The sequence below is a fragment of the Amphiura filiformis genome, chromosome 7, assembly GCF_039555335.1.
Source record: "Amphiura filiformis chromosome 7, Afil_fr2py, whole genome shotgun sequence".
NCBI lineage: Eukaryota > Metazoa > Echinodermata > Ophiuroidea > Amphilepidida > Amphiuridae > Amphiura > Amphiura filiformis.
Genome location: NC_092634.1, coordinates 36,932,362 through 37,076,540, shown reverse-complemented (window position 1 = coordinate 37,076,540; position 144,179 = coordinate 36,932,362). Strand labels below are relative to the sequence as shown.

General features: G+C 36.8%; 7 protein-coding genes and 1 long non-coding RNA gene across 8 annotated transcripts; 5 read left to right on the top strand and 3 right to left on the bottom strand.

Moving 5' to 3' along the window:
* The first annotated feature begins 6,548 nt into the window (after window positions 1-6,548).
* LOC140157827 (pyroglutamylated RF-amide peptide receptor-like) lies at window positions 6,549-13,931 on the top strand. The gene is made up of 3 exons (XM_072181075.1): window positions 6,549-7,074; window positions 12,135-12,448; window positions 13,664-13,931. The coding sequence occupies exons 1-3, from the start codon at window positions 6,549-6,551 to the stop codon at window positions 13,928-13,930; spliced, it is 1,107 nt and encodes a 368-aa protein (XP_072037176.1). The 3' UTR covers window position 13,931.
* Window positions 13,932-34,617: 20,686 nt separating this feature from the next.
* LOC140157826 (pyroglutamylated RF-amide peptide receptor-like) lies at window positions 34,618-37,837 on the top strand. The gene is made up of 3 exons (XM_072181074.1): window positions 34,618-35,143; window positions 36,572-36,885; window positions 37,517-37,837. Exons 1-3 carry the CDS (start codon window positions 34,618-34,620, stop codon window positions 37,781-37,783), a joined length of 1,107 nt encoding a protein of 368 aa, XP_072037175.1. The 3' UTR covers window positions 37,784-37,837.
* A 19,667-nt stretch (window positions 37,838-57,504) lies between these two features.
* On the top strand, window positions 57,505-82,857 carry LOC140157099 (uncharacterized). Its single transcript, XM_072180171.1, has 8 exons — window positions 57,505-58,138; window positions 72,587-72,883; window positions 73,959-74,252; window positions 75,006-75,299; window positions 76,311-76,613; window positions 77,200-77,493; window positions 78,069-78,362; window positions 78,948-82,857. Exons 1-8 carry the CDS (start codon window positions 57,595-57,597, stop codon window positions 78,959-78,961), a joined length of 2,334 nt encoding a protein of 777 aa, XP_072036272.1. The 5' UTR covers window positions 57,505-57,594; the 3' UTR covers window positions 78,962-82,857.
* A 4,019-nt stretch (window positions 82,858-86,876) lies between these two features.
* Window positions 86,877-92,505, top strand: LOC140157098 (uncharacterized). The gene is made up of 3 exons (XR_011859635.1): window positions 86,877-86,928; window positions 89,206-89,277; window positions 90,125-92,505. It is a non-coding gene; the product is annotated as an uncharacterized lncRNA (long non-coding RNA).
* Window positions 92,506-93,008: 503 nt separating this feature from the next.
* On the bottom strand, window positions 93,009-104,261 carry LOC140156356 (arylsulfatase-like). The gene is made up of 6 exons (XM_072179325.1): window positions 104,090-104,261; window positions 98,119-98,268; window positions 97,081-97,193; window positions 95,882-96,110; window positions 95,412-95,576; window positions 93,009-94,058 (listed from the first exon to the last, which is right to left on the bottom strand). Exons 1-6 carry the CDS (start codon window positions 104,232-104,234, stop codon window positions 93,325-93,327), a joined length of 1,536 nt encoding a protein of 511 aa, XP_072035426.1. The 5' UTR covers window positions 104,235-104,261; the 3' UTR covers window positions 93,009-93,324.
* Window positions 104,262-108,926: 4,665 nt separating this feature from the next.
* Window positions 108,927-111,533, top strand: LOC140157825 (arylsulfatase-like). The gene is made up of 3 exons (XM_072181073.1): window positions 108,927-109,071; window positions 109,673-109,837; window positions 111,265-111,533. Exons 1-3 carry the CDS (start codon window positions 108,927-108,929, stop codon window positions 111,531-111,533), a joined length of 579 nt encoding a protein of 192 aa, XP_072037174.1.
* An 18,494-nt stretch (window positions 111,534-130,027) lies between these two features.
* LOC140156355 (arylsulfatase-like) lies at window positions 130,028-133,562 on the bottom strand. The gene is made up of 3 exons (XM_072179324.1): window positions 133,339-133,562; window positions 131,804-131,968; window positions 130,028-130,980 (listed from the first exon to the last, which is right to left on the bottom strand). Exons 1-3 carry the CDS (start codon window positions 133,559-133,561, stop codon window positions 130,163-130,165), a joined length of 1,206 nt encoding a protein of 401 aa, XP_072035425.1. The 5' UTR covers window position 133,562; the 3' UTR covers window positions 130,028-130,162.
* A 2,651-nt stretch (window positions 133,563-136,213) lies between these two features.
* On the bottom strand, window positions 136,214-140,661 carry LOC140157824 (arylsulfatase-like). The gene is given in 4 exon segments (XM_072181072.1): window positions 136,214-136,380; window positions 138,306-138,386; window positions 138,389-138,454; window positions 140,382-140,661. Coding segments are annotated over 4 exon segments (594 nt in total).
* Window positions 140,662-144,179: the final 3,518 nt, after the last annotated feature.

Here is a 144,179-nt window from a genome sequence, read left to right as displayed (position 1 = left end):
TTTCCTAAAATTAACATTACATCCTTGTCCTTCGACTTTTTATAGAACATCAATGACAAATCTCATCCGCCACATCCTTGATCTTCATCTTTTTATATGAAACAATTCACTTTAACAACTTCCTAATATTCACATTACATTGTTGATCTTTGAGGTTTTATAGATCATCAATTACAAATCTCATCCGCCACATCCTTGATCTTCATCTTTTTATATGAAACGATTCGCTTAAAAATTTCCTAATATTCACATTACATCCTTGATCTTTGAGGTTTTATAAAACATCAATGACAAATCTCATCCGCCACATCCTTGATCTTCATCTTTTTATATGAAACGATTCACTTTAACAATTTCCTAATATTAACATTACATCCTTGATCTTCGACTTTATATAGAACATCAATGACAAATCTCATCCGCCACATCCTTGATCTTCATCTTTTTATATGAAACGATTCACTCTAACAATTTCTTAATATTCACATTACATCCTTGATCGTCGAGGGTTTTAATAAAATACCAATGATAAATCTCATCCGCCACATCCTTGATCTTCATCTTTTTATATGAAACGATTCACTTTAACACTTTCCTGAAATTAACATTACATCCTTGATCTTCGACTTTTTATAGAACATCGATGACAAATCTCATCCGCCACATCCTCGATCTTCATCTTTTATATGAAACAATTCACTTTAACAATTTCCTAATATTCACATTACATTCTTGATCTTTAAGGTTTATAGAACATCAATTACAAATCTCATCCGCCACGTCCTTGATCTTTATCTTTTTATATGAAACGATTCACTTTAACACTTTCCTGAAATTAACATTACATCCTTGATCTTCGACTTTTTATAGAACATCGATGACAAATCTCATCCGCCACATCCTCGATCTTCATCTTTTTATATGAAACAATTCACTTTAACAATTTCCTAATATTCACATTACATTCTTGATCTTTAAGGTTTATAGAACATCAATTACAAATCTCATCCGCCACATCCTTGATCTTCATCTTTTAATATGAAACGATTCACTTTAACAATTTCCTTATATTAACATTACATCCTTGATCTTCGCCTTTTTAAAGAACATCAATGACAAATATCATCCGCCACGTCCTTGATCTTCATCTTTTTATATGAAACGATTCACTTTAACACTTTCCTAAAATTAACATTACATCCTTGTTCTTCGACTATTTATAGAACATCAATGACCAATCTCATCCGCCACGTCCTTGATCTTCATCTTTTTATATGAAACGATTCACTTTAACACCTTCCTAAAATTAACATTACATCCTTGTTCTTCGACTTTTATAGAACATCAATTACAAATCTCATCCGCCACATCCTTGATCTTCATCTTTTTTATGAAACGATTCACTTTAACAATTTCCTTATATTAACATTACATCCTTGGTCTTCGAGTTTTTAAAGAACATCAATGACAAATCATTGATCTTCATCTTTTATATGAAACGTTTCACTTTAACAATTTCCTAATATTCACATTCTATCCCTGATCTCCTGGTTTTAATAAATTATCAATGATAAATCTCATCCGCCACATCCTTGATCTTCATCTTTTTATATGAAACGATTCGCTTAAAAAATTTCCTAATATTCACATTACATCCTTGATCTTTGAGGTTTTATAAAACATCAATGACAAATCTCATCCGCCACATCCTTGATCTTCATCTTTTTATATGAAACGATTCACTTTAACAATTTCCTAATATTAACATTACATCCTTGATCTTCGACTTTATATAGAACATCAATGACAAATCTCATCCGCCACATCCTTGATCTTCATCTTTTTATATGAAACGATTCACTCTAACAATTTCTTAATATTCACATTACATCCTTGATCGTCGAGGGTTTTTAATAAAATACCAATGATAAATCTCATCCGCCACATCCTTGATCTTTATCTTTTTATATGAAACGATTCACTTTAACACTTTCCTGAAATTAACATTACATCCTTGATCTTCGACTTTTTATAGAACATCGATGACAAATCTCACCCGCCACATCCTCGATCTTCATCTTTTTATATGAAACAATTCACTTTAACAATTTCCTAATATTCACATTACATTCTTGATCTTTAAGGTTTATAGAACATCAATTACAAATCTCATCCGCCACATCCTTGATCTTCATCTTTTAATATGAAACGATTCACTTTAACAATTTCCTTATATTAACATTACATCCTTGATCTTCGAGTTTTAAAGAACATCAATGACAAATATCATCCGCCACGTCCTTGATCTTCATCTTTTTATATGAAACGATTCACTTTAACACTTTCCTAAAATTAACATTACATCCTTGTTCTTCGACTATTTATAGAACATCAATGACCAATCTCATCCGCCACGTCCTTGATCTTCATCTTTTTATATGAAACGATTCACTTTAACACCTTCCTAAAATTAACATTACATCCTTGTTCTTCGACTTTTTATAGAACATCAATTACAAATCTCATCCGCCACATCCTTGATCTTCATCTTTTTATATGAAACGATTCACTTTAACAATTTCCTTATATTAACATTACATCCTTGGTCTTCGAGTTTTTAAAGAACATCAATGACAAATCATTGATCTTCATCTTTTTATATGAAACGTTTCACTTTAACAATTTCCTAATATTCACATTATATCCTTGATCTCCTGGTTTTTAATAAATTATCAATGATAAATCTCATCCGCCACATCCTTGATCTTCATCTTTTTATATGAAACGATTCACTTTAACACTTTCCAAAAATTAACATTACATCCTTGTTCTTCGAATTTTTATAGAACATCAATGACAAATTTCATCCGCCACGTCCTTGATCTTCATCTTTTTATATGAAGCGATTCACTTTAAAAATTTCCTAATACTTACATTACATCCTTGAGCTTTGAGGTTTTATAGAACATCAATGACAAATCTCATCCGCAACATCCTTGATCTTCATCTTTTTATATGAAACGATTCACTTTAACACTTTCCTGAAATTAACATTACATCCTTGATCTTCGACTTTTTATAGAACATCGATGACAAATCTCATCCGCCACATCCTTGATCTTCATCTTTTTATATGAAACAATTCACTTTAACAATTTCCTAATATTCACATTACATTCTTGATCTTTAAGGTTTTATAGAACATCAATTACAAATCTCATCCGCCACGTCCTTGATCTTCATCTTTTTATATGAAACGATTCACTTTAACACTTTCCTAAAATTAACATTACATCCTTGTTCTTCGACTTTTTATAGAACATCAATTACAAATCTCATCAGCCACATCCTTGATCTTCATCTTTTAATATGAAACGATTCACTTTAACAATTTCCTAATATTAACATTACATCCTTGATCTTCGACTTTTTATAGAACATCAATTACAAATCTCATCAGCCACGTCCTTGATCTTCATCTTTTAATATGAAACGATTCACTTTAACAATTTCCTAATATTAACATTACATCCTTGATCTTCGACCTTTTATAGAACATCAATGACAAATCTCATCCGCCACGTCCTTGATCTTCATCTTTTTATATGAAACGATTCACTTTAACACTTTTCTTATATTAACATTACATCCTTAGTCTTCGAGTTTTTATAGAACATCAATGACAAATATCATCCGCCACATCCTTGATCTTCATCTTTTTATATGAAACAATTCACTTTAACAACTTCCTAATATTCACATTACATTGTTGATCTTTGAGGTTTTATAGATCATCAATTACAAATCTCATCCGCCACATCCTTGATCTTCATCTTTTTATATGAAACGATTCGCTTAAAAATTTCCTAATATTCACATTACATCCTTGATCTTTGAGGTTTTATAAAACATCAATGACAAATCTCATCCGCCACATCCTTGATCTTCATCTTTTTATATGAAACGATTCACTTTAACAATTTCCTAATATTAACATTACATCCTTGATCTTCGACTTTATATAGAACATCAATGAACAAATCTCATCCGCCACATCCTTGATCTTCATCTTTTTATATGAAACGATTCACTCTAACAATTTCTTAATATTCACATTACATCCTTGATCGTCGAGGGTTTTAATAAAATACCAATGATAAATCTCATCCGCCACATCCTTGATCTTTATCTTTTTATATGAAACGATTCACTTTAACACTTTCCTGAAATTAACATTACATCCTTGATCTGCGACTTTTTATAGAACATCGATGACAAATCTCATCCGCCACATCCTTGATCTTCATCTTTTTATATGAAACAATTCACTTTAACAATTTCCTAATATTCACATTACATTCTTGATCTTTGAGGTTTATAGAACATCAATTACAAATCTCATCCGCCACATCCTTGATCTTCATCTTTTATATGAAACGATTCACTTTAACAATTTCCTTATATTAACATTACATCCTTGGTCTTCGAGTTTTTATAGAACATCAATGACAAATCTCATCCGCCACATCCTTGATCTTCATCTTTTTATATGAAACGATTCACTTTAACAATTTCCTAATATACACATTACATCCTCGATCTTCGAGGGTTTTAATAAAATATCAATGATAAATCTCATCCGCCACATCCTTGATCTTCATCTTTTTATATGAAACGATTCACTTTAACACTTTCCTAATATTAACATTACATCCTTGTTCTTCGACTATTTATAGAACATCAATGACAAATCTCATCCGCCACATCCTTGATCTTCATCTTTTTATATGAAACGATTCACTTTAACACTTTCCTAAAATTAACATTACATCCTTGTTCTTCGACTTTTTATAGAACATCAATTACAAATCTCATCAACCACATCCTTGATCTTCATCTTTTAATATTATAAATCTAATGATATATTCTTAATGTGTATGTGGCTGGGAGGAAAAGCCGACGATCAATTGAAAATTTTGACCTTTCAAATTGAAGATATGGATTTTTTTCCCCAAAAGACCTAATTTTTTTGGGTGTTTTGGGGAAAAAATACGAAAGGTCAAAATTTTCAATTGATCGTCGGCTTTTCATCCTACCTACATACACTTTAAGTATAAATCATCAGATTTATAAAGTTTACTTCGAGTACGGTTAAATATCAAAAATATCAATTTTTAATCATTTGCCATAAAATGTCTATTACATTGCGAATTTCAAAAAATCAAAATTATTTGATATCAGAAGGACATTCTTCGTATTCAGAATGCAATTCGATATGTCTGATGTGCTCCAATGTCCCACAATAAATACTGTCCAAACGTTCATACCCCACCCCTTAAATGAATTTCGTTGGTATTAATTAATTTAAAGTGACAAAAAATATTCACATTTATTTTCAATAGAAATACCGTTTTGCTCAATGGTGGCCAACGGGGTAGGGCGGAGTCTACGTATCCCACAAATCATAAGGACTTCTAATGAAACTGGCAGAGATTAATATAGTATGTGTACGTGTGTCAATCTTACAATTTGAAGGAGACTTGGACAATACCAACAGTTAATACACTGATATACACAATATTTTTTAGCTATTTTTTTTAACATAGCAGTTTGTTTCTATATGAAATCGTTCATATTTATCTGCTTTTTGTGGTAATTTTTATTCTATAAACTGTACATCTGTGTGCAAATTGAGGGCGCTATTTGCATACATTTTAAATTTTAATTACCCAAATAATATGAGATATTTCTTACATTTCATGATAAAAGGTTTTTGGAAAATGTCCTTGCCATTTGTTAGTATTTTGATTATACTAGTGTCTACCCCTTGTAAAGGTGCGAACAAGATTTAAGGTGGCTTTATCGGCTACGGTGTCATGCACAGAATTCCTTGAAAATGATATAGGATGTGTGTATTGATGAGAAAACCTTACTTGCCAAGTTTTAATTTTTTCCAAAAAAGCGTTTTTGACTTATGCAATGTTTTGTCATCTCAAAATCCCATTGAATTACTACAGGGAAGGGCTTTTGGCACTTTGCCCATTTCTCAAAATAGCCACATTTAGCAAAGATTTTATTAAAACTGATTTTTCTCTCCTTTATAGCAGTTGTATATAAAAGTTATAAGTTTCAGACTCTTAAAATAGGTGGGGAAAATACTTTTCTTTGTTATGATTAAAGATTTAATTGAATAGACCTGATTGATTTGACACAGGAGCTACTTTCCTGCAAGGGTGTTGTATCCGATCTGAACAATATGAAATTAAAATTGATTTCAACGTTGGCTCTTCCTTTAATTTATTTCTCATTTAAAATAATAGGTCACAATATACAAATTCATTATAGAACATTCCCATGATTGCTTAAGCCACTATATCAATATGAAGCTTTACTCTTAGAAATTGAAAGTAGGTCCGGAACGGTACACGTGGTAGAGCGTAAATTAATTAGTCTTTGTGCGAAATATCAAGGATAGTGCTGATAGGCATTCATTTCATATAAAGTATTTGAACTGACCGTATCCCGAGGGGCGTTGTCTTCAAATCATCATGATGGAAGAATGTAAAGATGGGTCTCTTCCTATCTGGAATTTAACCAACGAAATAGTCGCCAAATCTCTACTTTACACACCAAGTGAAGAAATTATCATCGGTTATATTTACCCTATAACTTTTGTTCTGTGTTTGATTGGTAATGGAGGTTTTCTCTACGTTGTCTTTCGAATTAAGCGAATGCATACAATAACAAATACCTACCTGTCGCACTTGGCGTGTGCGGATATATTTTACGTTGGGGTAAATGCAGTTGGTATACTTTACACGCTACTGTCATCTCCTGTCCGCTATGACACTTTTGTGAATTCGTCACTGGGTTGCTTTTTACTTGTAGCTCCCATTTACACTACGTTTATTTTAGCTATATGTATCGTAACTCTTGTAACTTTTGAGCGGTATCAAGCCATCGTTAATCCACTTGGACATCGTGGTATGAATTCAAAGAGTCGAACCCGCAAACTACTTGCGATATGCTGGATACTTAGCATTATAGTTAGTTTAGGAGCAACACTCATTTTTGGTAAGCATTTGTGACGTGTCATGTCAAAAAAATACACTTTTGGGCAGGTTATCAATTTTGAGGTTTTTACATATCTTAAATATAGAGATATTTTGCTCCACAATGCCGTTTTTCCCAATGTAATCAGACATTCCTAAGCGAAGATATTGAGTTCGTAAGTTAAGGTATTATAAAATTGGAAATTGAGATATCAACCTTTTAAAAATATTATTGACAATGTTGAGAGTAGGCATTACCTTGAAAAATGTCTCAAAAAATACAAGATGCCATTTATATTTGGGTCTGAAACTATCAGATAATATTTTTAACATTGATAACATCACAAATTCGCAACAAACCCAAATTGTGAAAAAATCACCCCGGGCAGATTTTTGGCTATTTTTCCATTTACGATCCTGCCCAAAAGTGTCTGCTTTTGACATGACACGTCACATTTTTAACCTGTCCTTGTCATTTGTACTATTATATCATCACTTTTTTATTACATTAACCCTTGTTAATAATCGTACATGTTTGTCTCACGTATGCACATTATATCTATCATAAATTATTGTACATGTACTACCCATGTCATGCATATTCCCGAAATAAGTGCGAGATTGAAAGAGCCCATGTATATAGTTTCTTTTCGCTCGACTACTTTTGGAGTAGAGGCTGTGCTGGTTGGCTTGTTTGTCATGTTTTGACACCACAGAATGTATATACATGTATATGCATTTCTGTTAAGTTGAAATCATTACAAATTTATCCGTCTGATGATCAGTATACCCAATGATCGTAAGTGAGACTATTAGTAACGGAGAGGTCTGTACTTTGAAATTTAAATATAATAATATGTATGTATCTGGAATTAAAAACCGACGATCAATTGAAAATTTGGGGGGCCTTTTTGGGTAAAAATGTATATCTTCTATACGAATAGTCAAAGTTTTCAATTGATTGTCGGCTTTTTATCCCAGCTACATACACTTTAAGTACATATCATTAGATTTATAAAGTTTACTTCGAGGATTGTTAAATTTCAAAATGTCTGATGTGCTATCAGGTCCCACAAAAATACGTGAAAACGTCGCTATCCGAGCCATATGAAAAGGTTTGGCTACAAAACGATTCTCTTATAAATGTATCTACGCACAGTTTCCACCTCGATACACTCTAGTACACATTTCCAAGCACAGCGAGTCTAGCCTCTACGCAGTCTGTAATTATACTACACGTTCGAGTGCATAGCATTATGAGATCTAGTGGAAAATAGGCATCTGTGATTGGTTTTTGTCAACACCTCAATTGTTCTCTTAATCCAATCAGAATTTGTTTATATCGAACTAAAGCTAACACTTCCCCCTAAAAACACTTTTTTTTCATTACATCAACATATAACATGTATAACGCAAATCAATGTTTATACGAATGTGGTAAATCTGTTAAAAGCGACCTATCCCAGCACAATTTAATGTAGGTTATAAAAGTAAAAACCACAAGTGTTCCTTACAATATTTGTCAAATTTTATGTCTTTAAATTAAGGAGCACACTTATATTGTCCATATACTAGATTCATTTCAATGAGCAATGGCCAATTTGAATTGCAAATCATGTGCAACAAGATGACTATGACTTTGCTAAAGAGCGCTTACAAATTTTATGGCCTTTAGTCCTCCCACTTACAACAAAAAAAAGCTGAGATCACATAATTTCGTTGATTTAAACATTTAATTTACATCAAAGATGACATTCCATGATTTACCATTCTTGTTAAGTTGTTCCTTTTCAAAATTGTTTCTTTCAGAAGCGATGAGAATTGGACAAAACGATGAGAATTAAATTGTGTCATTACATCAATGCAATGCCAAAGTTCTCACATGTGCTCTTTTAGTTTGCTCGTAACCATACTTTTAAAAAACGTATAAAATATGTTTATATATTTTATATATTATATCTTGTTCATTTCTTGTCACCGGCCACTATGCTTATAGCAGTGGTGGACTCAGGCCGTCCCTACCACTGGAGAAAAGGTGAATTTTGCCGTCCTCTTCAACAGCCCGAAAAGGTTGACCCTATTTTTTCCGTGGTTTGAAAAAGTGAATAATAATAATAATAATAATAATAATAATAATAATATTAATAATAATAATAATAATAATAATAATAATAATAATAATAATAATAATAATAATAATAATAATAAAAAGGATAATAGATGCAATGGCAACCTAAAAACAAGAATTTGTATGTATAATTCCATTTGTTTCACAATTTTCAAACCCTCTTTTCTTTAATAATTCTTTTTGGCGCCCCCTCTTCTCCTGTCGCCGCTTCCCTTTGGCCGCCCCTGCTTTTACCACGGGGCTCGCGTCTCGCGACCCCACACCCCAATATACGCGCATCAAATAATAGCCCGGAGTTTAAAAGACTTTCATAAGTCACTATTGGCATAGGTCTCATTAAGGCGATTTAATACCCCGATTTTCATCAGTACCCATCTTCTTTTTTTTGTTGCAAATTTATAAAGTATATAAATATGTTCATCATCTCATGTCCTGAACTTATAAAATATCTCTACATAAAAAGTGGTTTTAAACCATTTTAGAAAATCATTTTAGCCCTATATATTTTTTTGTTTACTGTATCCTGGTAATTGAGATGTGTGTTTCATAACAAACCATAATTTATCCTATTGAACATGTCCAAGTAGAATACATGAATAGAATACATTAAATCCTTTGTTATACTATCTATAGAAATATACTCACTGATTCTAACACTGAATAAATTAAATAGGCCTAAATAATCTCTTCCACATAGACAATTAATACCACACCATGTATGTATCTTCTATGATATGTTGTTAGGAAAAGAGATTAAAAAAGGCTATAAGGTCATCAAAGGTCAGGTTATAGGTCAATTGGTTCAGGTCAAATTCAGGCATCAATTATGAATATGTGATAGTCTGTGATATCATACATGTCATAATGAGGCATCAATTTTGATATTTTGTCTGTTACTGGATATATAATGGAAATGTGTGAGGTGGATATACTAAAATACCTTGGAATGTAAATGGTGAGTACAATTTAGATTGCCTAGTTGAGTTGGATTATGTTATCACATGTTTACAAAATTTTCACAAGGATAATACAGAACAGAATTAAAGGAGTGCTTGATGAAAACCAACCAAGAGAACAGGCAGGCTTCAGAAGTGGATATTCAACAGTAGACCATCTGCATGCCATCAACCAACTTATTGAGAAGGCAAATGAATATAATTTGAAGCTATGCATTGGATATATAGACTATGAGAAGGCCTTTGACTCAGTGGAACATAAAGACCTCTTTACAGCACTACGTAAAGTTGGAGTCAACGAAGGTTATGTCCAAATTCTCGAGGACATATACACAAATGCCACAGCCAAAATCCACATTGAAAACGATGTTTCAAAAACAATCCAAATTCAGCGTGGTGTGAGACAGGGAGACACAATATCCCCCAAAATATTCACTACAGCAATGGAAGATATATTCAGAAAGCTGAACCTACAGGAGAGAGGGATCAACATAGATGGCGAGAAGCTAACAGATCTGAGATTCGCAGATGATGTAGCTTTGGTGACAAGATCAGTAAAGGATATGGAGGTCCAGTTAAATGATCTGAATAAAGGAAGTAAAAAGATTGGACTGAACATACACAAGGGCAAAACAAAATATATGACAAACTACCAGTCAGAGGATGTCATTGAAGTTGAAGGCGATGTTATCGAAAAGGTGGATGGTTACAAATATCTCGGCCAAACAGTGAAGATGGAGGACAACACCAGGGAAGAAGCTTTGATCAGAATAAAGGCAGGTTGGAGTTGCTTTGGAAGATTCAAGGACATTCTATGTGACAAAAAGTTACCAATGTATCTGAGAAGTAGAATGTTCAACCAGTGTGTATTGCCAACAATGACATATGGGGCAGAAACATAGACAACAACCAAGAACCTGGAACAGAAATTACAAACAGCCCAAAGAGCAATGGAAAGGAAGATGCTTCACATTACCTTAAGGGATAAAATTAAGAACACTGAAATAAGACGTCAAACTCAAGTCAAAGACATTATGGTGAAACTCAAAGAAGCGAAATGGAGATGGGCAGGTCACCTTGCACGAAGGGAAGATAACAGATGGACTAAACGGCTTACAGAATGGCAACCAAGAACAGGGAAAAGATCAAGAGGAAGACAGAAGAGGAGGTGGCGTGATGACATTACTGCCTACATGGGACCTACATGGACAAGAAATGCAAGAGACAGAGAACAGTGGAAGAATCATGAAGAGGGCTACGTCCAACAATGGTCGAACACAGCCTGGTGAGGTGAGGTGAGGTGAGGTTGAGTTGGATTGGGCAAATAAATATAAAATAGTTACCAAAATCACAAAAATGAAGCTTACGGAAAACTACATAATATGGTGGTATAGATGACAAAAATACAATCTTTTACAACATTGCTGTAGTGTAATTGTGGTAACCTGTTACCTATGGTTTAATTAAGTTTCAGTGACATAGTGTTGCAAGTTCAAAATACAAAATATAGCTCGACATTGAAAATAGAAGCATTTTAACCGGTTCGTTTTTTGATAGTTGTGGAGCACCAAGTTCATGAAGTCATAAAAGAAATCAGGGACCACTTATTCCAATTTTACATATCAACATTATTTCCCTAATGTGTTAGCAACACATATCCAAAATTTTAACGAAATCCGTTGATAGTAAGCTTTCCAAAATGAAGTGAATTTAAATCATCAGTGATGTACCTCCTTTTGGCTTCTATCTTCAAAAGCATGTAAGCTACATTGATACCGATGCCACCAATAAAACGAGAAGATTTGCCCTTCATTTTGCATACCACTTTGTCCAATTTTTTTTTAATTTCTTCACAAAATGCTACAAAATGCAAAAAAAAAAATCAATGGGTGTAGTACCCCCTTAAGCTTGATCCCTTGTGCAAGATGTAATGGGTACGTACGGTGTAATTTTCATAGCTTAGAAATATTACGTGTGTGTGTTTGTTTGTTTCCACAGGGAAGCACACCCGCTATTGTGTATTATGGCCTGAAGGTGACGATTTTCAACATCTTCCTGATGTCATTCAGTTCTGTCAGCCAATTCATCCAAAGATTGTTGTGTTTTGCGAGTTATGTAAGTCGGTACCATTCTTCATTGCATTGGTGTGGAACATCTACATGTATACCAGGATCCTTTATGCTCTTAGCACGGGGGACGAACAACTAGGGAAGCAAGAGGGTGACGGGGTGGCTGCAACGCAAGCATCGAGATTCAGAAATCAGGTAGCTAAGATGCTGATCATTAATGGCGCCATCTTCTTCATATGCCAGGTGAGTTGTTATTTTTTCTTAGATACTGATTTTTGTTTTCCTATTATTGTCTTCTTTTTAAATTGATATTACTACTACCAATAATAATAATATTTTATTCTTATAAAGCGCATTGCATTAAAATCTCAAGGCGCTGAACATTTTACAATCATAAAATACATGAACACCATAAAAGATAATTTGAATATACAATAATAAAAATACGATCTAGCATTTAAAATATGGAGAGAATGAAGCACATCAATGGATATTGCACATGCAGTATGGCAAATGTTTCGCACGAACAGTAAACAGCACTATTATGATGAACAACACGATACCAGTTTCACTTTTTGATGTTCTGTGTTATTCTACTTTTTAAACCATTGTTTTACTGACGTTGTTTTGTTGGTTGCACGCGTTAAAGTCATATTGTAACATTTGCTGAGGAGGATGCTCGCAATATATTTTTTAAATTCTGATTTTTACACGATTGTAATGTACATTAGTAAACTCAGATACCCTGCAAATATCAAGACATTAGGTGCTGTAGTTTCGTCAAAATCCGAGATTTTGAATAAACTAAGACGGCTTATTATTACGATGGAAATATTGGTCGAACACGTATGCGATGTTCATAACACAGTACGTACACGACGTGCGGGACGGTCATGTATACAGGCAAACACATCAAAGGATCGTACCGTAGCACAACTGACGGAGTAACACGCATTGGCGCTGGTAGTAAACCCCAATTTTCTTTGCTTTACCTCAGTTGTTCGGCTCAAAATTAAAAGGGGACATATCTGACATAGTTGTTCGGCTCAAAATTAAAGGGACATATCTGACAGTAAAAGCTAACATTTTATGGAAAAGAAATAATAATCTATTATTATGGAGATGTTTCAACATGGCTTTAAGGGAGGTGTCGTACAACCCCGTTTCATTTTACTGTCAATCCCCTATCGGCCTACTGTTCTAATGAAACCCTCTATGCAGTAATACTAGAATGACCAAAGTAAACATTGTTCACGCAACGTCACCATGACGTCATTATGTTAGGGCGCCCTCGTAAAATATGTATAAAATACAGATCGTGATTTTGAGCTCGTTTGAGTACTTTAGGGCACCGAGAAAAATATTTTAGGTACACCCCCTTACTAAAGCAAAGGGTTAGCTTTAATTGAAACTAAGCTTAGAATCTAATAAGTATAATAACCATGATTATGTTCATAGATTTGGAGTCGGATTGCATCAATAGACGCCATCATCGTGACTATATCTGGGGAAGGTATATTAACCCCTGACCAATACAACGCTATATTATCTCTCAGCCGTGCAATGCTCTTTGTCAATGGTCTAATCAATCCTTTTGTCTACAATGTGACGAGTTCTCTTTACCGTAAAGCATTTCGTGATGCCTTTTGCTTCTGCAAACTTGGAGGAGACCAAACGGAAACAATTCGTTCTGTATCTCACCCTACTACGTCGTCGATGCTCTAAAATGCACACAATTAACATCAGTATAATATCATCTTTACTTTGGAACAAATCATCTTTCTCTTCTTTATTATTAGCACGTGTTTATATTTTTGTGGTAGATATTATGTATTACTGATGATATCAATAAATTCTGCGGTCATGGCGATATTTTGAAATACGTTTGGGAGTAAGTTTGTACAAATATTGGTAATAACCTGTGCGTTCGTCTACTGATACATGAAATAGACATAATTATAGCACTGGCACAGCACGATTGACCTCGATTGCAATTTACCGGCACTAGTAGAAAAATTGCAATGAGAATTCTTTCAAAACGATGAGAATTGGACAAAAGTATGAGAATTGAGATTTTCTCATCCAAATGAATGAGAAAAACTAATTAGCGTGTCAACCACCCCGGGCAACCACCTGTCACATTGTTTTAAATGAGGAAATTTAAGTTTCAACCGTCATCCTGACGTTCTGTAGTGTATATAGCTACAATCAAGTGCAAATTTGCTGTGACACATCCACGGTTCAATGACCCCCCCTGCCCCCTTATTCAATGTTGTATACCAAACACCGCATTTTTTTAAATGTTCTATATCATGTATATCTTGGCTCCAACATTGGTTAGAGGGGGGGGGGGGGGATTCAAAAAAGCCTGGAAATTATACAAATAAAATATCCTATGGCGAACTTCATATGGACGGTTTTATTGAACCGAGGTTGCGAAATATGCATATGCAGTTATTAGGCCTTTGCATTTCTATAATAACATATATTAAAAAAAACACCAAAATTGAACATGTTCAAACCCAAGCATTGATACATGGAAATAGAAAATCAATCAATCAAGATTTATTCATTTAATATTTCATATAAATACATTTTAATAATTATGCAATACAGAAGAAGTGTAAATTGGCAATGCGAAGAAAAAAAAGAAACAAAAAGAAAGAAAGAAAGAAAGAAAGAATTGAGATTCACCAAAAGACCCGCTCACCTTCCAATCCACTCATAGATCTTTGGTATAAATATATACCAATAATGCAGTTGTATAAATTGAATAAATAAGTTGAGATAAAAAAGGTTTTTAAACATATCTTATAGAAGAGAAGAGGAAAAGTAACAATAATATAAAAAAAATAGCACTACAGAAGATTCGAACCCATGACCCTCAATAATATAGCCTATAGTTTACAAGTCAGATCCGCTGCAACACGAGGAACTCTATGAACATTTAATCGATTTGTAATGTATATTAAGTTATTCAATGTACGTATGGCCCGTGGCGTGATACAAAACTGAACTGAAACGTCTCAAATAGACATAATTATATCGGTTTACTACGAATATATGTGTTGGCAATGTATTTAGGGTTAAGAAAATAAACTTGAAATTTTGATTCGTGCACTTTTCTCACGGTGGACACAATTTAAATAAAGAAAATTACATTAATTTCTTTTAACACTGTTTGTGTCGACCGTTCGGCCATCAACCTGTTATTCTTATTATAAATAACTCTGCACGACTGACAACGGCCCTACTGCAGTGTAGTGGTTTCGTTAATGCCTTGCGATCACGAGGTCTAGAGTTCGAGTCCAATTGTCGCCGATTTTTTTTTTCCTTTAAAATTTTGTTCTTTATCCCTTTTTAAAATCTCGGATGACACCTACGACGGCGCAGTTTATCGATTTAAATTTGTTTTTAAAAATTATGATCTATAATGAAATCCGTGATATTATAAATTAAAATTAGCAAAGTCTCAAGATACTGGTTATGGCTTCTTTAGATTTTACATTCGATCACCTATTTGGACATAATTAACGCAATGTAGGTGTTTTGCATCAAAACAAAGTAATCATAATAATTCCTTATGAGAAAATTGACGTTTACATTAATTTCAGTGTCAAACGACCATCTGTGACAGGTTGTTGACAGGTGAATTAGTATTTCTCATTCATTTGGATGAAAAAATTTCAATTCTCATAGTTTTGTCCAATTCTCATCGCTTTGAAAGAATTCTCATTTTACAATTTCCACTAGTGCGGGTGTCCAAAAAAGGTTACATGCTGATAATAATCTAAGTTAATGTTAACAAAATATAACTGTTCTTTTCATGACATTGATATTATGTACCCTCTACAAGTACCTCTGCGAATGTCAATTTTTCTTAGCCAACATTCAGCTGTTTACGTGACATAATGTGTTATGGAGCCCCGTTCCCGATTTCATTATAATCGGATGGCGACACCATGACCTCGATAACCTAACCTTTTTAACTATTTATGAGTCGGCGCATTGACGACTAATCCAGCTTGGCAAAGACTGCCCCGGGGATAAAGAGGAAGGGATAAGCATCCTAGTCTGCTGCCCTCTTTTGAAATATGTATCCTAGGTCTAGACAATAGGCGGATTAGCGGCCATTTTGTCTTCGACATGATTTTATTCACGTGTCCTTATACTTTAGTACACAAATATATAAGTTAATAGGTTTACAATATTAAAATTATATTTTGAATATACAATATATTCTGTAGTAATTCGATCAAATGACGGCGATTGTTCATGTATTATATGCTTCATAAAAGTAAACTGTCTGACCAGCTAGTCTCCTCCGCCGTCAGTATGATTCCGGACACTCCACGTACCGTGTTGCGAAGGTGGTGGAGACTAAAGCTGTATTGACGAACACGCATGCGTTAAAAAATATGTCAGTGAATTGTGAGCTGGCTGGTCGAGAACACGTCTTTAATTTGTGAGTACATTTTATACATAATCAATTTGATTTGTAGTAACTTGAAATAAGAATTAAATATATTGCAAAGAAATTAATTTATTGGTTTCAGCTAGTTATTTTGTGTTTGATCTCGGTTTCCTCTTTTTGGCGTTTAACGTCATAATAAATTGGTGGAGAATCCGTGGTTTTCTTTTCATTAATTCTTAATCGACAGTACCACGTGTCCACTTGTTTAAATTTCGCGCGTCTTTGCAGTGAGCTTTGTTCCGTGGACTATCCATTCAGTATTATTATTCAATGCAGTTCACCGCACTATTCATTCATTGCTTGGATGTATTATTATGGGCTATCTTTGTCGTGTAGTACCGGCCAGCTCGCAGTCTACTCAGCATATTTCGGCATAATTGGGTATGTAATTTTATTTATTTTAAACATTGTGTTTTACGGGCGTGGCATTATCCTGTAGGCCTTGTTTATCGAAATTATTATTTGTACTGGGTATGAGTATAGCCCACAAGAATGTTGGTTATAATTATTTCCATCGTCTGTTGCCACACGTAAATGAAATATAGATGGAAATAATAATTCGTTGCAGTGTATTCATTGCTATTTTAGCCTAGTCACTAACTATAGAAGCCATTTTCCGAGGGGCGGAAAGACACAAAATATGTGTCGTATGACCTATGACCCTGATAAACAACACGAATTACTCCATGTGGAAGTTGTTGAGATTGCTTGTGAGTTTTGTTAATGAAATTCCTATTTTGTAACAACATGTAACACACCAAAACATAAAGATCGACTATCTAATGACTTCATAGTCTACAATGATCCTAAATTTACCATTATCTGCGGAATCCTTTCTGTTCAAAGACGAATTTGTAGTTTCATATTTTTGCCGTGATCGCACTGTTCGGCGAAGCTGCCAAATAATTCAACACTGATGGTCATGTGATGACCTTCTTCAATCCGGGTCTCTGTGGACCCTACCACTTCTTAATAGGTATGCTACATGCTTTTGCGGCAATGGGGGCTGGCTGCGATTTTCTAACAGATCTTTTATGTCACCTTTGATTGAGTTATTTTCCAGGGTACTGAAATTTAAAACGGAAATGGGCCTGGGGTACCGAGGGAACTATTAAACTTACATGTTGGCCTATTATAGGGGTATATAAGGGCCGCAAGTAGGGCATCCGTGGTAAATTCTGAATTGGTGCGCCGAAGGGCACTATACACAAAATAATGATGGTCCTACCTTCAAACATCCCTTTTTTTACAACTCGATGCACTGACAGTCTTGAACTTTACCGAGCGCTGAGTGCCATTGTGGGGTTCATTTTAATAATTTCAGCCCTAACTTGCTTATAGGCCTACTTCACATTTCTGGGTTTTTTTCTTTTTTTTTTTGAAGGGATTTAAATGAAAAATAACAAAACTGAACAAGTTTATTTCGCTGCTCTGAAACCTTTATTCCGTATTTCCGTACGCCATTTGAGCAGCTGCAGGCTTTGCCGTTTGGGGAAAGCGATTGCTGGCCAATACTAAAAGCTGAGGAGAGATATTTATTGGTGGTCTACCTTAATTGGTGTAACAATAATTACAACATTAGAGTACAGTAAAAGTACTCTCCTAGTGCTCCGCCCGGGGTGCTCCGCTCCTGTAGCACTCAAGGAGACCGATTAAAAGGTCACTGTAAATTTCAAACGGCAACAGTTCGGACCCAAATATACCAATTTTTCAAGAAATTTGGACCCATTTATATACCTAAAGTCAAAATTTTCGCCCAAATTTAACCCAAATTGTCGTAGTTTTTACAAATGTTCCAAACATTTTGGGAAAATGTTGAAATTTTTTGCTCGATTAAGGAAAAATTGAGCTATTTTCCGAAAAAAACTGAGAAAATTTTGAAAAAAGGACCCATTTATATACCAAAATAGGCTTTGAAAAAGGGGTCATTGATATACCAAAAGGCTGAAAATGCTACCCATATTTGCGCCACGTCCCCGTATGGCATTTGTACTGAGAACCCCCCCCCCCCCGGGTGTCAAATATTTCGGATCCCAATTTGCAAACCTGAAAATATTCTCGATATTTATATAGGCTACATCTTGCAAGCAGGAAAATCTGTATAATTGGGATCGCCCTACGCCGTCTGGGTGATTTGTCAATCAAGTCAATTAAGGTAATACACTATTTTAAAGTGTTGCGATTTGGTAGTTCACAACATCTTGCGAATGATAATGAGCTTTGGCAAAAATTGCATTGCTCATTTCCTTGCGAGCGTGTAGAAGAATTCAAATATCACAGAAATAATTTTGTAGGTCCTGTGGTTCTTGAGTTATGTTGTAAAGAGGGCTGAAACAACAACACTTTTGTAAAATGTACATAACTCATTAACAACAATAAATTAAGCAAGTTTTCAAATTATATAATTTGTAGAATGAACTTTTGCAAAACATCAAGGTGTTATTTGTCAATAATTTATTGATCTAGAGAATGAAAATCGATTTTTGTGGTTGTTTCGACCAACAACACCTCGTCTACCCTTAAATCCCCTACAGACGAGTGGAATTAGTAATATCATGAATATGCTAATTCTGACCTGTTGTGACCTCCCCCTCCATTGCGCGATAAACATGGACGACTGCGAGTGAACAATTCGGCGTGCTCACCGATTTCATACCTAAAATGTGTAAGAAATAATCATCTGATTTCAATATGGAATCAACAAGAAGAAACCGTAATCACCTCATATACGACTAGAGACAATTTCAGTACAATAGTAAGTGTGCGTAATTGCTAACGAAGATGAATTAAAAACCGGTAACCAACACGTTAAGGATGCACCTCCGTGTACATTACATAACCACTCAGTCTCTCCCTGATAGTCATATAACGACCAAATGATAAATGACGACTATCATGGAAGACTGAGTTCCGCAGTCTAATTTTAGCCGCTTTCCCAGTCTTTTGTTCAGATATTTTGGATAACGCCACGCTTGTTGAACCAATGCTTGAACAAGAGTCACCACCGGTAGTCACCATGTCTAAAGATGAAGGGCATTTTAAAGAATCATATTCTGGCAAACCAGAAGAGAATTTAGAGTTGTTTTTGGCACGATTTGAATTAAATTTTCAGTTGCGCGATAAAAAAAAAAGAAGAAAAAAAGGCCGCCTAAAGACCGCTAATGCTTCTAGGTCGTTGAAGGTGTTAACAAATACTCTTCTTACCTTCTGCATGGTCCAAAGTTCAAAATTGTCACGGATCATCAAGCTTTGTGTTGGATATTTGGAAGAAAACCTGTCACAGGTCGGTTAGCACGTTGGGCTTTGCTACTGCAATCGTATGACTTTGAAATAATTCATAGGCCAGGTAGTACTATTCAAAATGCCGATGCGTTAAGTAGAATACATTAAAATGTATCACTAAGTTCTAGCCGAATTCCTAGTTCCAGTAACTGTAACTCGTCATACCTAGAGTTACAGTTCACTATACTGCTATCTATTCCACAAATAAGAAACATCACAATATGTGGGCTCATTTTGGGCTCTAAGGATGTAGCTGAGGAACTCTCTCAAGGACAGTTTGGGCATGCACTGATGATTTTAATCCCATTGTACCAGGGGTTGGGCGTGCGTGGATGATTTTAATCCCACTGTACTAGTCTATACTCACAAAGTTGAGGTAATTAATCTACATTGATCTCATCTTTTGGGTGGGTTCAAAATTCCTTGAGTTGGCAAAACCTGCAATCTTTCTGGGAGTAATTTACTAGTGCAAAAGTGGTCAAAATATTGCTCTGCAAAATGTCTTGATTTTCATGATTTGGATTTATCATATTGAGCAGCATTCTACTTGATGTTTCTACACTGTGTAGAGAGGGTCTACAGCATCTCTGAGGTAAAACTGACAAATACAAGGTATATTTCTTGATGCTTGAAGTTTGGATTTCTTAAACGTACAGTGCATCCATATGTACCGCTGCAAGACTTCAGGTCCGTAGATGTCCTTATGTTTATGATATTACTGAAGTCTTGCTGGCAGGACTAGCCGAATTCCTATTGAATTGCCAAGTAATCATAGCAAAGTAGATGTCAAGTCAGGTCAAAGTAAGGATTGGATTCCTTTAAATTGGATTCCATTTGGGTTTGGTTCACTAGATGATGATATTTTTCCTTGCCATACAAAACCAAATGTCAGTGCAATTCGTAATCTTAGGTTTCAACAAGGTAAAAGGTTAAGTGACAGAAATGAGGACAAGTTTGAAACTTATATACCCCACATTCATGATAGTGTTAATTTGTCTGATTTTAAGCAGGAACAAAGAAAAGACTCCTTTGCAGCCAAGATGATCAGATACCTTGAGATAGGCGATCTCCCAGATGACAACAAGGAAGCTCGTAATATACTGCTAGAGTCTGAACATTATTTCTTACATGAAGGTGGGTTATTTCATATCTGGTCCACTCCAGCAAAACGTCATTTTCCTGAAAGGACCACTGTACAATTGTATGTACTGTATAGTTACATTGATACAATTTTGAATGCTCATCATGATCAAGCCCTTGCTGTTCATTTTGGATTTCACAAAACTTATGCCAGTATTCGAAAAATATATTTTTGGAGAGGTATGTACAAAGATATTGATAATTGGATTAGATCATGCGTTTCATGTGCTAGTAGAAAACACCTAAGCACAAAGTAATTGCTCCGTTAATGACCATGGAAGTTCCTGGACCATTTGAGAGAGTAAGTGTCGATATTTTAGGACCACTTCATATATCTACTTCAGGCAGTAGATACGTCTTGTGTTTCACGGATCACTGCACAAGATGGCCAATTTGGGTTCCAATAAAAAATATGGATGCTAGTACTATAGCCCACTGTTTTTACAATGAGATGGTATGGTTGTCCAAGGTTTCTTCTAAGCGACAGAGGCACAAATTTCCTGTCAAAGCTGATGCTTGAAGTTTGTCGTATCATGACAACAAATAAACTCAACACCAGTTCAAGAACGTTTTAATGCTGTTATACTAGACACTATTTCTCATTAGGCCAAGTAAAAAATAAAACATGTTTCACGTCCGGGTTTTCGAAAAAAAGGAGGAAGAGGGGGCTTTTTATTTTCTATTTTTTATCGCAAAATTGGTGTAAATACCCATACTTAGAGCTGTTTTAGCGTACAATCCGTACATACAATAATGCCTGGAAAAAGGAGGAGGCCCTTTTTTATTTGTTGTTCTGAGAGTTACACCCCCTCTAATGATAACAAAACCTTCCTAAAATGTTTCTTGTTATCTTAACAAGGCTATAGAAAGCATCCCAACTTCCTAGATATATTTTTTGAAAAGTTATAACTGAATTTCAAAAATAAAAATTTATTTGAGAAAACCTCAAAAAAGGAAGCGGGAGGGGACGTGAAACATGTTTATTTTTTTATTTGGCCTTATGTCAATAAGTTTCAAACAAATTGGGATGACTACCTACCAGACTTGTAGTCGAGTCACTGAAAGTCGAGTCCGAGTCGAGTCGAGTCATTGAGCCCTCGAGTCGAGTCGAGTCATGAAGCCTTCGAGTCCGAGTCGAGTCGAGTCATTTGAAGTTGTCAGTCGAGTCGAGTCGAGTCGAGTCAGTCCTTTCTGTCGAGTCGAGTCGAGTCGAGTCAAATATATTTTGTCGAGTCTTTTTTCGAGTCACTTCACATTTATATGCTCATGATACCAGATACTTGGTAGTTCTATAATTAATGTTGTATAGGTCAGACTTGTAGTACCCGTACTCGTACCCGTACCTGTACTCGAGTCCCAATTTCCGTACCCGTACCCATACTCGTACCCGTGGCTTCGGACCCGTACCCGTACTCATGCCGTACTTTGACTTCGTACCCGTACCCGTACTCATGGACTGGGACCCGTACCCCTGGCCTGGGACCAGTACCCGTACCATCGCACCCATGGCCTGGGACCCGTGCCCGTACCATCGTACTCATGGTCAGGGACCCGTGCACCCGTACCCATGTGTACGGGTACCATACAGTACATGGTTACACAAAAATGCAGGAAAGTGAGAATACATGTAGAACTCTCACTTCCCAGATGCATGTTAACTCCACTCATGAATCCCACTGTGAGTCCTCTGATCATAAATTCATAATTAAAACAAATAGATTAGGCCAACATCATGGATGGGGTTGGGTGGGGAGTAAATGGAAAGCTATAGCAAATGCCCTTAAATTTATTTTAGCCTGGTCCAGGGCCCTGAAAAAGATAACTCCAGCCCTGGCTACACAAAATGAACATGGATGCTGCACATGTAGATCTAAATTTACAATGTAGCAGCCTGTGCACACTGCCACCCATACCCATGACATGTATTCTACATGTACATGTCTCATTCACACAATGACTGATCAATACAGAAAAAGACCCAGCAAACTGGGAACACATTTCAAGATTTTTTCTTTTGTGGTGAATTTCAAGTTATCATGTTAAAATATTATTATTTTAGCTTTTATTAATCATTTTGATATTTTCCATTCAAATACACTCCACTACTTGTATGCTGCAAACATGTATAAGTAATGATAATGTGACTGGTGTGACTTTTCTGCCAGCCACATGAGCTCACAGTGTGCATACTTCTTGTGCCAGGCTTGGGCTAGTGCATCTGAGACAAATGAATAGAGAGGTCCTTACCATACAGGAATTTGGGATTTGATAAGAGATTTAAAGGAGTTTTAAAATATTAATAAAACATTATAATTATCCAGATGTGCATAATTAATGGTAATAATTATAATGATTAAGCTAATGGATAATCTGTTGGATGTGTATTGTGTATATTTGTGCATGAATGTACTTGGAAAATTGACAATTTATTTAATTCCAATTGATGTTTTAAGATAAATAATTTTTCCACATTGTACATGGATTGATATGACTGGAATCGGACTGGGGTCGACTTCGAGCCCGACTGCCCGAGTCCTATTTTTTGACCGAGCTGAGCTAAGCCTTTTAATGTTCAATTCTGAGCCGAGACCGAGTCCAGCAAAAAGTGGACTTGAGTCCGAGTCCAGACTTGAAAGCTTCATCACTGCTAAATATACTAAAGTCTGTTGAAATTAGTATTGCACAGTCTGGGTGTCCGTACATAGACATAGTTTTTTCACTTGCATCCCAAAATATGCCACATTTAGGCTAGATTCATCATGACCACCAATATTTAATCTCTTTTTGTACATGTTTAATTTATTTATTTACACTCATACCCATAATTAGACCCATACAAGTCCAAATTTCCATACCCGTACCCATGGCCCGTACCCGTACCCATACTGGGACCCGTACCCATACCCGTACTCGAGTCCCAATTTCCGTACCCGTACCTGTACTCGTACCCGTGGCTTCGGACCCGGACCCGTACCCGTACTCATACCCTATTTTGACTTTGGACCCGTACCCGTACCCGTACCCGTACTCATGGACTGGGACCCGTACCCGTACCCATGACCTGGGACCCGTGTACCCGTACCCATGGCTTGGGACCCGTACCCGTACTCATGGTCCGGGACCCGTACCCGTACCCGTACTCATGACGGGTCCCAATACTACAACTTGAGTCTGGTATAGGTGGAAGGGTTTGGAGCTAGACTACTTTTCAATACACCAAGTATGTAGGGATGTGAGAGAGGCTCCCAGCTGGTATCTTAAAGATGCTGACTGATAGTAAGAGCCCACTTTGTAAAATATAAGAATCATTCACACACTGAGATATGTGGAAGAATACATGCAGATATTATTAAAAATATTAAGGTATAATTTATATTTTCGAGTCATTTTTAAAAAGTCGATTCAGCTATACTGACTCGAGTCACAAGCCTCGAGTCATCGAGTCGAGTCATCAAATTTCGAGTCGAGTCGAGTCATCGAGTCATCAACCCTCGAGTCGAGTCGAGTCATCGAGTCGCATTGCCTCGAGTCGAGTCATCGAGTCACCAAAACTCGAGTCGAGTCGAGTCGAGTCGAGTCATTTCGAGTCGAGTCACTACAAGTCTGCTACCTACCATCAATCCAGTTTGCGTACAGAACCAGTTCTACAGACAACAGCGTAGGATTCAGCCCCTTTTTCTTACTCTATGGAAGAGAAGCTATCTTACCAATGGATGTGGCCTTATTGGAGCCAGAACGTTTAATAGATAGAACTGTGAGAGAACACATCAAGCAACTGGTAACTCAGCTGGAAACGACTAGGTAAATCTCCAAGCATCATCTACACCAAAATCAACAGACCATGAAAAAGCGGTATGATCAACACGCCACTGATGTCCAATATCAGGTAGGAGACAGTGTGTTCATATATTTCCCAGTAACACAACCAGGATTGTCCAAGAAACTGTGCAAACATTGGTGCGGCCCATACTTGATTATAAAACAATCAAGTCCGGTGAATTTCATGGTTACTGGCTAAACAAACTGTCAAAGATCCAGTTATTTTACCTGTGCCGGGATTACCTGCACATAAGAAACAAACTGACAAACTGTATGCAGTAGAAAAAGTCATCAGAGGAAAATTCGTCAACAGTAAACTGCATTACCTGATTAAGTGGCAGAACTTTTCAAGCAAGTCTAATTCATGGGAACCTGAAGACCATCTTACTGATGCTCTAGACTTTTTGAAGACAAATCCTGTCAGGATAGCAGGAAAAGTTAAATAATGTAAAAATGCCAAAATATGTTTATTGTGCATGTTTTGTATATATTTATTGGTAATGTCGTAAAAAATTAAATGAAATGATTGCCTGCAAGAGGTACCGGAATCGGACATGTTATTCAGGCATTTTGTGTGAACATTTAAAAATAATTTGTGATGTCAACTTTCAGTATAAAATTGGCAAAAAACGCAGATAAGTTGATTGAATTATGTCGGTATTTCAGAATAAGTTGACATTATGAAGATAAAAGTTATTGAGAAACAAATTATGAGATCAAGAAAATATTTGACTCAAAAAATGTATGTTTCTGAAATTGATGTTATATTGTATTATGTATTGTAAATCATGTTATTGCAAGCTTGCTGATCAATATTGTTTGTTTTGTTCTTTATTGAGTTTTATACAGAATGGAATTCTGAGGGATCCCTCCCCATGACCTTAGGATCTTCTAGTTCTTCCATCTTAATACTGGACTTGACGACAGCTACTTGTTCGGTTAGCGGAGTATGCATATCCGCGCGGGATGCATATGTTTCTTAATTAAAATGACTCTGTGGAAGGAGAACGGCGACTCTGGTTGCGCGCATTTTGTTATCAAAATTACTAGAGGCCCGTACTCCGGAAGCAAGAGTACCGCTGTTAGGAACGTAAGGTCTTGGCAATTCAAACTCAATAGGAATTATTAAATTAAAGGGGCATTTCGTGATCCACAGCCTCATCCCCCCACTTTTCTCAAAAAAAGTTGAGATTTTTATATCACTGGAAACCTTTGGCTACATAATGTTTATGTACAAAATATTTCTTGCAGATTAATTCGTTTAGCAAAGATATCGTGAAATTTGAATTTCGTTCTGGTGCACCAGAACGAAATTACAACGTATTGTCTATGGAGCAGTGTAATACACATAATCATGCATAACTCGCAAACGCAATATCGGAATCAACTGAAATTTTGGGAATATGCTTTTTCGTGGATATGTACTGAAAATGTCATAAAAAGAGGATGCTAGGATCACGAAATACTCCTTTAAGTAAGTTTCATAAATGATGTCAATTAAGAAGTAAGTGTAGTGTACAATAATGTGTTGACTAATTTTAAAAAATCAAATCGTTTGTGACGATTCAAAAAAAGGGGAGGCGGATGTTATGGAGCCCCGTTCCCGATTTCATTATAATCGGATGGCGACACCATGACCTCGATAACCTAACCTTTTTAACTATTTATGAGTCGGCGCATTGACGACTAATCCAACTTGGCAAAGACTGCCCCGCCCTTGTTGGGTCAGTTGATTGTGAGCTGGCTGGTCGAGAACACGTCTTTAATTTGTGAGTACATTTTATACGTAATCAATTTGATTTGTAGTCACTTGAAATAAGAATTAAATATATTGCAAAGAAATAAATTTATTGGTTTCAGCTAGTTATTTTGTGTTTGATCTCGGTTTCCTCTTTTGGCGTTTAACGTCATAATAAATGCAACACGAAGTTCATTACCACCTTGCATTTGGCGGGGCATTTGAGTAGGCCCAACCATAAACAGAGACTTGTCAATTGTCAGTTTTACGTGTACATGTGGTCTCATTTCAATATTACCGTAGTCACTTATAAATATTCGTGTCCTTACACTACAGATTCCTTAAATAAATTCAGTCCATGTTACCAAAGTTTTAGCGGCAAAAATGCAACTCATTCAACCATCGTATGGCCAAATATTACCAACTGTCAACAGTAATGTTGCCTCATGCGAAGGTCACTTTCTGGATAGCTGGATTGAACAAGGTCATCTGATATGTGATTTCTCACCTGGGTCATATCATATATTGCCCTTGGTTGTATGACGAGCTGGTAAACTGGTATAACAAAAACAGAATATAAAAGACTAGTTTGCGTCTTACATCATCTGTCGATCAAACTCCAGCATGGTTTGTTTACGAGTGCCGTTGAATTTCTGAACGCGGCGGTAAAACAGCATGCCTTATGTTCAAATATACAAACCGTCTCAACAGTTAGGTCTTAGTAATAAGAAACTTTCTTTCCTAAAGGTATCATGTCAACACTGCCTATAAAAGTTGCTTTTTGCTCTGTAAATAAGTACCGTAATTGTTCGCCATTTTCTGCGATTCCTTTTCGCCCGGTGGCACCAGATGAATCAACCTTAATTTTACACGCTACTAACCAATCAAGAATCATGGTGAGTTTGATTGACAGTGACGTCAGACGCAAGCTAGCCTTTTTAATTCTGTCTCAGATTATAATCTTATAGGGTCAGGGAGAGACCAGGGCAGCGACACTACCTAATTTGCATATCCAAATGACCCGTCTGCTCCGCAGCCAATTTGGTTCCGCTCCATCGAAATCAAGCTGGTCACGGAGGAGACTGCCCTCCTTTGTGTTTGTTCATTTGTGTATGGAGAGCCCTTTTTGGAGTCCGGAATGACTTAGGCTACGCACTCAGCTAGAGTCCGACGCTGCATTGCACTAGAAATACCTTTTCTGTGAAATCGCTATAGAGCCAACCGGAAGCACGTATTCGTTTTGAAAATATAGCATTAAAATTAGTATCACCCTTGTGGCCCCGTGCAGTGGAAAACCTTAATTCTTTCATTAAAAGGAAATTAAAATTAAAAAAACACGGATCTACCTGTGCACCAATAAAATTGGCACAGCAATTTGTCTCAAATATGAATGAATTTTAAGACACATACGGGGTATGATGAACATTGACCTGACGCCATGATAGTAGGATCTATTAGTCGTTTTATATACAATGTATATATACCGTATTGTCATAATACCAATATTTGTCATTATATATAATGAGTAATATTTAGCAACGTAAATGTGCAGTTCATATGCACAAACGAATACTGATCTTTATGATATTCAGGTTTTTGTACATCACATATAACATGTCACATAGGAGGTCATACGTGTTGACCTTCATCTATTGTATTTGTTCATCTGTGTATGGAGAGGATTAGCGCCATTAAACGCCATTAAAACTCCATCAGTATTAGGGCGTAGTTCAGTGAACTCACCGGATTGCTATTCCAAGTACTTTGAGAATACAGATAATATGTATTAATGGGTCGAGGCGATTGCATTGAAAAACCTAATAAATTATTCATAACAGTTACGTAATCAATCGATAGTGCGGACACTTTTCATTTGCAAACCACCAACATTCGTGATCTTTTAGCGTTGGAAAAGAAACCACGTGAATAGAGTGCCCTCTCAAGAATATCAACTCTCTGGAGAGACTTAATTCCTATGGAAACTAAAGCTGTCACTGCTGAAAACATTGAGGAACCTGTAACGTACTGCTATAGTCTGTATATCTACCTCGAGTCACCGGCACTAGCTTTGAAGTTCAGCGTGTTCTGTGTTAGCTTAGCGTTACTTGGTGCGTGTACATACTTTACGCGCGCGATCAACGTGCCGCATATGTACACTTAAGAAACCACGCTAAGCCAACGCAGCACACGCTGAGCTTCAAAGCTAGTGCCGATGACTCGATATAGACTATGCGTATAAAGTGATTTGGCTGAAGATCGTTCTGGAAAATAAAAACAATATTCAAGAACAATACTCGTGGACAGTTATTATAAAGCGATTCTATCGAATCGTTACGGATAAGTTACTCAGATGCATCAGTTTAATATAATATAATATGATTAAGAAAGATAACGTATCAATCACTTCGTGTTAAGCATATCTACCAAAAAACGTTTCAAAACGTAAAAAAGGGGCGAAAGTTTAACAAATCTTTCCTGTGTGGCTTTTCCCCTTTTTTAAACTTGGTCCCATTTAGTAAAGTCGTAATAACATGAAGAACGGGTCACAATTTTTACATGCAACAATTTGCACTTATAGTTTTAAGACTGTTCGAAAGCGGTGCAATATAACGTAGGCTATGTATTATCAAAACATTTGAAGGTTTATGTTTTATTATACTGCGTGTTCATAAAGAGTAGTAGAGTATTATGTATAAGCAAATCGACGGTCTGTCAAACTGCTGCATAATAGGCCCTACATCTGTACAGAAGGCGCAGAATCCCACATGACGATGAAGAATTTAACAAAGTGAGTATTTGCTACTTTTTCTTAAATCAAAATACATTATAACGGATTGAAGTTTTTCCGTATATTATACGGATTAACTTCAATCACGCACGGACATTAATTCATTTACTCGACGAAATAAACACTGACAACTAAGAAAACCAACAAGTATAGATGACTTTGTATGGGTCTTTAGAAACTTTGATAAATGGGACCAAGTTTTAAAAAGGGTGAAAAGCCACACAGGAAAGATTTTTTAAACTTTGGCCCCCTATTTACGTTTTGAAACGTTTTTTGGTAGATATTGATGCTTTTTTGAGTTGGATAGTGGTTCTTTGTAGCCATGCGAGGCAAACTATATAGTTGGATATCCATATTTTGCGATTAGTGGTTCTTTGTAGCCCTGTGGGGCAAACTAGTTGGGCATCCATATTTCGCGGTGAGTGGTTTTTTGAAGCTCTGTGGGGCAAACTAGTTGGATATCTATATTGCGCGATTAGTGGTTCTTTGTAGCCCCACTAGTTGGATATCCATATTTCGCAGTTAGTGGTTCTTTGAAGCCCTGCGGGGCAAACTAGTTCGATATCCTCATTTCGCGGTTAGTGGTTTTAACGACCCGTAACCACCCCAACCAGCTGCATACCTTATCCAGCTATTTTACTTATCAAAAAACTAGTTTCTTAATGTTATGGGGTAAAAGAATTATTTAGAAAATTAATAGCTGAACCCCATAGTTCAGCCAGGGACTGGAAACGACATATTGATGACTATTGTTATCGGATTATCTTTTACGACCTTCGATTACATGCGAGTAGCGCCGAGGACGTGGTGTTTGATTTCTTAATATTTACTCATGTTGCCGGATGCCCTTGAAAATGCCGAAAAATCATCAAGATTGCCTATTCAAATATTTTCTGAAGTTATGTTAAATTGTGTAAAATCTCAATGATTTTTCGCGCATAATTTCTGTGTAGCGTGGAGAATCATTTACATGGGACTTTGGAGACAAAATGTGATAATTTTAGAGAAATATGGAATGCTGGAAGAAACAGATTAAACATGTTTCTGGAATTTGTACACCATACTCTTTCTGTTCCTATAGATTTCGAAACTGAAATAATTCTTAAAATCTCATCATTGTAGGCAAACATGTTATGTAGGCTTCCATTGCATCGTCAAAACTAGTACCGTACTATTACGCTGACTTTCCTATTCGGCGAGGATGACAATTTTGACCTCCTCGTCTGTTTACAAACAGAGAGGTAGACAAAAGACCGTCCGCTTGTCCAAACACTGAAGTATCAGAAGGATGGTTCACGTAACATGAATAGGGATTTTAGCTGTCAAGTAGAACCATGTGCTTCTTTTGTCCAATTTGCCATCAAGATTTCAAATGGAAACAGTTCAGGCCCAGAACACGATCATGTCAGAAATTAATATTTTGTTCTGGGACTACTACGTAAAAACAAGCCACGCACCGTCTTATTCTATAATACGTTTACGGGACCCTTCAATATGGACGTGAGGAGAGGAGACATTTCTGTAGACCATAAGATCAATATAATTATGATATTTATTTGAATTACTTGCAAAATACAAAAGTAACAAAATAACAGTACATTTACACACACTTTACATTTCTTAAACATGCCAAAAGCAAGTAATTCAATATGACCTTCATCCAGCAAGGATCAGCCAAGCACGATAGGTTTCTTGTTTAGCGCAACTTATCTCTTCAAGTATTTTTACCGTAGGCCTATAATCATAATGCAGGCTTAAATCAAGTGTACTCTGCGAGTAGGAGGATTTGTTTGATATTATTCTTGATTTTGATTAATATTATAGTCATGCCTGTTTGTTTCCTTAGCATCGGTTATTAAAATTACAATTCTCCACATACACATTCCAGTTTGCAACAGGCGTATAATGAATAAATAAATAAGTGTTATTAATTTTGGGATTTTTCGAATTCACATATTTATTGTGTTTGATACACGCCCGCATTTGTGATACTTACGTCGGGGAGTAACAGAATATTCTGTGTGCGTGGCCTAAACCAAAGGTCTGTATGATGTGCCCCCAATCACCCACCACCGCCCCCACCCGGGGTCCTGTTTGAACATGAATGCAAAGCTGAGTACCTTGCTGAGAACAGTCAATAGTAGAAATGTATAATGAGAATTATTTGAAATGAGAAAATTTAACACTAGTGACAGGTTGTTGATACGTTAATTAGTATTTGTCAATCATTTGGATGAGAAAGTTTCAAAGAAATGAGAACATTTTCAATGCGCATAGTTTTGTCAAATTCCCATCGCTTTGAAAGAATTCTCATTTTAAATTTCCACTAGTGAATGACATTACTACTATAGGATGTATGCGATAAACCAACCGGAACGGTATAACAATTGAAATGGCGGCCATGTTGGAGGACAGTTCTAAGATAGCTTAAGATGACAGAGGGACAGGTCTCTAGATCGATTCCACAACCATTCATACCTATCACCTCTTTTATTGCATTATTATGCGAATTGTCCCGTCTTACCTTATGGAGGACAGAATTTTATTCAAATGCGGATGACTCTGTCATGAGTGACGTAGTATTGAATACCCTCTATTAAGAGTTGTGTCCAGCTCTGTAAACACAATATCTAGCGTGTAGAAGAACTGTATGAGTATATGTTTCAACTTACACATATTTGGAGCTAGACTATGCCATAGTCGATATTTGGTCTTTTTTTATATTTATTTTTCACTTAATTTGATCTTTTTTATATTATTTTTCACTTAATTTGATCTGCCTACAAATGGCGCAGGGTTCATTAATTTGATCTTGGCAATATTTCACGTACATTGTTATTTTCAATTCATTCAATCTGGATCTATTACCCGGATCTATTATCACTCCCGGCTATTACTGTCTGCTTTGCGAAATCACCTATACACCACTATAGCGCTCCCAATTAAAGTACACCATTGATTTCCCCCAAGAGAGGGCTCTCTTTACTGTTAAATTTGAGTATAAAAATAAATAAATGAAGATATTTATATAGCGCTTCATGCCGTAAACAGCCTGAAATCGCTTTACATTTATTCCGTCGTTATTAGATTATTGTCGGAACCACGTTTGCTGCCTACAAATGGCGCAGGGTTCATCAGTACAACGACTGTCCATTGCACCTGGGTGGGGTAAGGCAAGCGAGGCAAAGCGCCTTGCCCAAGGTCGCAACACGGCGGTAGGACGGGGACTCGAACCCAAGCACGACGAGCAAGCTCTCAGATTATGAATCCAAGGCCGTAACCACTGAGCCACCGTGTCCTTAATTATGCTCCCAATCCAGTCAGTGCTCCAGCGAACGCTTTTGTGCGACTTTGGCCCGATAATATGGTCCTAGACCATATGGTCCTGCACCATATGGTACAGCACAAATGTACCAATAATCAGGTTTAATTTGCTATAGATAAAGAAATTTATTCAAAAAGTTGCTTCAAGTGGCCAATGGTTTAAATTCCGTTAGTGGCCTCGGAGGCGAAATCTCAATATTAAGGACTTTTCAATGAAACTACCAGAAATAAATGTTTCAAAATTTGAAGGAAAAAGAAATACAAAGAGGCCTTAGAAATGTAGAATATATGCTAATAATACGTTTGGTAGATGTTCCATTTTATCGAAGAGTTTGTGGTCAAAATAAAACGATCAATTCACGCCCGGGAATTCACGTAAGTTTCAGCAATGCCGACGCGCATGCAATTATGTCGACGGAAAAAAAATCAAAAGGGATAGAACGCTGTGTTATCTTGACAATATTATACTACGTTCTTGTACCCTATTGGGCTATTCTAGTTGAAGTCCATACAACCTCTATGCACCTATGTTTCAGATGGAAATTTTATGTTTGAAAAGACCATTATACCAGTGATATACAATAACCAATAAGTCCTTTGGAATCGCCGATGATGAGTGCAACTTTCCTTTTCTGTAATGGCGGTTGTTGCTGCGATTGCGTTGTAGAAGTAAGCCGTTTATGCTGCAATTTCACTGAAGCTGCAGCTGTAGATTAGGCAGGGGTTTGTCGTTTGGATTCGGCAAATCTTTTTGCTGTAGACTCATTTCTTGTTTTCTTGGGATGAGGATGTCCTTTGTTCGCACTGAAGCAGAACTATTGTATTGTATTGTGGGGCCTGCTGGGAGCTTGATGAGCCTTTTTGAACTTCAGTTAAATGCACAGGTTCCTCTATGCGTAGAATGTCTAATTTGTTTCTTAGTAGCACATTTATTTTAGATAAAGATACCGTTTTGCTCAATGGTGGCCAACGAGGCGGAGTCCCCAAATCATAAGAACTTCTGATGGAACTGGCAGAGATTAATATAGTATGTGGGTCAATCTTAAAATTTGAAGGAGACATGGATTGATAATACCAACAGTTATCACAATAATATCTGTGTACAAATTGAGGGCGCAATTTACATACATTTTAAATTGTAATTACCCAAATAATATGAGTTATTTCTTACATTTCATGATAAAAAGTTTTTTGAAAATTTCCTTGTCATTTGTTAGTCTTTTGATTACCCTTGTAAAGGTGCAAACAAGATTTAAGATAAATAGCGCCATTATTGTTCAACTTTACTAGACCCAAATAGTGTTAAATATGACACGGATTTAGTCAAATTAAGCATTATTTCTGGATAAATCTTATTTTACTGGGAATTTAGTCTAATTCAACTCGACCTTTTTAAGAGTGCACGAAATACATTCCAGTTCTTGCAGCGGATACCTTAGTAGCACACAACGGTTTCAAGACGTCATAATAGCTTTTAATGGTGTTGAAACGTGCGCTGTAAAGTAAACAAGGTATTTGATAACGCTTGACAATTCGAGGGGAAAATCGATCTGAACAATATGAAATTAAAATTGATTTCAACGTTGGCTCTTCCTTTAATTTATTTCTCATTTAAAATAATACGTCACAATATACAAATTCATTATAAAACATTCACATGATTGCTTAAGCCACTATATCAATATGAAGCTTTACTCTTAGAAATTGAAAATACTTCCGGAACGGTATGGTAGAGCGTAAATTAATTAGACTGTGTGCGGAACATCAAGGATAGTGCTGATAGGCATTCATTTAATATAAAGTATTTGAACTGACCGTATCTCGAGGGGCATCGTCTTCAAATCATCATGATGGAAGAATGCAAAGATGGGTCTCTTCCCGTCTGGAATTTAACCAACGAAATTGTCGCCAAATCTCTGCTTTACACACCAAGTGAAGAAATTATTATCGGCCTTATTTATCCAATAACTTTTGTTCTGGGTTTGGTTGGAAATGGAGCTTTTCTCTACGTTGTCTTTCGAATTCAACGAATGCATACAATAACAAATATTTACCTATCACACTTGGCGTTTTCGGATATATTTTACGTTGGTGTAAATGCAGGTGGTTTAATATACACGTTTGTGTCATCCCCTGTCCGCTATGACACTTGGGTGAATCGTTCACTGGGTTGCTTTCTACTTGTAGCTCCCATTTACACTACGTACATGTCTGCTATATGTATCGTAACTCTTGTAACTTTTGAGCGGTATCAAGCCATCGTTAATCCACTAGGACATCGTGGTCTGAATTCGAAGAGTCGAACCCGCAAACTACTTGCGATATGCTGGATACTTAGCATTCTAGTTGGAACAGGAGCAACACTCATTTTTGGTAAGCATTTTTAAGCTGTCTTTATCATTTGTACTATTACATGTATATCATCACTTTTTAATACATAAACCCTATAATGGTACATTATTTGCTTTGTCTCATGTATTCACATTGTACATTAAAGAAAAAAAAATTGCTTTGTCTCATGTATTCACATTGTACATTATCTATCGTAAACTATTGTATTATCCATGTCATGCGTATTCCCAAAAAATGTTCGAGATTGAAAGAGCCCATGTATAAAGTTTCTTTTCGCTGATGATGTGTCAAATGTGGATATCGCAAGCTGTGGCAGTTGATATTAGATAAAGAATGTCTTAAAGCTGGATATACACGAAGCAATTTTCCAAGCAATTGCCACCTCAGTACACCTTGCAACAAGATTGCGCCGTGTATTTTGGATTTGCAAGGTGAAATTAATCCCCCGAGCAACATGCAAAAAATGTACTTTTAAACAACGTATAAATTTTGTTTGTTCAATTTAGTTTTTGCCTCAAGATGTTATTTTACAATAAAATTTTATAATAAATATTGATATTGAAATTGGATTGTGACTCACAGTGACTGTATTTCTTGTTGCATTCTTTTCGATTCTGTTTCATTTCTTGTCATGGGCCACTATGCTTATAGCAGTGGCGTAGCCAGGCCGCTCCTACCACTGGAGAAATGGTAAATTTTGCCGCCCACTTCAACCGCCCGAAAAGGTTGGCCCAATTTTTGATAAAGTGAAGAGCAAAAATAATAATAATAATAATTATAAGGATAATCGAGGCGCTAGCAACCTATAAACAAGAATTTTTTTATGTATAATTCCATTTGTTTCACAATTTATAAACATTTTTGATAATTTTTCCGCCATGTTTTCTTTAATAATTCATTTTGCCGCCCCTTCTTCTTCTGCCGCCCCTTTCCTTTTGCAGCCCCATGCTTTTACCCCGCGGGCTCGCGCCTTAACCCCCCCCTAAATATATGCGCATAAGTCACTATTGGTATTCGCCGTAGAAGTGATGATGTAACAGGATTAACTACCAAAACAATAATATCTTTGAATATATCGCACGGCACTAGTACGTTCACGCGGTACCTCTGCATTGAACCATAGATGTCAAAGAACAGGATAAAGACCCGGATCGTAATTCTATAGAATATTCATATCTTGCTGATCACTCGCACCTGTAAGATTAGGATCTTTGAAAACAGCGGTATTGTATATGATTGCAGACATACACAGGTAATGAGTGCAACCTGCTTGTAGTTCAGGGCGATATATTCTATTGTAGTTAATCATGTTACATCATCACTTCTACGGCAAATACTAGTAGGTCTCAAAAGCTTGGTTCCTTGTGCACGGTGCAAAGGGTACGATGTAATTTTCATAGCTAAATATCGTGCGTGTGTGTTAATTTTGTTTGTTTGTTTATTCAACAGGGAAGCACAACCGCTATTGTGTATTATGGCCTGAAGGTGACGATTTTCAACATCTTCCTGATATCATTCAGTTCTGTCAAGCAATTCATCCAAAGGTTATTGTCTTTGCCGAGTTATGTAAGTCGGTACCATTCTTCATTGCATTGGTATGGAACATCTACATGTATACCAGGATCCTTTATGCTCTTAGCACGGGGGACGAACAACTAGGGAAGCAAGAGGGTGACGGGGTGACTGCAACGCAAGCATCGAGATTCAGAAATCAGGTAGCTAAGATGCTGATCATTAATGGCGCCATCTTCTTCATATGCCAAGTGAGTTGTTATTTTTCTATGATACCGATTTCTCTTTTCCTACCCTGATTGTTATAATTGCCTTCCTTTTAAATTCATGTTATAATGAACAACACGATACGAACGAATTTTACTTGTTGATATCTCAGTGTTATTCTAGTTACATTGTTTTACTGACGATATTTTGTTGGTTACATTTAACACGCGTTAAGGGAGCTGTTGTACAAACCTATTTTCATTTCTATATCAATCCCCCAAACTGTTCTATTTGGTACCAAATAATAGCCCCTCTATCCAATAATACCAAAGTAGCCAAAAGAAACAAACCCCGTAACGTCACCATGACTTCGTTATGTAAGTGCCCCCGCGTAAAATATGTACAAAACATAGGCCAAATACAGATTTTGGGCTCATAAATTATACAAGCATGCGACTTTCACCCACCTTATATATATTTAAATATGAAAGGAAATTTTAATTTCAAATTCTAGTCCAAATCTCAAGTTTGAACGCAATACATGTCGATTATAGTAGTAAGGGAAAACAAGAAAAATATGTTAGGTACGCCCCCCCCCCCTTGGTAAAAAAAAGGTAATTCGTACTAAGCTTAAAATCTAATAAAAAAGTGTTCATACCGTAATTATGTTTATAGATTTGGACTCGGATTGCATCAATAGACGCCATCATCTTGGCCATATCTGGGGAAGGAATATTAACCCCTGACCAATACAACGCTATATTATCTCTCAGCCGTGGGATGCTCTTTGTCAATAGTCTAATCAATCCTTTTGTCTACAATGCAACGAGCTCTGTTTACCGTGGAGCATTTCGTGATGCATTTTGCTTCTGCAAATTTGGAGGAGACCAAACGGAAACAATTCGATCTGTATCTCATCCTACTTCGTCGTCGATGCTCTAAAATGCACAAAATTTACATCAGTATAATATCATCTTCACTTCTGAACAAATCATCTTTCTCTTCTTTTTATTAGCATGTGTTAATATTTTTTGTGGTAGATATAGGTATTACTCGTGATATCAAAAAATTTTGCGATCATGGCGATATTTTGAAATAGTTTTGGAGTTTTTACAAATGTTGGCAATAGCCTGTGCGTTCGCCTACTGATACATGAAATAGACATAATTGTAGCACTGACACAGCACGATTGAAGCCACCGTGCATTTTGAAGGCAAAAAAGCAACTTTTCTAGGCATTGGTGACATGATGCCTTCAGGAAAAAGAGCTTCCTATTATTAAGACTTAACTGTTGAGCCAGAGCCGGTTTGTATATTTGAACATAAGGCCGGGCATAAGGCACACTGTTTTACCGCCGCGTGCAGAAACTCATTCATCATGACACTCGTAATTAATGCCGGACTTTGATTGACAGATGACATCAGACATTAATTCTGTTATACCAGTTTACCAGCGCGTCATACAACCAAGGGCAATATATGATATGACCCAGATAGGTGAGAAGAGAAAGCAGAAAAGCAAAAGTAACCATCAAAAGAGAAGGAACAGAGGATCAAGATCAAAAGGAAAAAGAAAGTAGTTGTGTTAAAAGATGTAATGTTGATCAAATGTGAATAAACTCTAATACCTATGAATAGAAATTACGTACACTTTGTATCCCTAAATGTAAGGGGGTTACGAAATAAAGAAAAACGTATCATTTTATATAAGTGGTTAAAAAATCAAGAAACCGATATTTGCTTCCTTCAGGAAACATATCTTGATAAAAACTTGGAAAATATTATATCCAAAGAATGGAACATGGAAATAATTAGTTCTTTTGGAACCAATAGAAGCAAAGGTGTTACAATACTATATAAAAGTAAGCTTGATATTGCAATAGAAAAAATATGTGTAACAGATGATGGTAGAAGAATTTTAGTTAATATGTCTATAGAAAATAAGAAATTTACACTGGTTAATTTGTATGCGCCAACAAAAAAAGATGCATAAAGATATGTTTTTCAAAAAGACATTTCACTGGATTAGAAGACATGCAAAATATGCTTTGATTGTTGGAGGCGATTTTAATTGCGTTCAAAATAAAATTAAAGATACTAAAGGTGTCAAAGGAAACTATGAACAATGTAAATACTTGCGAAAAATGATTAAGCGTTTGAAGCTTTTAGATATATGGAGAAAAATATGGCCTGAAAAAGGCAATTTACCTGGCGTCAGTTATCACTAGGTATAGCTTCAAGATTAGATTATTGGTTAATTTCTACAAGATTACAAGAATATGTTGAGAAAACTGATATTAGACCCTCCATAAAATCAGATCATAACGCAATCTCATTGAAATTGAAAATTAAAACAATAAAATCAAGTCCTGGTTACTGGAAATTCAATTCATCACTCAATGAAGACCAAAATTACAAACAAGATCTAAGACAGGTAATAAATAAATGCCGGAAGGACGGTGAACGACAGCAATTGTCCAAACAACTAATATGGGAGTTGTGTAAAAGAAAAATAAGAGATTTCACTATTGATTATTGTAAGAAAAAGTCCAAATGTAAAAACAATCTTCTGGAAAACTTAGAAAAAGATGTTCAACTATTCGAAAATAAAATGGACAAAGATGCTAATTTATACAAAAATGAATATATTGAAGCCAAAGCAAAATTAGAAAAAAGATATAAAGAAATTACCAAAGGGGCAATTATTAGAGCTAGAGTACAATGGTATGAAGAGGGTGAAACCAATTCAAAATACTTTATGGGCCTTGAAAAACATAAAGTAGTCAAAAATTCAATTACGGAGCTTAAGTCGAAAAATGGTAAAAGTATTACGAATATAGATGATATACTCAATGAGACAGTAGAATATTACAGTAATTTGTATAAGTCAAAGGAAATTAAAGATGAAGATATTGACTCGTATGTCAATAATATTCGTGTAGAAACATTGACAAATGAAGAATCAGATATATGTGAAGGTATGATAACTGTAAATGAGTGTACAAAAGCTGTCCAACAGTTAAAAATAAACCGGTCTCCTGGAAGTGACGGTTTAACTTCAGAATTCTACAAATGTTTCTGGGAGGATATTAAAGTAATGGTAACTGATTCATTAAATGAAGGTTTTGAAAATGGTGAAATGTCTTTTCTCAAAGAAGAGGGATAATCAATTTACTTTACAAAAGGGTGAAAAAATAATTTAGATAATTTTCGTCCAATATCTCTGTTAAATTATGACTATAAGATATGTACTAAAGTATTGGCATCACGTGTTCAAAATGTCCTGAACAAAATAATTAGTGTTGATCAATGTGGTTATGTTAAGGGTAGATTTATTGGTCAAAACATAAGAATGATTGAAGATGTTATTGAATATTGCAACGAAATGGATAATGAATGTGCTGTTCTCTTTATTGATTTTCAAAAAGCTTTCGATTCGTTAGAAATTAACTTCTTGTTAACGTGTCTTGAAAGGTTTGGTTTTGGGGTACAATATAAATAGTTGCATTTCTATGAATGGGTGGCTATCAAAGTCGTTTAAACTACACAGAGGTATTCGTCAAGGATGTCCTCTTTCAGCTTTGTTATTTATTATGGCTGCTGAATATATGTCAACATGCATTAGAAATAACGATAATATAAAAGGTGTCACATTTAATAATGATCTAGAATTGCAAATTAAAATTGTCCAATTAGCTGACGACACTACGGTTTTTGTTAATGACATGGTTTCTGCAAACAATGTCATGAAAGAAATAGAAAGATTTAGTTCTGTATCTGGTGTTATAATGAATAAGAAAAAAACAGAAGCTATATGGCTGGGCAAAAACAAACCACCTGGTTTAAATAAAGAGATCAAATGGACGGAAGATCCAGTAAAATGCCTTGGAATATATTTTGGTAAAAATAAAAAAAAAGTCGAGGAACTCAATTGGGAACCAAAATTGAAAAAATTAGAAAAATTACTGAATTGTTGGAAAGCCAGAAAGTTGACATATTACGGTAAAGTCAATATTATTAAATCAGTAGGTATTTCACAAATATTGTACAATGCTAGTTGTATACATGTCCCTGATTACGTTTTTAAAACTGTTAATAAACACATATTTACCTTCCTTTGGGGTTCAGGTACAGAAAAAGTAAAGAGAAAAACTATTACTGGTTGCATGGAGCAAGGTGGGATGAAAATGATCAATCTTGAACATCAAGTACAGGCACTTAAAATAAAATGGGTATCTAGAATGTTAGATGGAAATGACAATGCGATTTGGAAAAGAATATCAAAGTACTGGTTTGAACCACTTGGTGGGCTATCGTTAGTACTTGAATTTAATTGTAAGAGTGCTGATGTAAAAAACATGGTGTACAAGGATTTTCCACTTTTCTACAAAGATGTATTGGAAGCTTGGTATTATATGCAGGGAAACAAGATGAAAGATTCTAATGTTAATACAAACACAATTTTGTGGGGAAATAGCCATGTGAAATGTAAAGGTAAAATATTATTATTCAAAGAGTGGATCAATGCCGGTATTATTTATTTGAAAGATATTATAGTAGAAGACAGATTTCTAAATTTAAAAGAGGTATCACGAATGGTTGTAAGCCCTATGAATATATTTAACCTTCACAAAATAATTGAGGCAATCCCAAAAACTTGGAATTTACAAATTAAGGAAAAAAGGTTATATTCTTGTGAGAGAATTCCCAGTTCATTAGTTGAGTTAAAAAACAAGAAAGTTAAACACATTTCCTTACTAAAAACAAAAGAAATATATAATATTTTAAGTACATGTTTCGAGAAACCAGTTTGCATCCAATACTGGGATAAACAATTAAATGTTGTAGACAAGCCGTGGAATAAAATCTTTTTATTTAAAATCCGAAATAGACTGATTAATAAATTAGAGCATTTTCAATTCAATGTTCTTTATAATCTCATTCCATGTAGAAGAAATCTCCACAAATGGAAACTTAGTGACATTGATATTTGTGACTTTTGTAATTGTACTGACAACTATGAACATTTCTTTATAACATGTTCAAAAAATAAATCGTTTTGGAAGCAATTTTCCGCCTTTATATGCCATATTCAAAATATTAGAGTGTTTAATATATGTTTAGAAAAAGTTATTTGTGGATGGCATATTGACAAATCTGAATACAATTTATCAAATATTTTGATTATTTTAGGCGCTTATTCAATTTATAAATCAAAAATCATATATAATGATACGAAAAAAAATCATTCCAATTTCGAGTTTATTTATTCAAGAAATTAAAAACATTGACCAAATAATTTCAAACACGAAAAGAAAGTTAAGAATCGACATTGATTCAAATGGTTGGCAGTACGGTAAAGTGTACTGGAATGTTATGTAATCTTGTCTTAAACTATGAGGCTCTAATATGTATAGACCTGTAAAATGATAACATGGTGTATTGAACATGTAATCCCAATCAAAAAATATTGTATGATAATAATACATGTAGGCCCATTATGAATAGGCCTGTAAGATGATAACATGAGGTATTGAACATGAAATCCCAATCAAAAAATATTGTATGATAATAATACATGTAGGCCCAATGTAGGCCTGTAAGATGATAACATGATGTATTGAACATGAAATCCCAATCAAAAATATTGTATGATAATAATACATGTAGGCCCTATATGTATAGGCCTGTAAAATGATAACATAATGTATTGAACATGAAATCCCAATCAAAAAATATTGTATGATAATAATACATATAGGCCCAATATGTATAGGCCTGTAAAATGATAACATGATGTATTGAATATGAAATTCCAAATCAAAAATATTGTATGATAATAATATGAGTAATGTCAAATCAAGTGAAGCATGATATTATGTATTAATTATGATATAATAAGGATATATGGAAAAGAGATAATAACAAAGAAATAAAGGCAATTTGCCGCACCTCTTTGAGGTTAAAGATAAAAAAAAAGGTGAGAAATCAAATACATCAGATGGCCTTGTTCAATCCAGCTATCCAGAAATTGTCCAGCTATCCAGAAAGTGACTTTTTCCTGAGGGAACATTACTGTTGACAGTTGGTAATATTTGGCCGTAGTATGGTTGAATGAATTGCATTTTTGCAGCAAAAACTTTGGTAACATGGACTGATTTATTTAAGGATCTGTAACGTAAGGACATGAATATTTATAGGTGACGGCGGTAATATTGAAATGAGACCACATGTTCACATAAAACTGCCAACTTTGACTATTGCATATTGTCCATGTATAGCTGAATACAAAATGCCCCATAAAAAGTTAACATGTAGAAAATGAACCACATTTTGTATAAATCTAATGACATGTCAGTGTATGTAGCTGGGATGAATAGCCGTTCATCATATGAAAATTGTGACCTTTCGTATTGAAGATTTTTCCAAAAAGACCTAAAATTTTTAGGTGTTTGAGGGAAAAATGTATATCTTCAATACCAATATCATGGTATTTTAGAAGCTTGCTAAACTCATGAATAAATATACCAAATAGAACTGGAGACAAAACACAACCTTGTTTAACGCCTTCATTAATTTCGGAAAGAAATCAGTTTGAATATCGCCAAATTTAACTTGGGCTTGAACATTCTGGTACAAAGAGTCAATAATTCTCCAAATGTGACCCCTAATATGCCCATGTTCCAAACGTTCCATCTCTCCAAATTGTATTGAAAGCCTTACGGAAGTCCAAGAAGGCTATGTGTGTTTTCTTACCCTCAACTTTAAATTAAAGTATTAAAGTGACAAAAATATTGATATTTATTTTAGATAAATAGGTTCCAAGTAGAGTTTCTTCCACTGATTCGGAGACATGCCGCAAAATAACAAAACGAGTCTCCGAGTATTTCTACTTTATAGAACTGGGGCCCGAGCACTGATGAAGACCTCAGCATCGCTGGATGCAGATGTTTTTGTTGACCTGGAACTTTTGCCGTGTTCAAGGATTATGTCCGACACAGCATTATATTTAGGCCTATGACCTTATTTTGCGGCATGTCTCCGAATCAGTGGAAGAAACTCTACTTGGAACCTACTTATTATAACTTTTCATGCCGACGTAGCCACCTCTACTTTATGATATTTATTTTATATAGATACCGTTTTGCTCTGTTTGTGGCTAGGGGAGCGGAGTCTAAGTATCCCCAAATCATACCATGAAACTGGCAGAGATAAATGTATTATAATGTCAATCGTAAAACTTGAAGAGAACAACATTAAAAGGGGCCTTAGAAATGTATCAGACATAAGGGGCCAAAATTGCTTTTTATTGTATTGCTGATTTCTCCCACTTGTTTGCTGCGAATTATCATGATTACCCGAACCAAACACTATGCTTTGAAGATGTTCAATTTTATCATAACACAATATGGCCAAATCACCGCGCACGATTCAACAATAATTACTAACCCACGCGCACGAAATTATATAGAAGAAAAAATGTCCAACGTGTTGGTCTTGTCAATATTATACCACTTTTAGTATCCTCGTTCAATACGACACAATATACAAATTTGATAATAAAACAAATGAGTATGACCTTTTAGTCTTAAAAAGTAGAAAGTAGTTCCGTAACAGCGTAAATGAACTTGCTTGCGGCACGAAGCATTAAGGACATTGCTAATGGACATTCATTTCATATAAGGTACCGTATTCTAACTGACCGTTTTATCTCGAGGGACATCGTCTCCATATTCATCATGATGGAAGATTGCAAAGATGGGTCTCTTCCTGTCTGGAATTTAACCAACGAACTCGCCGCTAAATCTATACTTTACACGCCAAGTGAAGAATTTATCATCGGTGTTATTTACCCTATAACTTTTGTTCTGTGTTTGGTTGGAAATGGAGGTTTTCTCTACGTTGTCTTTCGAATTAAGCGAATGCACACAATAACAAATACCTACCTGTCGCACTTGGCGTGTGCGGATATATTTTACGTTGGTGTAAATGCAGTTGGTATACTTTACACGCTACTGTCATCTCCTGTCCGCTATGACACTTTTGTGAATTGGTCACTGGGTTGCTTTTTACTTGTAGCTCCCATTTACACTACGTATATTTTAGCTGTATGTATCGTAACTCTTGTAACTTTTGAGCGGTATCAAGCCATCGTTAATCCACTTGGACATCGTGGTATGAATTCAAAGAGTCGAACCCGCAAACTACTTGCGATATGCTGGATACTTAGCATTATAATTGGATCATGTGCAACACTCATTTTTGGTAAGCAATTTTAACTTGTCCTTGTCATTTGTACTATTATATCATCACTTTTTAATACATAAACCCTTTAATCGTACATGTTTGTCTCACGTATGCAAATTATATCTATCATTTAAAATTATTGTACTACCCATGTCATGCATATTCCCGAAATAAGTGCGAGATTGAAAGAGCTCATGTATATATAGTTTTTTTTTCGCTGATGATGAGCCAAATGTGGATATCGTTGTTGTATGCAACCTGTGGCAGTTGATATTAGATAAAGAATGTCTTACGGGCTCGGATAGCGATGTTTTCACGTATTTTTTGTGGGACCTAAGAGCACATCCGACATTCGCGATATAATACACATTTTATGGCAAATGGTTACAAATTGATAATTTGGAATTTAAGTCTTCGGAGTAAATTGTATAAATATAATGATATGTATGTATCTAGAATTAAAAGCCGACGATCAATTGAAAATTGTGGGGGTCTTTTTGTGTATAAAAAGTCAAACTTTTCAATTGATTGACGGCTTTTCATCCCAGCTACATACACTTTAAGTACATATCATTAGATATTGTTAAATTTCGAGATGTCTGATGTGCTGTCAGGTCCCACGTGAAATACGTGAAAACGTCGCTATCCAAGCCATATGAAAAGGTTTGGCTACAAATGAATTCTCTTATAAATGTATCTACGCAAAGTTCCACCTCGATACACCTGAGTACACATATATTTCCAAGCACAGTGAGTCTAGCCTAAAACCTCAATTGCTCCCTCAATCCAATCAGAATTTGTTTATATCGAACTAACGCTAACACTTCTCCCTAAAAACACCTTTTTTTTTCATTACGTTAACAGATAACGCAACTCAATGTTTATAGCAAGGCGAATGTGGTAAATCTGTTGAAAGCGACTTATCCACGCACAATTGTTGACCAACTGTAGGTTTTAAAAGTAAAAACCACAAGTGTTCCTTCCAATATGTTTCAAATTTAAATTGCAAATCTTGTGCAAAAAGTTTAACTTTTCGACCTTTTCGACTGTTTTGTCATACAGTTGTAAATTCAACTATGACTTTGCTAAAGAGCGCTTACATTAACAATTGACATGGCCTTAACTCCTCCCACTTACCACAAAAAAGCTGAGATCACATAATTTCGTTGATTTTACAACAAAGATGACATTCCATGATTTAACATTCTTGTTAAGTTGTTCCTTTTCAAAGTTGTTTCTTTCGGAAGCGGTGAGAATTAGACAAAACGATGAGAATTAAATTGTGTCATTTCATCAATACAATGCCCAAGTTCTCACATGTGCTCTTTTAGTTTACTTGTAACGATGTACGTATAAAATATGTTTATATATTTCATTTATAAGTGCAATTTAGTTTTTGGGTCAAGATGTTATATTACAATAAATTTTATAATTATATTGAAATTGAAATTGGATTGTGACCTTATTTCTTGTTGCCTTTTCTTCGATTCTTGTTCATTTCTTCTCACCGGCCACTATGTTTCCCTACCACTGGAGAAAAGGTTAATTTTGCCGTCCTCTTCAACAGCCCGAAAAGGTTGGCCCTATTTTTTCCGTGGTATGAACAAGTGAAGAGCAATACTACTACTACTACTACTACTACTACTACTACTACTACTACTACTACTACTACTACTACTACTACTACTACTACTACTACTACTACTACTACTACTACTTCTACTACTACTACTACTACTACTACTACTACTACTACTACTACTACTACTACTACTACTACTACTACTACTACTACTACTACTACTACTACTACTACTACTACTACTACTACTACTACTACTACTACTACTACTACTACTACTACTACTACTACTACTACTACTACTACTACTACTACTACTACTACTAATAATAATAATAATAGATGCAATGGCAACCTAAAAACAAGAATTTTTATGTATAATTCCATTTGTTTCACAATTTTCAAACCCTCTTTTCTTTAATAATTCTTTTTGGCGCCTCTTCCCTTTGGTCGCTCCTGCTTTTACCACGGGGGCTCGCGACCCCACACCCCAAATATACGCGCATCATATAATAGCCCGTGGTTTTAAAGGCTTTAATAAGTCACTATTGGCATAGGTCTCATAAGCTTGCTCCCTTGTGCAAGGTGCAATGGGTACGTACGGTGTAATTTTCATAGCTTAGAAATATTACGTGTGTGTGTTTGTTTGTTTCCACAGCGAAGCACAACCGCTATTGCGTATTATGGCCTGAAGGTGACGATTTTGAACATCTTCCTGGTATCATTCAGTTCTGTCAGGCACTTCATCCAAATGTTATTGTCTTTTCCGAGTTATGTAAGTCGGTACCATTCTTCATTGCATTGGTGTGGAATATCTACATGTATACCAGGATCCTTTATGCTCTTAGCACGGGGGACGAACAACTAGGGAAGCAAGAGGGTGACGGGGTGGCTGCAACGCAAGCATCGAGATTCAGAAATCAGGTAGCTAAGATGTTGATCATTAATGGCGCAATCTTCTTCATATGCCAGGTGAGTTGTTAAGATACCATAATATTTTTTTCTTAGATACTGATTTTTATTTTCCTACCCTTCGTGTTATTGTCTTCTTTTTAAATTCAGATTACTATTATGATGAACAACACGATACCAGTTTCACTTGTTGATATTCTCAGTGTTATTCTACTTTTTTAATCCATTGTTTTACTGACGATGTTTTGTTGGTTGCACGCGTTAAAGTCATATTGTAACATTTGCTGAGGAGGACGCAATCAATATATTTTTTAAATTCTGATTTTTACACGATTGTAATGTACATTAGGAAACTAAGATACCCTGCAAATATCAAGACATTGGGTGCTGTAGTTTCGTCAAAATCCGAGATTTTAAATAAACTAAGACGGTTTATTATTACGATGGAAATATTGGTCGAACACGTATGCGATGTTCATAACACAGTACGCACACGGCGTGCGGGACGGTCATGTATACAGACAAACACATCATAGGATCGTACCGTAGCACAACCGACGGAATAATACGCATTGGCGCTGGTAGTAAATTCCAGTTTTCTTTGCTACACCTCAATTGTTCGGCTCAAAATTAAAAGGGGCATATCTGACAGTAAATGCTAACACTTTATTGAAAAGAAATAATAATCTATTTTTTTATGGAAATGTCACAATATGGCTTTACAGGAGGTGTCGCACAACCCCTTTGCATTTCTCTATCGATTTTCTATAGGCGTACTGTTCTATTTGGTACAAATGAAACCCTCTATGCAGTAATACTAGAATGACCAAAATAAACATTGTTCACGCAACGTCATCATGTTTGGGCGCCCTCGTAAAATATGTATAAAACATAGGCCAAATACAGATTTTGAGCTTTTTTGAGTATTTTAGGGCACCGAGAAAAATATTCTAGGTACACTCCCTTACTAAAGCAAAGGGTTAGCTTTAATTGGTACTAAGCATAGAATCTAATAAGTATAATAACCATGATTATGTTTATAGATTTGGACTCGGATTGCATCAATAGACGCCATCATCTTGGCCCTATCTGGGAAAGGACTATTAACCCCTGACCAATACAACGCTATATTATCTCTCAGCCGTGCAATGCTCTTTGTCAATGGTCTAATCAATCCTTTTGTCTACAATGCGACGAGTTCTCTTTACCGTAAAGCATTTCGTGATGCCTTTTGCTTCTGCAAATTTAGAGGAGAGCAAACACAATCAATTCGTTCTGTATCTCATCCTACTTCGTCGTCGATGCTCTAAAATGCATACAATTTACAAATCAGTATAATATCATCTTCACTTTGGAACAAATCATCCTTCTCTTCGTTTTTATTTGCACGTGTTTTGTAGTAGATTTATGTATTACTCAAAAAGTTGCGAAACAATTCCGCGATCATTGCGATATTTTAGAGTACATTTTGGAGTAGGGATTTTTAGAAACATTAGCAACATCCTGTGTGTTTTTCAACTAACACATGAAATGGACTTAAAAGTCTAACACTGGCACAGCATGATTGACATTTTAATGACTCAAATGTTTGCCAATCCGTTGTAAATATTTTTGCCACTTTTAAGTATAATTTTCTGAATTTTATCTTTTAAGATGTACTTTTTAGATTGTAATTTTAAGTTTCATATCTTTTGTAAAGCGCCTAGAGGTCTTTTTGGTGTTGGGCGCTATATAAGTGCGTTGTTGATGTTGTTGTTGACATTGATTGCAAGTTATTCAGCTATTATGCAATAGTCACAGTTTGTCAGTTTCACGTATACGTGGTCTCATTTCATTATTACAAATATTACCGCCGGGCGACGTCACTTATAAATAGAGAGTTTGCGGAATGAAGTTACTGGAACTTTAACGGCAACTTCAAAAATATTGATTGGATTTCTTGCTCAAATTCACTTCAACGCGAACGTCAGATTGGTTTCTGTACCAACAGCGTCTTGTTGCTTAAACTCGGGACATGTGTATCAATGTGCGTTCAAAAGAAGGGCATGTGTAAGAGCTTGTTACCAACTACATCCAAATGTCTCTCTTTTGTTTAGTCAAATGGTTATTAGTCCCACTTCAAAACAAAAGACTCTACCTTAAGAGCTTTGTTTGAGTAAACATGAATGAACTCGCGATACCACTCAACATGGATTATGTCGGGACCCAGCGTTAATCTCCTTATCATATTGTTTTGAAACTAGCGAGGCCCTATACGTTTCAATTAATATTCTTACGATAGTTATAGGCCTATGTATATATAATATTATTTAATAAAGGCTCGTCAGCTTTGTCAATTCCATATTCCAATTTACTTCGCAAAGCCTGATGAAATACATATTCTTTATTTCTTTCCCCTCCTTCTGAATCTCTCTCCCCTTCCCTCCTGTTTCCCCTTCCCTACATTCTCCTTATTTTCCCTCCTTCTCCCCTCTATCTGTACTCGCTCTCTCAAACTTGACCCTCCTATAATTACCCACTCGCACTCCTGTTTCCCCCCCCAGTGATTTTGTCAGGGTTTTTCTGTTAGGAGGGCGTGGGCCGATTCTCAAAGGGAAACGTTTTTACAAAATGGGCTTTAAATTGCAGAAAAAGGCCTAAAAGCGTAAAATATCACGGCGGCCAGCATCCAAAAGGGAGGGGTCAGGAAGGAAGAGAAGATGTCCCCCGGGGGGGCCCCCCTGGCTACCAGCAAAGCACGTCCCTGTCCACTTCCAATGCCCTCCCTCTCCTCCTCCCTACCCCCTCTCTCTCTCTCTCTTACCAGGCACAACCTATGACATGTTATATATAAAAATGTTATGCACCTGCTTTACTCTTCCAGAAGTATCGTACACTGCTGGCTCAAGTAAAACCAGACCATTTTACGGGAACTTAATCCCCTTGGCGTTGAAGTCAAGCCAAAAACTTGGTTCCGCAAGCTGATTTGGTGTACGTCATGAGCACACAAAAATTATATATCAAGTGTGACGTTTGGAACAAAATTTATTTTGATTTAATTCAATCAGTAATTTTCAGCAACATGTAGCATGTTTTTTACCCAAACCAAATTAGATTTCCAATAATTGGTCTATTAACTAGATAATACATAAGTGGTAATTATGTAGTCTATGAGGAAATAGGCAAACTATTGTTCTAAAGTATGACGTATTTCATCATAATTTACGGCACACTATCGATTCTCGCGTTAACTTTAACTTCAAGCGGCTTTAATGGCAGAGTGGTTTTGAATACATAATCCTCTATAATCCTCTAGACGTTAAAGTTAAAGTTAAAGTAACTTCATTCCGCAAGGTCTCTAATAACCGCGTCCCTACTGTAGAGAAATGTGACGAACCGGGGTGACGAATAAAGTAATTTGAATGAAGATCGTTCACCACCAGGCGGCATAGGACACGCAACACGTGACGTACGAGGCTGGCGAAGATACAGGGCTGACAGCCCCATTCAAAATACACGGTTAGCAATTACAAATGGAAAATTAACATACTTGCAGTGTGGTACATTGTCGTACCCCGACGGTTTTAGAGTAAGATAATTTTGCTTTTACACCACATAACAAATTTAGATTTCATGATTATGTGTTAATCCAATGGCGACGTCAAAAATGGCGATATCGCTTCCACCACCGCCTGGTTCACCACAGGGCGTTCTACCATAATGGTAAAAGTCATGAATACAAAAACAAAATTCAAGGACTGTCATGCACATTACACCCTCCTGTTCTCGTAGATAGTTGTTATGAAGTGATTATGTCGAATCGTTTATTGTTACGGACAAGTTACTCAAAACAGAATTTTGGTTCAGATGTATTAGTTTAATATAATACAGGGTACAGCCCCCCAAAAAAACACAGAACCTTATCCCCCCCATATTAGGATTGTTAAGAAGGAAAGCAAGTTCCTAAATTGGAAGATAAAGGAGTCCATAGCCATCAGACAGGAGAAACAAGTCAAGTCAACAGAGACGGGGCAGGGATCTCCCGAGAATTTACGACTGTCTTCTAGCAACACCAAAATCATCCAAGTCTGAAGAAGACAGTCAGCCAGTCATTACTGCCTGAGGATGGTAACAGTTAGTTACCAAAAATATTAGCAGGTAAATATTTATTTATTTGCCTGAAAGTTCTAAAATTTTCTTGGTTAAAGCCCGGGGGTTAAAGTTGTTATTTTAAAAAGTAATACTCCGTTTTCAATCCTTGAAGTATAGCCAAACCTCCTCCGTGGATAGAGTGAAAAATGGGTAAATGTCTTTTAACATGTTAAAGAGCATATCTTCCAAAGTTGTAAGCCGATTGAAATATGTCTGTCGGTTTATCAAAGCTAACGATTAAAGGTTTTATTCCCTAATAACATATAACCTTTCTGTAATAGAAGAAAGAGATTTTTGGAACACCCTGAAAGATAACGTATCATTCACTTCTTGTTAACCATCTAGTAAATTTGATTTCACTACTTATAAACACGGATGCTTGGTAATAATTATAATAACAATGAATTACGTTACATCATCAATATGTGTTCACTCATAATGACATATGAGATTGATCATTTAAAATTCATTAAGATACGTATAATGTAAATATTTCGGTAAGTTGTATCAGTATGAATACGAATTTAAAACAAATTAAGTATTCACTTCTTATTAAGGAAGTTTTATTTCATTATTCAGACACACGGATGCTTCATGATAACAATGGATTACTTATATCAATATGTGTGTCACTCATAATGGCATATTCGATTGATCATTTAAAATACATTAGGATACACGTAATGTACACAAGTTGTATCAGTAAGAATATGAAAAATAAAAGTTAATGCAGCATTCATGCCTTGTTAACCATTGTTAACCATCTAGTAAGTTTTATTTCACTATTCAGACACACGGATACTTCGAGATAATAACAATAGACCATTTATCATCAATAGGTCAAGCAATCATAATGGCATATGATATTGATCATTAGGATATTCGTAATGTATAAATTTCGTTAACTTGTATTTCTGGATATGTAAAATAAACACCGAAGTAGTGTGTTAACAATCTGGTAAGTTTTATTTCACTATTTACAAACACGGACACTTAATACTAATAACAATGAATGACTTATTATGGTTAGGTGTGTCTATTCATAATGGCACATAACAGTCGTTATTTAAAATACATTAGGATACAATGCCTAGATAATGAACTGACTCTCATAATGGGTGGAGTGCTTTCCTTTACATTATTAAATATATTACGTTACATAAAAATAATTGAGATTGAAATTTTAAGAGGAATAATTGAAATATATAGCATCTATAGTTATTTTCAACTGACCATTACTTAGCATATGAGAGTAAATAATAACGCTTTGTATATTGTGTCCCTGAAACAACTGTATCGTCGGAAAAATTAATATTCAATGAAATCGGCGCGGACCATATTTTAATTTTGACCTCTGTGTAAGAAATTTTGGACATTTGACCTATTCGATCTTATAACTCCTGAACTATGCACGCAGAAAAAACAGTCCTCGAAGTATAATTTATACTGATATGTGCTTATACTGACATAGTATTTGGATGCGAAAGCAAAATTGATGGCTCCTTTCCTACATACTCCATTTTCCCGAAAACTATTCGGTTTTCCGTAATGATAGGAATGCCTCTGGTGGAGGTGTATTTGTCGCAGTAAAGAATGACATCATTACTGTCAAGAGAACAGAGTTTATTATAGTCTGTGAAATTGTATGGACGTCTATTAAGTTTGTGAGAAGTGGTTGTTTATACCTAGCCAGCTATTACAGGCCCCCAGGATACACAGCAGTAGCAGCTCAGCTTGCCCAATTACAGGATAGTTTTGCATTAGCATGGATTGACTCATCTAACAAATGTTATCACTAGACCAAGCTCCAACAGCATTCTGGATCTGATTATGACAACAAATTATAGTCTCATTTCAAACCTGTTCACCACCACAGGTATCAGTGACCATGACTTTGTGCATTTTGACATTGATGTGTCTCAAAAGCTGAGACGTATACAGCCTCGTAAGATATGGAACTACAAGAGAGCAGATTCTGACCAGGTTAAGTTATCTCTCCAGCAAGCTACAGAGAATTTTTTCTCTTCGTCACCTGAATCAAGATCCGTTGACGAGAACTGGGAGTTCTTCAAGTGTAGTATTTTCAGTGCTATGGAAAACGTTCCACACAAATTTTAAGAGCTTCCTGACAGGCAGGTCACAGTGCGTTGTGGTAGATGAAGAAGAGTCGGACTGGTGCCCAGTGGTATCTGGAGTCCCCCAGGGATCAGTACTGGGCCAGTTTTATTCCTTCTATTCATCAATGATATTGCCGATAATGTAACATCTAATATCAGGCTCTTCGCTGATGATAGCGTGATCTATCGAACAATCAAGACACCACAGGATCAGATTCTCCTTCATCGGGACTTGCTCACTGTGTTCTCCTGGGCCAAGACTTGGGGCATGAGATTCAACGTCAAACAGTACGTCCATCTCACAATTACCAACAAGCGCCAACCTCTTGAACATGCCTATACAATTGATGAAGATGTTATCCCCAAGGAAACTTTCACCAAGTACTGTCTTGGACCAAGCACATAGAAACCATCAGAGCTAAAGCCTCTAGGACGCTGGGATTGATACGCAGAAATCTTGGACCGTGTGACGTCTCTGTCAAGGAGCGAGCATACCAGAGCCTTGTTAGACCACAACTCGAATATGCATCCACAGTGTGGAACCCCTACACAAAGAGTGACAAGACCAAGGTGGAAAGTGTGCAACGGCAAGCAGCTAGATTTACAGTACGAGACTACAGAAGAACATCAAGTGTCTCTGCAATGCTGAACACACTCCAATGGGACACACTGGAGGACAGAAGACTCCTTGCCCAGGCGACCATGTTTCATAAGATCTTCAATGGCGCTGTCAACATCACCATACCCCAGCATTTTAAACCAAACCAGCGGCCAGCTAGAGGTCTGCATCATCTCCGGTTTCACCAGGTCATCACAAATCTCAACTCATACAAGTACTCCTTTTACCCCCGGGTGATACTAATCTGGAACATCCTACCATTGGAAGCAGTTACAGCAACAACACACCAGAGCTTCAGTTCGGCAGCTTTACCAGCCATCCGAAGACTGGAGCCTCCTGCTTCCATTAACGGGTGGTAAATCCCACATCAAGTTTTTAGCAGTACCCTATGTTTTTCATCAGCCTCTGTTGTTCACCGTTTTTGTATAATAGTTGCACTTGGACCGCACTGCACCATTCAACATCCGGGACAGCAAGATTTGCTTTTAAGGATGATAATGAATCGAGAATCAAGAATCAATAATGAATCAAGAATCAAGTGTACGTAGCTGGGAGGAAAAGCCGACGATCATTTGAAAATTTTGACCTTTCGGTTTTTTTTTCAAAAAAGACCTACATTTTTATGTCTTTTGGGGACAAAATGTATTATCTTTAGTACGAAAAGTCAAAATTTTTAAATTTTCCTCCCAGCTACATACACTTTAAGTACATATCAGTAGCTTTTTTACTTCGAGAACTATTAAATATAAAAAAATATCAATTTTTAATAATTCGCTATAAAATTTGTATTAAATTGCGATCAGAAGGGCATTCTTCATATTCAGAATGCAATTTGATATGTCTGATGTGCTCTCAGACCCAACAAAAATACTGTGCAAAGGTGGGTGACCGACCCCTTAATGATATTTTCTTTAACCCATTTAGCATGTTTAGGCGATTCGAACAGACCCATCCTCTTTTTGTACCTATTGTGTAAAATAATTACTTTTTCGCGCGTTACCCACTGTTTTTTGGATATAAAGAATATTTTGATTGCTATTTAAATCCATGGAACGGATTGAAAATTAAGCATTTTCATAAAATTCAAGAAAGGAACGGCCAATTTTCAATTTTCAAATAGTAATTTTCAGGGACAACCTGTATTGAGGAAAACACTAACTGATGCTAACTGATTGTACACCAATCTCATTATTAGAGTGTTGTTATAGGAATGATACGGATATTAAAAACACCATTTATTTACATTTAACTACTTAATTTCTCTTCTTTTGTACTTTCAAAACTAATTGTAGCGACCTTGCCACACAATTAGTTGTTGTCTCCGTCCTTGCTTTCAAAATTGCCCTGAGTGCTCAAAACTGCAATTTTGATTCTTTCTTGGTATGGCGTCATGGAAAGAAAATCAAATTGAATGCACTGTCTTTATAGCATTTAATTATGCATCCTAGTACCGCAAAGGTTCACTAATAATTGAAGACCGAGATAAAAAGACTAGTTTGCGTCTGACGTCACTGTCAATCAAATTCCCTACTATCCTTGATTGGTTAATAGCGCGTAACAGGAAGGTCGATTTATCTGGTGCTGATCGGAGAAAAGGAATAGCAGAGAATGGCGAAAAATTACGTACTTACTACAAGGCACGAAGCAACTTTTCTAGGTATTGTTGACAGGGTGCCTTCGCGATAAAGGTTTCCTACTATAAAGACCTAACTTTTGAGATGGTTTGTACGTTTGAAGGGCAACATTAACAATAAGGAGCTCGGTTTTACCGCCGCGTTCAGCAACTCATATCATCACGATACTTGTAAACAAACCGTGCTCAAGTTTGATTGACAGATGACGTCAGACGCAAACTAGTCTTTTATATCTGTCTTCCATTACAATGGCGCATGGGCTCCCTTGACATAACTGGAATTTTAGGCACAAATATCACAAACAGGGGACCCTTTAATTATTCTTGTTGGGATTTGCAGAGGAGGAGGGCGCTCTCAATTAAGCGAAGGAAGGCATATTTAAATTGCTTTACATTACTCTGATCGTACTAAAAATATTAAAAGGTAAGTCAGGGTAATCGTAATAAACTTAAGGAAAATAATCATAAGTAGGGGCTACGAGGTTAATTAGTACGAGCTTGCCGTCAGACAGTAATCCAGTTATACTAGCTGAGGTTAGGAGAGGTTGTGGTTCATCAGAATACAATCATTCAAAGCAGAGGAAGCATGTATTTTGCCCGCAATGGCTTTGAAAAGAGCTGTGCACAATTGTCACAACAGTCTGAATCTTTCAGATTTCACAGGTTTAATTAATTGAGACTAAACTAAACAGCCGGGTTTATCGAATTAAATTCGATTCTAAATTACATTGTGTATGAGCAGGAGTGTTTAAGAATGAGAATAAAAATTTATTTTAACCCGTCGTGAATCTATCATCTCATGAAAAACGTCAATATACACCGTCTGGTGTAAAACAGCTCGGCCTTTATTTGTTCTCCTTAAAATCGTCCGTGCTATGCGGGAAAATGTAGACTATATCATGAATATAACACGGCCAAGAACTAATGATATTGCAAGAAGAATCGCGAGTGTTGAATAAATATCAATAAGAGTCATTCATTACACACAACATGTACCCTTTAAATAAGATACAGGCTACAAGGTGACTATCACGTAGGTTTCCATGTCAGTGAATGGACTCGTTTGACCTCATATCAGTATTAACAGGAAGTTGTATCACGTACTTTGGTCAACAATTGTGACACGATCAAGGGAAATGAGTCGCATGTCCCTAATATTGATTTTGAGATATTGGCAAAGAAAGTGTTAAAATTCTTTTGTTTTATATTGTTTTCAGTGATTGATAAATTGATGTAACTTCGCAAACAAAAGTCGTATCAACATGGGGTTTTCAGTTTCTGAGAGCTCTAAACGTCCTTTTTAGAAATGTATGTACAACTCATTTTCGACCAGGGTCGACATGTGACTCATTCCCCTTGATCACGTCACAATTTAGAATTCACCTTTGCACAGGATGTGCTATATTGCCTAATAGAAAATCTTCCTGATTGCCTTCACCGTACCCATTGGGCACGTTCAGGAAAATCAGTTACAAATTTTCCCCAAAGTTTCACAAACGCCAGCCTACCCAACATGATCATGTCAACTCTAATTAACCTCCTTGCGTTCACTGCTCTGTCTCTTCTAACACACTCAACCGCTCATCAATGTTGCCCTCCATTGTGGACAGAATTTACCGGTAACTGTTACCGTTTTTCTGGAACTCCACAAACTTGGTCAAAAGCTGAACAACAATGCTCTGGATTAGCTAACAAAGCAGGCAAAGAAGGCCATTTGGTGTCAATCCATTCCAACGAGGAGAATGAATTCGTGCACCAGCTATGGAAGACAAGTTTAACACCTGTAGGAGCTACAGAGGAATGGGTAGACCCAAGTAATGCTATATGGTTAGGACTCTCAGATCAAGGTACAGATGGGGTTTATGTTTGGAGCGATGCCAAGACAACTTCTTTTACACTGTGGAGACAAGGTGAACCAAGTGGTGCAAATGGTGAGGACTGTGGACATATGTGGACATTTGGGGAAGAAGATTCAAGCTGGAACGATGCGAGATGTGATATTAAGCTTCCGTTTGTATGTAAATTGAATCCAAATTCTACCGTTGTCCAAACAGCAGGTGAGTAGTGTTCCAAAGGTTATATACATTATATATACAACGTAGACATAAACATCTCAAAAAAGTAACCAACCCCCCTTAAATAATGGCCATTATTCAAAAGGGGGCTATTGTATTACAAATCTGTAAAATGCGTTGGAATCAGAATTTATTTCTGCGCATTTTGACACCTTAATTGATACGATAGCACAGAAAACAATAAAACACCGGTCAATTTAATGTAATGAGGTCCAGATTTGAAAGTTGCACTTACATACAAATATTTACAATACAAAAACACTCGGATATCATTACACAGATTTCCTTCCATAACACTGAATGCAAAATCAATAGAATTTACTGCAACTTTCAAATCTTGGGCTACATTGATTTAAATGTACGCTGTGACGTCAATATTTGGTCAATTGCTATGAATGAGGTGTCAAAATGTGCAGAAATAAATTCTTCTTCCAACGCATTTTACAGATTTGTAATGCAATTACCCGTTTTTGAATAATGGTCATTATTTAGGGGGTAGTTACTTTTTTTTAGATGTTTATAACACGTATATGAAATACCTCCTATAGAACTATTAAAATTTGCAAAATTGTCATTACATATCTTGGGAAGAAGAGAAAGAATAAGGTCATTTATTATTTGCATATATTGTTCGTAGAGGGATTTTGGAAGACTTAATTAAATCAAAGATCGAGGTCGTTATTTGGGTAATTGAATTTGAAACATAATTTTCAATTTTGAAAAATACGATTTTTAATTTGGGCAAAGTTATTTTTGGGCTAGCTGTCTAGTACCGTGCTACTGAGATATATATTATATTAAAGGCTAAATGAATAGTGTGGTTTGACCATTAAGAGTAACACTAATTTACGTTTACATGCAGTGTTCTTTAGTAATCAGGGAAAACGAATTACATTAACGTACCATATACGATATATTAGATTAATATGAGTATGTGACCCGCTCTGACAAAAACAGGAACAAGTCGCATTTTTGATATTTCATGAGTTGAATAAAAATGTAAGCACAATAGCATCAATACTTTTCAAGATATGGAAATTTTGTAAATGCTATTCCGAGTAATGGGCCAATTAGTTTCCTGTCTTACACAGGATTGAATAGGGATTATCATAGTTCAATTGTTATTTACTGATTAAATAACCCTCTTTTTAATAAGTACTTTCAAATCCTTGAAATTCCACTTTCAAGGATTTGAAAGTCCCAAAATCAAATGCCATGCAATTAAGAATTTCAAAAAAATTTTCATGGGGATGGCGATGTCATCTTTGAACGGCCTATAACTCAAAAACGTGTGTGGCGACTTGTTCCGGGTTTTGTTGGAGCTGGTTACATATACGTTTGAATCACCTGCTGATTTCATGGTTTGCGTCCATCGTACGTTTTACCTTTTAAAGAAATTAAAGTTTATTCAAAGAACGTCAAATTTAATTAATTTCAATAGAGTTAGGGTATACGCTTTTTTAAACAAAATACAGAGAAATAAAATTATGTATGTGGAACGAATATCCTTGCACTTCTAACATATTTTTATCATAAAAAATGAATTGGCTGTCATGAGCCATTATTTGATCAAAAAGCGATTTTTTTAATCACTTCATAAGACATGTAGTCAACTTCATTGGCAAATAGAGTGCGAAACCCAGCAAACACAAAACGTTTAGAAAACGTTTTCTCTAGGTTCTAGTTTGGTCTTTTACGTCTTCGTCTTCCAAAACGTTTTAAAAACGTTTTAAAAACGTTTTGACTTGGTTAAAATATTGTTCGTTTTACCATGACGTTCAGAAAACGTTTTAAAACGTTACAAAATATTTCGATTTTTTACGTTATTTTGCCACGTTTATAATACGTTATTTCCAGAACGTTTTCCGAACGTTTTGTACAACGTCAATTAAATGTCTTTCTAAAGCGTTTAATTATTATTTCATATTATCAAAATGTTTTAACACGTAGCCTACTCTGGTTTAAGGCACTGTATGGTCGTAAATCCTGGGGGACAGCGGGGACACGTCCGCATACACTTTGGGATATCAAATGTCACCCCCACCCCGTTTTCGGCAAACACTTCCCTGGTCTAGTTTAGAATTGAAATTTTCTCGCGCTCCGCGTACTTCATCGAATTCAAATTCACCTTCATATTCACATCCAATTCACCGTGATTGGGGGCTAAAATAGTATAACAAGATTTGTGTGAATAATACGCGCATCTCCCCGTAAACTTGACCGGTAAAAAGCAATTTGTCTATGTCATACCCTGATATCTGGTACGTCAGCAATTAACAGAAAGGAAAAAGAGGAGCTATCATGTCAGATGACTGAGGAAAAGGACGGAATCGAAAGATTGAAGAAAGTAAAAAAAAAAGACAAGATACACATGACAAAGCCGACTAAATATTAAATCAACAGGGATTAAATAATTCCTTGAATTCTTATGACAACCCCTCCCCCCGACATCTCAAAGAAGAAAAAAGTGAAAGAAAAATTCCTTGTTGTTTATAGATAGCATTAAACGCCTTGATTTGGTATAAAATAGTGTAAAATTGCATATTTTTGCGCGCTTCGTGGGAAATGAACCCAAATGTGTATCAACTTTCACTTCAAAATATGAAACTTAATGTTCGCCTGCTGTGCGCGCATATAAATTCCAGCAATTGTGAAGTCAATGATGTCTGTATATTGCTGATGAATACAAGTTTAACTGTTTAATTCTTTATTATATGTGCATCAATCAGGAAACATGTACCTAATTTGGCAAGTGTTTCACGCAGTCCTTTTATTATAACAATCTCTTCATCACAGCACGGTTCAATTATATGCATTCGACAACATCACTTCTCGGACGTTGATCTCAATTTGTAGAGTTAAGCTTTTGCAACCAACATTTTAAAGTCAGCCTAAGCCTAGCATAAGCTGCTGGTTAGTGAGGAACTGTGTCTTAGAGATTGTGATGTATGACCCGGTTGTTTGACTTGCTTGACATCTTTATGTGACCTATATAAAAGTTTTATGGTTTTGTGAATCGTCTGGCAACCCAAAATTCAAACCTGGAATGTGAAAAATTATACGTTTCACACGATCGTTTATGCTGGCATGCTGTTCTAAGGAATATACATCAAGTTGCTCATCAAAAGGAACTATTTGCATCTGTTTCTTTCAGTTCTACCAAACAAAGGTAAGATTGTATTTTATTATTACTATATTTGCATTAAACATGTTAAAGCGTGTATGTTTTTAGTCAATTTAATCAGTGAAGTTTTAAGTACAATATGAGTAACATATGGCATCCACAATATAATGACGGTTGATGTAATTTGAATTCGAGGAAAGTCTTTAAAAGCTGAGGACTTAAGATGTTTTTAATAGGATATTGTTTTTCTAATTATTTACCATTCTTGACTTAAAAGTATGTTGTAAGGTTTGATGATATTCATGGTTTAATTCCGTATTGGTACTACTAAATAAAATACTTGTATGTTCGTGATGCATTCGTATAGCTGGCCTATTCGTCGTGATTGAAAGCTTTATAAAATTGCAATCTCAAAATTGAAAAAGATCGGCGATGTTGTCAGAATCGAAAGGCCGTGCCTACAATTAATTATTTGATTGAAATTCAAGGTGGTTTATTGACTTGAGTTTTGTCTTGTTTGTCAAATTGTTATACCTATTTCATAAGTCTATCTGACATAATGTGTTAGATGAGTATTAGATTAGCATGACACTCATGACACTCGATCATCAGATCGTCGGACAACTTAGTACCTGATTTAATTACAAGTAGGCTATATTATTATTCTCATCTATATCATGTATATTTACACAGGCAAATTCCTGAAAGTAGTAAGAGAAGTCATCAAGTATAAAAACAGAACACGTGAGAAGTAACATTATTAATTACAAGTGCAAAAAAGAGTGGCCGTGGTTACCCAATATGTAAGCAATATGTGATTAATAGGGAGTATTTAGCGCCCAAAACCTCATAATTTGAATAATTACTTTAAAGCCAGGCAGAAGGGTTTACTGGAAATCCATTGAAATGATTATCATGTTGCCGGTTATTGCACCCAGAGGTGTATTTTGTGCACCCAGAACTTCACCTGTACCACCTCAGTCTTGACCTATGTTCTGGGTTAGTCACAAACTCCAAGTCCATGGTTAAAAACAACAGATGGTATGACCTATAAATCATATATTACCCAGAGAAGTTCAAGTACGCTAATTTTTGCCCTAAACAATGGAATGTTGGAATATTTATGAAATGATTGCAAATGAATAATGATGTATATTGATTGCTTGGAAGTGGAACACATTTGTTTTTATTTTTAGTGTAATTAATTAGGTTTGTGTTGCCTGAAAGCACTGAATTAAAAAATCAAAGAGATCGATGACCAGTACGATTCTTTAGCCCTAGGTATGCATGCATAAGAGTTCAAAATGATTAAAAACAACAAGTAGAATTTTTTAGCTGTAAATTAAGACCAAAATCAAGTTCATGTAGCCCCTGTAGTCATTAATTTATTCAAGTTACACATGCAAAACGCCCTGTTCCCATAGACTTTGTGTGCTCCTCTTCCCCATCCTTCCCTCACAACTTTCGATCAACCACACATCTCCAGTAGTTGAAAAGCTACATTGTTCATATTTACAGGGTTGTTCCCAGCAAACACAAAAACGTTTTTAAAACGTTTTAAATAAGTTATATTTTGGGTTTTGGTTCCGGTAAAAATGTGTTTAATAACATTAAAATGTCGGGTTATATAAAGGTCATGAAATCGTTTTAAAACGTTTTGTATGAAAACACACTACAACAATATTTTTAAAATGTTTTCGAAATGTCATTGTAAACTATTTTTGCAAACATTTTTGGCCAAATATTTTGTCAACACTTAAATAACATTATGTTAAAATATTTGCACCCTGCAAACACAGAAATGTTCTTAAAATGTTCTTTAAATGTCGGGTTATATAAAGGTCGTGAAAACATTTTTAAAACGTTATTGTAAATATTTTGGGCAAACATTTTTTGCAAAATATTTTTTCAACCTCAAAATAACATTCTGTTTCGAATGTTTTGTATCAAGTTTTCAAAAATGTTTTTGGAATGTTATTAAAACGTTTTTATACCCTTTATATAACCCGACATTTAAATGTTTTTGTAAAACATTTGTGTTTGCTGTGCAGTAAATTACCAACAAATGTTATTTAATGTTAAGAAAACGTTTTACACCATTAATGTACCCTTTATATAACCCGACATTTAAACGTTTTCCGACAACCTTTTATAACCTTTTGCGAATGATGTCGAAAACGTTTTGTGTTTGCTGGGTTACTAATGTTAGTGGTGTTTTAGCTTTCAAATGACACCAAAACAAACTATGACATTTTATCAATTAAACAGATCACAATTTAAAATACATAACCCACCACCCTGTTTGGGTGGCGACTGGGAAAACGCATATCCATTAGTATTAGATTACCATCTCTTGTAATCTTAGTTGTTCTCCTTCGTATAAAGTTTTAAAAGCAAGACAATTACTTATTTTGTACATGTAACATGTCATAAAATCATATAGGCCTTAAGGTCTGGCAACTGCTGGTTCAGAAGTTCAAGATATTGTCCTTCGTTCTGTTGAAACATTTTTCGATGTGCTAAGAACATTGTCGAAAAATATCCATATTCCATATTTTGCAACATTGAAGTTTATCATTTGTTTAAAGAGTGATAGAGTTACGCAATCTGCTGTTTAGTTAGTTATCAATTAGAACTTTGTAAAGAAACATGACAAGATAGCTTTTTATTGTACCTGATTGAAATACAAAAAAACTATGTCAATATTTTGGTGCACTCTTAAGGGATCTAAAATGAGCGTTTATTGCGTTTCGACAGTATTTTTTGAGGGACATGAGAGCACCTCAGACCTATCGAATTGCATTCTGAATACGAAGCATGTCTTTCTGATATCAAATATTTTTCATTTTTTGAAAATCACAATATAATACAAATTTTATGACAAATTATAAAAATTTGATATTTTTCAAATTTTTGATATATAACAATCCTCGAAGTAAATTATATAAATCTAATGACATATTCTTAAAGTGTATGTAGCAGGGAGGAAAAGCCGACGGTCAATTGAAAATTTTGACCTTTCATATTGAAGATATGGATTTTTTCCCAAAAAGACTTTTTTTTTTGTTGTTTTTGGAAAAAAATCCATATCTTTAATACGAAAGGTTAAAATTTTCAATTGATCGTCGGCTTTTCATCCCACCTACATACACTTTAAGTATAAATCATCAGATTTGTAAAGTTTACTTCAAGTACTGTTAAATATCAAAATATCAATTTTAATGATTTGCCATAAAATATGTATTACATTGCGAATTTCAAAAATCAAAATTATTTGATATCAGAAGGACATTCTTCGTATTCAGAATGCAATTCGATATGTCTGATGTGCTCTAATGTCCCACAATAAATACTGTCCAAACGTTCATACCCCAGCCCTTAACTATAAGTTTTGCTTTTTTTTTTTTTTTCACATGAGAGCCGCATGTGGTTTTATATTATTACTTCACTCAGCCAAAAATATTTCTATATACATGTATTTTAATATAGGAATATCGAATAGACACGAGAGGTTCTTTAAATATTTTAATATTTCTCAGGAACTGTCATTTTATACCAAACAATCATAACCTGTGCAAAATGTTCCCTTGCCTCCACCCTATACTAGCTTTAAAAACAAAATTATGAATTAAGATGCAATTTTCGTGTGTTCAAAAGTACACAATATGAAATTGTGGTTGATTTACACAATTGAAGTACTAATAATCATGATCATTTATAAATAGGCCATAATTCAAAATAGGCATATGTTTGACATTTTGCACTTGCGATGAAAATCACAATAACTTTATTCAGTTGTGGGTCAAAGTATCACAAGATACTGAACCATCAACAACGGCAACATCATAAACGATATTGACTTCCAAATTCCATGCGATAATGCATTAAAAATATTTAGCTTTGATTCATATGTCTTTATTCCAGATACGACACCTTAGTCTTGTTGGAGGACATGATCTCAACGAAACCATCAGGAGGATGATGAGGAAGCTGGGAACGAACAATTTGTGGTCCTCCTACAGTGTATAGGGAGAAAAGGCAAGCTGAGCATTAAAGATAGCCCTTTCAAGTTTCTACAAAGTTATCGTCAGTAAGTTTCATAGGCCCAAGATACAATCTATGATTAACATAATATGTCAAATCACGCAGGCCTTTCCTTTTGGGTGAGAAAACAGATCCATAAGCTTCCATAGAGCTAAGATCGGCTAAGCCTAAACAGAATGCATATAATTTGTCATGCTGTCTGAACCAATCATAGTGGGTGTAATATACTCATATTCTGTGACTATAAAATTAAAATATGGATATTTAAATCTGACTTCTAAATCGGACATACGTTTCCAACTTGGTTTTTTTTTTTGTTATTTTAGATTATATGTGTATACTTTATTCATAAACTTATCAAATAAAAAATATTTCCCCTAAGACCACAGACCGCACGTATGGTAACACGTCGACATGTAGGCTTTTGGAAAATCCTAATATTGAGATACAGACCGTTTATTTTGATAAAGGAGTTTAATTTAATACTGAACTCATATCATTTCCACCTTTCTATAGAAACTTGCATGAAGAATCATCCTCAAGCTAAGGAGGTTGAGATAGAGAAGGGACTTGGAGATTATCTGAAAAGAACACCAAATCTTCCAGGTGGAAAAAAGTATAAAGTAAGTTCAAATATCATTGCTGAAATGCCAAATTCATTTATTTAATTCATGTAGGCCTAAAACAATGTCTAGGGATTATAATATAAGCACTCATTCTAGACACCACCTTGTCCTCTATTTGTAAACACGTTTAAATGCTAAACATGTTTAGGAATTAATATGTCTTAATGTGTTTAGATATTAAACATATGATGTTTTGAAATTTGACATTGGTGTTTAGGTTTTAAACGTATTTACAAATTGAGGACAAAAAAAAGTGTTCAATCTCTAGACACTGTTTTTGCAGTGTATTACTATGTTTCTGTATCTGAATATCAAAAGTGCATAAATATTGTTCGATAAATGTAAAATGAAAAAAAAATATCGCATATCGCACAGCTCATTTTCTTTTAAAAATAATGTTTAAAAAATAATAAAGCATAGCACAAAGCTATTTTACCAAATGTATCTGAGACATACTTTTTGTCCTTACATTTCACACACCTACGTGATGTTTCTTTCTCTATGGAGCATTTTTGTTTATTTTCACTTCTCTTAGGTTCAGTAGGGGCACCATGCCCCCTCCCCACACACACCCCACCGCGCGCATTATGATTTCGTTATGGTTTATACAGACCTTGAAAATTACTCAGAATTAATGATACTGATAATATAAATAAGTTGTCTGGATATCTAAGGGTGACCATAACCTGATAGTATTTTTTATTCATAGAATTTCTTATGCCTATTTATATATATTTTGTCATGGCTGCTATTTTAGTGAGCTGATAGATTTAAGGGGAATCGGGTTTCAATAAAAAATAAAAAATGATGTTTCCCAAAATGATGATCATGCTTATAAATAGATTGTTTTCCATTTTATTATCTATAGAAAGCTGGGAATGTGGATGCAGCGGTACCTGTAGGGGAATTGGAGGATGATGAGCGCGGCGAAAATGAACGTGGCTCCCAACAGGAAGAGGAAGAACAAGACTAGGGGACACATTGAAACTGAAGACCACAGGCACTGTACTGGTAAACATGCTAGTTTTACAACATTGTCGGACAAGGTGCTCACTGTCTATTGAAGTATATATATTCGATAAATATAAGGTTTAAGTTTAAAATAGCTGTGATTATATATCAGACTTTTATTTTAAAACATTTCTCATAAGCATGTTAAGATGTTTTTGTTTCTGGCGAAGTGACGTCCTAATCGGATTAACTACCATGGCAATAGATGAATACAATTTTTGAATAGATCGCTCTGCACTACAGCAGGTTGCACTCATCACCTGTCTTCAATCATATAATAGATTGAATACAATACCGCTCTTTTTCAAACAGGCTAATCTTACAGGTGCAAGTGATTAGCATTTCTTTGACATAATATATGGTTCAATGCATCGGTACCGCATGGACGTTGTAGGCATACGGGGATACAGTCAAAATTTTATTCATCTATTGCTATGGTAGTTAATCCGACTAACTACGTCACTTCACCAGTGTATAATCACCAATCACACTAGTATTCGCTGAGTGCGTTTCCACAATCGCTGATTTATATTAAGCCTTTTTGAAGTATGGCGGGCACAAAGAGGAGTACTTTGATTTGGGTAATCTTTTGTATGCTGAAAGAAAGCATACACAAGATTACCCAAATAAAAGTACACCATCTCCATTTGTGCCCGTCATACTCAAAAAGCTATTTATTGTTGCAGCGTCGAGGTCCGTTCAAACTACGCCGCAATGCAGTGCGATGCGGTACCGATAAATCGATTGTTTTTTGCCTCAACTCAACGCTACTCGTCGCATTTCCAAGTTAAAATGTATTGAACTTCATTTATTGAAGTATTCTGCAGTGCGGCACCGCACCGCACCGCAATTGCGGCGTAATATGAACGGCCCTTTGGTCAAAGTTGCATTAAAGGCCATGTATGGCTTGCGACTTGACGCTCGAGGGCATGCTATAATCTGAGCCCGAATTAAAAGACTAATTTGCGTCTGACATCCTGCCAACCAGACCGAAAATGTACTCGGACTTTTAAATTCTGCCTCAGATTATAGCGACTTATCGATTATAGTAACTATACCGTGATTTTAATTTGCTGTAAAACGAGAGCATACTTCCGCGATGTTCACAATGCGCCTCCGATCCGAAGCGTAGGCCTACTATGTGTGCTTTACACGCCGTACGTGTTGTTATTTCTGTCGCCATACTCGCAAGTTGCGCCTTGTCAATCGCGCAAGTACGCTCTTGTCAACGGTTTACAGTTAATCGCTCTGCCCATCAGCAACGGAAGTGATGCTATTATCTGTATGTTGTGTAAACAATGTAAATTAGTGGTTTTTACGTTGTATTTGGGGACACTAGTAAAGAGGTAATAATTCAATTTGAGGAGTTTTCACACAACACTTCAATTGAACTTATTTTATCTTTGAGACTAGACTATGCGTATTCAAATTATTTGACGTGTTTAATGACATTAAGGGATCTGGAATGAGCGTTGTGAGCGTTTCGACAGTATTTTTTGTGGGACATGAGAGCACATCAGACATATCGAATTGCATGCTGAATACGAAGAATGTCTTTCTGATATCAAATAATTTTCTTTTTTAAATTAACGGTATAATACAAATTTTATGACAAATTATTAAAATTTGATATTGTTCACATTTTTGATATTAACAGTCCTCGAAGTAAATGTTATAAATCTAATGATATATTCTTAAAGTGTATGTAGCTGGGAGGAAAACCCGACGATCAATTGAATATTTTGACTTTCCATATTGAAGATATGGAATTTTCCCCAAAAGACCTATTTTTTTGGGTGTTTGGGAGAAAAAATCCATGATACGAAAGGTCAAAATTTTCTAAATTGATCGTCGGCTTTTTATCCTAAATAAATACACTTTAAGTATAAAACATCAAATTTATAAAGTTAACTGCAAGTACTGTTAATTTCAAAAATATCAATATTTAATCATTTCACATAAAATGTGTATTACATTGCGAATTAAAAAAAAAATCAAAATTATTTGAGAACAGAAGGACATTCTTCGTATTCAGAATGCCATTCGATATGTCTGATGTGCTCTCATGTCCCACAATAAATTTTGTCCAAACGTTCATACCCCTTCCCTTAAAAAAAAAAAAAAAAAAGATCGAGGTTTTTGGGAGTGGGTTTCAAATCTCAATGACGTTTGTAAAAATATTTCTTTTAAGAAGATAATTTTCAACATTTGTGGATTTACGTTTCTGGCAGGGAGGGAGATGATGGCCGAAAACGAAAGTAGTTTCGTTTATAGGACTAATTTGCTCGTTAATGCTTTGGGTACCGGTAGTTCCTAGCACTCTGTACTCTGATACCTGTATGATGATTTTCCACTGCGCTCGCTGCTCGCTCCGCTCGCTGTTCGAGAGGCGTCGCGGTTTGAGAACGGGGCTAGTTCCATAAGGGAAATGCAGACTTATCATCTTTATAGGCCTACATTTAATCAATTTAGGTAATGAGCCGTGAAAAGGCTCATGAACTGTACATTTGTCAATATTATGCCTAAAATAAATGCATAAATGTTCATGGTACTTTTATTTTACAGAATTCTGCCTTAAAACTTGGTCAATCAAAATACGTGTTGTTAATTCCGTCGCCATATATTCGTTGTGAGTTGCGACTTGTCAACATCGCGCAAATACGTTCTTGTCAAAGTGTCAAACCGGACCACGTTACTTTGCATAAATGCTAATTAAATTTGAGAGGGGCTAGACATTACGAACATAGTAGGCCTATGGCAAAATTCTACAAAATTAAAGTAAACCATGAACAATAATTATGACTTAATTTTAGCAAAGTGTTGGCAAAAGTTACGAGCACTTTCAAGTCTAGTCATCATCAACTCTCTAAGAAATAATTGTCCTCTCAGGAGAACCCGCCCTCTTAGATCTTGAACCTCTAAAAGGTTCTTTAGTTTGGGGTCATTTTCGATGGTCTTGGAACCATATTTGGTTCTTTAGAAAACCTCTAAGGGTTCTCCTGTGAGGACAACTTTAGAATCTTTTTAGAACCTTTATTTCTTAGAGTGTTAACTGCGCTTTGTACGTGAGAGTAATCAATTAAGTTTGTCGAATTTAACTGAAGACCGAATTGAAAACATTAGTTTGCGTCTGACGTCAGGGCAAAGGCGCGGTGTGATTGGTTGCTGACCTGCGCAGAACGGCATTTTTGGTCTGGTTGACAGGACATTATACGCAAACTAGTCTTTTGAATATTATTCTGTCTTCAATTATAAATAGTAACTTATATTTGAGAGTTTTCATGTATATAAATCATGTTTTAAAACTTTTTATCCTATAAATGTACAATAATCGGGTTTCATGAGTATTCCATCCATGCATATGTATTAAACAATAATTATTATAAATCGAGTAATAGAGTGCATAAACAGTCATCAATGGTCATGACAATAGTTGACTCGATACATGGTAACACAAGTTCCACATGTTCCATGGGGTGATTTTGCATAGCATGTTTGTATAAAATTAATTTATGTTTCAGCAGTATTTTCAACGAAAATGAATGAAGAATAGTATTCATACACAGGAATAAAGTTTAATGAATCACACATCAAATCAACATTAATTGTCTGGTGTGATTTATTATGTGTCGTATAAGTGGTAAGTATCACTAATTTGCCAATCTAACTTGTTTCATGAATTTTGTATTGGCCTAATTTAATAATATTTGATATTTGTTTTGGACTTTTATTAAATTACATTTTCGCTTTATTTTCATTGTCTTAAACTAATAAAACATAGCACGTTTTCTAAACGTCACTAAAACGTCAAGAAAACGTTCTAAAACGTAGTAGAAACGTAACATACGTTTTCTGGTGGTGAGTAATGCATCCTCCAATACGTTTTTTACGTTGCTATAACGTTTTCAGGACGTTTTGGACGTTTCTGCAACGTTCTTAGTACGTTAGTTGCGTGCTAGAACGTCCAATACGTTTTCTGTAGGTCCTGGATACGTCTTGGGTAACGGAAAGATAGGTCTTAAAAACGTCTTTTACGTTGCGAAAACGTTTTTAGAACGTCTTTTAATAACGTTTTTAAAACGTCAAAACCCTCCACAAAATTACGTTTTAAAACGTTTTATCAGAACGTCTAGAAAACGTCAACGGTACGTTCTCACAACGTTCAGAAAACGTTTTTTGGTTAGCTGGGAATACACGAAACTGTACTTTTAGCTAATTGAAACTTGAATTAAGTATACCAATTTCATATCTCCATTGAATTTATATCAAAATTGGACCAATTAAATGGGGAGGCATGTAATTGTGAAATTCCATGAAATATTCCTGTTTATTAATTTAAGGTAAGCGTAGAATACAAGAACGATGTCCTTTTTTACTTAATTGAAAGTTAATTGTAATATACCAAGTTCACATTTCCGGTCCCTTTATATTATTGTCATTACTTTTTTTTTTTTACAAAACCATACGTCTTCTATATTACCAGTGAGGTTTGGTTATTTTATAAAAGCGAATTATCTAAAATGTCCACGTGGCCCACGGGCGCCGCCATTCCACATCAAGTGATAAGGTGATGTACCACAATACGCAAACAGAAACTTTTCAAAGTGATATCACCAAGTTATGATTTATATAATTTGGAATTACACATTGGGAGATATTAATTTTTCTTTATCTTTTTAAGGGAAGGGGTATGAACGTTTGGACAGTATTTATTGTGGGACATTAGAGCACACCAGACATATCGAATTGCATTCTGAATACGAAGAATGTCCTTCTGATATCAAATAATTTTGATTTTTTGAAATTCGCAATGTAATACACATTGTATGGCAAATCATTAAAAATTGATATTTTTGATATTTAACATTACTTGAAGTAAACTTTATAAATCTGATGATTTATACTTTAAGTGTATGTAGGTGGGATGAAAAGCCGACGATCAATTGAAAATTTTGACCTTTCGTATTGAAGATATGGATTTTTTTTCCCAAAACACCAACAAAAAATAGGTCTTTTGGGGAAAAAAATCCATATATTCAATATAAAAGGTCAAAATTTTCAATTGATCGTCGGCTTTTCCTCCCAGCTACATACACTTTAAGAATATATCATTAGATTTATCAAATTTATTTCGAGGACTGTTACATATCAAAAATATGAAAAATATCAAATTTTAATAATTTGTCATAAAATTTGTATTATATCGTGAATTTCAAGAAATGAAAATTATTTGATATCAGAAAGACATGCTTCGTATTCAGAATGCAATTCGATACGTCTGAGGTGCTCTCATGTCGCACAAAAATACTGTCGAAACGCCATAAACGCTCATTCCAGATCCTGTAAGACCTAAATTTTGAAAGTGTTTACCGACGGGAAAAAATTAATCAACGGAAACTATTCCAATAATACTACAATTTTTTTTAAACCCAAATTTTCTGTCAAATCTGGTTACACGTACATGAGTATGAATATCCAAAGGTCGTAAGTAGGGGTGATTGTCATTCAACAAAGGTTGATAACAATCGGACCATCCTCTATTAAAAACAAAATTGCACTAATGCTGCAACCATGAGACAATAATCTAATCATAATTGTGACCATTTTTCATACTTTTTTGTGCAGACGATAAGAACGTGATCACAAAGCACGTGTGTGAACATGAAACTCTTCATCTAGAATGTGGCCCAAATCAAGGCATCTCAATCATATCAGCAAACTACGGTCGTCTTGATAGAGACATCTGCAGCGACAACCCATGGAATACAGACACGGATTCGTGTACCTTAGATGCTTCCCTAGATATAGTACAGGCCAATTGTGAAAAATTCAGCTCATGTAATGTAGCAGCGACTTATAATGTGTTTGGGAATCCGTGTGGGGATATTTTCAAGTATCTAGAGGTATCCTATGTTTGTTCAGGTGAGTATTTAGAATCATTTTTTTTTGGTTTTTTTTTTTGGTTTTTTTTGTACATTTTCCTAATTTTGGCGATTCACAATACGATGCGCCGCCAGCGGTTGCGCTTGCCAGTCCAATTTTTTACCTTCAGACTCGACATCGCCTTCCTAGCCACCACTGGATTTTAACGCGAGTGTGATAATAATAATGTTAAAAACAGCTCCACGAAGAATTTTGTGTGATCAATAGATAGAAAATGGATCTACTATAATCGCGTGTAACATCGTTATATTGACATTTAAACACACAATAACATTATGTTCCTGTGTTGTATTCATATTACGCGGGCTTTTGATGTCGACATTTTTCGATTATGCACTGCGAATTTTGACTTGACCTCTCTCCAGCAAACGCTGGAGGCGCATCGTATTGTCAACCCACCGAATTGGTTTATATTAGGAATATAATAACGAAAATGTGCATGCAATATGTATTTCTTACATGATTTCCCTTGACATCCTTTAGCTACCAATATCCCAAAAATACGTGATGTCATAAAATCGATTGTTACGTACGTGTCTGACGTGTACACATGCATGATATAATATGTTAAGCACAAAATAATTGTTGCGTTGCCCTCAAGTAGGGAAAATGGGAAGGTTGGTGTGGGTTTTTTTTAAACCTTGCGTTTTTAAAAATCCCCACTAATATTAAATAATGCTTCTTCCAACAGGAACATTTGTCAATTTTGACTACTGGAAACGTGTTAGATTAACAATTTAAGACTAGTCTTACTATAAAATATTAATTCTAAGTGAAAAACATCGATTTTTTTAAAAATATCAGTAAAAATCGTCATTAAAAAAAATTAACAAAATTGCGACCCTTATTTTTTCGGTTGTTGAGGGCAACACAACAATTGTTTTGCCCTTTTCCCATCATTACCAATGTAATATGTCATCTAAAAGTTAATAACAGCCCAGCGCTGTGTAGATGAATGTCCTTGATATTCAAAAATAATTGTTGAGATAGGGCTGGCACATTCCCTCTAAGCTTAATTATTCGATTAAACCAAAATTCGTTTTTTCTTCTACAGAAAGAATCAACACCAAGTCTCACGTTTGCGAGGGCCAAAATCTACATCTGGAATGCCCTATAGGCAAGGTCCTGTCTATTGAGTCAGCTAATTTTGGACGCACAAATAGGGACATATGCAGCAATACTAATCTTGACACAAATACCGATACATGCCGCATCTATAACACATTGGGTATCGTCCAGGCCAATTGTGATAATGCCCGATCATGTGACGTTGCTGCTTCGATAACTATGTTTGGTAATCCGTGTCCGAACATACACAAGTATCTACAAGTTACATACAGCTGTCAGAGTAAGTATGTATTTTCTTTGTAATTTTATGGGCGCTACACGAATCGAAACTGACACTAGAAGAAGTTTTGGATGAGAAAACGGACATTTTCATGAGAAACGGCCAAAATGGTGAAAATTTAATTTTCTCATTCTTTTGAATGAGAAAATAATAATGTTTATTTTGAGCTCGGCGGGGATTAGCAATTCTCACCAGTTTTAATAAGGCAATAATGATTGACACACACACCAGGAAGTTTCTCATCCAAAAGAATGAGAAAATTTAAATTCTCACCATTTTGGCTGTTTCTCATCAAAATGTCCGTTTTCTCATCAAAACTTCCTCTAGTGTGACTGCGAGACGTTTGTCATGTTATTTTGTCTATAATTGAATTGGCTTTGTTATGAGAGTGAATTATAAAATATAGAATAAGTACGAGATGGATAACACACTTACCACAATAGCCGAGCTAGGAGGGTGATGAAATCATTTCGCGGTGGCAGACTTTTTCCTCGGAAAATATTTTCAGGCAGAGGAGGGTGATGAAATCATTTCGCGGTGGCAGACTTTTTCCTCGGAAAATATTTTCAGGTAGAAACGGGAGAAAACAACAATAAAAGCAGCGGCTTCTAATCAAAATTGAAGTATTTACAACACAAACAAATGTATTCCAATTTTAAGGCTAGTGGCTGATATGCTTTGGGGAAACGGGTGTTAATAAATCTACCATATATTTAATGTCTCTGATTTGTCTTTGACACATGCACTGTACAGAAAGTACTTCAACCTGGGCATACGCCTGTGAACACGAAACTTTACATCTTCAGTGCAACGAAGGCGAAAGTATCTTCATCAAATCTGCAAACTACGGACGTCTTCACAGAAACGTTTGCAGCAATAATCCGTGGAATAAAAACACCGACTCGTGTAGCAGCAATGCTACTATGGGCGTGGTTCGCCAGGTCTGTGAAAACTACCAATCCTGCGATTTACCGGCTACCAATGTAAGATTTGGAAATCCTTGCGAAGATATTTACAAGTACTTGGAAGTTGAATACACTTGCCAAGGTATGATAGTATGTTTGTTTTCAGAGTAGATTTTGATTGATATGAAATAGTTTGTAAGGATTGGCCTCCGACATGTCCGAGAAGCTGTTAACAAAATGAATACATTAATCGAACGTCCCGTTACGTAAAAAGGTTTCTATATATTGTGCCATTTTTAGGCAGTTGACTTCTACAAAGGTGTGTAGTCGCGTCAAAGTAAAAGTATTGGGCGTGTGATCAATCGTCTGTGACATCTTGTTCTAAACGATTGCTCAAGCGATTTATATTAAATCTAAGAATAGGAACATTTGACATGTTTGAGACGCGAAAATCACGCCACTCATTATTGGTTATACTTGAATGTCAAACATGTGTCACAATTCTTGCCTTAATATCATAATACCATCTTAAAGGGAGACTCCGGCAATCATAACATTATGCCTTATAATTATGTTATGCTAGAAAAATCACATGGTTTTATTTAACACAAACTCATATTGACCATTGAAACGAATAAAAACAGTCGGCTCTCAACACGCGATATTCAAAATTCCCACGCCGAAATTGTCTTAGTGCAATGACGTAATGGTTATTTGTGCTCAATTGTCGTCAGCCTTCATTGTATTACTGGGACGTCATTGCACTCGACAATATCGGCGCCCGGGAATTTTGAATACCGCGTGTTGAGAGACGGATGTTTTTATTCGTTTTTATAGCCAGTATGAGTTTGTTTTAAATAAAACCATGTGATCCGTGCTTGATAATTATTTTTCTTACATAGGCCTATAAGGCATAATGTTGTGATTACCGGAGACTTCCTTTAACTCTTCATCACGAAACTGAAATATCATTGTGGCCAGTGGCTAATTCTAAACATGGCTTGTCTTGGACACGCGTGCGACGCGTGCGACGCGCGCAAAATGTGTAAATCTGAATTGCCTATATAATGTTTGCTTTGAGCGTACTGGCTGTATAGTGTTCCGTTCATGCAAATAAAGTCTTTTATAAACTTTTGTTACATTGTATATGCAGCGGTTGATAACTCAAAACTTGCTTCTGCATACGCCTGCGAGTACAACACCTTACATCTAGAATGCGGACATAAAGAAGGTATCTCCATATTATCGGCAAACTACGGTCGACTCAATCAGGTCATATGCAGTGATAACTCATGGAATACCGACACGGACACTTGTTATTCTGCTACGGCACTGGGAATCCTACGGTCTAATTGTGAGACATATCAGGTGTGCGACGTTGGTGCGACCAATCTTGTGTTTGGGAATCCGTGCGGAAATGTCTACAAATATGTAGAAGTCATGTATGTCTGCCAAGGTAAGATATCGAGGAACAAACGATTACTGCAGTCTCAATTCCCTTGTAATATAGACTATTATTGGCATCTTTTAAGAAAAAGAAACATATATCGTGCGATTTAAAGAGAATCTGTCAAATTTGGTATGATATGACTCTGTGTTTGTCTTCTGATTGAGCAAAAAGTGCAGAAATGCAGTATTTTGGTACCTCATCGCCTAAGGCATAAGTGTTCTAGGGACCGAGGACGAATCTAGATTTGGTGGTTGCATCTATTAAGATGTTCTGCTTTAACTAGGTACATTACCACGAGAGTGTCCCGTCCTTCGGCATGTTCGGAAGGGGTTCTGAGTACAAAGAGCCACGCCTGGACACGTAATTCGCATTAAGTTTCCAAACATGACTTGCCAAAGTCATAAATTTAACCACCGGCTATTACGAGGTCAGTCTGGAAGATATTCTGAAGTGTTTTTTCTCCAATTTCAGAGATGAATGATAGCGTTTTCCAATATAAAATTGATTGATGTAATTAGATATTTTGATGATATTACTTGGCCACTTTGTCTGATGCGTCATGTACTTGCAATATTTCTATCTTCTCATTTAGACCGAGAAAGCTTAAGACGACACGCATGTGAACATGATACGTTACACCTTGAATGTAATGAAGGCCAAGTTCTGTCAATTGAATATGCCAACTACGGACGTACCAACAGGGATATGTGTAGTAACAACGAATACAATAAAAACGCAGACACCTGTCGCACCTACAACGCCCAATACATTGTGGGAGCTAATTGTGATAACCTTCGCTCTTGTGATGTGCCAGCTACTAACATCATGTTTGGAAATCCATGTGGGGATGTGTTCAAGTACTTGGATGTAATCTACAAATGTACAGGTTTGTTAATGTAGTTTGATCTATATATAAAGCACCATCGTGAGTTTAACCAGCCCCCGGAACCAGTCATTTCCTCAGGCGAAGGCCAAATTCTGGAAATTGAACTATGTCATCTTATTTATAACTCATTCCCCATCTTTATCATACTGCCCCAGACTGTACATCAAACTGGGGATCTTCTCATCACCTCAGTGATAGAGAGTTTCAATGTTGCAAGAGGAACTCTACGTTGCAAGAGAAACCAACAGGTATTGATTAAGAAGATAAGGGAAGGCTATATTGGTTGTCATGTGATATAACTGCCCCTGTCTATATTATGACAAGTAGGTCACGTGATCACTTAAGTGAAATGGAAAGTAATTATCTTGGGATCTCTCAAAGTCTGTGGTATCAAATGTGATATAATAATTATGTTTAACCAATCGTTTGTAACTTCAATTTCAGTACCCACTCGACTGATGGTAACGACGATTGATTTGAATTTGATTAATATAAAATTGTTTGAATATTTACGACTACTAGTCACGTCATGAGTAACAATTAATGTGGTCATTATTGTCTTACACATTTTCCAGAAAGTGCTACCTTCCGAGCTTACGCATGTGAAAACCAAACGCTTCACCTCGAATGCCGCCAAAGCGAAATCATGACGATCCAGTCCGCCAACTACGGTCGTCTACACAGGAACGTATGTGCCAACAACTACCTGGATAAAAACACACACTCGTGTCAATCTAACAACACACTGAGCATTGTCCAGGAGACATGTGACAAGCTGCAGTCGTGTGACGTAGACGCTACCAATGAACAGTTTGGTAATCCATGTGGTAATATCTACAAATATCTGGAAGTCTTCTATAAGTGTCAAGGTAATGGGGTTATTACTTCCCGGGGGCACTCAACACAAATGACCATACGGGTATGCTCTCCCGGATAGACCCCCATTTTTGGATTTCGCAGCTCCGAAAGACCCCTATATTTGACCAACTCATGCTCCTAAAAGGAAAAAAAACAAGTAATAATGGTAATCACGGTTGTTTAATGTTATTATTTGTTAATGTTTCTAACAAAACATCACATAATTTTCAATTCTAGACCTTTGCAATACCAACAGCTATCACACTAATATACACATATATTTTTAGCTAGTTGTAATTTAGATTGTCTTTTCTTTATCAAAATATTTATCTTTTTCTGCCTTTTTGTGGTAATTTTATTCAATGATTGCATATTTGTGTTCAAATTGAGGGCGCTATTCACAGTTATTCATTGCATTTTATGATGAAGAAAAAAGTTTGAAATTTTCTTCCATAAGGAAACACAGCGTGTTTTATAGATTGCACGAAATGTAGCAATGTCATGATGAGGCCACCCTGCTGAATGGTAAGGGGAATGCTGAATTCAAAGTAATACAAAAGACTAATGTTTTCTTGTTTTTCTCCTTTTATTTGCAGTGAAGCGGGTCTAAGCGCAATTATTAACTTCTGAGCTGAAAGTGGCTTGTGCTTGTGTGTACTATGGTGGATGAAGCGAATTTGGCTGGTATAAAGTACATTCACTTATCCAAAACCCGAACCGAACATCTCAAATATTCAAATAAATCGGCAACTTATACTAAATCGTATTAAAATAATATAAGATAAGTGCAATAACTGCCCTGTGAACATTTGGCAATTTACACACAATATAATACTCACACTCTTTCAATTGGCACACTCGTTCAATTTGAAAGTGTGTGTCAATCACCGGACCATCAGCCTGATTTGTCATGCAAGTAAAGTGCTTCTGAAGATCACCATCAAGAGAATGAAGAACAAAAAATGGAGCTGATATCTGATGAGCAGGCAGGATTTCGTGAAGGAAGGGGGACTAGGGACCAAATTGTCAATATCAGGAATGTGATTGAGAAATGCAGAGAGCATAGACTTCCTCTTTACATGTACTTCATAGATTACAGTAAAGCTTTTGACTGTGTTAGCCACCCTCAGATGTGGGAAACTATGAAAAAGATGGGTTTCCCAAGTCATCTTGTGAATGAAGACCAGTGGTGTAGCGTCATAGGGGCAGGGGGGACACGTGCCCCCAATGGATCTGAAGTTTTAAAAATCCCATAGGAAAATGACCGAAAAACGGCTTGTGCCCCCCCCCCCCATCAGACCCGGTGCCCCCCAATCGGATGACCCACGCTACGCCACTGATGAAGACCAAGAATCAGCAGTCAGCACAAGTAGCGGGGACACAGATTTGTTCAAGATTGGAAGAGGCTTACAACAGGGCTGTGTGCTATCACCAAACCTATTTAACATCTACTCTGAAGACATAATGAGAACAGCTTTGGAGGGGTTTGAGGGTGGAGTGAAGTTGGCGGTACAAGAATTACTAACCTGAGGTACGCCGATGATACCACTCTTATTTATAGCAGCAGAGTAGAGCTGATTGATTTTTTGAAGCGCGTCAAAGAGGCCAGCGAAGAAAAACACCTTCTCATGTACATAAAGAAGACAAAAAATAATGGTTGTAGACAGAGAGCGGAAACGTGATGAGTTTCTGATATATGGACAGCAGATTGAGGAGGTGAAGCAATTTGAATATCTGGGTTCAATGATTAACAACAGTGGTGACAGCACTATTGAAATTAAGAGAAGTCTGGCTATTGCAAGGACAACTGTGCAGGGCATGTTAAGCATACGGAAAAGCAGAAGCCTATCCATTGACCTCAAGGTACGCCTACTTCATGCAACTGTGTTTTCCATTGCCACTTATGGATGCGAGTCTTGGGCTATGACCAAGAATGATAGGAAAAGAGTAGATGCTTTTGAGATGTGGTGTTACAGGAGGCTTCTACAAGTGACATGGAAAGACAGGAGAACAAATTCCTGGATCCTCGACAAGACTGGTACAAGTCTAACCATCAGAAGCGGCATAATGGAGAGAAAGCTGAAGTACTTTGGCCATATTGTCAGGAAACATGGAGGTGTAGAAAAGCAGATTTTGCAAGGGACTATGGAAGGCAGACGAGGAAGAGGACGTCCACCAACGTCTTGGACTAATGACGTGAAGCTGGTTTCTAACCAAGGAATGCAAGGTGCAACGCACTTGGCATCAGATCGAGTGAGATGGCGTACTCTTGTGAAGACAACAGCAGCGCTACACAGCGCCACAGACAGACATAATACTCACTACACAGCTACACATGGCAGCTATTGCACTTTCCCACTTCTGGCACTTAGCAGTCGATTTGAATGTTTCTGTAATGTTTTCCTAAGCCTTTTTAGAGCATGTTATTTCAAAGGTGCCCTGTGAATTGTGGGATAGACCTATTTACGACGGACATTCATAGCAATTAGTAAGTTTTTAGCGGGGTTCGCCGCCGGACAAGTTAGTCGTAACGGCTCCAAGTAACGACATCACATCATGCCTGACTCACATATTGCATGCTAAATAATGAAATTAATTTGATCTCACACCCAAGAATAACTCTAAATAACACATTCAGCGTTCGAAATAGAGCCGGTCCGCCGGCTAACTTTTTGGCCGGGCCAGCAGTCTAGTTGCCGGCCCGGTTAGCCTGTAACTTTTTAAAGCATAAAGTATTACTTTTTGCATTGAAGCATTTAATGAAACAAATATAATTTCGATCCGAAAAAATCCTGATCTTGCAAGAAACATTTCAATGGTTCAACCGCCGCTTCGACAACAGTACCAACGTATTTAGCATACTAAGTACTTGATTTGCACCGCTGTTTGAGGGCGGCAGACAGGTTACGCGCAAACGCTGCACAACTCGTGTTAACAGCAGGGAGGTAAATAACATGTAATCTGAATAGGCATTTGCCCAATAAATTATTTTACCCACCCAGTAAATTAATTCTGCCCATTGCACAAAAAGGCCCACCCAGTAAATTTCTTTGCCAACAAAAATGTAGAATCATGATAATTATCTTAAAACGAATACCATGTTGATTATCTCCTGAAATCAACAATGAAAGTGACGCATCTTTTCATAACATTTTGTAATATTATTTATTAAGTTATTAACTTCGGAGCAGGAATAAATATCACACGCAACGTGGTACAGACAGCTAAATTTATCAAAATTATTTTGAGCAAGTTCCACACAAAATCTATTTTCCTGGGATATGATGATTCTCATTGTGAAACATTTGAAACATTATTTTAAATATAAATTCATATTATGTATTATAATATAATTATATTTGCTCATTTTTGAAAAATCGTTGAGTTAGCATGGTATTCAGAGTGGTATAGAGAGCAGGTGGAGACAACTGCTGTGTGGTAAATATGAAAATCTAGTCATTTAATTATCCAATATGCAAGCAATAAACTTGATTGCATACTTTTCCATCTATCGGTACGTCGCGACGTTACAAGTTTTATTACACCGCTTGCACAGTAACTAAGGATTGCTACAGCTTCCAATCATTGTACAAAAATGCCATTTTATTCCGAAAATATCCTATGCTTAAAAACAAAATCCACACAAAAAAGTACATTTTCTTGAAGAGATACGTACGTATATACATGCATGATAAATAGATCCATCAAGTTCAAGTTCAAGTTGATCGGGCGGGATCGGGGGGCGTCCAATTTTTACATCAAAGGCGATTTCTACATTCAGGGGAAATTTAAACGAATGAATGCCATTAATTACAGCTGCCCATCAAGTATCTCTTTGATTTGAGTGCAAAAAATTTGCCCACCATTTAGGCCTATCCTTATTTACCTCACTGTAATACAGCAGTGAGTCATTAAAAATATATAGGCCCTATATTTCCCGACCTACCGACCCATACCTCCCCAAAATCCCACTGGAGGGCAAGCAAACATTTTTTGCAGAATGTTGCAATTACGATTTTCAAATACATCAAACATCAAGCTTTATAATACGCATGCATTTGGACCTGGCAGGAGAATTTATAGTTTTATACTATATTTCTGAAATTACGCGGTTACTAAAACTCATTTCAGGTACAAATCGCAGCACTGATTTTGCTGCAGACGACAACAACAAAAACATGACCAAGTCGGGTGAAGACCCTCCTCGCACCCCCGTCTACGGGCTTGCTGATAAGTTACTTTTGTGTCCAACATTTTGTTCTTCACCCGAAAATACAGCCATTTATAAAAAATACATTTGTTTAAGTAATCACATCTATGCATTTCATTTAAGCAACTTATTCTATTTTAAATATAATGGTAAACTGCGTATGACACCCCCGAGTGTTGTCAAATGAAAGAAAAAAAAAGTAAAGAATATGCCTATAATAAATAATAAAAATCATTTCCCCACCGGGGTGACATTCCTCATAAGACCTGGGTCAATATTCATATTGTGGGTCATTTTCATATCTTGAAATGCCAAGAAGGTTTGACCCCCCCCCCTTCCCCGCAGTGGTGTCAAGAGAAAATAGTAAAGAATATAATAAAAAATAATAAAGGTGACAGTCCTCATAAAACTCGCGTAACTATTCCTATTTTGGGTCCTTTTCATATTCGAAATCCCAAGAAGGTATAACCCCTGTGACAGTGGTATACCACAATAGACGAATCCGACGAGCCACATTCCTACACCTCACTGGCGGCCATAGCTGGAGGCCATCCATCCATTTTACACGACACCAGTATCATATGCGTGCAGCGTTTACCGCTCCCATGACGCGGCGCAAGTGCTACGCGCTCCGATGCGCTCGCGATAGTGAGCGTCTTGGATCGCAATCCAAACGAACTAATCTAGTTTGGCGCGGATGGCCTAAAGCTATGGCCGAAAAAAAAAAAAAGAATATAATAAAAAATAATAAAGGTGACAGTCCTCATAAAACTCGCGTAACTATTCCTATTTTGGGTCCTTTTCATATTCGAAATCCCAAGAAGGTATAACCCCTGTGACAGTGGAATACCACAATAGACGAATCCGACGAGCCACATTCCTACACCTCACTGGCGGCCATAGCTGGAGGCCATCCATCCATTTTACACGACACCAGTATCATATGCGTGCAGCGTTTACCGCTCCCGTGACGCGGCGCAAGTGCTACGCGCTCCGATGCGCTCGCAATAGTGAGCGTCTTGGATCGCAATCCAAACGAACTAATCTAGTTTGGCGCGGATGGCCTAAAGCTATGGCCGACTTAATCCTGACCATCACTTGGCTCGTCGGATTCGTCTATACTGCCGAAGCCCCATGGTTCAGCTATTATGATGTAACCGCTCTACTTGGAATACATAAAAGAAAACTAGAATGCGATTATTTTCAACACTAAACACCTGCTGTTTTGAATAATTTTTTACCAACTGAAGAAAAATGAAACGTACACACTTTTTTTCAGTCTGGCTGGAAAAAGTGTGTACGATTCATTTTTTCTTCAGCCAAAGCACTATTCTGTTGTGTAAGAATTTACATGAGGAAATCATGATGAATATGATGATGATGACGACGACGACACTCGTCCCTTCCCCACCACCCAGTTTTCAATGTTAGGAGACTACAATGTAGAAATGATGACGATGTTGACCAAATCAACATTGCAATAGGGGAGCGGGTAAGGGTGTTGGCCAATTAATGCGTTGGTGTGTCAGGATTGTAATAACAAACACCTACCCCCCCCCGCCCACATACCCCTACATACGCAGAGGTGAAAAGTTATCGTTGTTGGAAAAACGCTTGATGTATTGGTATAACCCAATATTTTGCTATGGTCCATACAATTATTCATATCGGATCGCAATTTTTTTTGGGGGACATAAGAGCACATAAGACACATCAAATTATATTCTGAATACATATTTTGTCCTGATATTAAATAATAATTTTGATTTTATTAAAATTCTCGATACAATGTAAATTTTATGACAAATTATTAAAAATCGATATTTTGGGGGAAGAAATTATATCTTCAATACGAAAGGAAAAAAGTTTCCTTCCAGATACATACACTTTAGTACATATCATTAGATTTATAAAATTTACTTCGAGGACTGTTAAATATCAAAATATTAATAAATATTAATAATTTTGTAATAATTTACCCTGCCCTAAAATTTGTATTGTATTGCGAATTTAAAAAAATCAAAATTATTTGATATCAGAAGGCCATTCCTCGTATTCAGAACGTAATTTGATGTGTCTGATGTGCTCTCAGGTCCCACCAGTAGCGTAGCCAGCGGGGGTTGGGCAGGGGGGCAGAGTGCCCCCTGACTGAAAGAAAAAAGTGCCCTCTGACAAAAAATGAAAGAGAAAATCAGGAGGGCAAAGGAAAAGAAAAAGGGCAAGGAGCCCCTTTTCTAGCAAAATTCAGGGCCAAAATAGTATAAAATACAAAATTTTTCCGCGCTACGCGCGCACATTGTAACAATAAAGCCCCTTTTAGCCGTGTAATGGGCGATAATAGTGTAGAATACCATTTTTTTTGCGCTACGCGAGCACATCATCCAATTCAGGCCTTTTTCGGGAAGCTCGTAGATATACAGTCTCTATGTATTGTATGATGCAACTGCAATTTTTTTTCTGTGCCCCCGAAATTTTATTTTGCCCCCCCCCCCCACCCAGAAAGCTGGCTACGCCCCTGGGTCCCACATACTGTGCAAACGTTGCTATCCGATTCCTTAACACACAGAGGCAAGGGCAACGTTGTCTGGTAGTTGGATAAAGCTTGATATTCAATTCGATATGGGCTATTTTTAGGATTATAAAAAACAAAAACTCCCGCCTAACACATGTTGCTTGAACAAGGGGCCGTATCTATGTGTTTAGTGTGGGCATATTTTGTATTAATTTCTAAAGGATCGTTTCTCAGACTTTTGGCTTTATATACAAGCTTATAATTATCTTAGCTGGAGTAACAAGGCCATATAACATTGTTTGATATCAAAAAGGGGGAAAATTGGACCTTCACGCATTAATTTTGGTTATAATGAAGTTGAATATCGGTCTTAAATTGATCTTTGAAATGATTTTGTGCTGAAATGCGCGCGAAGCACGCGAAAAGTTTGACATCGCTAGGAGGGCGCAGAATCGATGCTGAATTGGTCAATTCGGCGCCCCCCTCCCTCCCCAAGGATGGCGCCAAATTCAAAAAACTATTTTGAATTGCATTGTGTTGTAAAATTTCATCATTCTTTTGTCTACGTGTGATAGAATACAGTATAATATCCCCGCCAAGGCCACATCATTTCATATTTTAGGTGGAATAGACCAAAGGGGGGACCAAGTTATTGCGGCTATTGAGGTGTAGGAATGCGTGAAATTGGATTCGTCTATAGATGAGGCAAAGAATTCTAATAATACACAAGAACCGGTCATCCCTATACTGATGCGTGGCCGCAAACGTAACCGTCCCGGCTGAAAAATGAATCAAAAAAGGTACGGCAAGAATTTTTCGCATCACGTACGTCGAAGTTCACTTTTCAATGTGCAAACTGTAGTTAGGATAATGAAAACGACTGGTGGGCAAGTCTACTAAATGACCTCAAAATCTGAAGGAAAAAATGGCGGACCGTCGCCGGACCCTTTCCAGAACTAATACAGCATATTTAGCCATTGTCAACACGGGGTCATCGCCAGGAATATTTTCCTTAAATAAAAAGCTAACACCTCCGCTTTGTGGTATTTCACGATATAACGTTAATGGAAAGAAAAGTGCTGGTGTTTTTCGTATTTCGAATCGGACGAGTGACAAGCTCTATGACGTCATGATGTAAACAACGTCCGGGTCATTAATAATTAATTAGGTAAACCCAAATATGGAAACCTCCAAAAGTATGCTAATTTAGAGTTCAACGAATCAGAATACGATCCGCTACCTCCAAAATTATGCAAATGAGTTGAAGGAGGTTACGTGAACATGTACACTAATTCTCATCTAGCTTTACTAAAAGATCTTTGAGATGAGGTGACTTCTGACGTCAATGCCTGTCATTATGCGCACGTATCATCACAATTTCCATTGTTTTTTGCCTGACAGTATGCGCGCGCATCATATTTTGTTCAGGGCTCGTGTTTTTAAAACTCCCGCCACATCACAATAAGGCTATTGAACAGTGTAGTGGTGGCATGGGGTTGACTCAAGCATATCGATATACCAGTCCCTTGCCTTTGCTGATAAACATTGAAGTCAACTCATCTATAACTTTTGATTTGCCTTCACATTGATACACAATTGGTTGTATTGAGGGCGTCGCTGTGGAGCAAATCACACATTATGGCTTTAAGCCAAATCTGATTACGCCCTATAGCTGTATTCTACCACATGTATGAAACTAACTGTAAATAATAAAACCATATGTGTCCGCCCACTTTTTAACAGCTGTAAAAATACAGTATATATATTATATAATATTGAAAGTTAATTTTTGATATCAGTGTGCAGACTGCAGAGACAACCATCGTTTTGTAAGCATCTCAAACTGGATAAGCAGGTACGTGTATAATTAAGAAATAAAGGGTAATGCATTATCCTTTACACCAAAATAATGTGTCCGAGGCAGTAAAACGTAAATAATGGGTGAGGTGCAGCCGAACCCATTATTTAAACGTTTTTACTGCCGAGGACACATTATTTGCGTGTAAAGGATAATGCTGCACCCTTTATTTCTATTCTATTACCAGAAAATATAATTTTTTGGCACAAATATTTTAAGTTGTTTACTTCAAAGCGAGTACGCGTAAGTGACAGCGCGTATCGCGGAAATATTGCACGCGCGACCAAGCATAATGCTGTGTGTAGAATAATGTTACGGCGCTTGACCCATTATTGCAGAATAATGGGCTCTCGCGTAACGTGTTTTAACAAATCAAAGTGCGTGATTTTGAATAATGGATCGTAAGAGTAATAGAATTTTGTATAAAGGTGTGCTGCGCATTAACACTTAAAAAAGGCCATTTCTAAAAGACACTAAACTAAAATTTAAAATAATGTAGTCGATAGATGGCAAATTTTGTTCTACGTACGTACTTTGATACGTAATTCTGCACGATACGACTTTGTTTCCTTATTTTTTTCTCCAAAATATGACAAAAACTTTTCCCTCGAAGCACGATATTGAACACAATGGAGCGTCCATATGTCGGGCGATAATGATACCGTATTACAAAGGAATGTTTTGATCTATATATTTTGTTCTGGTTTTTTACAACCCTGGATAAGGCTATAAAAGTTGTTATGCCTCAAAGTCCACGCGAGCGTTAGTTTCCTTTTAGCGCGTCCATGTCAGCTGAACAAATCCTTTTATTATTTTTAGGTTTTTTTATAGTTTTTTTGCCGTAAGATCATGAAATTCTGTGACAAATTTGGAAGAAAACTTACTGGATTCGATACTCAACATTTGTTTATGTATAAAACAATTGATATTTGTACTTCAATTGTGTAAATCAACCACAATTTTATGCAGTCTACTTTTGAACACTCGAAAAATCAAAATTAAGTTTAAAAAAATCTTAAGTTTTAAAAAAAGTCTGAATATAATCTACAGAGGTTGCCAATTAATTTCAGACATTTTATTCCTAAGTCAATATCCCAGCAAATCTCCACCGCCGGGAATTGAACCAGGGACCGCATGCACTAAAGACAATACCCTAACCATTACGCCACGCTCTCCCCCAATGAAGAAGAGGGAAACAGCAGCTACACCCACTTCTACAACTACAACTAATTTATAATGTTCATCACTCTCGTATCAATAAACCTGTGACAAGCTTGTCACTAAAGTCAGTAACTGAGGCAACTGAAATTACCTTAAAGGATGAAATATCAAAATTTGTCACTTTGAAACGCTAACCTTTGTCATTCAAATGCGTATAAAGACGCATCGTGGCAAATGAGGCATCATTTATCTGAATAAAGTGCAACTACGATCCGATATCGATATGTCGCCCTTTTATATGACGGCTAAAAAGAAATTCAGTACTGTATAAGGCAACATATAATTGACTCATCCCATAGTACTAAATAATTGGATGGTAATACAGCCTGTCTCAAAAAAAATTGTGCAAGTAAAAAGCGCCCTCTCTGGCAATTAGAAAATACTGTTGTGACATAATGCTTATACCTACGTCAAGGGTGTAGTCTTAGCTCTCAAAAGCCGTTTGTTTTATTATCATTTTGCTTGTTTTAATCTCGAGATATGCTTACTTAACAACGAAAGGGTAAAATAACAATTGTGCTCATGTAAATCAATGATAGCATCAAGTTTATCAAGAGTTCCTCCGTGAAATCAAAAGAATGCATTAATTACACAACAATACAAAATTGTTTTTACATGTCAATGATTTTATCATGTATTACAATTCTGTTCTCTTTGTCACTCAAGACAAGCAAATATTGCACACTTATACGTTAATGAAATTTGACAAATTAATGATATTAGACAAAATAATGCACGCGCTGATGTAGATGCGTCTAATGCACGAGCCCCGAGGGGGAGTGCATTAGACGCATCAACATCAGCTATCATTGATTTACATGTACAGCCCTATTCCCAGTAAAAGTGGCACAATTGTAATTTTACCCTTTCGTTGTTAACTAAGCATATCTCAAGATCTAAAAATGCAAATTGAACAGAACAAACGGCATTTGATGTAAGAATCATGTCACAACGGTATTTTGTAATTGCCAAAGAGGGCGCTTTTCACTTGCACAATTTTTTTTGAGCAGGCTGTATATAATTGATCCATTTTACGCTTGTTCTTTGTTGCAGGATCTCTTTGCATTTCTGCATTATATATTTGTGTGACGTCCTAGTGATCAGAGTCAGTTCTGAAAGTGCCAGGTAAGTGGCTACAAGGCACCTCAAATTGATTACTGTATTGGCGACTTTCAAACATCAAATCACTTCTGTCTGTCCAATTAATTTAGAGACTCGGTTTTTATTATTTATTTAAAAATAATATGTGTTAGAAAAAAGACACAAAATAAAAATGTTCCAGTTTGTTTCGGACCTAACAAGATCATTATTTTGGTAACATTTTGAAAATGTTTTTTTCGTGTCGACTTTTATTCAATTTGTTTACATTTTGACAATAAATTGGGACCAAACAATTATTCTTTATGCTTAAAAACTTTTGTACTTAAAATATTAAGGGGGTACTACACCCCTGGCCAATTTGGGTCTACTTTTGCATTTTTCTCAAAAATTATAGCGCATTGGTGGCAAGTAAGATATGAATATTATAGGGGCAAGGACTACAACTACTGCACTGAAAATTCAGCAAATCATATTGGTTTTCCCTTGACTGTAACTCCACAATTGTTGTCTGTGCTGAAATAAAATTTCCAGTGCAGTAGTTGTAGTCCTTGCCCCTATAATATACATATCTTACTTGTCACCAATACGCTATAATTTTTGAGAAAAATGCAAAAATAGGCACAAAATTTGGCAAGGGTGTAGTACCCCCTTAAGATGCCAACCAACACACCTAAGTGTTTTTCACCCTGATGTGGCAGTGACGTCAACGTGTATCGCGCATCTACGCGGCGGCTTCGAACGTGTGCGTGTATACACCAGTGCGATTTGAGCGAACGCTAGCGATTTGAGACTGCGCCCACTGAAATTCGCACTGATGTCACTGCCACATCAGGGTGAAAATTGGTTTAGTTCGTTTGTTCTCTATTGCCAGATCATGCCTGCACCGATTACTAGCTTTGTTATTCTCATGGTGATGTTTTCACCATTACTAATCATGGCTAACTGGCCAGAAGAAATGGAAGATGACATTGAAAGGGGTCGGGGGAACTACCAAGATGAACCTAGCTTTGGCAAGAAAACCAGGATGCAGAGAACTTGTGGCGAGACGGGTTCGGGTGATGGTTTTGATGGGTGCAAGTACTATGGCTATGATTATGTTTGGTGTTACACCTTTGGTGGTGGTTGGCAATCGTGCTGTCTTGAAGCTTGTACCTACAAGGAATATGAGGGTTTTGTATGTTATGACGGGGATGATACCTTAGAAGAGTGTAAGCCCTAAGTAACAATAAAAAAATGAGTATATCCTGCTTTAGCATGTTAAGCTTGAAAAGAGCTTCTCGAGTAGTAAACAAATCGTAAATCGTAAATCGTAATTTTAGATTCAATCACATGTGCACCAGAGACAAAATATAAACAGCGGTTTTTTTTTATTATTTTTTTTTTACATTATTGGGCTACATCATGTTACTTCATCATATAATAACTTAAAAAGCCTTTTAAACAAATTGAATCACATTATTTACCGTGAATAGAATATGCTTATTTCCAAAGAGTTCCTCGCCGATTGATCTTGGTTAACCGTAGGTCATCCACCGAAGACCAAAGGTTTTGGTTGCAGCGTCGGTGATTCCATCCAAAGTCGTAGCCAGGGGGTACCGGTACGGCGTGCGACGCAACTCCCTGACCCAAATGCCAATCCGCAAAAAGGCGATTTTTTTTCTATTGAAATCAGTCCTTTTTTTAAAGGAAACATTCACAAAAGGCCCGTTTTTTTGGGATAATTCACAAAGGGTCACATTTTAGCTGCCCGCACCTCCCCCCCCTCCATATTGCTGTTTTAGAGTAAAGAGAAAACAAGAGTATAAACATTATTGTGCTACAGGTTCTTTAATGTAAAGCATTATTGTTCTAGGCCGATTTTGTTCCCAAGGAATTCTTTCCCTGCCCACGAGAAGACACGTCACGTGATCTTGTTCAGTCCAGCTTTCCAGAAAGTGACCTTCTCCTGAGCTTTAATACAATTGACCTTTTCGTTAAATCCCATAAGTCTTTGCGAGTACACCTAAGATGTCGTCATTTGACGTCACGCCGATCTGCGCCGATGCGCACATCGTTTAGCGAACATCGTGACTACGCTTTGCAAGTCAGCGTGACGTCAAATGACAACATATCAGGTGTACTCGTGGGATATACCGAAAAGGTTAATTGTTTGTCAAATTGTTGGTATTTCTGTAAGCATATTTGGCCATAGAATGGTTGAATGAGTTACTACACCTTTGTTCAGCTAAAATGTCTATCACATTCGCCGTAGAATTAGTGATGTTACATGATTAATTACCATAGTGACAGGTGAAATGTATTGCCCGGCACTATAAGTAGGCTGCACTCATCATGGGTATGCTCTTTATTAAGCCCGGTTATTAAGGTACGAATGAAACGCACATGGACTCTGCATAATGTGAAATTTCCATAGAATTAAGCAGGGCAGTACATTGCTTTCACCTATCGCTATGGTAATTAATCCTGTTACACGACTACTTCTACGGCGAATAGGATCGATGTGCTTAGGGAATCTGAAGCATAATGATCGAGCTAAATATAATATATTCTTCTCAGGTTAACGTTTTTAGCCGCCATTGTCTATAGTGCATATTGTAACTAACACTCGTATTAAATTCAATTAGTGTATTCGGTGATTTCATGTATACATTGTACGATGAGATTAACATTATTTAAAATGTTTTATTACCAGAAGTATATTGCCATAAAAACATATTTAGTCTCAAATTTGCCGTATAAAAGATGTTAGATTCGGATTAACTACCATAGCAATAGGTTAAAACAATTGAATACAATACCGCTCTTTTCAAAGATACTAATCTTACAGGTGCGAATGATCAACATGATATGCATAGGTACCATATGGTACTAGTGAAGTGCGATATATTCAAAAATTTCAACCTATTGTTATGGTAGTTAATCCGATTATTACATCAATTCTACGGCGAATAACGTGTTAGTATAGTTATGAAATATCGTACAAGATAACTAAAAGACTTTTAAAATAAAGATTTGGGTTGTGGACAATCTATCAGCATAAAATTTGTGTGTAATAGTTTCTTGATTTCATTGTCAGCTGAGATTTTGGTTGAAGGGAGTATGGTAAAGAATAAATCGGTATCGGCCCACCCTGGTCGACTCATTTTCTACGTGAAGACTTACTCTTAGAAAAAATGTTCTTGGCTGCCCTGTATGTAGAACCCTCAAAAGAAAAGGATTCTGGAAAATTGAGATAACCCAAAATGGTTCTTTCTGTACTCTTCTTGTCTAGCATGGTTCTTCTGGGCTTTTCCAGAACGATTTGCGGGCGTCGGAGTCTTTTTGATTTTTAGAAGCCTTTTTTTCTAAAGAGTGTAAAAGCGTTGATTTCTAGACAACTAAACCTTATAATAAAACAAGATCTCCCCAGCCGTGTGTTGAAAGACAACGTTTTACCAGATCGTTTTGTTTGGAAAGCACGTTTGGGACCTGATGGTACCAGGTTCAAACAAAATGCTCAAGCGTAGGTAAAAAGCTTATTAGCATGCTGGTCTGTATGTAGAGAAAAAGGCAACCGGAATTGAAGGAAATGAACAAGGAAACTACAATCAAGTGCAAATTTCCCTGGGACACTTGTTCATATTTCGCGCCCTCTGTTCAATAAAACCGGTCATATGAAGTTCACCATGTGATATTTTATTTGTATAGTTTCCAACCTATTTCGATCCCTCCTCCCCACCAACCAATGTTGGAGCACAACATTGAATAAGGGGTGCGGGGAGGGTCATTGAACTATGGAAGTGTCCCAGCAAATTTGCACTTGATTGTAGACAGCTGGAGGGTCTTACATTTGCGCACAAAGACATGTTTGGAACCGCTTCAACAACTGGGTACCCATGAGAATGCTGAAGGGGTCCTTGTTGTTTCCTATAGCACATGAACTTTTACCTTTGGGTCGGGAATTATAGCACTGTTGCTATTGCAGTTTCTGAGCTGCAGGTATTTAAAGTATTGTACTTTCTATAGCCATGAAATACTGCTACGTCGTACTTAAAATTTTACAAACTCTTCGGAAGTTTGGCATGTTTGGGACTATGCACTACCAGGATGTGGGACTGGCCCTTCGTAGAGGTAGTTACAAGTACAGACTGGGAAGGTTTCTGGGGTGCAGCATGGAATGTTAGCGTTAGATTTGCTATCTAGTAAGGGAGGCGCGATGACCATATCAGCCTTGAATGCTTCCAATTTGGGCATCATTTCATCCAAAACAGCTTTGTGTTGGGGAAGAGAAACATTCAAAGGATATGCTTCGTTGGGATCTTTGCAAATATTGTACATCAATGGAGTTTCGTAGTTGGTGACACATCCTGTTTCATTACAACCCCCGCAGTTGACGTTGTTATCCAATGGAAAGCCGCCATCTCCACATCGTCCTGGTTCTGCGTAGTTACCCTCCTTTGTCCATGTTTGCTGCGTAGTAAGATGGAACTTGTAATTGCCATACCGGACTGCGAACAGTTGTGCTTCGCAATAGAATACCAACATGCGAGGCTCAGTGTTCGTTACCACATGCTCCTTGTAAAGTTGTTTCTCAGTCACTGGTTTTGGTTGAAGTTCAGGTGACCAATTGAACAACGTGGAAGAAATATCTTGCCCGTCCATTTTCCTATCATCAGGAACCGAACCGCCCACGATGCTCATCAATGTTGGGAAGATGTCCAATTGACTGACTATTTCATCACTGATTTTTGCTGGTGGGATATGGCCTGTCCAGCGGAAAATACCAGGAACGCGAATGCCGCCTTCCCAGAATTGCATTTTGCCACCTGTAAGAGTAAAAATTAAATAGAACTTTTGGTTACATGTTGAGGTGGTTGGGCATAAATTAGAACTTGTATTTAAAGTATAATTTTAGCAGTGGCGGCGGAAGCATTAAAATTGAGGGGGGAGGAGGGAGTCGAAGGACCTTCATGTTTTACTGTTTATACTGTTTAACTGAGACATTTTTTCAATTTCAGACCAATTTTGGCCCCAAACGATTTATGTTTTGCTATTCTGTGGTCCAGTGTGCGCGAAGTTTGCAATTGTACCTTATTTGGTCCAAAACACAGCGTTTTTCGTACAAAATTCAAATGTACAGGGCAATTCGTCGGCTGTATTCCATAGTGGCGTGTAGTGGGGTACCGCGAATAAACAACTTTTCGAGAAAATCGGGTTTGAAGAAATGCCAATTTAAAATCGAGTTGTGTAAATCAGACATTCATCATATTTTGTAAAATGAAGTGAAATTTCGGTAGTAAACTACATAGATTTGATTTTTATATATATTTTTTTCAAAAGAAATGAATACATAATATTACTGGCAAACTGAAAATAATAAGTATTATACAAAACTATACGTCACTATGGAAAACACGCAAAACACAATACCCTAACCTAACGTTAAGCTTACGCCACCTCGATCGCCGTGTAATCCCTATGGCGTTACTTTTCGTCGGCTGCATTCCATGCCTACCAGACCTACCTGCTAATAATTATAGCAGCGACCAGCAGCATTTAAATGCCCACCATCATGGCCATGAACATGATAAAAGCAAACACACAAAAATGTGGGTTTATTTCAGTGCCGTAAAGAAAAACATTTACATTGAATGTGGTGGGTTACTCAATTCCACAGTTATTGTTAGATCAAGGACGTGCACATAATTATTTGAGGTATTTTCCAAACATTTGATTCCAATTTTATTCCCAAAGAAGGTCTCAAAATCATGTATTTCCATCAAAATGGTCATCGCCTGTAGGTCCGGGTAATTTTCACTGTAATGCGGCAATCATGATTGTTTTGATTGGCAGTTGTTTTATAAATTGTCATCTGTGCGAGGATTTTGGTTGTCACAAATCTACATTGACTTCATGGGACATAAGTTTGCCAATACTTCAGAATAAATGTAGCGGCATTTTTCGCAACGATATATGCAATAACACTAGTGAACACAGCGATTATTTCTATGGGCACAACCCCCCCTTGATCAGATATACTAGAAAATAAGGCGATTTGTAATCGCTGATTTGCTCAACTTTCTGACGCCTTCGCCCCGAAGAGGGCGGCATTCTGTATATTTGCACCGGGCGCTACATATCCTAGCTACGCCCCTAGTACGGGCCTGATGATAACCTACCTTTCAGAACGCCCGCATCACCTCCCTCATTGCAGAGTTGTAAATGAGGTCCATTATCAGAAGTGAAGATCGAAATGGTGTTGGAGTCCTCACCCAAGCGTTTTACTTCGTCCATTATGGCTCCAACTGACCACGACATTTCACGAATCATGTCACCGTAACGACCTATTGTTATTAATTAATTAAGATAATGTAAGACTGTACGACATCATAGTAAGTTATCGGCAAATTAATGATTTTGAAAAATCAATGTATACGAAGAACAGAAGGTGGGGGAAGAGGAGAAACGGAGAATTTATTATATTTTGGATCGGTAATTATAGCACGATTGAAATTAGACGTAGATTGGCTATTTCAAGGACGGCAGCATGGCCCCAATCAATTAATGTTTTAGAAACAAGACGATAAAAAAAGTAAACCAGGTGGCCTTATGTTTTTGTTAATTTTTTGCCTATTTGTAATCTGTTTACCTCTCTTAGATGAACCTCTAAATCCAAAATTACTATATACATCAACGTGTGGTTGGGCGATACCGTAGTACAAGAAGAATGGCTTCCTTTGTTGCTGAGAACCCCTCATGAAATCAATAGCGTCGTCAACGAAAGCTTCACTCATGTGGTAATGCGAGTATGGCTGTTGGTAAATGGTGGCGTTCTTGTACAGCAGGCACATCAAACTTACTGGGGCGGACATATGCCACTGTACATGAAATCCGAAACATTAAATTATATTAATTATCAGATTGTGATTTGATTCAATAAATTTAGTTAAGTAATCGATTCAGTTCTAGAGCAGTTTCCGTTATTTTTGCCATTTTTAGACGCCCCCCATGTCTCAGGGAAAAATGCCCAAAGTGGTCAAAAATTGTCAAGTTACTCAAAGTTTCATAAACTCGCAATAACCTTTTAACATCTTAACATCGCGTTAAGTTATTCAAAGTTTAACGAAAATTACGTATAGTTAAAAGACGCTCAAAATTACTCAAAATTGCTTTTCCCTCCATGCAAGCTGCGTAAAGCTGGCGCGGATTTCACAAAATTGTCCAAACCTTTCCAATGCAGGTCAATGAGGTAATTCCAGCTTTGCACAGCTTTGGGGAACTTTACGTAACTAAAAAGTTTCAAGCATTTTTGGAGAATTTTGCCAACTTTGGGCAACTTCCCCGGTGACATGTGGCCTCGTATGTACAACACCTTTCTTTACCGATTCGGTCGTTTGACAAAGTAATGTATCAAATTATACACAACCCGCAAATTCAATGTCCAAATGAACTGAAATTTTGGAAAGATGCTTTTTTTTCGTAAATTGCATCATACCATAAAAAGAGGAATCTGGAAGTACTCTTTTAAGATTAAGAAGTACCCTCGGAAGGGTATCATATTACACTAGCTATCAAGTATCGAGCAGTAGTGGCGTGTCCAGTGATGGCTTTGAGGCTTCAGCTCCCCTATAGACCTTTTCGGTAAATCCCATAAGCCTTTGCAAATCGGCGTGACGTCAAATGACGACATCTCAGGTATACTCGCAAAGGCTTATGGGGTTTACCGAAAAGGTCAATTTACTGTCACATCATCTAAAAACAGCTTATATTTTGGGCACATTTCAACGGTTCAGCCACCGGTGTACTCCGAGCCCCAGGATAGCCGGTAGCCAATATACAATGATATACCTTTTCCTCGTCACAATGCCAGCCATTACTTAGCGGTAGATTTGTGCCAACATAATCGAATCCATGGTTGTAAGGCAGATGTTCCCCGTCATTATGGCTGTGTGCGTTGACACCTGTAGTTAGATGGAGGTACCGTTATTAATTAGTTAACACTACGGTAATACCTTTGGAAACAACATGAGGACATCTTTAATGTTAGCTTTATTAACTTAATACAGTATCATCATGATCATATGCACTCTCTAGTACCTGTTTATTTTATATGCAACCATAATGGGCCCCCAAGACAATAAAACTAATCCTAACCCTAACCCTAACTTACCCTAAACCCTAACCCAAACGATTGGTGATATTGCTGCCCATTATAGTTTCAGAAAGAAATTAAGCGCGTGGGACTGGTTTTTGAAACCACCTAAAACGTACATGATGACCACATCAAAAACTTCATATCCCCTCCACGAAGGACGCATAAGCTCACGGGTCGTTTGTTTGTCCGATTCGATATTCCAAGTGACAGTGAAACTTGATTTTAGTTTTCGTCAAATACCAAGGGCTAAGCGAAAAGTAGACACCAAAACAGCCAAAAAAGGTTCAAAGTTAGCCCAATTAATATAAGTTACCTAAGGGTAGACGCGGTATTGTTGGTCAAAGCAGCCAAAATATCGATTTTCAATATCTAAATCAATTTTTTTTAAATAACACTTTGATGTTTTGCAAAAGTTTATTCTACAAATCATACACTATGAACACTTGCTTGATTTATTGTGTTAATGAGTAATGTACGTTTTACAAAAGTGTTGTTGTTCCAGCCCTCTTTACAACTTAACTCAAGAACCACAAGACCTACACAAGTATATTCTGTGATATTTGAATTTTTCTACACATTCGCTATTAATGATCAATGCCAAACTACCATTACCAAGATGGTGTGAACTACCAGATCGCAGCAGTTTAAAATAGTTGCTAACCTTAAGAATTACTTAAAGCCATGTTGTAACATTTGCTGAGGAGGATGATCTCAATGTTTTTCAAACATACCCAAATGCCATTTGCCAACGAAGCCTGTAGCATAACCTTCGTCTTTCAAGGCCTCTGCCATGGTTACCTCCTCCCGAGGCAAACCGTTGGTAGAAGATGGAAAGAACACTCTGCCTTCACCATATACACCACTGCGTTGTGGCATTCTTCCTGCATGTTAAAACGTAGTGTTTGCAATATTTATAACTGATTGGCTTTAAGGTGGTACTACACCCCTTGACAAATTTGTGACTGTTTTTGGATTTTTCTCACAAAATAATAACACACTGGTAACAAATGTTATGTATATTATAGGGACATGGAATCCAGTTGCTACATTGGAATTTCAGTGACTCGAGACAAGCGGTACATTATATTGTCCCTATAAGATACATAGACTTTTGATACCACTAGAATGTACCTCATTTAGAAAAATGCAAAATTAGTCACAACATTATCAGGGGGTGTAGTACCACCCGGGAGTACCACCTTAAAGCCATATTATAACATTCGCTGTTGAGGACGCCCTCACTGATTTTTAAAATTCATTTTACACGATTATATGGTACGTTATTTAACCAATATACCCTGCAAATGTCAAGACTCTAGGTGCTGTAGTTTTGTCAAAATCCGAGATTTTGAATAAAGCGCCGGAACCGGCGTCTTATTATTACGATGGAATTATTAGTCGAACACATACACGATGTTCATAACACACAGTACGTACACGGCGTGCGGGACGGTGATCTACACAACAAAGGGTCGTACCATAACATGACCGAAGGAGTGGTACGTATTGGCGACATACGCGCTGGTAGTAAATTCCAATTTTCTTTGCTTTGCCGTAGTTGTTCGGCTCAAAAATAAAAGGATATATCTGACAGTAAAACTAACATTTTATGGCAAAGAAATGCTAATCATTTTGTATGATAATGTTATAATATGGCTTTAATTGTGAAACACAAATATTTTACCATCGAGTGTAATAATTCTTGTACCACACCAAAATAAGCCATTAAATATTATTATTTTTTATCTTTAAATGAAAAAGTGAAGTTCACGCGCCCGAGCTTCTTATGATTATGCATTTTCTCAGGCATGAGATCTTTGTGATCCTCGCATTTATTATGTCTTTATCAAAACTTTGGAATAATAACACAAGAGGTAAGGGCAGTAGAGAGGTACATGATTGGAGTTCCCACAAAGGTCGAGAGAAATAAGGCTTTAATAAATAAGTTGACTTGCCCTTATCGACCGACCCAAAAATTTGGGTTTTTTTTTGTTTTTTTATATCACATTTTGGTTTATAATATTAAAAATATGTTGTTTTATATAAATGTTTAACTGCGATATAAACGCTGAAAATCGTGAATTACTCATAAATTCTGTCTCTATTTCTGCATTTGTTTAGTTAATTTCAGCATCATAAACATAGATCCCAGCAATATTGTGTACGTGTATTTTGTTACGAGTCGTACTTGACTCAAGGCCAAAATCACCTTTTACCCGAACTCACACGAATGCACAACACAAATACACTGTTCGTTTAAGCTAACAAAATCTAAGTCTTTAATTGAAAGCAAGTTTCGTTTGGTACAATATAATGACTACAAATGCACATATACATTAATCAAATATAATCACTCTTTATCTATTTTGTACTTAGCCAGCATTCTTCTTCTTGGTGATCATAAAGTTCTTGTAATGTTCTGGACGACTGATGTAATATATCCCTATTCACTTGTCCTGCGACAATCAGCGAAGTCCTTTGTACACTTGCATTGATAACTCCTTGCGTATAAAATCCTTACACGAAAATGGTGTACTCCAAACACGTTTACAACTCCTTGCGCAATTATCCTATACTAAACTCCTTGCGCCATCCTCCTATGCTAAACTCCTTGCGCCGTTCTCCTATGCTAAACTCCTTGCGCAGTTCTCCAAATTTAACTCCTTGCGCTGCTTTCTCCAAATTTGGTGCTATTTCCTCCTTTCACACAATATCTTCAGGAAGCAGGACTGCGATGCAGCTGTCCCCACTTATTTTGACAGTTGCGTTGAATCAAAATACCAGACTTCAGCAAGTCGACAGAAGAATATATTTCCTTTCTTGGAAGAATAACGTTCTTTGACGTATTCTAGATCTTCTCCGACAACACTGGTAAATAGTAGTACTTTGACTACATGAAATATTTCTGGTTTGTAATTTCCTTTCTTTCAAGGAATTGGACTGTAAGCATAGCCCAGATCAACACTATCAACTGTGTCAATAATTGTGTTTACATTTTCTTATATATCAAGCAGGGGGAAATCCCAAATATTAATAGCCAAATGTGGAAATTCCCAAGCCTTAATTATAGCATTAACCTTTCTCATTACATCACTTCCTGAGGGGAATCCCGTGACATCATCTTCTCTTTACATCCTCAGGGGGGTTTCCAAATATTCTAAATTAGATATGATTCAACTTGTTTTGCTCAATTTGAGAGGGGAAATCCCCCAAAATGTCATCACTCATGTAATTTTGTAAACAAAGATAAATCATCAAATTAAATTACTCAGGGCACATCACAATATTTACATGCCTGAAGATGTTGAGCTCCAGAAAAATACATTATGTAAAGCGCATAATCATACAAAAAATCACTATGCAAAGTATTACGCGTCACGTCGTATTTTGCAGAAATTGCGAAAACCACATCATTCTCCACTTCCGATTGTTTTGGTGTTTTTTTTCAAAATCAACGCGTAAATATACCCATGGCCCATAGATGAATGATCCTCCAAGCCACAATATAAATATCTATTATATCTGCTGTTTGCTTTCGAAATACAAGTACTGCGTTGGACATTTCAGCAGTCTGAAGTGAAAATCAAAACGGAAATTCTGTCAAAACTGTTGGTTTCATTTCAACATGTATCATCGACTTCCAGCACGACTACGCATAACAATAGAGGGTGGTCAGTGAGCGTTCCGAGTGATAGCAATTTATGTACAGGAGAACCTTTTAAGGGATCTGGAATGAGCGTCTTGAGCGTTTCGACAGTATTTTTTGTGGGACATGAGAGCACATCAGACATATCGAATTGCATTCTGAATACGAAGAATGTCTTTCTATAATATCAAATAATTTTGATATTCACGATATAATACAAATTTTATGACAAATTATTAAAATTTAATATTTTTCACATTTTTGATATATAACAGTCCTTGAAGTAAATTTTATAAATCTAATAATGCTATATTCTTAAAGTGTATGTAGCTGGGAGGAAAAGCCGACGATCAATTGACAATTTTGACCTTTCATACTGAAGATATGGATTTTTTTCCCTGAAGACCTAATATTTTTTGATGTTTTGGGAAAAAAACTTCAATACGAAAGGTCAAGATTTTCAATTGATCGTCGGCTTTTCATCCCACCTACATACACTTTAAGTATAAATCATCAGATTTATAAAGTTTACTTCGAGTACTGTTAAATATCAAAACTATCAATTTTTAATTATTTGCCATAAAATGTGTATTACATTGCGAATTTCAAAACATCTAAATTATTTGATATCAGAAGGACATTCTTCGTATTCAGAATGCAATTCGATATGTCTGATGTGCTCTAATGTCCCACAATAAATACTGTCCAAACGTTCATACCCCATCCCTTAAATAACCAAAATTTTACTCGAATGTAAGGTCAAACAAGCTTACATATGTTTACATTCTAATATTCTATACATATTTCGACACAGAGAAAAAGTGGGGTTGTTAAAATGCATGCATAGTAAATATCCAAACATACTAATACCTTGATATTGGGCCTGTTATTATGAGCACCCCGGGTAAAATTTTCAAATGACGTGCCCCTCTTGCTTCCCCCCCCCGCCCTGCCAAAAAATCTTTGCCCCCCCCCCCTATGCACATGCCAAATTTTTGGGTTCCCAATTTGCAAACTTTAAATGGTCAATATATAAGGGACTGTGCAATAATCATGTTTGCCCCTGGGGTGGCGAATTCTCAAAATGGTCTGCCACAAATCGCTTGCCCCCTTTGGCCATGCCAAATAAATGCCCCTCCCCCTTCGACATGCCCAAAACCTTTACCCCTTTTATTTTGAGGTACAACAAATCATTGTTTCCCCAACATTATTTTAATAAAGAGGTTCTGTGTACTTTTATGGAGTTATCAAAAATAGCAATTCAATTATGAAACCTACCCTTCTAAGTAAATCAAAAGGATTTTCTTAAATTGTTTATTACATTTTACAGATATTAATTTCGTGCAATTGTAGGCACCTGTGTGCATTTTATGCATTTTGCAGAGTTTGTATTCGTTTTGCATATCAATACCATCAATACCATAAACTTTTATGATTCCAGTGTGTACTTACTTTCATGGAGCTGTATGTAATTAAAAAAAATATTGACAAGTCAATTCCCGGAGTCAATTAAATGAATTATGGAAATACATGATTAGTGAACCAGACATGTATCAATTTTTAACTTTAAGTGCATATCATTAGATTGATAAACTTTACTTCGAGCACGGTTAAATGTGAAAAATATAATTGTTTAATAATTTGTCATTCACAAATTTCACAAATTTAAAATTATTTGATATCAGTTAAGGCTATTGCTCGTACTCAGAATTTGGTATGTCTGAGTGATGTGCTCTCAGCTCTCAGCCCTTAACGTCAAAAATGAGTCAGTAAAATGCGTGATTTTAAACCTCTTCCCCTCAAGCTTGTCTCCGTTAGCTGACCTTTTAGATTTTACGTGTTGCTATAAACGTGCAGTGACTTTTTTCTTCTAAAAGCCCCTGCTTGTTGAAGTAAAAAAGGGCCAATTTCCGTTGCTGTGACGCTGCTGTCCTTTCCCAGGACAGTTTTTCTGCAGAGAGGTGCTGGTGCATTGCGAGACGACCTTAGTCCTATGGAAGGTCGCGTAGTTTTGTGATATGTGTGATTTTTAGTACAAAAAAAATCGGAAGGTGTGTATAATAGCCATGGAATTTTACGAAAAAAATACGCACTTTGCATGACTATTATATACAATGTTGCTGGTCCTGTAAACAATGGCAGAGGTCATATAGTTTAAATGCGGAGGAGAAAAATGTTAGACCCATTCAACATGTTCAGTGATCCCAGCGCAAGTGTGAAAAAATAAAAATTGTTTTAAAATTGCTTAAAAGTCAAGGATAAGTCATTCAAACTGTCATTTGGTATTTTTTAAATGAAAAATTTGGCAAAAAACAAAGAAAATAGCAGTATTGACGAAGCTGAAACCCCATTTAAATACATGTAGCTAATATATATAACCTACTGAAGCTTACTGACAGTATATAAATTACAGATTACATGTAAATGCCTTTATATTTTGTCTTAATACACAGCTTTCGGCTGAACCGCTAGCAGGCTATGTTAGCACATCTATATTAACATTGACAAAGGTGCCAAAATCTGAATTTTGATCATTTTAATGAATGAGCAAATCAATGGAATGGGCCATAAGTGGACCGATGGGGTATCAAAATGCGCGTAAATAAATCATCGTTTTATTATTGCGAATACATTTATTAGTTATGAAGCTAAGTGTATTTACAATGGCTGCGTTACTAACAAAATATTCAGTTCTTCAGCAATATTTTATTTTATTGATTTTTAAAAACTATAGATATCAAGATCTAGGTAGGGATATATTTTTTTTAATTATTTTGATTCAATATAAATTTCTAAAATGTTCTTTATAAACATGATAAATAAAATATAGCCATCATTAATGAGGCACAAAGCCTCTTCATAATTCCAGGGCCAGGGTTAACACCAGTTTGTTTATTTTTCGTCTTTTCTATATGACATGACATGAAATACCCACAAATGCACAGTGCTAAAAATACGTCCCGAGTGAACAAATTATCTCTTTTGTTTTTAATTTCATCCATCTCCTTTGTTTCAAATTACGTAAAAAATAACCCCGTGTTCGGGTTGGAACTAACCTGTCAGAAGACCTGCTCGACTTGGAGTACAAGTTGAAGAAGGTGCGTAAAAATTTGTGAATCGCATTCCTTGCATCGCCATATCATCGATGGGACCCCACTCCTGTGAAGGATGTCCATAAGAAGCTATATCCGCATATCCCATATCATCAGCATTGAAAAGTATTATGTTTGGTCTAGGTGCCCCGCACTCAGATTCTGGAGAGGATTTACTAGCTTTGACAACTGGAAGTGTAATACACAGGAGCAACACCGTACCGATTTTGTCTGCATCCATTCTTCTTAGTGAAATTATAGTAACTGTTTCGGTGCATGGGTAGTATTGAACTGGTTTTATGCACGTTTGATCACGTGTTTATTGTAATTAAAAGGCGCCCTAAGGCTCCCTGAGGCGCTTTACCTTGTATTTGGTTTGGATTGTCTTTTGCCTATGGGTGAGTCATATTATGCTCCTGCACCACACATGCAACAAAGAGCTTTTTGATCCTTGCAATGTAGGCAATACGCACTATATTTTTGCAAGATAATATAACTTTAAATAAACTTTATCATCATAGACCTTTATCAAATCAAATGATTAACATTATTTAATATTTTAAAGCTTCTATGTAAAAGTATTAGTGTTAAGGGGGTACTACACCCCTGGCCAATTTTATGCCTATTTTTGCATTTTTCTCAAAAATTATAGCTCATTGGTTACAGGTAAGATATGTATATTATAGGAGCAAAGACTACAACTACTGCACTGAAAATGTAGCTACTCAAGGCAAGTAGTTATTGATTTATTGATCAAATATTGGTTTTCCCTCATTTTTGACTGTAACTCCACAACTATTGCCTGTGCTGAAATAAAATTTCCAGTGCAGTAGTTGTATTCCTTGCCCCTATAATATACATATCTTACTGTCCCCAATGCGCTATAATTTTGAGAAAATGCAAAAATAGGCACAAAATTGGGCAGGGGTGTAGTACCCCTTGGTTAAGTGGGACAATTTTTACTCTCTTGCCACTTTCGTAAATGGAGATTTGGCATCTAATGATATTAGTTTCAGTTTTAGCTTGTATTGTTTAGTAATGTGTAACTGTATTATTTCTTTCGGGAATCGGGACTGATATGGTTATTTTATTATGTAAACTTAGAATGTATAGTGTGACTGCATAATTTTGTATTACTAATATTTCTAATTCTTGCTGCTTTTTTGTGATTTGTTGTTGATTTGTTTGCTGAAATGAATAAAAATTATAAACATTGAAATAAAAAAAAAGAAAAAAAAAGTAGGACACTTTAATAATAAAAAAGCGTGGTGTTGTAGTGGTGAAAAATATATTGGTAGATGGTGTTAGTATTATAAGGGTTTTGTATATTGTGGCCATTACCCCAAACACCTTTATCTGGGCCGATACCATGGATACTGCTAAACAGTCAGGGACTGTAAATTGGGAAATTCCATTTAAAATCCTCACTACCCCTGCGGATGATTTTGGAAATATCTGCCACAGGGGGAGTATGAATTTCAAATGTAATGAACACATTAGGCAGCTCCATTTGAATTTCATGCACCCTCTAGCAAATGGAGCTGCCTAATGTGTTCATTCCATTTGAAATTCATACTCCCCTGTCGAAGATATTTCAAACATCTGACACAAGGGTATAGTGTGGGTTTTGAATGGAAAAGCCCTGCAATTATAAATCGGTTCAAGTTCAGGTAAATATTTAACTTTGTCTATAAATAAGACAACTTGACATCAGCGTGAAACAATTGTCTGAAGTTGATAAACTGTTATAAAATGACATAAATCAGAGAAAATAAAAATCCATTTAAAAAGAGATGCGTCTGATCCAGAGAGGAGACTGGATGCGTTTTGGACATGGAAACAGACTTGATGAATCGGGAATCAAATACTAGTATATGTATTCTAATGGCGTTTTATTAGTATACATGTAAAAATAATTGTAGTTGATGGTAATTAAATATGAAAATGATAAGAAAGTTTTGATATCTTGACTATTGTTGATGGTATTAGAGGTACAAGATGTACTAAAGTTACGTCTCAACAATTATTATATGGTTATTACGCCAGCATTATGACATCTAAAACCCGCCATTATCTTCGCGCTGAATTCAAATCAATACAATTTTAAAAATCGGATATTTTTCTTTAAAAATACTACTATGTTGCTAATATTGATCGACATTGCATGGACGAATCATGATTTTCCCCAACTCTCTAAACGCACATCATCGTGGGCTATTTTTGTCTTTAATTCCAGCGCATATGTGATGCGATCAAGCAAAATCAGTCGGAACTCGGAAATATCACATATGTCGCCAATCAGTGGCGGCGGAAGCATTTAAATTGAGAGAGGCGAGCATATTCTATGGCGCTTTGACTGGAACTATTTTAGCCCCAAATGAAAGTGAATTTTGGCATTTGAATTTACCCTATTTCCGCCTCTTGTGTCGCCAATACGTATGACTCTGTCGATCGTGACTGAGGTCGGTCAAATGTGTTATGACCTTATGGCACGCCTAGCATGTACAGTGTTATATACATCGCGTACACCATGTACACGTTCGACTATTAGTTCGATCACTAAAATTTTGTAACAATACTAAACAACTTCAACAACGAGCCTTGATTTTTGCAGGGTATGTTTCTAAAAAATATGCAAAAATCAGAAGTTTGAAAAAAGACAATATTGAGATCGTCCTCCTTTAATAGCAAAGAGGAAATGGTAAAATATGGCTTCAAGCAATTCTTGTAAGGTAACTTATTCAATTGAGCTAACTTTGAACATTTTTCGTCTGTTTTGGTGTATAATTTTGGCCTAGCCACTTGGGATTTGACGAAACACTAAAATCAAGTTTTACTGTCATTTGGAATATCGAATTGGACAAACAAGCGAACCGTGAGGTCATGCGTCTTTCACGGAGGCGACATGCAGAAGTTTTTGATCATGTCAAAAACCAGTCCCCCGCGCTTAATTTCTTTCTGAAACCATAATGGCCCGCAACACCACCAACCCTTAGGGTTAGTGTTTAGGGTAAGTTAGGGTTAGGGTTAGGATCAGGTTTTAGTGTCTTGCGGCCCATTATGGTTGCATATAAAATAAACACGCGTCACGAACGGATACTTACTACTATTCGCCCAAGAGAGTGCATAGGATCATGACGACACTGAATAAAGTTAATAAGTTAACAAATTAGATGCCATCATGTTGTTTTCAAAGGTATTAGAATTATACTTTATATGTTAGAAAACTAACTGTCAATCACGAATCACGTGGTTTTATTTAAGACAAACTCATGTTGACCATAAAAACGAATTAATACAGCCGTCTTTCAACACGCAATATTCATAATTCCCGTGCGCTGAAATTATCCAGTACAATGACATCCCATAAATACAATGAAGGCTGGCAACAATCAGCATGAATAACCATGACGTCATTGCACTAGACAATTTCGGCGCGGGAATTTTGAATATCGCGTGTTGAGAGTCGACTGTTTTCATTCGTTTTTATAGTCAACATGATTTGTTTTAAATAAAACCATGTGATTCATGCTTGATAATAATATAAGGCATAATGTTGTGATTGACGGAGACATCTTTTAATAAGTAGTACCTCCATCTAACTACAGGTGTCAACGCACACAGCCATAATGACGGGGAACATCTGCCTTACAACCATGGATTCGATTATGTTGGCACAAATCTACCTCTAAGTAATGGCTGGCATTGTGACGAAGAAAAAGTATATCACTGTTTACCGTAAAAACTCGATAGTTAGCATATGTGCTTACTATCGAGCGCTTTTAAAACATGCAAACATAAAGTGCCCGATGCACAAAAATTGTTTTGAGCAAATCATCGATACACATAGTTATATACGAACAAGTAAACCAGCAAATTTGTGTCTCAACCCCATTAGCTCAGTTGGTAAAGCACCGGACTTTCATGTTTTCAAAAGCGCTCGATAGTATCGAGTTTTACGGTATTGGCTACCGGCTATCCCGGGGGCTCGGAGTACACCCAGGGACCCAAAATATAAGCTGTTTTTAGATGATGTGGCAGTAAATTGACCTTTTCGGTAACTCCCATAAGCCTTTGCGAGTATACCTGAGATGTCGTCATTTGACGTCACGCCGACTTGCAATGCGAAGTTACGATGTTCGCTAAACGATGTGCGCATTGGCTAAGATCGGCGTGACGTCAAATGACGACATCTCAGGTGTACTCGCAAAGGCTTATGGGAGTTACCGAAAAGGTCTATTGGGGAGCTTAAGCCCCAAATCCAACCATGGACACGCCACTACTGCTTGATACTTGATAGCTATAAGTGTAATATGATACCCTTCCGAGGGCACTATCTAGCTATTCACGAAAAAAAGTCTCTTTCGAAAATTTCAGTTCATTTGGACATTGAACTTTGCGGCTTACGTGTGATTTGGTGGATTACAGTGCCCAATATGTCCGGCCCATAGGTCACTCCACTGTGTTGTAATTTTTGTCTGTTGACAAACAGGAAATACAAATCGAACGATGTATTTGTCAAACGACCGGATCGGTAAAGAAAGGTGTTGTACATAAAATGTATGGTCTTGAGTTTCTGATGATCTAAAATGGCCAAAATAAAGAAAATTCTCTAGAACTAAATCAATTACTAAACTTAATTCATTGAATCCAATCACAATCTATCCCCGGAATCTATCATTTTAATATAATTTAATATTTTGGATTTCATTTACAGTGGCATATGTCCTCTCCAGAAAGTTTGATCTGCATGCTATACAAGAACGCCACTATTTACCAACAGCCATACTCGCATGACCACATGAGTGAAGCTTTCGTAGATGACGCTATTGACTTCATGAGGGATTGTCAGCAACAAAGGAAACCATTCTTCTTGTACTACGGTATCGCCCAACCACACGTTGATGTATATAGTAATTTTGGATTTAGAAGTTCATCTAAGAGAGGTAAATAGATTACATTTAGGCAAAAAAATAGGCCAGCTAGTCTGCTTTTTTACCGTCTTATTTCTTAACATTGATTGGTATGTTAGGCACCGTCCCTGAAATAGCCAATCTTCATCTAATTTCAATGGTGCTATAACTACCGATGTTAATGAGCGATCCAAAATATAATAAATTCTCCGTTTCTCCTCTTCCCCCACCCCCAAGTTCCTTAGGGACCGTTCGCAAACACTTGTTAGGGGGGGCCTGATGCAAAAAAATGTCATCGTGAAAATTTTTCGGGGTCTCCCCTTTTGAGGTCTCAAAAATTTCAGGGCCCCCCTTTTTGACGTGAAATTTATGGGTCAACCCCATAGAAAAGCATATAAACCTAGGAATCCCAGGAAAATTTGTGGTCATTTTTGTCAGGGCCCCCCTTAGGAGGGTCAAATTTTTAAGGGCCCCTTTTTGCATCAAGCCCCCCTAACAAGTGTTTGTGAACGGCTCCTTAATCGTCTGTTCTTCGTATACATTGCATTTTCAAAGTCATTAATTTGCAGATAACTTTCTTTGATGTCGTACAGTTTTACATTGTCTTTATATTAATAACAATTAATAACAATAGGTCGGTACGGTGACATGATTCGTGAAATGTCGTGGTCAGTTGGAGCCATAATGGACGAAGTAAAACGCTTGGGTGAGGACTCCAACACCATTTCAATCTTCACTGCTGATAATGGTCCTCATTTACAACTCTGCAATGAGGGGGGTGATGCGGGCGTTCTAAAAGGTAGGTTTCCATCAGGCCCATACTAGGGGCGTAGCTAGGATAAGTGACGCCGGGTGTGGCACCCAGTGCAAGGATACAGAATACCACACCCTTCGGGGCGAAGGCGCTAGAAAGTTGAGCAAAGGGGATCAAGGGGAGTGTGTCCGTAGAAAAAACCGCTGTGTCTACTAGTGTTTCTGCATGCAACGTTACGCAAACTACCGGTACATTTTTTCTGAAGTATTGTCAAACTTATGACCCATGAAGTCCACTGTAAACTTGGAGACAACTAACATAATCCTTTGCATACAAAATCCTAGCACAGATGACAATTTCTAAAACTACTGTCAATGCTAAAACCTTTTTTGTCCGACCGATCAATTCCCTAGACTCCAAGTTCGGAACTGGCGGTGGTACACCCCAACCAAAAAAAAGTGAGTGCCCCGCTTTTACCATTCACTCACTTTCTTTAGGAACAGTATTGCAAGTGCTCTTTCATTTTAACTGATGACATAATGTATTGTTTATAAACCAGACTTCAGCATGTCGACAGAAAAAAAATATCCCCATTTTTGGGAAATATGTACACGTTTGGCGTACTCTAAATCTACTTCGTTCTAGTTGGAGTAGTAACAAATTGGCTACGGAAAACAAATGACTGGTTTGCACGTCACGTACTCTTCTTTGAAAGCACGGCTGCAATCACATTCACAGCCAATCCAACAATCCATAAATCTTACACGAAAATGGCTTGCTTAATTCAAAGTTGGGAATTTCCTGCCACTGATGACAGACTTAACCATTTTATATTGTAAAACATTCTGATATCTGGAGGTTTCCTACAATACACAAATATATGACTGATCATGTTATTGTACACAATATGTTGGGTTTACTCTTGCATAATAATATTATGGAGTTTCCCCTTGATTGTAAGGAAGCATATCACATTATACACAAGCTAAAATGCTGTTACTATTGATCTCGGTCGTCATTTTAAAATTCATAGGTGGCGGAAGCGGGTTGGGGACGGGTGATACGTCACGTCCCCCTAAAATCATAACAGAAGAAAAAACAAAGCTATTATTGTCCTGTGAATATCTTGTACGAAAAACGCCGTGCTTTGGGACCAAATAAGGTAAAATTGCCCCCAAAATAGCAAAAGTTACCTTATTTGGTCTGAAAATGGTCTGAAATTGACAAAAGTCCCAGAAAAACAGGAGTAAAATATGAAGGTCCAAAGACTCCCACCCCTCCTCTAATTTTTCATGCTTTCGCTGCCACTGCTAAAATTATATTGGGAAGTTATGTGAAAAAGCTTTTGTGACACCGCTACTGAAAGTGGTTTTCGCTCATATCTTTACTACTTTAAATACAAGGTCCAATTTATGCCTAAGCACCTCAACCAAAAGTATTTTATTTTTGTCATAACATATTTACTCTTACAGGTGGTAAAATGCAGTTCTGGGACGGCGGCATCCGCGTTCCTGGAATTTTCCGCTGGACAGGCCACATCCCACCAGCAAAAATTAGTGATGAAGTAGTCAGTCAATTCCCAACGTTGATGAGCATCGTGGGCGGTTCGGTTCCTGATGATAGGAAAATGGACGGGCAAGATATATCTTCAACTCTGTTCAATTGGTCGCCTGAACCTAAACCAGAACCAGTGGCTGAGAAACAACTTCCACTACAAAGAGCATGTGGTAAGGGACAGTGAGCCTCGCATGTTGGTATTCTATTGTGAAGCACAACTGTTTGCAGTCCGGTATGGCAATTACAAGTTCCATTTTACTACGCAGCAAACTTGGACAAAGGAGGCTAACTACGCAGAACCAGGACGATGTGGAGATGGCGGGTTTCCATTGGATAACAACGTCAAATGTGGGGGTTGTAATGAAATAGGATGTGTCACCAACTACGAAACTCCATTGATGTACAATATTTACAAAGATCCCAATGAAGCATATCCTTTGAATGGTTCTCTTCCTGAACACAAAGCTGTCTTGGATGAAATGATGCCCAAATTGGAAGCATTCAAAGCTGATATGGTCATCGCGCCTCCCTTACTAGATAGCAAATCTAACGCTAACGTTCCATGCTGCACCCCAGAAACATTCCCAGTCTGTACTTGTAACTACGTCTACGAAGGACCAGTCCCACATCCTGGTAGTGCATAGTCCCAAACATGCCAAACTTCCGAAGAGATTTTAATATTATAAGTAGCAATATTTCATGGCTATAGTAAAATACGTGTTCAACATTAACTACCCGTAGCTCAGAAACTGCAATAGCAACAGTGCTGTAACTAATTACATTGATGTACCGTAGCCCCTGGACAAGGGCGTCAACGAGGGGGGGGGGGCAAATCCCCCACCTTTCGGCAAATGACCCATTTTTTGTTCTTTTCAGCCATTTTTTGACAATTCGGACCGATTGTTTCCCCACACACATTTCAAGCAGGATTGACACTAATGCCCCTAGATATGCTTTTGGTTAGTACTGTCACGACCCAAAAGGTAAAGGTTAAAGTTTATGTGCTATAGGAAACAATATTGTGTGCAAAAAAGTTACAAGCCATGTCAACTGTTTGTTTTTCTGAGCTCCTGGGCATTATATTTTGGGAGGGGTATTTGAACCCCTTTGTCGAATAGTAAGGGCCCTTTCTGAGTTGGTACACTGAAAGGACCCCTTCAGCATTCTCATGGGTACCCAGTTGAAGCGGTTCTAAACATGTATAGTCGTCTTTGTGTGCAAATGTAAGACCTTTGGCTGTCTTGTTTCCTTGTTCATTTCCTTCAATTTATCTTGCCTGCTAATAAGCTTTTTACATACCTGCGCTTGAGCATTTTGTTTGAGCCTGATACCATCAGGTCCTAAACGTGCGTTCCAAACCACACTATCTGGTAAAACGTTGTCTTTCAACACGCGGCTGGGGAGATCTTGTTTTATTATAAGGCTTAGTTGTCTAGAACGCTTTTACACTCTTCAGAAAAAAAGGCTTCTAAAAATCTAAAAGACTTCGAGGCCCGCAAAGTGTTCTGGAAAAGCTCAGAAGAACCATGTTAGACAAGAATAGGCTCTGGAGTCCAGAAAGGACCATTTGGGTTATCTCAATTTTCCAGAATCCTTTTCTTTTGAGGGTTCCACATACAGGGCAGCCAAGAACCTTTTTTCAAAGAGTAGAAAAGTGAGTTGACCAGGGTGGGCCGATACCCATTTATTCTGTACCATACTGCCTTCTCTTTCTATGCAACCAAAATCTCAGCTGAAAATGAAATGGTGCATCATGCCTCCTACAAACCTATACACACACTCTGAAAATCAAGAAACTATTACACACAAATATTATACTGATAGATTGTCCGCAACCCAAATCTTTATTTTAAAAGTCTTTTAGTTATCTTATACGGTATTTCATAACTATACTAACACGTTATTCACCGTAGAAGTGATGTAATAATCGGATTAACTACCATAACAATAGTTTGAAATTTTTGAATACATTGCACTTCACTAGTACGTTCACGTGGTACCTCTGCATATCATGTTGATCATTCGCACCTACCTGTAAGATTAGTATCTTTGAAAAGAGCGGTATTGTATTCAATTGTTTTAATCTATTGCTATGGTAGTTAATTCGAATCTCACATCACTTATACGGCAGATTGGAGACTAAATATGTTTTAATGGCATTATACATCTGTTAATAAAACATTTTAAATAATGTTAATCTCATCGTACAATGTATACATGAAATCACCGAATACACTAATAAATTCAATAAGACTGTTGGTTACAACAGGCACTATAGACAATGGCGCCTAATAAAGTTAGGTAGAATATTATTTAGCTCGATCATTATGGTACATATTCCCTAAGCACAACGGTGCAATTCGCCGTGGAAGTAGTGATGTAACAGGATTATTTACTATAGGGATTGGTGAAAACAATTTTTGAATGTACTGCCACTAGACGTACGTGTAACTCTGCATCGCATCATTGATTATCAAAGAAAAGGCATAAAGACCTGGATAGTAATTCTATGGACATTTTTTCACATTATACATGCAGAGTCCATGTACCTTTTACTCGCACCTGTACGATTAGTGTCTTTGAAAAGAGCGGTAATGTATTCAATATATGATTGCACACATACACATGATGAGTGCAGCCCACTTATAGTGCAGGGCAATACATTTCACCTGTCACTAAGGTAATTAATCATGTAACATCACTAATTCTACGGCGAATTTGACAGACATTTTAGCTGAACAAAGGGGTAGTAACTCATTCTATGGCCAAATATGCTTACAGAAATACCAACAATTTGACAAACAATTAACCTTTTCGGTAAATCCCACGAGTACACCTGATATGTCGTCATTTGACGTCACGCTGACTTGCAATGCGTAGTCACGATGTTCGCTAAACGATGTGCGCATCGGCGCAGATCGGCGTGACGTCAAATGACGACATCTCAGGTGTACTCACAAAGACTTATGGGATTTAACGAAAAGGTCAATTGTATTAAAGCCAAAGATGTTTCTTTAGTAGAACCTAGATACGCTTATGCGTATACTGATGCATGGCCTGAACGTAACCATCCTGGCTGAAATCCAGAAATGACGTCATTTGTTCTGGTGCTGTCACTTCCGGGTAACGCAGGAGGAAGAACATGCCTTTTGCAAACAAAATGGCCGACAAGTCCCGGCCCCTTTCCAGCGAAAATACAGCTTATTTTCCTATCATATTAGATTAACACGTCAGGTATATGGTATTTCACAATATAACAGGAATGGAAAGAAAAGTGGAAATGCCATAGCTAGGTTCATCTTGGTAGTTCCCCCGATCCCTTTCAATGTCATCTTCCATTTCTTCTGGCCAATGGCATTTAGCCATGGTCAGTAATGGTGAAAACATCACCATGAGAATAACAACGCTAGTAATCGGTGCATTCATGATCTAGCAATAGATAAACCAACTAAACCATTTTTCACCCTGATGTGGCAGTGACGTCAGTGCGCATTTCATTGGGAGCAGTCTCAAATCGCTAGCGTTCGCTCAAATCGCACTAGTGTATACACGACCGCGTTCGAAGCCGCCGCGAGCGAGCGAAACAGCTGCTTCAAGACGTTGACCTCACTGCCACATCAGAGTGATAGTGTCGTCAATTGACGATTGATTTGACTTCTATGGACTATTTAGAAAAAAAATTAGCCCCCATGTCCCTCGCGAAAATCCCGGCATTTTTCGCTAGAGACCAAAATCCAAAATGGCCGCCGCCACCATTTTGAACCAGAGCATCTATAATCATGTAGAAAGACACTTTTTCGGGTATGTCGAGCACAAGATTCCGATTCTAACATTAGTTTGACATTACGGCATCATTTTCACCTAGAAATCCAAGGTGGTGGCCGGCACCATCTTGAAAAATTTGTGTACCTAGTTTTGAACCAGAGGACCTAAAATCGTGTACAAAGACATTTTTTTGGATAAATCGACCACAAGGATTTCAAATCTGACATTACGAACTCATTTTTACCCAGAAATCCAAGATGGCGGCCGCCGGTGCCATCTTGAAAAAATGAGTGTTGAACCAGAGTACCTAAAATCGTGTACAAAGACACTTTTTCGGGTAAGTCGACCCCAAGAAATCCGAATCTGACATTAATTTGACGTTATAACATAATTTTTGCCCCGAAATCCAAGATGGCCCCATTTGGTAGAGCGTAAATGTAATTTTTGAATGGGAGCACCTAGGATCACGAATTAACTCCCTTTTTTGGCTAATTATGAAATAGTATACAAATATATACTGCCATGAGAGGTTCTGGTTAAAACTATGGGCCCGAGGTGAGGTCAATAGTACTATTTTCCTGAGGGGCGCAGCCCCGAAGGAAAATAGTATTTATTGATCTCAACGAGGGACCATAGTTTTAACCAGAACTTCGAATAAAGGCAGTATATATTTGTTTTATATACTTCATTAATATGTTCTTTGTTCATTGATTGGTTAAAAGAAAAAAATATTTGACGTTTTGACTCTCCAGCTTCTATCCTGAGTGAACAGCACGACCAATTTAAGCACAACCTATATTTTGCCCTATAAAAAAAATCGAATAGGCTAAAATTGGGCTAACCAATTACAGCAGCGCGAAATCACGCTATGGCAGTTTCGCGTGCGTGAACTGTTCCGTCGCATCAAATGCGCGCACGCGGAAGGCATGGTCAAAAGTACTATTTACGGCTTAGAGGTACTATTTACGGATTGGAGTACTGATGGTAGAACTATTGTTGGTCATGTGATCCACTTTTAACCAATCAATGAACAAGAATATATTAATGAAGTATATAATAATGGATATGGAAAGAAGGAAATACTCATCTGATCTGATCTGGTATTGATCTTGTAAATGTATTATAGGTTTATGTAAACTCGTTTGACAAAATTCAGAAACATGGCAATTATACGAGAGTTTGAAAATGAGAATCACTTACTTTTATACTTTTGAATATTTATGGTACAATTTGTGCAAGGGGTACTTTTTACTCTTAGAATACAACAAGCTACGATTTTTTACACTTGAAATGCAGACTAGAGACGTTTGAAATTGATCTTGTAAATATATAAATGGTATAAAACATTGAGAGGTCAACACAAGTATTGTTCAGGTGTTAGAAAATAGTGAGATATGCAATTCCTGGCCATCTGTAAAAAAGTGCGTGAGCTTTAATCACTATGAACTTGGGACGCCGAAACAAATGTTTATATTGGTGTCAGGCCTTTTGTAATGATACGATAATTAGGCCCCAACTAGAGGCTTTAATTTTAACCGTCATTTGTTAAACTGAGATTTTTACTTTTTGAGAAATTAATGAATTTATCGAAATTTTTTTCGGAGAATGCCTACTTAATGCTCAGTACCCTTAAAAATCATGAATTGGCGGAGGACTGTAGAGTGTATATTGAATAAAATGAAATTTTTAACTCGCACGACGTAGTGTCAATATTATTGTAATATCATAATACGATATGGGAGTGATTGCCGAATAGGGGGCAACTATACTAGTCTTGTTACAAGACTGCCCTACTCCAACCATAAACCCCAACCATAAACTAAAAACTGAAAGCTAGCTGACCCTACTCCAAAGTATAAGCGAAAGTTAACTTCCATTCTCGCTTGAGAAAGAGGACATAATTGATGACAAACAAATAAAGCTTCTGTAGCCTACTACGTTAAATACACCACGTCTGTATTGCACAATAAAAATTCACAAACAATGTAACCTAAAAAGACCACTCGTCGATTATACAGATTCCCTCATGATTAATGATTAACCGTCATTTGTTAAACTGAGATTTTTACTTTTTGAGAAATTAATGAATTTATCGAAAAAAATTTCGGAGAATGCCTACTTAATGCTCAGTACCCTTAAAAATCATGAATTGGCGGAGGACTGGAGTGTATATTGAATAAAATGAAATTTTAACTCGCACGACGTGGTGTCAGTTGTTTACACGTCAATAAAGGACGGCCTAGATGTGGTTAAACAAAGACTGACAAAGGACAAAGATCTAAAAATGCGCACCAAACTTGTTGAAGATATCATCGAACTCCCCGAATTTATTCTCATCACCACATATTTTGAATTTATATAGATGTGCCATATTCAGCAACGGTTTGGCGCAGCGACGGGTAGCCCAGTCAACCCCATCATAGCAAATGTCTTTATGGAATTTCTGGAACAACAAACAATCGCGACTGTCCTAATTAAAAGTCACGTCGCTATGTGGATGATGTGCTTGAAATCATAAAAACAGGTCAGAGTCAAAAACCTAACCGATCATCTCAACAAAGTTGACAAAACAGACTATATAAAATTTACCTACGAGAAAGAGAAAGAAGGAAAAAATACCATTTCTGGACATGCTAATTGTCTGGAAACCTGACGGTTCGACAAATCCACTGGTACAGGAAACCGACTCACACTGACCAATATCTTGGTTTAAAGTTAGGACGGAGTCCCCTCCATCAGAAAATGGGTGTAGTCATGTACAGCATGTAAAACTATGGCTATCCCAAATGGGTAGTGGATTACGTGAAAGTAAAAATACAACAAAAAATAATACCTGCTGTGAAACCTAGCGCTAAGAAAGATCAAAAGAATGAGGACAAAAGCAAGGGGATGATGGTACACACCGACACCGCCTGGCTAATAATTATTTGGTGCAGCAGAGACACTAAAATGAATACACGGGATCGATACACGTGAATTGCTATGCACGATTTTGATATCAGACGAAAATCTTCGGATACCGGGTTAGAAAATGATGAATATCTCCCGTAAATGAATTTTTCTCAAGAAACCAGATGTGGTCTCATACACTTGAAAATACGTGTTGAATACGCTAGAATGCGCTTTGAAAATTGGCCGTGCGCTTTGAACTCAAAATCGGACCAAAACTCTAATTTTATATTGCGTTGGTCCTGTATGGACTACATCGTGTAGTACAGCTGCACTCACTACTAGGCAGTATAAAAGTCGATGACCATTGACCTCAATGGGGTATACAAGCTTATTCACGCACAACCAAGATCAATTACCCGGCTATTGTGAGTAGCGTTAGTCATGTCTCTCGACTAATTATTCGTCTCAAAGAGCTTCAAAGGTCTGAACCAAATGGCCAATCGTGGCTGTGGATTCAACCTACCATGGCGATTTCTGCCATGAAGATATAGAGTCGATGACACTGTGTGGTAGTGCTCCCTTTATGTGAATGAGTTCAAAGAACTTCGAAAAAGCACAAAGTCGACACCGATATGAAGCCCAATCAAACCCTCAAAAATACTGGTCCAATCCAAAAACAACAGAGACACGCTAAAGACAGGCAATTGCATTTATGAGATCGGCTGCCAAAACTGCGATCTCAGTTATGTTGGCGAGACCTCTTGTTTGTTCGGAATTAGGCTTGCGGAATATCAAGCGGAAGTTAAGAAAGCGAGAACAAAGTTAACTCACCGGCGCTCTTTTGCTCAAAAGCTACTGCTGCTAAACAATGCGTTGGGAAGCCATTCATTTATGAGTTCTGAAGTAACGGAGTCAGACTTACATTTCCTGAAAAATCAGTCTTGCTGATGTGCGCTGGACATTAATTTTGCAGTTTATTTTGCAGTTTCTTGCTTTTTCACACCAGTGAATGAATAGCCATTTTAGTGGCAGAACAGTGAGCTATTTTTGCGCACGTACAACACTGTGCAATGTTCACAACATGAAAATCGAGCCGACATTTGCATTCCTCTGTCAAATAGTGAAAAATAAGAGAAATAATCTCCGAAATGTCACTTTCAGACACTTGAGGTTCAATACCACTAATTACCTATTACGCAGATTTCAATGGGAAAATGGCTAATTCTGGCTGGAATTTTCTCATATTCAGAACTCTCACAGATAAACTCCACCAACATCAGGTGAAACTAGATTATTTAGATGTCAAATGATCAAAAACTCAACATAGGTTGACATGAAACTTTTCTTGTTTTAAGGCACTGAACCGTAAACACCTTTTAAATGGCAATGCGCCCTCGAAGCTGAAAGTTACAATTAGGCAAAGGGTGAATATTTACTAAAAACCGATGCCGTGTGGATGAATTTTATAGTAAATTTTCAACAAAAATTTCATATAATGAGAGAAAATATACCATTTCGAAGCATCAAACCCCAAAATGCTATATGCTAAAAATGTTAAATGCTATAACTTGGTCAATTTCAATGATTTTAAAGCAGACTCTCTGCAAGGTAATTATTTATTTCAACACAGTCACGATATTTTCCTCAAAAAATAAATGCTAAAATAACTAGTTTCCTTTGTCTTGTCTGTCACAAGATACAGTGAGATTTGTATATTTTTTTTTTTTTTTCCAAACATGATTGCGGGATTTAAATGCATTGTCATGCATTGTCAATTCTACCCCATTACGCAGAGAACACGTATTTGTAAAGTTCCATCCATGGGTTTTAAAACCTCTATTATGTTCTAACCATGTAACGCCCAGTTTTTCCCCTACGATACCTTGATATCCATCATCCACAGATATAAGTGTGATGTTCAATGCTTGTTGGTATAAATCTGGGATTATGTCTGTCGTCAAGACGTAACCTGCACCGGCAGGATATGGCGGATACACTTTTCCCTTCAAATCTTCTTCAGACACATACCATTTTGAATCGTTCCTTCTAACTATCGGAGAATCCTTTTGTATATGCCCTAGGCATGATTTTTGGATCATTTTCCCCTTTGAATTCAAACTGTTGATATACCTCATTAATTTACAGAAGAGAACAAATACGTCGTCATCGCCCTTATAGACATATTTTGCATGTCGGCAGTTCTGGGAAACCCACTTCCAGCCTGTGATTAATTTTGATGTTAAATTTCGGTATGTGTCGCTAAATCTACCTTGAATTATGTCATTATGCTTCGCATCCTCAATATCTATTAAATTCTGTAAGTACCTTCCGTTTGGGTGTCCTAATACAAATAAAACCTTGATTTTTTTACCCATGATGAATTGTTGTGAGCCCCATGTGTTTCGAATACCAATCCTTCTACTAAATTTGTTTGGAGTTGAATGTATAAGAACTATGAAATAAATATCATCAGGCTGGCCAATACTGTTGTAGCATGCTTCTGGATGGTCGTGCACAAGTTGAGTAATTTGCTGAAAATATTTCTCGTTCAATAGTGGTTTCTGCGTACCTGAATGATGTGTGGCACAGTTTTGTATCACCGAAGCATTTTTAAAATCTGATCTAGGTCGATAGGTAATTATATTTGGTAAACTACAAAAGTTACCCCTGATGTCATCGCCAATAAAACCATCTCTATGTATAGTTGTCCAATTGTAACGCTGTGCAATAACACCAATGAAGATAGGCGGGAAAGGAATTAAAGTCATATTCCAAGAAACTTGGAAAATTCTTTCAGTTGCTTTCCTTGTAAGCACAAGTCCAGCTTCTAACGAACAGAATGGACGATATGAAATATTGGAAAATACGGTGACTAGTTTCCCTTGTAGCATTTCCAGGTTTTCGGGTTGTACTTCACGTAGCATCACCAGAAGCCGTTCGTATGACACAAAAAGTTTGTCATCACCGAAGAAAATAAAATTTGCACGGGAGCATTTTGAGTGTACCCACTTTACACCCATCAGGAGTTTTAAAGTTGAATTCAAATTAGTGTCTAGAAATCGTCCTTGAATTACATCTTGATATCTTTGGCTTTCCTTTATTACCAAGTCTTGTATTTTGCTGGCATTTTTACCTTCCACAGAAGGTAATCCGATAACAAATACCAAGCAAACTTGCGCTGCAACAGTATCAGTCCTTCTGCCTTCATCGATAACAGCTTTCCGTAGAGCTATTCTGGAATCAAATGATTCTGGTGAGGAAAAAATGACTGATGCCAAAATTCTGTTGTTGCCTTTTCGACATTCCGGTAATAACGTGACGGGAGTTAGCGTCTGTGTTAGAAGTACATCATTCACGTTCGGAAGTCTTTTAATTGCCTTTCGCAGCGGAGCTGAAATAGTATTAAGCTCGGGTTTGATATCAGCATTATATACATCACGTGTATTTGCCATAAGAATAATACCAATGTACAAATCAAGAAGTTTTAGCGTAAAAGCAGTAAGTAACATCATGAGTACATATCTGACAAGTCGGTTTCCTCGAACCATTGTGAGACATACAGTGCCACAGGATTGAGTGACGTGAGAAAGAATGTCAGTGACGCTTTAAGTTATATCGCACAATGTGTAATACAAGAACAAGTATGGAATTTAATTGTTTCACTTGCGCAACTCTGACACACTACTAGTAATAGATTCCCAATATATAGTACGCATTGAGAGGTCAACACAAGTATTGTCCAGGTGTTTGAAAATAGTGAGATTGATTTAATAACACATGCATTATAACCTACTTTATTCACAATATTGACAAAATCCCAGCTGCTGGTAATTATTAATTCATCATATTCTAAAGTACTTTGGATATTGTCCCACATTGTATGTTAAACTTCATTAAATACTTCAATTCAAATAAATATATAAATCTTAAGTATACCAAATTTTAATCAAATTAAATTCAACATTTTACCAGGAATTACCTAGGGCTTAGAATCTATCAGTCCCGTTGTTGCTATGCACATCCGATTGGTTCAAATATCGAGTACGAGTATCTGGTCGACGCGCACGCGCTGAATCGTGTCATATTACACGGCTTAGAACTAATAAGATGGCAGGAAAGCTCAGGAACGTTCTCAAGTGTTTAAGAATTTATTTTAATTTACAAATGTGCAGGTCTCTCTGTTTACAAATTCATTCATTCCTTCATTCATATACCCTTGTCTCAAAAACTATGAGAGAAAAACAATTGCCAAATGCTTTCCGAAGAGCCATTTTGAGTTTAGTGAAGAAGAAATCACCATTGCCAAAATCACGTGTTTGTCTTTCCGACACTCATGTAATGATTACCGTGTGTTTAGATGAACGTCTGTCATATGACGTTAAATACAGTCTTTTAATTGTTTTTAATAGCGGAGCTGAAAAATTATTATCACATAATCGAATAATTATATTTAGTAATAGTAATATTTGAAATTTTTCGTACCCAAATCATAAACCGCGATGAAACATATGTACTATATAAGTTATATAGCACGTGTTCTGGTGAGAAACACGGGGTTTTTTTTTTCGATTGTTCTATAATGTAGAGCGGAAATACAAATCATTTTAACCCTTTGAATACAAAAAGCTGTGATGTTTTACACCTGAAATGGAGAATAGAGACATCTGTCACAGACTACTGCACTGACAGCCCGCTCACCAACATGTTATGTCACAGCAGCATCCGTTAATGAGGGCCAATCGTTCCATGAACTGCGAGGGACGAAACTGCTACGCACATACGGCGTATTTTTACGGTATTTGGCGTAAAAGCGAAGACGGGCAACGCTCTATTGCGTTAGGCAAATGCACGCAGCACTGGCGTGATTTGTTAGACACGCGAACAATCGGCCCTCATGAATATGCTAGAATTCACAGCATACAAAGCACGAGAACTTTGGCTGTTGGTAAATGGTATGTATTATTTTAACTTAATTACATTTTCCAATGGCTTCAAAGCGCAAAAAAATATCAAAATGGAAAATTAAGACAATTGCAATATCTTTACTAATAAAATAATGAGCGGGCGGTCTTTGCACGGATATGCTTTTCGCCCAGTGTCGGGCGCAACGTTCCCATATTCCGGCTATAGCACAGATGTGAATGATTCCAGAGTAGCAGCATTGCTGATCTGAACCACAAACTAGGAGCTACCATTGAAAGAGGCTCTATCCCTAGCACCAAGAAGGAAATACTCGTCTGATCTTGTCTGGTATTGATCTTGTTAAAGCCATATTATAACATTTGCTAAGGAAGACGCCCTCATTGAATTTTTAAAATTCCTTTTTTTACGCGATTAAATTGTACTTTATTAAACCAATAATACCCTGCAAAAATCAAGACTCTAGGTGCTGTAGTTTTGTGAAAATCCGAGATTTTGAATAAAACGCCGGAACCGGCGCTTTATTATTACGATGGAATTATTAGTCGAACGCATACACGATGTTCATAACACACAGTACGTACACGGCGTGCGGGACGGTGATATACACAACAAAGGGTCGTACCACAGCATGACCGGAGGAGTGGTACGTATTGGCGACATGTGCGCTGGTAGTAAATTCCAATTTTCTTTGCTTTGCCGTAGTTGTTCGGCTCAAAAATAACAGGGGATATATCTGACAGTAAAAGCTAACATTTAATGGCAAAGAAATGCTAATCTCCGGGGCTAATCTATTTTTTTGAAAGTGTTATAATATGGCTTTAATGTAATATAGGTTTATGTAAACTCGCTTGACAAAATTCAGTAATATGGCAACGAGAGTTTGAATGAGAATCACTTACTTTTATACTTTTGCATATTTATGGTACAATTTGTGCAAGGGGTATTTTTTACTCTTCAAATACAACAAGCTGCGATTTGTTACACCAGAAATGGAAACTAGAGACATCTGGCCTATTGATCTTGTAAATTTATACAATAATATTGAGAACTTGCATGTCCACGAATGGGAAGTGAGCCGTCATGGTCATTTCACAAATTTTCCGCTCTTTCAAACTCAAATTTTACATAATAATAGTGTCAAAATGGTCCCCCAAATGGCTTCAATTAGGTCTTCATTTTGCAAAAGAGTTTGAAAGAGCGGAAAATTCGTGAAATGACCATGACGGCTCACTTCCCATTCGTGGACATGCAAGTTCTCAATATTATTGTATAAATTCAATATAATTTATTGCTTGCACGACCCAGGGGGGGTGTCTAAGGGGGATGTGCCCCTTAGAAGTGAGAAACTTTTGCAAAATGAAGACCTAATTGAAGCCATTTGGTAAGGTGGACCATTTTATTTTGACACTATTATTGGGTAAAATTTGAGTTTGAAAGAGCGGAAAAATTGTGAAATGACCATGACGGCTCACTTCCCATTCGTGGACATGCAAGTTTTCAATATTACTGTATAAATTCAATATATTTTATTGCTTGCGTGACGCAGTGGGGTGTCTGAAGGGGGATGTGCCCCCTCAGAAGTGAGAAACTTTTGCAAAATGAAAACCTAATTGAAGCCATTTGGTGGACCATTTTGACAATATTTTTGTGTAAAATTTGAGATTGAAAGAGCTGAAAATTCGTGAAATGACCATGACGGCTCACTTCCCAGTCGTGGACATGCAAGTTCTCAATATCATTGTATAAATTCAATATAATTTATTGCTTGCGCGACGCAGGGGGGTGTCTAAGTGGGGATGTGCCCCCTTAAAAGTGAGAAACTTTTGCAAAATGAAGACCTAATTGAAACCATTTGGTACGGTGGTCCATTTTATTTTGACACTATTATTGAGTAAAATTTGAGTTTGAAAGAGCGGAAAATTTGTGAAATGACCATGACGGCTCAATTCCCATTCTTGGACATGCAAGTTTTCAATATTACTGTATAAATTCAATATACTTTATTGCTTGCGTGACGCAGTGGGGTGTCTGAAGGGGGATGTACCCCCTCAGAAGTGAGAAACTTTTGCAAAATGAAGACCTAATTGAAGCCATTTGGTGGACCATTTTGACACTATTTTTGTGTAAAATTTGAGTTTGAAAGAGCGGAAAATTTGTGAAATGACCATGACGGCTCACTTCCCATTCGTGGACATGCAAGTTCTCAATTTTATTGTATAAATTCAATGTATTTTAATGCTTGCGACGCAGGGGGTGTCTGAGGAGGGATGGTGAGAAATTTTTGCAAAATGAAGACCTAATGAAGCCATTTGGTGGACCATTTTGACACTATTTTTTGTGTGAGTTTGAAAGACTAGAGGAAAATTTGTTCATTTCCCATTCGTGGACAAGTTTTCTAAATTATTGTATAAATTCAATTGCTTGCGCGATACAGGGGGTGTCTGAGGGGGATGTGCCCCCCTCAAAAGTTGGAAACGCAGAAAATGTTGCAAAATGAAGGTCCACTTGAAGCCATTTGGTGCATTATTTTTACACCATTTATATCATTGCTTTAAACAGAAAAAGGTCTGAAATCAATTTGCAAAATTTTAAATGTTACACTGGTCAACTGAGAGGCTGTTCAATAATTATGAGCCCTGTGGGAGGGTAAAATTGGGGGGGGGCAAGAAATTTTTGGCGAGCCGAAAGGGGGGGCAAGCAATTTTGGCAAGCCGAGAGGGGGCGCAAGCGATTGTTGGCACGCATTCATGGGGCACGCTTAAATATGCAAATGCTTTGGCTCGCTGCGCTCGCAACATACATTTAACCACTTTTAATAGGTTTGCAATTTGGGATCCCAAATATTTGGCATGTTCAAGGGGGGGCGATTTTTGGCGGGCCGAGGGGGGGGGGGGAAGCGCTTTTTGGCGAGCCGTTTGGAAATTTTACCCGGGGGGCTCATAATTATTGCACAGCCCCTGACCATGCTGACACTTTGTAAGACTTGAGACACACAATTAGGGCTACTAAAGCATGCATGGATTGATGTCAGCATTGACTCTAATCATGTCAACATGGTTGATAATACTGACTTTGGTGACATGTGGTGGACCCTGCATATCAGCGGGCTCGCAGTAGTATGATTTTCACGTGCTTTTGGGCCGAGGACCTGCCTTCAAGCTATGCCTAAAATAATCACAGGCGATCGATCGACCCAACTGTACAGTTTTTAGGCACGGGCCTATTTAATTACGCGCAATTTAACCTTTTTCTTCTCTTTTTTCTCGCTTTTCTTTTCGCTTTTTCTCCTTTTCTCTTTCTCTCCTTTCCCCTTTTCCCGTTTTTACGGGTGGCGTGCGCCCCACTTTCCTACTTTTGCTATTTTTACGGGGGCGCGCCCCTCCGCCCCCCCTCTGGATCCGCACCGGGATTAATGTATTCCTCTCATCATCAGAATAAAATATAAATTTTGCAATCTCTCTAGTCTGGGAAAATGCACCTTGTCGGGGCAAATCTACACGCCCCTATCCCACTTTTGTCAGTCAGTCATGGGAAATGTACCTAGTTTTGGGAAATGTACCTAGTTGGAGGCCCGGTGGGAGAAATGTATGGGGCTTGGTGTATGGGGCTACCAATTAAGGACAGGGCCGTCGATAGTCGATAGGAGGGGTTGCAATAGGCAATAGCAACACGGTTAAAAGTAGTTAATAATGAACAACCTTCGGGGGAAAATGGTATAACCCTACACACCACACCCCTTTTTGGACCTTGACGAACATTTCTGAACAATCGTGGGAATCGAGACCCGTGGCCCCTCCCCCTCTTTCGAAAACCTGCGCACGCCACTGCTAAATGATATTATTAGCATTTAACAATTTGAGAAGAATGTGTGATTTTTATTATCTCATAAAATTCGATTTGTTTATTTTTAATTAATGTTATCTTGTACACTTCACAACACGACACATACATACACATTACATATCCAGTTTTTTATACAATTTATTATCTCACAAAATCCAATGTGTTTACTTTTAATTGATGTTGTCATGTCCTGCACACACGAAATTTTACAGATGAACTTAATATATAATCCATGTTTAATACAATTTGTACAGAAACGTGTTATTTTAAATAAAAGCTCAACCACATTATATATTGTACAGAGCAAAGATCATTCGATTATATAATTTACAAAATTTACCATTTGATTTTCAGCTATCATTGCGGTTAAAACCAATCTACCAAAAAACGTTGACAACGTAAAGAAATCAGCAAGTTTAAAAAACCCACCTCGGCTCACTTTTTGAAACTTGGTCCCATTTGTAAAAGGTACTGATTTAAACTTTATCATATTTATATAAATTTAAAACATTTCCAGAAGTGTTTTGTATCTTTAGTGTGCAGATGCGATATTAATTTGTAAGCTTTCTGGAACGACCTGAAAGGTTATTATCTTGTTCTTGCACGGTAAGCCAATATCCTATTGTGTTTGTTTTATAATAATCATGATTAATGATTGAATTAAACAAATAACACTTAGGCTTGTAATCTTGTTGGAAACGCTGTGTTCTGTTGAAATAAAATAAAAACACTGATTTGCTGTTGGTGTTTAAAATGGGACCAAGTTTCAAAAAGTGAGCCGAGGTGGGTTTTTTAAACTTGCTGATTTCTTTACGTTGTCAACGTTTTTTGGTAGATTTCTTTTCTTTTTATGAATGTAGCCAAGCAGCTCCAAGCTTGGAAAGTCATCAGGTTAGGATGTGCTCCATAAAACAAATAAAACGAAAAATAGAAGTTGCAATTCTGGATTCATGACAATAAATAATTAAACAAAACTTTATCAGTCGTTTATTTTTAAAACTTGCTTGTCACACGTGACTGTAATGTTAAGAGGCGTACACAATGATCAATATACATTTTAATATATTTTAATTATTCAAGGCAACGTAAATATGTAAAGAAAATGTAAATATGAACAACACACACCCAATTGCCGAGAGACACAGAGATTTAGGCCTACTTCAAGTCGGAACTGGTAAATGCGCATTATATATATAGCCTATACTACGGAAGCGTCTAAATGCCCCGAGTAGGCAATATAATCGTGTTTTAATGTTTGTGGTTCTTTGTAGCCCTGCGGGGCAACCTAGTTCGATATTCCTATTCAGCGGCGGTTGTCGGCGATCTTTCGTGGTTTTCATCATGCCCTGCCCTCTATCGGGAGCTAATTTATAGTTTAAGCTTGTTGGATATCCATATTTCGTGGTTTCTGGTTCTTTGTAGCCATGTGGGGCAATCTAGTTGCATATCCAAATTTCGCTGTTTGTGGTTCTTTATAGCCCTGCGGGGCAATCTAGTTGCATATCAATATGCAGTTGTTGAGCTGCAGTTGTTGTTGATCTTTCGCGGTTTGTGGTCTTAATTTGTTGGATATCCATATTTCGCGGTTTGTGGTTCTTTATAATCTGGCTTGTTGGATATCCATATTTCGTGGCCTGTGGTTCTTTGAAGCCCTGTGGGGCAATAGTTGCATATCAAAATTCCGCGGTTTGTGGTTCTTTATAGCCCTGCAGGGCAATCTAGTTGGATATCAATATTGAGCGGCAGTTGTTGTTGATCTTTAATTTAATTTGTTGGATATCCATAGTTCGCGGTTTGTGGTTCTTTATAATCGATAGGCCTGTGGGAAATCTGGTTGGATATCCAAATTGTGCGGTTTGTGGTTCTTTGTAGCCCTGCGGGGCTTTCTAGTTGGCTATCACTATTAAGCGGCGGTTGTCGGCGATCTTTCGCGGTTTGTGATTTTAATTTCCCTTATCAAGCCCTGCCCTCTATCGGGAGCTAATTTATAGTTTAAGCTTGTTGGATATCCATATTTCGTGGTGTGTGATTCTTTATAGCCCTGCAGGGCAATCTAGTATATATCCAAATTTCGCGGTTTGTGGTTCTTTATAGCCCTGTGGGGAAATCTAGTTGGATAAAAATATTCAGCGGCAGTTGTTGGCGATCTTTCGCTGTTGATGATTTTAATTTGTGACAATTTATAATATTTATTCCAAATATAATTTCAGTCTGAGCTGTGAACAGAGCCACTGATAAATGTGTTTTAAATGACGAAGATATATCATGATAGTCAGGCATGGTGAAAGCATCTGGATGGTGAAAGTAGGCCTAAATGTGAATAAAAAATCAAACATGTTTGTTTGATGAAAAAAATATAATATCACAATAGCAATGGATGTTCGAAATGGTGTTATTCTTGATTTATGACAATAAATTGGTTAATAAAACATTTAAAAAAAAGGTGGTGGGAAGTTTCGAACTTGGGCAAAACTTCATAAGTGGATTAGAAATCCATGGCCTTAACCACTTCGCCACGGGGACGTCCCGATATAACGACGTGTGAAAGTGGCGTATATATTAATATGAATGTATGCTGTGGTCCGGAAAGAATAAAAGAATTGTGAAAAACTTGATTTTTTGGCGAATGGGATCCAGAATTTGTATGTAGGGTATCCAGGAAAATGCTAGGGTATATTTTGAAAGTGAATCTCAAAAAGTAGTGCGACAGTGACAGCCATGTATGGCTGTAGCAGTGACGAAAGATTCTGGATATCAGTATGATTAGCTATGATTTTACACTAATTTTGGCTATGAAATACCACGTGAAATAATACAAGAATGTTTGTTTATTATCAAACAATCGGATTGACTGTAAGATTGGTGTAACTTTTTGAATTAATGAGTTATTAAAATATTACACTTTGGACAGTAAATAAGATTTAGCATGGTTTTAGATATATTTTGTACCCAGCGAAAAATATCACAGAACAATAGCGTTTTGTTTCGTGTAAATATAGTCCGCGGTGCATCTGTTTATTCTTCTTTATCAGTCGTTTTTTTTAAAACTTGCTGGTCATGCTACCGCTTGACTCTAATTAGAACTATCCGTGACAATCTTACAGTAATTATACCTTTATATTCATATTCAAATGAATCAAAAACATAATTCAAAGTTACATATTAAACGGTGAATTAATGCAGGCCGTAATTATGCAAGTTTGTATTTCTCAAATTTATAATGACCTTCAAGAACACTGAGGAAGAAGCAAATAAGAGTCATAAATTCAACTTATAATGAGAGTTATCGATGAAAGAACAAAGACCGGGATGTAGAAATCCTTCATGAGTGATGACAATAGAATGAAGCGAAAGAGCAAAATGGAGTCAGAGGGACCGGGGCATTATATTTTAATCATACCACATGCTATAATCATAATCATGGTTGCTTATCATTTTAAGAAACTCTTCGGACGTGTGGTCTGTTTGGGATGCACTACCAGGAGGTGGGACAGGCCCTTCGTAGACGTAGTTACAAGTACAGACTGGGAAGGTTCCTGGGGTGCAGCATGGAATGGTAGCGGTAGATCTGCTAGCTAATAAGGGAGGCGCGATGACCATATCTGCCTTGAATGCTTCCAATCTGGACATCATTTCATCCAAGACAGCTTTGTGTTCGGGAAGAGAATCATTCAGAGGATATGCTTCATTGGGATCTTTGTAAATATTGTACATCAATGGGGTTTCGTAGTAGGTGAAACATTCTGGCATTAAGTTACCACAACTCGCGCATTCGACGTTATTACCTAATGGAAACCCGCCATCACCACATCGACCTGGTTCAGCGTGGTGACCCTCCTTTATCCAAGCTCGCTGAGTAGTAAAATGAAACTTGTAACTGCCATACCGGACTGCAAACAGTTGTGCTTCACAATAGAATACCAACATGCGAGGTTCACTGTTTGTTACTTCATGCTGCTTGTATAGTTGTTTCACAGCTACTGGTTCTGGCTGCGGTTCTGGCCACCAATTGAACAGCGTTGAAGAAATATCTTGCCCGTCCATTTTCCTATCACCAGGAACCGAACCGCCCACGATGCTCATCAACGTTGGGAAGATGTCCAATTGACTGACTACTTCATCACTAATTTTGGCTGGTGGGATGTGGCCTGTCCAGCGGAAAATACCAGGAACGCGGATGCCGCCGTCCCAGAATTGCATTTTGCCACCTGTATTAAAGAGCAAAGATGTTATATCAAAAACAAAATTTCCGACAGTTAGAAATAGTTTTTCAATAAAGAATTTGGATGCTCATCAAGTTTATATCCACATGAAGAACCATTGGGCTTATATTATTTTGATAAAAGTGACTTTGTTGACAACAAAGCATGTTATTTTGATTAAAGTGAGTGAATAGTGAAAGCAACACCGTTTAAGCATTGAAATTAGTTTCAGAAATTGTCATCTGTGCAAGGATTTTGTATGCAAAGGATTATGTCAGTTGTCTCCAAGTCTACAGTGGACTTCATGAGACATAAGTTTGACAATACTTCAGAAAAACTGCACACTAGTGGACACAGCGTTCATTTAGCTACGGACACAATCCCCTTGATCAGATATACAAGGAAATATGCGATTTCTGGCCTCTTCGGATCCTCCATGAAGGGTACGGCGCGTCCTTGTGTCAAATACCCGTGAAAGTAGCCGCGGACACGGTACGGGTCCGTGTGACCCGTAAACATTGAACCAAGCAAAGAGCAGAAAATCCTAGTTTTGTTGTTCCACTGGAAAATATGGTTCACATAATACGTCCAGCTTCCTGGGTACACTTTCATTTTAGTTTCCCATCAAGTTTTTAACCCAGGTTTTCGATTTTCTTGAAAATTACTGAGGACCCTTGAAAATTGGTGAGGACCCTTGAAATTTCAACGGCAAGGGTCCGGAGGACTCTTGGATTTTTTTTCTTATTTCAAGGCCTGAACATAACCCAGTTATGCCATGGTTATGCCCCTAGTATGGGTCTCCCCCAGGATGGGTCTAATGATAACCTACCTTTCAGTACGCCCGCATCACCTCCCTCATTGCAGATTTGTAAATGAGGACCATTATCAGCAGTGAAGATCGAAATGGTGTTGAAGTCCTCACCCAAGCGTTTTACTTCGTCCATAATGGCTCCAACTGACCACGACATTTCACGAATCATGTCACCGTAACGACCTATTGTTATTAATAAGACAAAATGTAAGTACGACATCAACAAGTTCATGAATCGGCAAATTAATGATTTTGAAAAAAAAACACCACACCAAACAATGTATACAAAGAACAGAAGATCGTGGAAGAGGAGAATGTATTATATTTTTGGACCTTTCATTAACATCAGTAGTGTAGCACCATTGAAATCCCTAAACAGTAGTGTAGCACCATTGAAATCCCTAAACAGTAGCGTAGCACCATTGAAATCCCTAAGCAGTAGCGTAGGGATTTTAGTCCCCTTTTGTCATTTTTTGTCCCATTTTTCATGGTTTTAATGATTTTAACCCTAACCCTCCTGTATACTACAAAATACTACTTGATATATACTAACCCTCCTGTATACTACAAAATACTACTTGATATATGCGCTGTTCGTGCGTGCATCCCACGTGGTGTGATGACGCAATCGCCCTTTTAAGTGATATATAGGCACGGTTTCGCTGACCAGCGAAGCCCAAAACCCGTGGCAAAGTGTCGCCGACCGAGTGCTTGGCATGCGAGGGGTCTCGGGTTCGAACCCCACCCAGCATGCCCAGAGCAAACAACTTCTTCCTTTCTTTTCTCTCTTTATGCTTTCCTTCTTTCACTTGCCGTCGCCAAAAAGCCCTTAGGCGGTTAGGGTTAAGGACGAAGAGGACATTTTACTCTTTGTCGTCCCCATTTTATCCCTGAAAAATGTCTGTAGGGAGAACTCCCACTCCGGATATTTCAAGGCCGGCAGCTTGATGCCTAGCATACCATTATGATAAGGATTAGGCATTACCTGACCGACAATCTTTGCATTACTGGTGGACACACGATAATTCGCCCAATTCACCGGCCAGTTCCAAAAGTTGCTTAAGTACAGGCCCTATGGAGAAACCAATTTTGTTGTTGTCCATTCACCCATATAATAATAGCAATCAGATTGGGATGGATGTATACACAATGGATGTATACACAGTGATTTGATTATAACCGAAACACATAATCATTATTTGCCTTTATTATGGATGAGTAACCAAATGTTGACATAACTGTAAGTTGGATATCCACCACAATAGAATAGCTTCTGGCATTTATTATTTTATCTTCTTAACTCCTCAACAATGGTCACTGACCTTAATCAATGGACTAAAATCTACAGAACTTATCCATGGCAAATCATGGCAAACTCTTTGAGCTGTGTGAAGGGTCAAGAATATTTTCTAAGTTATTGTTGGGCCAACTATCGAGTGACCACCGAGTAATGGATTTCTGAACTTATGAAACAAGTAAAAACAGACCAGCTAACCCATTTTTGCCATGTTACGCCAATTAAACAATATTTTTTTTAATTGTAATCTATTTACCTCTCTTAGATGAACCTCTAAATCCATCATTGCTGTATACATCAACGTGTGGTTGGGCGATACCGTAGTATAAGAAGAATGGTTTCCTTTGTTGCTGACAATCCCTCATGAAATCAATAGCGTCGTCAACGAAAGCTTCACTCATGTGGTAATGCGAGTATGGCTGTTGGTAAATGGTGGCGTTCTTGTACAGCATGCAGATCAAAGTTTCTGGAGTGGACATATGCCACCATGATGCAGTCATGTCTACAGTAGAATTCATCTCGACCTTTGCAGGACTTAACCCCATTAAAAGCTATTAAACCAAGATAACACTCATTGAAACAGCTCAACTGATTAAATCGGATCTTCTCTGGTTGTGCACAAGTGACTGTTTTCATGTGCGATATCGCAATAAAGCTGGTATTCATAGCTTCAGTTGGGTAACCGATTATAAAGGAAACGAAAGGAAACAATGTTATGTGTGGCTTTGTTCACGAAATCAGACAATGTCGTGCTTTTTGTAAACCAGCATTCTTGAAAATGAGCAACATAATGATTTTTGACTTAACACGGTTTGGAAATAATTTCTTCATATTTTTGGTGTTATCTGTCGTTTACATGTCCTTCCTAAAACACAAAAGTACGACCCTCTCCAAACACCTAAATTAGCTAAAAATTTAGGACATGTTACAAAACTATATTGTCTAGAATTTTAGAAGAGTACTTTTAATATTGGCCGGTTATTTTTCACACAGCGACGTTAACTAGGCAATGTACTATTACCTATAACATTAACTAAAACACCAAAGTACGAATATTTCCAAACATCTAAATTAGCTAAAAATTTAGGACATGTTAAAAAACTATATTTTCTAGAACTTTAGAAGAGTACTTTTAATATTGGCCGGTTATTTTTCACACAGCGACGTTAACTAGTCATATCCCCATACTGTTAACGTAGGGCTATTTGTAAAGGTCACGCGTCAATGGGAAAGAGCACTGTGTATTGTGTATAGGAAAACGGACAGTAACTGCAGTATGCTGTCAATGAAATGGGAAATATATTCCAATATTAGATTGTGATTTAATCAAATTAATTTAGTTTAGTAATATATTTTATTCTAGAGAAGTTTTCTTTTGCCATTGCTTTAATACTCGGCAATGTTTGGGATACCGTACCGTTGTTATTCAACCAATGATTTGCTTTTTGAAAAAACAGTCCGCACAATGTTTTGTTTTGCTAGGGAGAATAAGAGCTATGTAGATCCTCATTTTGAATGACCTTGAGATGTCTTGGTTCAACCAGATGGAACTTTTAAGTCGCTCAAATGCCCAGTATGTTAATCTGGTAGTCTATTACGGCATTTGACATTCACCTCTATTGTGTGCATATTCTTGCCTATTACTACCCAGAAAAACAAAGTCGTCCACTTTGTCAGTTGGCGTGTTGTCAAGTGTGACGTCTAGTTGGAGAATTAATATTTTCTATATACTTATGATCAGAAGATTATGTACAGGGTGTAACAATAAACTTTATAAACTTTATACAATTGCATTTTGACTTCTCAGGAAAAAACTAAAAGAGTTATGGCACAAATGTTATATGCAATATAATCAGTAATATCTTTGCTAAAAGAAGACGTTTACTTGGTTTCTTTACTAGCTTGGGTTCAAAAGTTATGTCCGATTAATTAAAACGTCCAGAAAACGTGTTGGGCCACTTTTGCCACGTTTGCGCACATCAAGTTTGTACCGCGTAGATATGCTTATCGTGCATTAAACATCAAAGAACTGACACAAAAGAATTATAAGTCGTGTTTCTTCATATAATTAACATGAACTTAATGATAATATGATCTTTCTTTAAAATCTATAAATAAAGTCATGAAATTTCTTTCAAATTATCTTATAGATAAAGTAATTTCTCATATCCCTGAGATATCGTTGGTAAAACTGAGAACAGTTTTTGCATCCATAAGTACAAAACAATAGGATTTTGAAATTAAGTTCAGCTTGGCTTCTAGCTGTTCTGGGGCGACCACTATTGCCAGCATTTCTGTTAAAAAATTCCACATACTTCTCATAGTTATATGTAATTGTATGCCCTGATGGAAGACATGAGTTTGGAAATGAGCTATAAACAATCTTATGGTTTCTGCTTGACTCCATAAGCTACCGAATGTCACAACCATAAAAATACGCTCTTTCAACGTGAATTGGGGTTGAAGTTGTTGAGCTGCAGCCACGATTTATAGTAAATGAGGTTGTTATGTCAGTGATTAGTTGTGACTTTCAAAAACTCAAGGAGATATTCTATTATGTAATCATTTCTACCACTTCGAATACCCCATTGTTTAAAACTACCTATAATAAGAGCATCGTCCATGGTTCCAACTCTATTCAGTCACTTTTATAACAGTTTAGACAAAAGTGGCCCAAGCAGTTTTAAGACTAGGTTACATAATTGGCCATATCTTCACTTTTATACCGTCGATTTTATTGAAACAAAGCTTAGCTGGTGGCTAAAGAAATTATCTTGATAGACATATAAATATCAAACCACAACATAAGCGGCATACTTGTATCATTCTATTTTCAAAATTGTACAACTTTTATTGTTACACCCTGTATGTGTATGCCTTTAACACAATTTGAACAAGTTTGAAATTCGCCCCTGTTTAAAGGTCGATGACCTTTTACCCGATTGAATAAAAAGATGATGCTAGAATCAGGAAATCCCCTTTTGAAATTTATAAGAGAAGTGTCTTAGGAAGGGCATCATATGTGCATTAGCTACAAAGGTATCAAGCAGCAGTGGCGTGTCCAGTGATGGCTTTAGGGCCGGGTTTTCTGAGAAATCATGCAAAATCAGCCTATATTTTGGGCATGCACTTCAATCACGGGTAGCCGGTTTCGGGGCACGCCTATAATCATAGCCAATATATACCTTTTCTTCGTCACAAAACCAGCCATTACTTAGAGGTAGATTTGTGCCAACATAATCAAATCCATGGTTGTAAGGCAGATGTTCCCCGTCATTATGGCTGTGTGCGTTGACACCTGTAGTTAGATGGAGGTACTATATTATTTTGGAAACAACATGACGCCTCTTATTATTAATTTTAATCACTATTGTGTGGACTCTTTTGATGATTTTGTCACACTAGCAGTAGTTCCCGTCTGGGACTGGTTTTTGATACCACGCAAAATGTACATGATAAGCATATCAAAAACTTCATGTCTCCTCCGCGAATGACGTATAAGCCAGTAGCGTAGCCAGCGACGGGGCAGGTGGGGGAAGATTGCACACCGCCCCTGACAAAAAATGAAAGAGAAAGTTGCCCCTCTGACGAAGAATGAAAGAGAAAATTGGTGAGCCTGTTTCCCAACAAAGTTCACCCCATAATTTTGACCAAATGTATCCTTAATGTAACATTGCACCAACAGAGGGCGTTATTTATGCCGTATATTCAGTGTGATATCGACTGATTATCGAATGTGGGTTCCGTCCGATATAGACTGAATACAAAAGAGACCAGGTTGGGTTTTTTGTGTCAGTTCCTGAGAACTGACACCTTCTAATACAGGTTTGACGATCATGTGACAAATCCAATCTGTGACGTCAATATTAGGCTGTTCCTGTTAAATTACATACCCATTGGCCATTGGCTGTTCCATTTAATTTACATACTCTCTCTGAAATAATGGCCCCAAAATAGCTGTTCCATTTAATTTACATACTCCCTCTGAAATGGTTGTTCCATTTAATTTACATACTCCCTCTGGAATAGATTTCCTCTAATCAAATTGCATATTGTGAACCCGGATTGTGAACTTCAATCTATCAAATTCAGGTTTGACGATCATGTGACAAATCGAATATGTGACGTCAATATTGATATCGATATCAATTAGGCTGTTTCAGTTAAAATTATATACCCATTGTCATTGGCTGTTCCATTTAATTTACATACTCCCTCTGAAATAATGGCCCCAAAATAGCTGTTATGTTTAATTTACATACTCCCTCTGAAATGGCTGTTCAATTTAATTTACATACTCCCTCTGGAATAGATTCCCCCTAATCAAATTGCATATTGTGAATTTCAATCTATCAAATTGCATAGCTTCACTGTGAATAAGAGAGATTTTTTTAAAATTTTTTACTTTTTTTAAAGAAATTTTATTTATTTTTGGTTTTTTTATTGTTTTTTTTTTAATGTTTTCTTAAATTTATTTTTTTTTGGTTACTCATTTAATGTTGTAATTACTAGTATTTCCAGATAAAGTATAAACATTTCAGGCTAAGGTTAAATAAGAAATTAAATAAAAAGAAATGAATGCAAACCAGCCCTTCAATACAAATTCTGCAATACATGTATTTCCATTAAAAGTCTGCTTGTTATCTCACGCAATTGAATAATAATAATAACCGTTTTTCTCAGGAATATCTTGTTTTCCTAATTGAGGGAAAACTAATACCACTTGTAGTAGGGTTTAACAAAATCCCCAAATTGCATTTGTTCATTTTTAACCTGCTCATTTATTTCAATATTAATTACTTATTAATTGCTTTATTGTATTGTAAGCTCCGTCTCCATAACCTTCGATTACAGCTTCGATACAGATTCTATAATATTTTTATTTTGGGCGAGTGACACGTAACTGTTGTTGCAACTCACAAAATGCAGTTATATTATTGTTCTAGGCCTCAAATACAAAACCGATTGGTTAGATAAGCACCCTAGGCATAATGGGTGTATTATTAATAGGCATACGGTATCAATATGCCTACGTGGCTTAGTGGTCAAACTATGGGTCTGCAGATACGCAGGTTGCCTGTTCGAATCCGGCTGAGTACACACAATAAAATTTAGATTTGTTTGATTTCAACTTATAAATACCTCTTCATCCCGGACCTGTAGGTCCTACTGCGACATGGGTTGATCATAATCATTTTGAATAAAATGTACTGATATACATACCCAAATGCCATTTGCCAACGAAGCCTGTAGCATAACCTTCGTCTTTCAAGGCTTCCGCTATGGTTACCTCCTCCCGAGGCAACCGTTGGTAGAAGTTGGCCAGAACACTCTGCCAGGACCATATGCACCACTACGTTGTGCCATTCTTCCTGTTGAAAAACATACGTTTGCAATTATTTATAATTGAATGACTAAAAGTGTGAAATATGAATATGACCACCAATGTTTCCAACGTTAATCATTTTGGCACACTATTAAAGGAAGATTATCAGCTTTCATTACGTGCTATTTCTACCTTAGTTGAGCTTTGGATTATTTGAATTATATGTTACAATAAGGTTCCACTCCGGTCCTGCGCGCATTTCAACCCCTTTTGATATGAGAACCAATACCGACGGTCTAAGACTCCATAAAATACTGGCTGAATAATACAATGGATTAGATAAGTGGGTTTACCCACTTTAGACACCCTTTGGCTTGCAAAATTCCACGTGATAGAAATATTAGTACATTACATTGAAGATATGAATGAATTAGAGGTTAATGGCTGCGCATCAGTTGTTTTGAGGGTATTGTGAAATATCTTCTTTTTTATGTCGAGCATATCTAGGCATTAACAGCTGAAATCTAGGAGATAACGCTGTCGAAACAAGTGACCTGGTGAACGAAGGGGGTCGCCGTAGAGAATTTTTGCAGGACAGTCAAGTGTAGCCAACAATCGGGCTTATCACCATGATCTGAACCGACTGTTATTTATTTAACACGGAAAAACAGTGGCATGATCGACGGGAATTATATAAATAAACATCAATTTTCACCAGGTTCGCCGTCGCAAATAATAAAGGAGAGAAGGTGATCCCGCCCGGGAATCGAACCCAGGACCTCAAGTTTACGAGACCTACGCCTTTACCACTTGGCCACGGGAGCTTCATGATTAGGCTGGTTGAAATTCGAACCCATAAGCGGTCACTTAAACTTATCTCCTCCCCGCAAATAGCCCATAGTAGTTTGGGCCGTAAATGCGAGAAATAAATTGCCATCCTCCCTGTGAGGAAATATAACACGGAAAAACAGTGGCATGATCGACGGGAATTATATAAATAAACATTAATTTTCACCAGGTTCGCCGTCGCAAATAATAAAGGAGTTATTTATTTATTTATTTATTTATTTATTTATTTATTTATTTATTTTTGGTCCTGCGGGGAATTGAACCCAGGACCTCTTGCACCAAAGGCAAATACCTTAACCAGTGTGCCACGCTGCTCCCCGAAACATTGTGCTTTGGAACAGAGGAATATCTCGAGGGGCGCAGCCCGAGTGATATTCCTAAGCACAATGTTTAGATATTTCACAATACCCGAAAAATAACTGATGCAGTCATTAACCTCATTCATAACCGTCACTTTTCACGTTTTTAATTCATGTCATCACATTTTATTCCTTTAAATTTGACAATTCTAACTACACATATCGTCCCTGTAGGGAAATACCGCTTGCAACCAAACGCACTAGCGCGCAATCATGCGATGCCCAAATACGGTGGCCAGCGTCCGCGTAAGTTGTATGAATGCATAACACGTCACGCAACGCGGTCATTGTAAAGCGTACTTTTAGCTACGTCACGAGACGCGGTTATTATACTTTTCAATGACCTGAATTTGCGACCGCGTTTTTAAAAGTTATTATCTGTGATTGGATTAAACATATCGCGTATATTAATGATGTTATGAATTCATCATAATTAGAGGTTAATGACTGCGCATCAGTTGTTTTGAGGATACTGTGAAATATCCAAACATTGTGCTTTGGAACCGAGGAATATCCCGAGGGGCGATCAATGTATCGTGTTTGAGAAATATCAAATTGAATATGCAAAAAAATATGCAATGCAATGCAAAAAAAATGAAAATAACTTTGGAGAAATAAATGTATGTAAATTGTAGAAATTATTGTGTCCAAAATATTCATGGTGGCCAAATAGACGGTCAGGCGGTCATAGTAGGCCTATTCTATGATATCATTCATGGTTGGCGCGCGTACCACTACTCCATCACACTACCACGTGAGACTAACCTGTCAGAAGACCTGCTCGACTTGGAGTACAAATTGAAGAAGGTGCGTAAAAATTAGTGAATCGCATTCCTTGTATTGCCATATCATCGATGGGACCCCACTCCTGTGAAGGATGTCCATAAGAAGCTATATCCGCCCATCCCATATCGTCAGCATTGAAAAGAATTATGTTTGGTCTTGGTGGCCATAACCATTCTGCAGAGGGTTTAGCAGTGACAACTGGAAGCGCAAGTGTGGTGATACACAGGAGCACCGCCGTACCGAATTTGACTGCATCCATTCTTCTTAGTGAAATTTTGGAAACCGTTTCGATGGGTAATGTTTAACTGGTTTTATGCACTTCTAATCACGTGTTTAATATACAAGGTATGCGATACGCATGACAAATGATATCAGCGATATTTGATACCATCCCAGCAAACACAAAAGGTTGCCAGAAAACGTTTAAAATATCTGGGTATATAGAGGACATTTGAACTGTTCACCTATAACTCCAGACTGATAAGTCGTAGTCGTAGATAGCCAATTTGAAAGGGCATACTGCAGTTACTGTCCGTTTTCCTATACATAATACACAGTGCTCTTACCATTAGCTACCATTGACGCGTAACCTCTACAAATAGTACATGTTAGAAGTATGGGTAATTGCCTAGTTAACGTCGCTGTGTGAAAAATAACCGGCCAATATTAAAAGTACTCTTCTATAATTCTAGAAAATATAGTTTTGTAACATGTCCTAAATTTTTAGCTAATTTAGATGTTTGGAAATATTCGCACTTTGGTGTTTTAGTGTATGTTATAGGTAATAGTACATTGCCTAGTTAACGTCACTGTGTGAAAAATAACCAGCCAATATTTAAAGTACTCTTCTGAAATTCTAGAAAATATAGTTTTGTAACATGTCCTAAATTTTTAGCTAATTTAGGTGTTCGGAAATATTCGCACTTTGGTGTTTTAGGAAGGATATGTAAACGACAGATAACACCAAAAAATATGAAGAAATTATTTCCAAACCGTGTTACGGACCACAGCCATTAAGTTTCTCATTTTCAAGAATGTGGTTAACAATATGCACAGTATTGTCTCATTTCGTGAAAAAAAGGCCACACGGTAATTGTTACCTTACGTTTGCTTTATAATCGTTCACCCAACTGAAACTATAATACCAGCTTATTGCTCATTGCACAAGTAAAACAGACACATGTGTGTGTAGATTTAACCAGAGAAGATCTGATCGTAACATAGTTGAGCTGTTTTCAATGAGTGTTATCTTGGTTTAATAGCTTTTAATGGGGTTTAAGTCCTGCAAAGGTCGTGGTGAATTCTACTGTAGACATGACTGCATCATGGTCAGATAAAGCCCATTGGATGATCTGTCACGGAATACCCGAAAGTAGGATTCCGCAGTTCATAGCTCAAAATAGGGTAAACCCAGTGAGCCTATTCGGTTTTGTTCAGGTAATAATTAATGTTCCAGTTAAAGCCATAATGTGTGATTTTCTTCACAGCGACACCCTCAATTTTTGTCGAATTTCTACCTTTTACATAATTGTAACGCCCAATTGTATACTAAAATACCACGTGAAAGACTAAGTCTTAAGTGCTCTAATTACAGTAAAATTTTAAGTTTTTATATTAAATCCGGAGATATCCGGTTTTAATCATAGTTCACTGATCGAGTGATGGCTAAACACATCGCGTGCATTGAATCATTGACGTATAAACTTTGTGCATATCGGTATTCGTCTTACGTCTTGACGTATAAACTGTGTGCATACCTCATTTATTTGGCTCGAAATTAAAATGGGATAATGTGATCAGTGGAAACTAACATTTAAATAGGAATCTATTCTTTATGCAAATCATACATTATTGCTGTATGTGTCGTACAGTATTATAGCATCCACCTCCATTCATTTCTAATGAAAAGCAGAGGACTCAATATTGATCCTTGCGGTTCTTGAGATGTCAATTCTTTTCTGAAACTCATTTTTTACCATCAAACTTGAGATTGGCATCGATTGACACTGACCCCTAACCATGCTAACCATCATTCCGAATAAACAAAATAAGATAATAATCATACTTAATGATAACTCAACTAAAGACATCTGTTGTGTTAGTGGTCAAAGAACTCTAAGTAATTGCAAAATAACAACTTTATCAGCTTCAATTCGGTCATCGAACTATTTTCATATATTTTATCCTGATGATGAGAGGAATACATTTATCTAGGTTCGACCAACTTTGAAAAGTGCATAAGCGGGCATTTTTATTTTATGCAAAATTATCAATTTTTGCTCAACATCCGTTTTTCTTTTTTCTCTTTTTTATGCTGCTTGTATGTCTTTTATAGATACTTATAATAAAACCTATTTCTATATAGTGAATATTCTCAGTCATTGTTAAAATCACAAAGTTTTAAATTAAATCTTTTACAGGAAATTACTTTTACAACTTGCTACGTTGGGTCTGATACCATCAGATTTCATCAGGCAATTGACTCGCTGGGCTGGTCATGTGTCACATGGGGCACCGTAATAATACGAGTATATGCAATTGAATACATGAATCCAAAACCCACCCAAGTCCATGGGAAGTGATTTTGAGAAAAACACCTGTGTATCATTTTAATTCCTTCAGTTAGATTTACCTGGTCAATATGGTAAGTTGTACGTGCAAATGGGTGGCTTAAACTGTATTAGGTATGACGATTAGCATTTCAGGGACTTCGTGGGGTTCATTTTAAATTCTGGACTTGGGTGGTTTTTTGAATCATATACAAAGACAATAATGTTGGAATGATATTACCACTAGTAAGATAATACAAAATAAAGCACAAAGTTATGTATAATGTTGGTAAGCATTCTGCCATGTAATATAAACCACACACTTTCCTTGATTAAACCCATTTTTTTTCAAAAGTCACTCTCCAGCAATGAAGATGTTATAAGTGGATTTTTATACATACTGGAATTCAATCCATGTGTTACAAGACTCAAATCATGGACTTGAGTTGATTCTTTCATACATGCTATTTTTCACATGCTCAATAGACACAGAGGATGAATTTGAGTTGTTCTTTCAAACATATGACAGGCCTATGTATAGCAACACTTTCACATGCTTAACTCAATTTGGCCAAAGTATGGACTTGGGTGGCTTTTGTATTCATATATTCAATTGTGCAAATCAACTAAATTTATGCTTTTATCGTGGATATCTATTGAACCGTATCTTAAAAATAGGATGCTAAAATTACGAAATCCCCCTTTAACACTATAACCAAAGTGTACCATAATATTCAAAAGTATTAAAGTGATTTTCATTTTTAAACTCATAGTACACTCATGTTTACAGCAATATAAAATAAAAAATACAAATTGCTATATTTCTTAATTTTATGGAACTTGTTTTATACCATTTATATATTTACAAGATCAATACCAGATGTCTCTAGTTTCCATTTCTGGTGTAAAAAATCGCAGCTTGTTGTATTTTAAGAGTAAAAAATACCCCTTGCACAAATTGTACCATAAATATTCAAAAGTAAATTATAAAAAGTAAGTGATTCTCATTCAAACTCTCGTATAATTGCCAAATTACTGAATTTTGTCAAACGAGTTTACATAAACCTATATTACATTAACAAGATCAACACCAGACAAGATCAGACGAGTATTTCCTTCTTGGTGCTTCTTTCCAAGAAGAAGGGTGCTAGTGATAGAGCTTTTTTCACTGGCAGCTCCTAGTTTGTGGTTCAGATCAGCAATGCTGACCCATTCCATGTCAACTCCA

Excerpts from the sequence above, each read along its gene's own strand:
- LOC140157825 (XM_072181073.1), top strand. The coding sequence starts at position 108,927 with ATGAGTGAAGCTTTCGTAGATGACGCTATTGACTTCATGAGGGATTGT. Across the intron at positions 109,072-109,672 it reads TAGAAGTTCATCTAAGAGAG|GTCGGTACGGTGACATGATT; the intron begins GTAAATAGATTA and ends TAATAACAATAG. Across the intron at positions 109,838-111,264 it reads TGATGCGGGCGTTCTAAAAG|GTGGTAAAATGCAGTTCTGG; the intron begins GTAGGTTTCCAT and ends TTACTCTTACAG.
- LOC140157827 (XM_072181075.1), top strand. The coding sequence starts at position 6,549 with ATGATGGAAGAATGTAAAGATGGGTCTCTTCCTATCTGGAATTTAACC. Across the intron at positions 7,075-12,134 it reads AGGAGCAACACTCATTTTTG|GGAAGCACACCCGCTATTGT; the intron begins GTAAGCATTTGT and ends TTGTTTCCACAG. Across the intron at positions 12,449-13,663 it reads CCATCTTCTTCATATGCCAG|ATTTGGAGTCGGATTGCATC; the intron begins GTGAGTTGTTAT and ends TTATGTTCATAG.
- LOC140157826 (XM_072181074.1), top strand. The coding sequence starts at position 34,618 with ATGATGGAAGAATGCAAAGATGGGTCTCTTCCCGTCTGGAATTTAACC. Across the intron at positions 35,144-36,571 it reads AGGAGCAACACTCATTTTTG|GGAAGCACAACCGCTATTGT; the intron begins GTAAGCATTTTT and ends TTTATTCAACAG. Across the intron at positions 36,886-37,516 it reads CCATCTTCTTCATATGCCAA|ATTTGGACTCGGATTGCATC; the intron begins GTGAGTTGTTAT and ends TTATGTTTATAG.
- LOC140156355 (XM_072179324.1), bottom strand. The coding sequence starts at position 133,561 with ATGTCCACTCCAGAAACTTTGATCTGCATGCTGTACAAGAACGCCACC. Across the intron at positions 131,969-133,338 it reads TAGAGGTTCATCTAAGAGAG|GTCGTTACGGTGACATGATT; the intron begins GTAAATAGATTA and ends TAATAACAATAG. Across the intron at positions 130,981-131,803 it reads TGATGCGGGCGTACTGAAAG|GTGGCAAAATGCAATTCTGG; the intron begins GTAGGTTATCAT and ends TCTTTAATACAG.
- LOC140157099 (XM_072180171.1), top strand. The coding sequence starts at position 57,595 with ATGATCATGTCAACTCTAATTAACCTCCTTGCGTTCACTGCTCTGTCT. Across the intron at positions 58,139-72,586 it reads TACCGTTGTCCAAACAGCAG|ACGATAAGAACGTGATCACA; the intron begins GTGAGTAGTGTT and ends TTTTTTGTGCAG. Across the intron at positions 74,253-75,005 it reads AGTTACATACAGCTGTCAGA|AAAGTACTTCAACCTGGGCA; the intron begins GTAAGTATGTAT and ends TGCACTGTACAG.
- LOC140156356 (XM_072179325.1), bottom strand. The coding sequence starts at position 104,234 with ATGGGATATGCGGATATAGCTTCTTATGGACATCCTTCACAGGAGTGG. Across the intron at positions 98,269-104,089 it reads TCGAGCAGGTCTTCTGACAG|GAAGAATGCCACAACGCAGT; the intron begins GTTAGTTCCAAC and ends TTTAACATGCAG. Across the intron at positions 94,059-95,411 it reads TGATGCGGGCGTTCTGAAAG|GTGGCAAAATGCAATTCTGG; the intron begins GTAGGTTATCAT and ends TTACTCTTACAG.